The 107,986-nt window shown below is 32.0% G+C and overlaps 3 protein-coding genes and 1 long non-coding RNA gene across 14 annotated transcripts; 1 reads left to right on the top strand and 3 right to left on the bottom strand.

Moving 5' to 3' along the window:
- Positions 1 to 2,415: 2,415 nt before the first annotated feature.
- On the bottom strand, positions 2,416 to 20,597 carry LOC132756644 (baculoviral IAP repeat-containing protein 5-like). Its single transcript, XM_060747763.1, has 4 exons — positions 20,345 to 20,597; positions 7,852 to 7,961; positions 7,478 to 7,595; positions 2,416 to 5,039 (listed from the first exon to the last, which is right to left on the bottom strand). The coding sequence occupies exons 1-4, from the start codon at positions 20,540 to 20,542 to the stop codon at positions 4,956 to 4,958; spliced, it is 510 nt and encodes a 169-aa protein (XP_060603746.1). The 5' UTR covers positions 20,543 to 20,597; the 3' UTR covers positions 2,416 to 4,955.
- Positions 20,598 to 26,461: 5,864 nt separating this feature from the next.
- Positions 26,462 to 71,319, top strand: LOC132756645 (LITAF domain-containing protein-like). Of its 11 annotated transcripts, none has more exons than XM_060747765.1 (7): positions 26,462 to 26,608; positions 28,566 to 28,628; positions 29,194 to 29,220; positions 30,468 to 30,497; positions 33,644 to 33,670; positions 63,614 to 63,890; positions 66,752 to 71,319. In XM_060747765.1, the coding sequence occupies exons 2-7, from the start codon at positions 28,574 to 28,576 to the stop codon at positions 66,858 to 66,860; spliced, it is 525 nt and encodes a 174-aa protein (XP_060603748.1). In that variant the 5' UTR covers positions 26,462 to 26,608; positions 28,566 to 28,573; the 3' UTR covers positions 66,861 to 71,319. The 11 variants fall into 11 exon arrangements, with proteins under 11 accessions (XP_060603748.1, XP_060603749.1, XP_060603750.1 ...); XM_060747766.1 differs by having other exon boundaries at positions 30,471 to 30,497; XM_060747772.1 differs by lacking the exons at positions 63,614 to 63,890; positions 66,752 to 71,319 and adding exons at positions 38,747 to 38,942; positions 49,591 to 50,894 and having other exon boundaries at positions 26,470 to 26,608.
- A 6,018-nt stretch (positions 71,320 to 77,337) lies between these two features.
- LOC132756647 (coiled-coil domain-containing protein 96-like) lies at positions 77,338 to 86,489 on the bottom strand. Its single transcript, XM_060747777.1, has 11 exons — positions 86,408 to 86,489; positions 83,651 to 83,783; positions 83,184 to 83,468; positions 82,690 to 82,859; positions 81,711 to 81,992; positions 81,032 to 81,185; positions 80,078 to 80,271; positions 79,439 to 79,558; positions 78,914 to 79,006; positions 78,182 to 78,319; positions 77,338 to 77,836 (listed from the first exon to the last, which is right to left on the bottom strand). The coding sequence occupies exons 1-11, from the start codon at positions 86,420 to 86,422 to the stop codon at positions 77,591 to 77,593; spliced, it is 1,830 nt and encodes a 609-aa protein (XP_060603760.1). The 5' UTR covers positions 86,423 to 86,489; the 3' UTR covers positions 77,338 to 77,590.
- Positions 86,490 to 92,646: 6,157 nt separating this feature from the next.
- On the bottom strand, positions 92,647 to 97,072 carry LOC132756656 (uncharacterized). The gene is made up of 4 exons (XR_009629358.1): positions 96,961 to 97,072; positions 96,255 to 96,488; positions 93,329 to 93,486; positions 92,647 to 92,779 (listed from the first exon to the last, which is right to left on the bottom strand). It is a non-coding gene; the product is annotated as an uncharacterized LOC132756656 (long non-coding RNA).
- Positions 97,073 to 107,986: the final 10,914 nt, after the last annotated feature.

The raw sequence follows: 107,986 nt of genomic DNA on the forward strand, positions 1-107,986 counted from the left end.
GCAATAGTATTCTTCATCTATTTTCTCATAAAGAGTTTTACATTCAGTCTACATCAAGTTTTGCATTTAGTCTACAACAGCGAAATGCTTGTTTCATCAAAATGATTTAACTAATTAAAATAATCATTGAATTTTTTCATTGTGATTAATGTCATAAATTAGTATTACTTATTGACCAGCCCTCTTTATTCTTATGTACATACTGCATGATCACTTGATGACCGGCCGTCTTCATTGTTATAACCATTATATATATCGGTAACATCATCACTTAAAATCGATCCATGATTATTACAAATAGTTTCCCATATATTTTTATTTCATTTATATGATAAGGGCTTCTTGATGGTCAGTTTGTTTTTAATACCAATTTCCGTGAACATAGATTGGTTCTTAAACCTTCGTTTTGAAATATCTGATTGGATGGTATTCTTCAAAGTGTATCATTTTGTTAAGAAAACCAACTTATCAAAAGGATGGATAATAATTTTACCCAGGGGACAGGCCTTCAATAATAAGACCTATAGGCACCTTGGTTCTTCATGGACAAGTAAAGAAAAAGACTGTGTTAATGTAACTTAAAAATAAAACAACATTTTTTTAAAAGGGCAACAGATTAACAATGAAGTATTATCTATACTTCATTATATGCAGTAGAAATGGTGCATTGTTAAAGTGAGGACTTATGTGAGTATTTAACCAAAGTGTAAATATCATTACGCTATCAGGCTCTGAAATAAAGCTTTGTAAAGTATTTGCATTTTATATCATTGATGAAAAAATGATGTTTCAATATTTTGATTTTTGTTATGATGATGTTAGTGGCACTGAATGCATGAATTATTTATTACTTTATAACAGTACTAGATGGTTTCAGTTTAAAACTGAACAACAAATTTGTTTTACTCATTATTATGGAATTGGACGATTGTACATCAAAATATGAAATGAAATAAACTATTTGTTTAACAGTGTGTTGTAGTTTTTAGCTAACCAGATCTAAATTTAAGGTACTGGGACTAGATGCTTGGGTGTCCACTCAACTTAATAATGTTATTGATTTACTGTACAACGCTTGTGTGTTTCAAACTGCAAATTGTAATTGTTAATCCCCTTCTGCATAGCTGAAAGGGAATTATAGGAATGGCCTCTGTCTGTCAGTCCGTAACACTTTTGTGACAGCTCCGTAACTTAAACCGCTGAAATTTTTTTGAAAAACATGACACAAGTGATCACCATAATGAGACAATGTGCAGAGCGCAAAGATTGCTACCCCGAAGGTCAAGGTCACCCTTCAAGGTCAAATGTTAAAAAGTCTTCATTTCATAATAAGAAGTCTACATTTCCTGTCTGCTCTTTTAAACTCTCTTTATGGACAAATGTTAAAAGGTCCATATTTTGTGTCTGCTCCATAACTATTTAACCGCTGAATTTTTAAAAAAATAATGACACAATTGATCACCATTATAAGAACATGTGCAAAGGGCAATAAATGGATTGCTACTCCCAAGGTCAAGGTCACACTTCAAGATCAAATGTATAAAAGTATACATTTTGTGTCCCCTCCATAACTTTTAAACCTCTGATTTTTTTACAAAATTTCTAGGCACAAGTGATCACCATTATGAGACGATGTGCAAGGTGCAATAATTGAATTGCTTCCCCCATGGTCAAAGGTCACACGTACAGGTCAAATGTTAAAGAGTCTTCATTTTGTGTCTGTCCATAGCATTTAAATCGCTGAAATGTTTTATGATGACTTGGCAGAAATGATCACCATTATGACATCATTGGCAGAGCAAAAAAATCATCAAGTCACAACCCTGAAGGTCAGGGTCACACTGAAAGGTCAAATGTAAAAACATGTATTCATGTCATGTCTGCTCTATAACTTATTGACAATTAAAAGGTTTTAAAATTACTTGGTACAAATGATCCTCACCATGACACAATCTGCAGAGCTCGACATCCAGGCTGCTACACCCAAGGTCAAGTTTATATGTTCTTTATAATTTTTTGACTTTATGTAAGATTTTAAATAACTTGGTACAAATAATCACCATCTTGACGCTATGTGCTTATGATATGCATGACACAACATCAAGGTCATAATCGGGTAAAAGGTGAAGAAGTAAACAATTATGTTCACTGATGTGAAAGGGATTTAGCGGAATTTTTTTAATATCTATTGTGAACTACTGGAATTAAAACAAGAAATAACCTTGCACAGCCAAATTTTTGTGAACTTCAGGATTGTTGAATTGACATATATGCTATATGGCATACTTTCTTGCCTATCATAAAGTATTTACAAGTTTGTCATTTTCTTGCATAGGAATTGACCATGAAGACCCCATGCATTTACACTTGGTGTATTCCTTGGTACAACAATGCAGTTTAAACACAACAAAAAAGTGTGTGATAATAGCATCTTTATTTGTGAAAATATCACATCATTTTAAAACTACAGTATTTTAAAATTTAAACATACATATTTACATTGATAAAAAGCTTATTTCAGTACAATAGGGGCTGTTAATTATTCCATGTAATGTAAAAACACCAAATTGATATTAAATACACCTACCACTTCAACAATTTAGTGATAGATTTCTTTTAACTAGTATCTATCAAATCAAAGTGAATTGGTCTATAATTGAAGGGCAGTTATACAATAATAATATGAGCCGTGTCATGACAAAACCAACGTGATGCTTTTGCTACCAGCATGGATCCAGACCAGCCTGCGCATCTACGCAGTCTGATCAGGATCTATGCTGTTTGCTTACAAACCCTATAAAAAGTAGAGAAACTGATAGCGAACAGCATGGATCCTGATCAGACTGCGCGGATGCGCAGGCTGGTCTGGATCTATGCTGGTCGCAAACCCGCTATGTTGGTTTTGTCATTTCTCATTTGTTTTTCTCAAGCAATATTTAATAAGAATGTAAATGAACAACTTTTATATGGAAATTCTGCACATTGTAGACCAATCCAATTTAAAGTTTTATTCTTTCATATTTGAAAACAAATCTGTAAGAAAATAATACAAATGCATTTTGTAACAAAGAACACAATACTTGTAACCTTTCACCTGCTGATTTTTTATCAGGGATTTGCCATCCTTTGAATCTGGAATAGTCCATTTAAAGTATAAATGATAGCAATATCAAAGTAAATTAACTTATTTACCAACATAATGGCCTGGCTCTATACTGGTGGCAATGGCTAATTATTGTCATTCCAGCAAGTTGAAGGATTAATTATTCTTTACAGACTTCATACACTTTATATCTTGGTTTTCATAACCACACTGAAATGATGTTTCAACAATATTCTTTATTCTACTTGCACTATACACTAGTGACATTATTAAAATTTTCTCATTTTCTTAGTTAAATATATTCCTAATTTTAAAAAAAAAAATCCCTACAAATATCCAACATACAGTTTAAACAAATAAAATTATATACAAAAGTAGTCATACACACATAAAGGCATTAAAAAATGATTTTATTTTGGTAAATGTTACCAACCAAAATCTGTCAAAGCCTGTAAACAATTGAGTGCCAATATCTTGTGAGTCATATAAATTAATGAAACCATAGGTTTTATGAAACAAAACATGATTGTATAATTGAATGGTATAAAACATTCTGGTACTTCATATAAAATAATTTCATGCAAAATATATTGCTAACATAAATATTTCTATATTTGCCTATTATAATTACAAGAAAAGTATCAAAAACTCGAGTCCTCGACCTTAAACAGTCCTGTACTCAAATTTGAATTGTTAATATAAATATATCAACAGACAAAAGAATAAATTACAATGTTTATAATAATTAGTGCTTGCCAATTATTTTAAGCCAATCACCGACGAGGATTTTTCAAATTTTCAGGTTTCAAATCTTAATAGAACAGATTTTATATAAACTGGACGTTTTATATTATATAACGCAAGTGGGCGGAGCACTAAGCCGGTTAGAGTGCATATAGGATGTTCTTCGTAAATAAGAAAGCTACAGTCGCTTCGCAAACTCCGCTCCTTTTTAGCTTTCTTATTTACGAAGAACACCCAATATGCACTCTAACCTATACATACATTGTGATAATATGAAAAAAATATTATCTTGCAAAAATAAAATAAGATTCTTCACCAAAGTTACAGTTATTAATTACATTATAATATATAGAGGATATTGAATGAGTGTAAGTTCAATACTGAATTTATTGCACAAGTTGAATGAAATTATATTATGCGAGCCTCTGGCGAGCATAATATTATTTTATTCAACGAGTGCAATAAATTCAGTAATGAACTTACAAGAATTTAATATTCTATTTATCACATACCCAAAATAAAGACCATTTAAAGTGAAATAAAAGTCATTTTACATTGATGTGCCTATAGTATAACGCTAACATTTAGCGCGTCTGTACACTATGTTTGTGTAACGCTAATGACGTCACCTCAAAATATATGCACAGCCGTGCAATACCATTTTTACGAAGTCGCAAAATTGGCACGCGTGTGTGATAAAATTTTGTTCTGTATTTTTTGCTAACTTTTAAGTTCAAAATTAAAACAACTTTTTTTCTTTTTCTTTTGAAAACTGCATTATGGTATATATGTGTAGGACTTAAAAGGAGACTGATAAATTAAATTTGCACTGACACTGATTTTTGCAGAGTGTACAGTCATGTCCTGTTCAAATATCTATATTCATATTTAATGTGTTTTCAATTTTAACATAAAACCAAGAACATAAACAGCAAATAGTACAAAAATTTTTAGTGTAACTCTGCACTGCAACGCTGGCTAGCGTGGCTAAATTCCTGTGGCATTTGTATGACATCCTTGTTGTAGGCATTCAGATGGTAAGGTTAATATAGTTCCTTTTATTTACAATCACAGATTTAAGATTATGTTGAAGGGGGGGACGGGGACATCATTTATTTATTTTAGCCATCTCCATTCGTACATTCTTCCCGTGGTGCTTCAATTCATCAATCTTGATGTGAAATAACTTTTTCTGGAAAAAAAATCACTTTCAACTACCACGAAAGTCATTCATGCAATAAATATTATTAAAACTAACTAGAACTGCCACTATGATGGCGTGAATACCCCCGCATACCACTTTGTCAGAATCAACAGTGGCCATTTAGAGCTCAAGGACAACCTCCCTGCCAAATCTGAGGTTACTAAGCCAGTGCATTGCTAAGTTATGTATTCTACATGCTTCAAATGTGAAAATGTCAAAATCAATACATTGCGGACAGAACATTCTTTAGCAATTGAGAAGAAAAGCTTTTTTTTGTCAAGGTCCCTGTGACCTTGACCTTTGACCCAGTGACCTCAAAATCAATAGGGGTCACCTTATAGTCATGATCAACATCCATGCCAAATGAAATATGAAGACTGTGGGTTAAAGGAATCTTAAGTTAATGGGTGGACAAACTTTTTGAAGTCAAAGTCCCTGTGACCTTGACCTTTGATCCAGTGACCTCAAAATCAATAGGGGTCATCTACTAATCATGACTAACCTCCATTCCAAATATGAAGACTGTGGGTCATAGGAATCTTAAGTTATTGGGCGGACAAGCTTTTTGAAGTCAAGGCCCCTGTGACCTTGACCTTTGACCTAGTGACCTCAAAATCAATAGGGGTCATCTACTAATCATGACTAACCTCCACGCCAAATATGACCACTGTAGGTCAAAGGAATCTTAAGTTATTGGGCGGACAAGCTTTTTGAAGTCAAGGCCGCTGTGACCTTGACCTTTGACCTGGTGACCTCAAAATCAATAGGGGTCATCTACTAATCATGACTAACCTCCATGCCAAATATGACGACTGTAGGTCAAAGGAATCTTAAGTTATTGGGCGGACAAGCTTTTTGAAGTCAAGGCCCCTGTGACCTTGACCTTTGACCTAGTGACCTCAAAATCAATAGGGGTCATCTACTAATCATGACTAACCTCCATGCCAAATATGAAGACTAAGGGTCAAAGGAATCTTAAGTTATTGGGCGGACAAGCTTTTTGAAGTCAAGGCCCCTGTGACCTTGACCTTTGACCTGGTGACCTCAAAATCAATAGGGGTCATCTATTAATCATGACTAACCTCCATGCCAAATATGACGACTGTAGGTCAAAGGAATCTAAGTTATTGGGCGGACAAGCTTTTTGAAGTCAAGGCCCTGTGACCTTGACCTTTAACCGGGTGACCTCAAAATCAATAGGGGTCATCTACTAATCATGACTAACCTCCATGCCAAATATGAAGACTGTAGGTCAAAGGAATCTTAAGTTATTGGGCGGACAAGCTTTTTGAAGTCAAGGCCCCTGTGACCTTGACCTTTGACCTAGTGACCTCAAAATCAATAGGGGTCATCTACTAATCATGACTAACCTCCATGCCAAATATGAAGACTAAGGGTCAAAGGAATCTTAAGTTATTGGGCGGACAAGCTTTTTGAAGTCAAGGCCGCTGTGACCTTGACCTTTGACCTGGTGACCTCAAAATCAATAGGGGTCATCTACTAATCATGACTAACCTCCATGCCAAATATGACCACTGTAGGTCAAAGGAATGTTAAGTTATTGGGCGGACAAGCTTTTTGAAGTCAAGGCCCCTGTGACCTTGACCTTTGACCTAGTGACCTCAAAATCAATAGGGGTCATATACTAATCATGACTAACCTCCATGCCAAATATGAAGACTAAGGGTCAAAGGAATCTTAAGTTATTGGGCGGACAAGAAAAAACCGACGGACGGACGGACAAGCTGATTCCAGTATACCCCCCTTACAACTTTGTTGTGCGGGGGTATAAAAAATTATCTCTAATTTATTTTCTTGCTGTGCTCTGTTTACTTTTATGGGCAATTGTGCCAGAGGCTTTGTATGTAGATACTTTTGTCAGAATTTTCTGGAAGGTTACGCAAATTATAAATATATAAGAAAATGCATCTGCAGAAAGGCCTTCTGTAAACACCTCTATATAACAACAAGACTTCATAATAAATTCAATCTGTGCCAAAAAAAAAACAACACCCCTCCGCAGCAACCAAAATCATTTTCTACCAAAGGATATTGCTTTACAGAGCTAAAACTGTTTAGTATTTTTCAACAAGGGAAAACTAATAAATTTTCATGTCAACATAGGAAATATGTCTCCAAGCATTACAAGGTAAATTTTGGTAAAATAAGATCTTTTATACAGTTTACCTTATCTTTGATATGTTTTCCCCCCTAAATTAGTTATTTTCCTTAAACTCAAGGGCCAAGCTTCAGCCCATACATGTGACATTTGTAAATGAAGGTTCTAGAATTAATACATTTAGTTATAACTTAATCCTTGAATGTAAATCTCCACTACATCCCTGGGTAATATACCAGTTCCCATACTGACAATATCCACTATCACACAGCAACTTCAAGTCATGTGTTACCTAAACAATACTCACCAGTTTGTTTTTCTGTCTTTCACATTCCAACTTGAGGAATTCATCCACTGTTAACTTTTCCACTGATTTATTCAAGGACAAGAATGCACAGTGTGGTGAATGTTTGCGGTGTTCTTCCCTGCAGGAGAAAGAAAAAATATTTATTTTTGGTCTAATATCTGTTGTGCAAATGTCACATACACGAAATCATTGCTTAATGGTTAAACTTCTTAAAACAGCAACATAGTATTTGGTTACAAACATTAATCATTTTATATGTGTTACATAACAGAGACATTCTGGGTCACAAATCTTTCGAGAATTGAACAAAAGAGTTCTTTACATATTCATAGCTTTTTATCCTTTAATTAGTATAATATAGTTTATATTTTTACCAAGGGTTATCATCTGGTTCCCAGCCATCTAAATCTTTGTAACAACAGAAACATCTGGTGGCATCCGGTTCCTCATTTGTTGGGATATGATAGAATCCTGCTGATGCAAGCTGAAATAAAATGTAAAATGTAATGAAGCAATAAAGCTTCTTTAATTGTCTTAATGCTATTTTCGGACACATAATCCCACTTAATTTCTCTCTCAAAATTTATTGAGTTTTAAGTCTTCCATCCTTAATAGTACCTGGTGCATATGTAAACATTATTCCTCTAAATTTCTGATCACCTCTGGTCTCTAGACATGCAAATATTGGAGACAGGCAAACAGCTGCACATTTTTTATTGGTATTTCCCAGTTTAAAAGCAGTCATTAAATAAAATTTGCTGATCTAGAGACTGGACAAGGCCATAAATCGCTGGTATGCATTCAGAGACCTGTAATTGTGTCGCCTTGAAAAGGCAAAATATAGGGGTTACTTTTGTCAGCTGTGTCGGCTTTATTGTCGGCGTCCCCTTAAGCCTGTCCGGAGCATAACTTAGTCACTATAAATCTGATTGACTTCAAACTTGGTATGCATGCTTCTTTCAATAACCCCAAGTGCAGTGCACAAGAACCAGTACTCTGCATTTCTTATTTTTTGAGTTATTGCCCTTTGTTAATTTTCATACTTTATTTTTGTCCAGGTCATTTCTCCTAAAGTATAAAAGCTATGGACATGAAACTTCATAGGATGATAGATCTCATTAAGAAAAAGTGCAGTGTACAAGAACCGGTACTCTGCATTTCTTATTTTTGAGTTATTACCCTTTATTAATTTTCATACTTTATTTTTGTCCAGGCCATTTCTCATAAATTATAAAAGCTATGGACTTGAAACTTCATAGGATGATATATCTTATTGATAAGAAGTGCAGTGCAAAGAAACTGCTGCTCTGCACTTCTCATTTTTTAAGTTATTGCCCTTTGTTAATTTTCTTGTCCTGGCCATTTCTCCTAAATATATTGTTCACAAGGTGACACATCTGACTCGCGAGTTCTAGTTTTTTATTGTGATCAGTAACAAAATTTATAATTAAATATAGTGACAATTTTTACCATTTAAATCAATTTAAACCAGCAGCATTGTTGCTGATAAATTTTTCCTGCCTTGAAAGTTAAATTGACAGTTAAAATATGTCGTAAAGCGTTTGACAGTAGGAAAAAAAGTTACATGTAAATGGGTCAAAACCTTTCACACTTAAATTATAAATGAGGCTACATGGAATCAGACATGATTTCGGCAGCTTTGTTTTCCATCTTTCTCTGTCCTAATCTCTTTTTTAAAATCATATGTCTAAGCCCTATATGCCTCTCAACAGGTTCTTGATGAAGTTGATGCAAGGCCTAAAGCCAGGGGGAAAAGATCAACTACCGGTATTGAATATTTAAGAACCTGCCAGAACTGGGCTTTACCCCCAAGGTGTAAACAAAGAGTATGGCTGCTTTTCCTTAAGTCGTGGGTTTTCCTTGAGTCGTGGGTGGGTTAAAATCGTAAATGACTTTTTGTATGGTTAAAAATGTATTTTAGAAGTTAATATTTCATTTCATTTGTTGTTAAAAAGTTGTAAATACTGTTATAATCGAATCATTTGGCCATTTGTAGGGTTTGTTTACATTTTTTGACAACAACAACCTACTGGTTTCCGGTGTTTGGAGCAGGTGCGACTTAATTTCGCGCCAAAATTGGGCCCCACAGAAAGTCTCACTGAACTATTAATTGAAATGTAAACTAACACTTGGTCATTGGCATCATTATATCTAATTCTATTATCGATCCATTATCTATCTTGAATAAAATTTTGAAATCATTTGTTGTATCTCCGTTTTTTTGCAACTTGTTATGTTTGTTTATAAAGCAAAATTAACGGAATAGGATACATTTGAAAACCACATTGTTTTTTTTAAAATATCATTTGCAATTGTTGCTACAGTTTTGTTAATGTATAAAAGATTTTGAAGGCAGAATGAAAGTTGCCCTGACGTTTTATTTTAGTTTCATTACAAACTTTAATAGATTTTATTGAGGACTGTTAAGTACCGAATAAATTAATCAAATCTGAATCTAAATCGTTTAAGATAGGAGGCTCTAGTCATATAATGATGTTTAATAAATTGGTAAGGTAACTTGAAATAGTTCACTGAGATTTGACCAATGTTTTCTTACACTAAGTACTGTTGACATACATGTTAGCCACGACTCAAGGAAAAGCAAAATGCATGTGAATGCAAAATGGTACCTATATAAAATGAGCTATATAATCGGAAATAAGTCTTAAGAGATGCATAAAAGATCATGACAGTGCAGAATACAAATAGTTAAACATTTTCTGGTAATTTCCATGCTTGTTCCTGTGACGTCATCATACGTCACTGGTCTATTTTTAGAAATGCCCACGACTCTTGGCAAATAAAGCATATATATATAAGATTTGTTCCATTTTCGTTTAAAAAAAAAAAACGTCTTTCAGGCCGATTTTTTGGCTGGGGTCAAGTTATTTGGTTTGGGGCCGAAACAGCAACAGGGCTTATAGGCTAGTCCTACATGACTCACGAACAGCTAGAACTTTTGGCCAGCAATACGGGTTCATACGGCTAGCCACTGCCATTGCCAGAACATTCAGGTTTGGAACCTTTGGTAGTATCAATATTTTGACTGCAAGACGGACCAATTTTATAATCTGATATTTCATAGATGTCTGTCTTTACGAAGGGCGATCATCGTCTATATAATAAAAAGCCCTAAAGCGCACAATTTGTTGGGCTACATGCAGAACCTTTGGTTGATCCTGGGACCAAAAAAAAATTTTTTGGGCCCTAAGATCCGGTCCTACTAAACACTGCTAAGGACTGCTAAGGACCGCTAAGGACTGCTAAGGACTGCTAAGGAGCCACAAAGGACTACTAAAGAGGCACAAAGGACCTTTAAATACCTCCTAGGCCATTCTTATATTATATGGTATTATTTTTAGTGAAAAAAAAATTATAATTTTAAGAAAAAATATGATTTTGGTGAAAATTTTATGAGTTGTCGGACCGCTAAGGACTGCTCAGATACACAAAAGACTGCTAGGGAGGCACAAAGGACCTTAAAATACCTCCTAGGGCATTCTTATAATACAAGGTAGTATGTTTAGTGACAAAAAATGTATTATTTTAAGAAAAAATATCATTTTAGTGATAAAATTTATGTTTTTGAAGAGTTGTCGGACCGCTAAGGACTGCTCAGGTGCACTAACAACTGCTAGGGAGGCACAAAGGACCTTCAAATCCCTCCTAGAACATTCTTATAATATATGGTAGTAAGTTAATAGACAAAAATGTATTATTGTAAGAAAAAAATATAATTTTGGTGATAGAATTTATGCTTTCGATGAGTTGCCGGACCGCTAAGGACTGCTCAGGTGCGAAAAGGACTGCTAGGGACCTTAAAATATTTCCTAAGGAGGCACAAAGGACCTTAAAATACCTGTAAGGGCATTTGTTATAATACATCTATATACAAACATATACCATGACAAAATTAATGAAAGCTAATATATTGATGAATACACACAGATCAAATAATATTGCAAGTCTTAAAGACATATCAAAACATCTGTATTGATATACAGACACATATCATGACAGAATAAAAGAAAAAAAGTTTTTATACGAATGTACAAGCACATATCAAATAGTGGATATAAAAAAAATCATATCATGGTGAATCACATACCATCTTTCTTATATGCCTAAATCATTGATCTAGGCTTAGCATGCATATCTGTGCAGTCTGACAGATCAAATCTTTCAAAAGCTACAATTATTCATTGTTATACAAGCACATTTCATTGTATCAAAATTTTAAACAACATAGCAAAACATCTATATATAAACATATATTATTACAAAATAAATGCAAGTACACATATTTATGTTTAAGCAGTGGTCATATCAATTATGAAGCCGGTCTCTAACACACATCATAACATCTATATACAAAGACATACTCTGACAAAAATGCAAGTACACATTTATGTTAAAGCACATATCAATTATGAAGTCGGTCTTAAACACACATCATAACATCTTTATACAAAACAATTACCCTGACAAAACAAATGCAAGTATATATACTTATGTTTAAGCACATATCAATTATCAAGCTGGTCTTAAACACACATCATAACATCTATATACAAAGACATACCCTGACAAAAATGCAAGTACACATTTATGTTTAAGCACATATCAATTATCAAGCCGGTCTCTAACACACATCATAACATCTATATACAAAGACATACCCTGACAAAAAAGCAAGTACACATATTTATGTTTAAGCACATATCAATTATCAAGCCCGTCTCTAACACACATCATAACTACTATATACAAAGACACACCCTGACAAAAATGCAAGTATACATATTAATGTTTAAGCATATATCACATATGAAGCCGGTCTTAAACACACATCATAACATATATATACAAAGACATACCCTGACAAAAAAGCAAGTATACATATTAATGTTTAAGCATATATCACATATGAAGCCGGTCTTAAACACACATCATAACATCTATATACAAAGACATACCCTGACAAAAAAGCAAGTACACATATTTATGTTTAAGCATATATCACATATGAAGCCGGTCTTAAACACACATCATAACATCTATAAACAAAGACATACCCTGACAAAAAAGCAAGTACACATATTTATGTTTAAGCATATATCACATATGAAGCCGGTCTTAAACACACATCATAACATCTATATACAAAGACATACCCTGACAAAAATGCAAGTATACATATAAATGTTTAAGCACATATCAATTATCAAGCCGGTCTCTAACACACATCATAACTACTATATACAAAGACATACTCTGACAAAAATGCAAGTATACATATTAATGTTTAAGCACATATCACATATGAAGCCGGTCTCTAACACACATCATAACTACTATATACAAAGACATACCCTGACAAAAAAGCAAGTGCACATATTTATGTTTAAGCATATATCAATTATCAAGCCGGTCTCTAACACACATCATAACTACTATATACAAAGACATACCCTGACAAAAAAGCAAGTATACATATTAATGTTTAAGCATATATCACATATGAAGCCGGTCTTAAACACACATCATAACATCTATATACAAAGACATACTCTGACAAAAATGCAAGTATACATATTAATGTTTAAGCACATATCAATTATCAAGCCGGTCTCTAACACACATCATAACTACTATATACAAAGACATACTCTGACAAAAATGCAAGTATACATATTAATGTTTAAGCACATATCACATATGAAGCCGGTCTCTAACACACATCATAACTACTATATACAAAGACATACCCTGACAAAAATGCAAGTATACATATTTATATACAAGCACATATCAATTATCAAGCCAGTCTTAAACACATATCAAAACATCTACCGGTATATACAAGAAGAATATATATACAAACACATATCATTATGAATCAATCGCATTTTTGCATATACATGTATGTTGAAAATGTGTATATTGGCTGAACAAATTGTCTCTTCTGCACAGTAAATGGACTATCTATGTCAAATAATAAAGTTATTAAAATATCACAGAAAGGATAACTATTTGGATGAATATTCTGCAAATTGTCAATCTTAAAACAAGATACAAACACCAAATCATTCTTAAATCAAATATGCAAACACATTTCCTAAAAAAAACATCAAAAATTCTATGACTTTCTAATCATTTTTTGTTAGAAAACCCAGAAATTACACGCCGCAGGGAGGCGTTTGTTACATTTTTGGGGGAAATGTTACACTAGATGTTCAAATCTCATATACCGGTAGTCCCTGGGATTTTGGTTTTTAATATAATGATAATAGCTTTATTTGCTTTAAATAGTACATAATGTTCAATTAATGTAAACAAATAGAACAAATTTCAGCAAAAATACATAGAATCAAGCTCCTTGATCAAGGAGTTCCTTTCTTTTTGTATTTCAAAATGAAAAGTTGCATAGACATTTGAATAAACTGTTCTGAATTAAATAAGAACATTGATAATGAAAGGAAGATTCTTTATTTCCAGCTAATGTATTACCATTGTGTTAAAGAAAATTATCATACAGACAGTAACTTTCTATATATATTTACAAAACAATATATATAGTGATATAATCAGATTTATGTTTTTAATAGATATTATACAGGCTGAAGTAAATTATAAGTTGTCATAAGCTTGAATTTCTATTTTACTAAATTAGTAAATACCAACAAATAAAAAATTTTCATTAAAAAATTTACAGATCTGCTTTTAAATTGTTGTAATTTATTACTACCAATTGATGAAATTTTATTTTTATTTATGTGAAATGTCAGTAACATTATTATATGAAGATGTTATTATGAATTGATTCAGTGTTATAAGTTCATTATTTCCCAGTACTGATAGTTCTCTATGTTAATGTTTCAGTATAAATGGACAGCTGATCATTCATTAAAATTTATAGAGTCAAAATATTTGTTTAGGACTTTGTTTAAATACAAATTTTAGTTATTATCACCTTTTCATTACTGGGGTCATAACCATATATTAAAATCCTTTTTCTTATGATCTTCTTCCATTTCTTATAATAATTATATTGGTCAAGTGATATGACAATGTGCTGGAATATGGAGACAAATACTTTATTCAGGGTGGTGAAATATATTTGTTTTTGGGTTTGTTTTTTTTTTCATTGGAATATATATTTGGCCAATAAAAAAATGATGTTCAATAGATCCTTAGACTTAATTGATCTACAGCCTACTTAATAGGCATTTCTCTAACAGAAAGTCCCTCCCACTGTTTTGAAGTATATCACCCTATATTGGCACCCCCACTGGTTTGTAATATATCACACATCCCAATATACAATACACAGCTCCCAATATACAGCTTGTTAACTTCCAATAATGTGCCAGCCCCATCTGTATGTATATAGTTAGGATCCTTATCCCACTGTTTTATGAGGGGCTGGGATAGATGATTTGTTTTTTATTGAAGTAAAAAGAATGATCTTAAAGAATCTATGTTTTAACCATTGATTAATTTTAACCACAATGTCACTTCCCAGTTCAACATTCTATATATCCTACTTTAATAGTTTTCTGTGAATATATAGCCTGATTAGATTATTCTGTAATGATTATTCTATTTAATTTTAGTGTGAAATATTTCTATGTACAGTTGCAAAGCTAACTACTTCCATATCATACAACATAAGAACAAGATAAGTTTAGTGTTATTGTAAAAAGAATCATTTGCTCATTTCTGTTACATCTGTCCACTTCAGTCCTTAAAAAAAAATATATATATATATATATTTTTATCACAATTAAACCCGGCGCAGGGAGTGTAATAAAGCCATTTAATAAAAACGATATTACACTAGTGTAATAACACTTTGACATGACGTCATTTGCGCTATATATAAACATAGCGTTACACTATAGGCGCGTCATTGTAGAATTGAATACTCATTTTAACAGTTCACTGTTCTTATTTTGTATATGTGATAAATAACCTGAAAATGAATCCAACAATAAGATTTAACAATAACCAGCACTATGATCAATTTATAACAATAGAACTAGATTGAATGACTGCATAATTATCTATTTTTTTATTTATAGATTTTGAAAATTAAGTGTTTATTTACAAAAGCAATTAAAATTCACATTAAATTTAGTAATTATTATTGATTGGCCACTTTAAAGGAAATGGGAGTTTATGCAAATAAACAGATTATCACTGATTGGCTGCAGTCTTTATGGGTGTGAATTTTGTAAATTAATTAGAGGACATGACTATCTTGATTGGCTGCTTGTTTTAGTTGTCACAATAATTTATTAATCCACAGTAATTAGTATGCAAATTTTTACCGCCCCACCTTTATGATAGTGGAGCTGTCACCTGTGATGATAGTTTGAAGGTGTTGATATGTAAAAGGTGTTGACAATAAACAACTGATTTCTTTAATTTGGAATTGACCCCAATATACATTACTGATAATCCATTTATTGACAATTCATATGTCACTGTCTTGAAAATGGTAAAATAAATCCAGATTCTTTTAAATTGAAAAAAAAGACTTCAAATCAATCCAAATCAAAGTTTATGAAATTATCACCATAATAAAACAACAAATATAAATCATTGAAGTTTAAATACAGAAGTTTACATAGTATTACATAGTTCAAGATTATGCCTTGACATAACATGCAATACAGGTTTATCAAATAATGACAGTGTTTGTTTTCATTGTAATATAATTAGTGCATAGATTCTTTCAATTCAACAAGTGAATATTCTGTTATATGTGAAAACAATTTTCAATGTATGTCTATATCAAGTTTCCCTATCCTTAATATTCAAATGTGAGAAGAAAGCAAATGAGTTCTGAGTAGACAGAAAATTAATTTTTTGTTTTTTTGATCATTTATTACATTTATTTTCTGATTTCCTTTGAACTTAAAATTGTTCTTCTTCAATTCTTCATAATATAATTTCATTCACTACAGTGATTTTCTTTATACATTTGATTACCACTTAACATAAGAGCATTTACTTAAAGACCTAGTCAATTTTCACATCCTATGCAGTCCTGTTACTCATCCAAAACATAATAATCAACACCAAAATACATAAAAATAGAAAGATCACTAAACAAAATTAAATAGAATTACTATACTCTAACAATTATTAATTTAAGGTCTTTTGTGCCTCCCTAGCAGTCCTTTGTGCCCCTTAGCGGTCCTCCAATTCATCGAAAACATAATTCTATCACCAAAATTATTTTTTTTCTTAAAATATTACATTTTTTATCTATAAACCTACTACAATATATTATAATAATGCCCTAGGAAGTAACTTAAGGTCCTTTGTGCCTCCCTAGCAGTCCTTTTCGCACCTGAGCAGTCCTTAGCGGTCTGGCAACTCATCGAAAACATAAATTCTATCACGAAAATTATATTTTTTCTTAAAATTATACATATTTTCTCACTAAATATACTACCATATATTATAAAGAATGCCCTAGGAAGTAATTTAAGGTCCTTTGTGCCTCCCTAGCAGTTCTTTGCGCACCTGAGCTCTCCTTAGCGGTCCAGCAACTCATCGAAAACATAAATTCTATCACCACAATTATATTTTTTCTTAAAATTATACATTTTTTCTCACTAAACTTACTACCATATATTATAAGAATGTTCTAGGAGGGATTTGAAGGTCCTTTGTGCCTCCCTAGCAGTTGTTAGTGCACCTGAGCAGTCCTTAGCGGTCCGACAACTCTTCAAAAACATGAATTTTATCACTAAAATAATATTTTTTCTTAAAATTATACATTTTTTATCACTAAACATACTACCATGAATTATAAGAATGCCCTTACAGGTATTTTAAGGTCCTTTGTGCCTCCTTAGGAAATATTTTAAGGTCCCTAGCAGTCCTTTTCGCACCTGAGCAGTCCTTAGCGGTCCGGCAACTCATCGAAAGCATAAATTCTATCACCAAAATTATATTTTTTTCTTACAATAATACATTTTTTGTCTATTAACTTACTACCATATATTATAAGAATGTTCTAGGAGGGATTTGAAGGTCCTTTGTGCCTCCCTAGCAGTTGTTAGTGCACCTGAGCAGTCCTTAGCGGTCCGACAACTCTTCAAAAACATGAATTTTATCACTAAAATGATATTTTTTCTTAAAATTATACATTTTTTTGTCACTAAACATACTACCATGAATTATAAGAATGCCCCAACAGTTATTTTAAGGTCCTTTGTGCCTCCCTAGGAAATATTTATAGGTCTTTGTGCCTGCCTAGCAGTCCTTTTCGCACCTGAGCAGTCCTTAGCGGTCCTGCAACTCATCGAAAGCATAAATTCTATCACCAAAATTATATTTTTTTTCTTACAATAATACATTTTTGTCTATTAACTTACTACCATATATTATAAGAATGTTCTAGGAGGGATTTGAAGGTCCTTTGTGCCTCCCTAGCAGTTGTTAGTGCACCTGAGCAGTCCTTAGCGGTCCGACAACTCTTCAAAAACATGAATTTTATCACTAAAATGAATATTTTTTCTTAAAATTATACATTTTTTGTCACTAAACATACTACCATGAATTATAAGAATGCCCCAACAGTTATTTTAAGGTCCTTTGTGCCTCCCTAGGAAATATTTATAGGTCTTTGTGCCTGCCTAGCAGTCCTTTTCGCACCTGAGCAGTCCTTAGCGGTCCTGCAACTCATCGAAAGCATAAATTCTATCACCAAAATTATATTTTTTTCTTACAATAATACATTTTTGTCTATTAACTTACTACCATATATTATAAGAATGTTCTAGGAGGGATTTGAAGGTCCTTTGTGCCTCCCTAGCAGTTGTTAGTGCACCTGAGCAGTCCTTAGCGGTCCGACAACTCTTCAAAAACATAAATTTTATCACTAAAATTATATTTTTTCTTAAAATTATACATATTTTCTCACTAAATATACTACCATATATTATAAGAATGCCCTAGGAAGTAATTTAAGGTCCTTTGTGCCTCCCTAGCAGTTCTTTGCGCACCTGAGCTCTCCTTAGCGGTCCAGCAACTCATCGAAAACATAAATTCTATCACCACAATTATATTTTTTCTTAAAATTATACATTTTTTCTCACTAAACTTACTACCATATATTATAAGAATGTTCTAGGAGGGATTTGAAGGTCCTTTGTGCCTCCCTAGCAGTTGTTAGTGCACCTGAGCAGTCCTTAGCGGTCCGACAACTCTTCAAAAACATGAATTTTATCACTAAAATAATATTTTTTCTTAAAATTATACATTTTTTATCACTAAACATACTACCATGAATTATAAGAATGCCCTTACAGGTATTTTAAGGTCCTTTGTGCCTCCTTAGGAAATATTTTAAGGTCCCTAGCAGTCCTTTTCGCACCTGAGCAGTCCTTAGCGGTCCGGCAACTCATCGAAAGCATAAATTCTATCACCAAAATTATATTTTTTTCTTACAATAATACATTTTTGTCTATTAACTTACTACTATATATTATAAGAATGTTCTAGGAGGGATTTGAAGGTCCTTTGTGCCTCCCTAGCAGTTGTTAGTGCACCTGAGCAGTCCTTAGCGGTCCGACAACTCTTCAAAAACATGAATTTTATCACTAAAATGATATTTTTTCTTAAAATTATACATTTTTTGTCACTAAACATACTACCATGAATTATAAGAATACCCCAACAGTTATTTTAAGGTCCTTTGTGCCTCCCTAGGAAATATTTATAGGTCTTTGTGCCTGCCTAGCAGTCCTTTTCGCACCTGAGCAGTCCTTAGCGGTCCTGCAACTCATCGAAAGCATAAATTCTATCACCAAAATTATATTTTTTTCTTACAATAATACATTTTTGTCTATTAACTTACTACCATATATTATAAGAATGTTCTAGGAGGGATTTGAAGGTCCTTTGTGCCTCCCTAGCAGTTGTTAGTGCACCTGAGCAGTCCTTAGCGGTCCGACAACTCTTCAAAAACATGAATTTTATCACTAAAATGAAATTTTTTCTTAAAATTATACATTTTTTGTCACTAAACATACTACCATGAATTATAAGAATGCCCCAACAGTTATTTTAAGGTCCTTTGTGCCTCCCTAGGAAATATTTATAGGTCTTTGTGCCTGCCTAGCAGTCCTTTTCGCACCTGAGCAGTCCTTAGCGGTCCTGCAACTCATCCGAAAGCATAAATTCTATCACCAAAATTATATTTTTTTCTTACAATAATACATTTTTGTCTATTAACTTACTACCATATATTATAAGAATGTTCTAGGAGGGATTTGAAGGTCCTTTGTGCCTCCCTAGCAGTTGTTAGTGCACCTGAGCAGTCCTTAGCGGTCCGACAACTCTTCAAAAACATAAATTTTATCACTAAAATGATATTTTTTCTTAAAATAATACATTTTTTGTCACTAAACATACTACCTTGTATTATAAGAATGCCCTAGGAGGTATTTTAAGGTCCTTTGTGCCTCCCTAGCAGTCTTTTGTGTATCTGAGCAGTCCTTAGCGGTCCGACAACTCATAAAATTTTCACCAAAATCATATTTTTTCTTAAAATTATAATTTTATTTTCACTAAAAATAATACCATATAATATAAGAATGGCCTAGGAGGTATTTTAAGGTCCTTTGTGCCTCTTTAGTAGTCCTTTGTGGCTCCTTAGCAGTCCTTAGCGGTCCTTAGCAGTCCTTAGCAGTGTTTAGTAGGACCCCCTAGATCAATCAATGGATACAAACTATCATAATCAAAAGTATATGTGATAAACAAAATGTACATTAAATGATTACATTCAAAAATAATTTAAGTATTCGAAATAATTGTTATTCTTACAGCATAGGGATTGCAGGAGTTGTCTTCATCAAACGGCCAGTCTGTAAACGTTTTCAGTCTGTAATCTGTAAAGAGCATGGAATACTCCTCCTTCCTGAATATTTGATTATCTGAAAGTTCATTTGCAATCTTTATAGAATTTTCATTGTTCTCTTTCTGGCTTTTCTTTTTCGAAACCTTTCTACTCCTTTTAGACATTTTTTCCTTTTATTTTTTAAAATTTGCGGCGTAGAGGCATGGCCTAAATATTGTTACAAAAATATTGTCGTTGTCGACCTTCTTCCGGTCGGATAAAATACAAAACCGCGTTTTAAAACCCGGTTTTGTACTTTTATACTTGGTCAACAAAAATATTGTGGTTTTATAGATTCTGGGACATAAAATAACTTTCTTCCTTTCTCTTAGATAGAATAAGATTATAGGAAAACTTCTATGAAATCAAATAAAATTTATTTATTGTCGGTACAGTATGCATATAAACATTTCACAAAACCAGTGACATAGATAACAGAGATAAGCAGCTCCTATATACTCCATTGAAATATCACTCATGCCTATCAAAAAGTGAAAAATTAGGCATTTTGTAGCAAATAAAACTTAATGAATATACATTTGATCCTTTAATATTATATACCATTTGAAAGATAAATCTTTTATCTATTGTTGCATGCTAAAATATTGGCAACTTTCCATGCCTTTCACTTAGAAAAACATGGCAGAACATACCCACTGAGCCAGTTTTTTGTCATATGAATAGTTTTGTAACAAAAATTATTATAGTAGTTCTCTTTAAAAAATGATGTAACATTTATTTAAATGGGAACTGTAAATATTTTTACCTGCAGCCATAGACAAATACATAAGCTTTCAGAAAATGTATTGTTTTACTGATTTTGATATCATAAGTTTGACTTAATTGAAATACTATTGTGTCGGATAAACAATAAAATAATAATAAATAATGATATAGACATGCTAGAGATAACTTTCAATTTACTGTACTATATATATTAGTTATTGAATAATATATACATAAATATAACTGACTGTACACATTAAAGTCATACACAAAAATAAATTAAAAGTTGTGTAATAGTCTTTAATTCTTATGGAATAAGTGGTTAAGTTCAAATATAGATGGTAAATGTTTAATTAAAGATATTATAAACTTCTTTATTAAACAGTATACATGTATGACATTATTAATATAAGCCTCCCATAGTTTATGGGCACTATAAGGGACTGAAAAAAATGACAACAAATATCACTTAGGTGCCTAAAAAGATACCTGTATGCAAAATATAAGCAAAATTTATCGTATGGTTACAGAATTATGGATATTTTTCCTGAACTAAGCTTGAATATTAGAAAGGCATTTTTTTCGAAATTAGGAAACTTTAAATACTCTATATTATCACCATGAAAAATGTTTTCTTATTGATCAATGTAAAGAAACAAATATTAGTATTCAGGTGCAAATCACAAAAGAAAAATGATTTTTTCTACTAAAATGTTTGAAATATACATGTATAAAAATGTTAACCCTACCCGACCCATTATATAAACACGAGTTTGACCATTTTCCTACTTAGACAACTTTTTTCAAAATAACCCTTAAATTTACCAAAGAAAGGGTCTGGTTTCAAACTTTGCCTAAAGTTTTATACAAGTATATAATTTTTGGTTGATCGCGTCAAATATTAGATACTTTAACGTGTAGTTTTGATTTTATTCGACTTAGATATCAGCTACCATATTTTTTATTAATTTTTAGCATAATTTGGCCAATAAATATAAAAAAATCAAATAATTTATATTAAACACTTTTATCTTCTCATGAGGTATCTGAGAGATACATTAAAAATGTTAATAGAAAAAAATAAGAAAAAATAGACACTTCTAACGACAATTTCAAAGCAAAAGACAGTCGTTCTAGCCTATTAGAATACTCTACAAATCGGTGGTAATGTATTAGGGAGATTTTACCTTAAGTCATGCGTTAGAGTCAATGACAATCTTTACTGTTTGTCTGTCGTATGTCAAGGCGAACATTTTCCGCAGTTTTATTTTCACTGTTCTTAAATGACTTGACAGGGCTGCATCATGTAAACGTTGTCTTTGCCTCGTTGGCCTTTTTTGAGCTCATTCCTTTCTCAGAATCTCAAAGGATTAAATTCTTTGTCGGATAAGTTACGCCATACTTAAAGCACAAATTTTGAAGTTTAAATTGTTTTGATGCCACAGTTAATATTTATAATCCTATTGAGTTAAAAAAAAAACAACAACATTGAATTAAATTTATCATTACTGTAGTACTTGGGCAGCAAAAAAAACAGACAAACAATAAAGTTGTATTTATAAAAGGAAAAAGGGTTTGAGTCCTGTGGACTTTGAGGGTAACATACTCGACATCGTTGATTGTTTTGATTATCTTGGTGTCCACTTTTCAATTTATGGAAATTTTGTAGGCACCAGAAAAAATATTGATCAAGCCTAAAAAGCTATGTTATCTGTATTAAAAAGTCTCGTTAAGTCTTGTTGCCGATTGATCTACAATTGAGTTTATTTGATACGATGTTGGTTCCTATTATTTTGTGTGGATCAGATGTCTGAGATATTTTATCGTTTCCAATTGAAATATATTAAATTGATCCAGGGACTTAATCAATCTACACCATCTTGTATGATATATGTTGAGTTAGAACTATTGCATTTGTCAGTGCAAATTAAATCTATAGTTCTGACCTACTGAGTTAAATTAATTAATGATAAAAAGCTTTAATGTGTTCTACGGTTTGTTTCATGTCAAAGAAATTACAATTTGATCTTGATTTGGTTTTCTGTGCATACTTCTTAATATTTTCTCCCTTGTCAATTTACTTAATTTTCAAACAGTCAATTCTATGTTATATTTTAGGTGAATAATTGATGTTAGAATTAATCCAAAGATCAGTTTCTTTAGAGTATTTAGTGTATAAATTTAGTAATGTCTAAATTGAAGAACTTTTAAAATCGATTATGGTTTTAAAAAATAATTCAACATTTTACCATTAGTTTTGTTTTCAACTTTACATGTATGAACTATAAAGTGCCAATTAAAACAGGTAGATTTTATAACTTGAATAGAAGTCTTAGAGTTTGTGGGTTATGTTAAAATAGTTAGCCCGGTTATGAATGTTATTATTTATTTAATTGCTCCTTTTTTAGGACCCCATAAAGACTTTTTTATACAATTGTTATTTCATAAATCATATATACTCATGAATTTTCAATTTATGAATAGTGAAAGCAAACATGTTTTACTTAATCTAGATTCTTCCGCAAGAAGATTTGCATTTGTATTTTGTTCTTAATAGCACTTAACGATCTCATTCATTTATTTTTATTGCGCACATATGTTCACAGCATTGACATTGTTTCACATACTATCTGTCATTATCTGTCACTTTACTCTGTTTTGTAATTTTTTGTCATAAATATAATTGTTGTTTTCTCACATGCCTGTTTATATAAACTATATACACGGCTGCTGCCACTTAATTAAGTAATTCCATTTTTCTCTCTTAAATACATAAAGCTGTATTATTACTTCGTTATTGGGATTTTTGTCAGGTTATATGGCCAAACTTGTCAAAATTATTGAATCTATAATCATTCAATATCCATTTCTAAGCGGATAGAACTATCTTCTCCTTAAATTATTAATCGTGATATCTAGGTATTTAGAACAAGTATTAAGTATAAAGGCATAAAAGTTAGGGATATTTGTTTGTATCAGAGCTGTACCAAGTGTTGGTAAATACCAAAAGAAAATCAGATGTAGCTTTGAAAAAAGTAGCTGCTATTAAAAAACACACACACACATATAAATTTACATTTTTATGGCTTTGATACAATTTATTGTTTATCCGATGATGCACCAGAAGCTCTTATTATGATAATATAACGTTAACAGCGTTCTTACGCTGTACATAATGTCCATGTTGAGTCTGGGTATGGAGAGTGTGATTCAATAAATGACAGCAATTTACAACTAAATAAAGAAACAGACAATAAAGGTATGACTAGCAAAAGAAATAAGGACAGTGACGGCAAGTGTAATAATTATCGGTTACGTACCTATTGTTTCCAGATCAATGATTTGCACTTCTGCACTATAGTTAATAAGGAACCCCTAAAAATATTAAAGCTTTATAAAGTAACATTTAAGAAAGCAAGTTGAATAAAACAATTGCACAAAATTGCCATGTATGTTCTTGAAAAATATGATCTTCGTTAAATCTTATTCCAGTTTGACTGAAAAGCAATAAGAACAAGTTTGGAACCAAAAACGCTAAAGTAAAAGTTTGCAATTAAAACGCGCTTGAACGAATTAATTTTGTGTATTGGAGGTTTATTTGAAACATATAAATAAATTAAACACCCGAATGCAGTATTGGCAGAAACATACATGTAATTATTCTGTCTTGTTTGATGACCTTCAATTCTTACGAATTTAAATCAATGAATACAAAAGAACGACTAGAATAAGTATGCACTTGTCAAATCTCAAAATATGGACAAGTAACCTATTTATATCTTCAATAACTTTGTCAAAGCAGAAGCTACATGTAGGAAGCTGGCACTTAAAACCGAGTGTATACATTACCCTTTTTAAGGAATGTACATATAAAAACATATCAAAATAACATACAAATCCTCTTACCTGGACAAAATACTGACAGGGGTTATGAATCTGTTAGTATATAACTTTAAAATACGCATTTTTAAAAAAAAATTATCCTATTTCAATATTGATAATTATGCAATACTCAAATTCGGCAAAGAAACGCACTAATTTTTTTTAATTTAATTCTGAGTATATACCTCTTCATAATCTTTTGCATATTTTTCTATTTCAATTGCACTGGTCAGTTTATATATGCGGTAATTTAAATTTTATTTTTTAATATTTGTTTTTGTTTTTTTTGTGTGTGTGTGCGTGCGTGCGTGTGTTTTTTTTGTTTTTGTTTTTTGCATTCAGACTGCTTAAAGTTACATGTATGTGTATGTCCGGCTACCATTCAACGTAGAGCCTCGATCAGGTATCGCAAATAATGTTGGCATTTTTTGCTTAGAAAATACTGGTGGTAACTGGTAATTTTTGATATGGTACAATATGAATTATACAATACAAACTTAATACAGATGTGACGGTAGATCTATTTGAATTGTCTGCTTTCATGGTGGTGGTGATAATGTGGTGATATTGGTAGTTTTCACTCCGGTTCACGGCAGTAAGCAAGAATTTATCAGAGCACAGTATAGCTATCACGTCGTTTCTGGACACGTTGTCGAGCAAATGCCTTCACTTTCGCAAGGAACTGATAACTTCTGTACATGCAAGAGTAGTGGTACAGTGCGAATGATCGTAAAAGGATTTCATGATCAATCACAATTTAACTATTTAACTAAGTGACCTGCACCCTCCGGGAATCGAACCCGGATCGTCCGATACTCTACCTATCGAGCTTACAGGATAGTGTCTTATTCGCTTTTATATATTTTACAGGGTGAGAAAAATATGCAGCCTGACCAGGACTCGAACCGTGACCCTCGAAATACCGTACCGTGGCTCTACCGACTGAGCTATTCGGCCGCTTGTGTGTGTGTGTGTATTTGCGTTTATTTATACTCGCCACCGGTTGCCCATATGGGCGAGTTCTCCAGAAGAGTATTAGTCATTTTATTTTTTTTGGAGGATAGTGCAATTACAGATACAGAAAGATGCCCCAATTCCAGAAGCTTCTCCTGGTTCTTTAACGTGCCAAGTGTTTAAGCACACATACACGGGACCTCGATTTAAAGTCTCATCCGAAAGACTGATTAGTAATTTTAGTTGGCCAGCCCAGGAATCGAACCCACAATGTCGAGATTACAAGTCTCGCGCTCTAACCGATTGAGCTATGCGGGCTGGCTATTCGGCCGCTTACACAACTTCTCCCCTAAATAGTGAACAGTGTGAACTGTGACATATATGTGTGTATTCTACGCTTAATTAGTGTCCATACGTCCCTTTAGTCACTTAGATAACGGACCCGGGCATGTTGGCACATTCATGTACTAAACAGTATTTTTTTATCCGCTTTTAAAATTCGGTCAGTTATTTTATCCTTTTGCACACGGCTCGTTTGGACATGCGCATTGAATAGGAAGTGAAACAAAATAAACACAAGAAAGTTTGGATACACTATTATTTGCGTCAATTTTTTTGGTTAAATAAAGGTAAAAAGCATCTCACACTTTGTCACGAGTTTTCATACATATTATTCAAAAGAAGTAGTAAGAAGAAAAGAGAAATTCTTTGATCTGAATATGTTGAGAATCTAGAAATATTGGCACACCTGTAAAAATATATTTTTTTATGAATTTCTCTGTCATAGTGAATATTTCAAAATATCATTCATTTAACGAGCTCTGTTTATTTTATCATAAGGCTTTTTAAGTTTTATATATGTTTTATTTTTATCAAATAGTATTTAAAAATGATATACGGGAGTTGCGGTACCCAGGGAGTTGTGTTGTGGGCAAAGACTGGATGTCATAAATTTTAACCCTGCATTCATTGTGAAATAGGTCGTTAAATGTTGACAGAAATAGATGGACAGAAAAGATACCAAATAAATAAAATGTCGGTATAACATATAAGCATGTCACAAAAACATTAGCTATGAATAACTTTTGATTGTCCATACAGTACACTAAAAGATATTATCTCTGAAATTAAGCTTAGATTCTTTTTAAATAGGATCTGTGAGATATATGAATAATGTTGAAATCTTAATGGATTTTCACCTGCCACCCTATGTTTTCAGCTAATTGAACTTACTTCTAACTTGTTAATATGAAAAAGGCAAGGTTTTAAAACTGTCATTCAGTATTTTATACACTGCTTCCATTTATTCTGGTTCTCTGTCCTTTTATGGTTCCCATAGAAGTATGCAGGAGACCAGTCTACACATCCTTTTCAATCAGAATTCCTCAGCTTTTGTCGTTATTTTGTAATTCGAAAAGTTGCGATGTGTCAATTTCATTCTTCGGACGAAAGTTTTCGAAACCATCACTATTTAGCAGGTACTGGCGTTACTGTAAAGCTTGCTTTGTAAGCAGGCCCATCGTGCCTGCTCCTCAAGCGATATAAAAAACTCTACATAATGGAGGTATTGGATTTTTAACATCCTTTTCGATGCATGACCAGATATTAAGTATGGAACTGGAAGGAATGGAATCTTTTGTCAATGCATTTGCTTTCATTGAATAGACAATTAGCTTTAGGCTATTACATGATTGATTGTATTTTACACCACAAACAAACTGTGAAAAATAATCTAAAAAATAAGACATCTATGATCTATAGAATACTTCATACACTTTATTGAAGTCCTGTTGAGATTTTTTTCACCATGTTATTGTTAAAGTAGATATAGTAAGTAATAGGAAACTAATTGAAAGTAAGTGTTACTTACAACATGTTGAATTGATATAATTAATTAAATTACCCACTTTGTTATTAAAAACTTGTTCAATTATTACTGTTAATTATATTTTTTTGCTGTATAAAGCTGGTTTAAATGGGTAACAGACCATAGCTCCCACCCCCAGGACAGCTGCATCCCTCTTTTTGCTCCCTTGTCTGTTATGGAAGAGCAGACATTTGCTCCCCTAAAAATTTTGAAGGACCGATATTTGTCTTCTTTTGTCAAAATTGCCAAAGTATAGTGGACTTCAACGTAAAACTAAGCAATTTTAGTGCAATGTTCTAATTTCTGAGTTTTTTTTTTATCCCTTTACTTCTCTAATTTTTAGTTAAAAAAAAATGTTTAAATACATGTAACATGTAAATTATTCTGTTATAATTTAAATTCATTTATATCATACTGGTAAGATATAAAGGAATACAAAGATGAATTTGATTTCCCTTTGCATAGAATAACTCATAATTGGAATAAAAGGACTTAAAAAGAAAGAAAGAAGAAGAAAAAAATGAGCCTTATATGTAGATCAAGGCTACATGTGCACAATGCAGGACAGTACATGTAGGTCTGTCATAGAGCATTTAATCTCATTATCAGACTGACAGTAATAAACCAATGTGTCTAGTATGAGACCAAATGTGACTGTATATATTATCAGCAGGGTATGATTGTTAATTAAATTAATAATGTAATGTTTATAATTGCAGGGAGAAATATGTCTGCACCTCCACCTTATCCAGGACCTGATAGCAAGGGACCACCACCACCAAGTGAGTGTATAGATTTTTTTTTCAAATACAAAAATAAAAGAAATTTGTCTATGGAAGTACTTGTGTTTGATTGTTGGAGACTCAGTAATTTAGACATGGTAATAAAGGGTCATTCAATAGTTGCTCTCGCGACTTCATTTTCATAAAAGTGTGGCTAAAATATAATTATACAATGTATAAATTTAGCTTGTACACAGTGAATTTTCATGTACTGTTGTAAGTCTTACTTGAAAACATTACAAAATAAAAAGGATTTAGACAACCAAACTCGTTAGTAAAGCGAAATATGGAGCCATGTTCATTGTTTCATGAACCCGGTTAGGGACAATACAATAGCAAACACTTATTATGATTAAATATATTTTGTATTTGCAAAAGTCTTGTGTCCATATACCACTTATGATAATTATGTTCATATTAATACAGACTGTTGTTTTATACTGAAGGTGACAGACTTGAAATAGATTCTAAGAAAACAAAAAATAGCCATCCTAACCTTTTGAGTATTTTGTAAAAGGCTTTAAATATTAATTTCTATAAAATGATTCATTTGCTTTACGTTCAGATGCAGCTTACCCACAGCAGCAACCTGGTAAGTTTACTATTGTATATATACAATATAATACACTATAATGTTATTCAGCCAAATAGGGAACTTTCTTATAAATTTTATGATCCAGATATAGTCAAACCTGTGTTTATGTTGAATTTACAGAACAAACTACCATGTGTCATTGTAGGTTACACTTTTTCTCTGACTGTCCACTGATAGCCTAAAATTAAATTATTTTCCTTGAATTTTTAAATTTCATTACATTTATTAATTAATTAAAAAATAAATTAAATTGATTGGTTAATTAAAATGTAAATTAAACTTTATGAAAGTAGTCTTACTTGACCGAAGATGGTTAGTGACACGGTTTGCCTATAGCTGAAATATTTTATATGAAATTCTATGACTTTACGTATAATTCAGTTTTATATTTATAAATCTTGCTTTTGGTAAATAAGGTAAAGGTTAACCATCCATCAAATCATAGCTGAGGAAAATTAGGTGCAGTAACTACTTAATCCTGTGTTGATAACCTGTGTTGATAAAGACAGCTAAAAGAGATTGAAATGTAAAAAAGATTACAATGATGTGAAATGAAAACATCCCTGTTGCTTTTTAGTTAAAAAAGAAATCATGAAAAAATATAAAGTAACAAGTTAGAGGAAGTGATGCAAGTTATTTGATGGATGGAATAATTACATGAAGGTGTTGATTGAACTTATTGAAAAAAAAAACTACTGTCATAAAAACTTACCTATGAAGGGAATTTGGAACATATTACGGTACTTAGAAATTTCATCTGTGTTTTAGGACTAGAAATTTCATCTGTGTTTTAGGACTAGGAATTTCATCTGTGTTTTAGGACTAGGAATTTAATTCCATCTGTGTTTAAGGACTAGGAATTTAATTTCATCTGTGTTTTAGGACTGGGATTTTAACCTGTGTTTTTGGACTAGAAATTTCATCTGTGTTTTGCTCAAAATTGAGCATTCACACATAAGATGACTACCTTTATTTGGTTTAAGTGTATGACAGACCGCTCAGGTTTATGAAGAAAAAATGAATATTTCTGAACCTTTTAAAATGAATAAATTCTATAGATAAGACAGCTAAGTCGAAGACAGAAGTAGGGCAATATCATCACAGTTAAGTTAGCCAAAGGGTTCAAGAAATTGTTCAATCTTACCTTCAGCATATGCTATAGCTATTTCTTTTGCTTGGAAATATATATACAGTATAATATATTTATAGCTATTTATTGGTTCTTTGTTTTGTAAATTAATTAGCAGGTTACGGAGCACAGTATGGTCAACCAGGTGAGATATGTATTGTGTGTTTTTCATTTTGTTTATCCAATTGTTATTTTGCTTTAATTACTAACATTTTTGTTGATCTAACTTCTATATTAGAAGATGTAACAAGTTAAGTAAAGTTGTTAACTAAAAGGTGGATGCTACTCTCTCCTACTAGAGAATGAATCTCTTGAATTAATTTATGTTGCAGCTATCGTTTATTCTATTCAGTTGTCTGCCTCTAACTGAAATAATGTTAAGAGATTTACAGATGTTATCTTACACCTGAGTAGAAAAGCTGGAATCTTAATGTCTTTTCAATAAAAATGAAGCACCAATCAATACTTCTGTATAACATTAAATGATTAAAGGGACTGCACCGAGTTTGGTTGTTTTTTCGCATGCATGGATTTTTTTTTTCAATAATTATGTACTGTTTGATGAAGGACTGGGCTAATAATGCATGTACAAAATTTCAGGTCATTCCCTCACTCTGTTTTCCCAGAAGAATTATTTTAATGGGCAAAATGATAAAAAAAAATGAGAAACATTGTTTAAAAAAAAAATGAAATGCATTGTTTTAGTTTGACACAAACCAGGCTAAAATGGTGCAAAAAAATCAGTTTTCAATTTAACTTTAAGTATAAATTTTATTTTTTTAGACTGTTCGACTTCAGTAGAGCTCTTTTAACTTAAAGTTTGATTGCCAAAATTAGCCTAATATCTCACTCTGGTCTATACAAGTTCATATTACCTTATCCTTATTCAATTTAAAGAGATAAAATGATCTTGTATATCCATAAAATTTGGGATAACATAAAACCTCTCATTACTTATTTTGTGTTGGTTACATATTTCCAACTTGTCAAATTGTTTGCATATTTGAAAATAGAATGATTGCATACTGTTTCATTCATGTTGTCTGTACATGATATGATTATATTATAAGAAAATAGGCTTATTTTGCTATTTCTGTTTTATACAAAATGCTTGTAACTATGTCTTTTTGTGGAAGAAATGGTGATGATGATGGATGATGATGATCATGATGATGATGATTTAGCCATGACTTTAATAACACTATTTTGTATAGCTAGACCATCCTGCAAAACAAGAATCTACCGTTGGCAGCACAGTTTTAGCATTTTGATATTTAAGTATTTTAAACTGATTGTAATTTATCTAAATTTTGTTAATTATGTTTTATACTAAATTATACAAAAGTTAAAAGCATGATATTCTACTTAACTGTTTATACCATATGATTGTTTTTCTTATTACATGAATAAAGCCTCTATAAATAATTGTTGAAAGTTTTTATTGAAATAGTTAATACTATGCAATCATATCAGTAAAGAAAATATCCATGTAGATAATAATAATAAAAATTTTATTCATGATTTCCGCATACAATTTCTTGTGTTCCTCACTGTATTAGCTTTTTTGTATGGCTTTGAAATATTTTGTGACTTAACACATATCACAACAAAGGTAATGCTGAACTTCCAATTTCTAGACCTATGATATACATGCACTTAATTGCACATGTTATATCTGAACAACCCCAACATTGGTAATTGACATGTAATGAGAAGTTCTTACATCAATTCCATAGTTCTTAAAAAGGTTACAGTGAAGTCTGACTTCATTCATGTCAATTGCCATAAAATATAACTCACTCACTAGCTCATTTTGAAAGTGGTTTAAGACAATTCTCTTAGAACTATTTGTGTTCATCGTGGGACTTATGCTTTGAAAAGTTAACTTAATTGTGAAGAACTAAACGTAACCTTTTTTCAAAGTTACTTACATATTATTTGAAAGCTAACACAGTGTTTAAATTTACTATTCAATTACCTTAAATGATATATGCATGTAACCTTTTATTGTAGAGGTCATGGTAAAGTTAATTATTGTTGTGGAAGATTGTTGATAAGTAAATATTAATTTTCTTTTTATATTATACAAGATTTATTCGAGTCATGACAAAACCAAGATAATGGGTTTGCGACCAGCATGCATCCAGACCAGCCTGCGCATCTGCTTATCTTGATCAGGATCCATGCTGTTTGCTGTTAGTTTCTTTACTTGTTATAGGGTCTGTAAGCGAACAGCATGGATCCTGATCAGACTGTACGGATGCGCAGGCTGGTCTGGATCCATGCTGGTCGCAAACCCATTATGTTGTTGGTTTTGTTGTGACGTAGCTTATATACAGTTACTACAAGGACGGGGCATGGTCAGTGAAGATAATTTTAGATAAGCATTATGTATGTTATAACCATTTATGTTTATGTAAATGTCTATACATATATATGTAAAGCATGGAGACTGAGTCAAAAAGGTTTATCCAAATATTCAGTATATATATTTTTGTATGCAAATGAACTTTGTTATGTATATGTATTATTTGTGTGTTTCTAGCATCAGAGTTTACTGATATAAGTAAGATATAAAAATACGGTCAGTCAAAAACCTATTAAATTTTACTGACACTGACATTCAACATAAACTACCTTTAATACCAGTACTTAAACATTAATTTTACTGACTATTTAGGGTTAATATTTTCCTTTGTGTATCAACTAGGTTTAGTTTTGTTTGCAACTTTATTTCTGTTCAACTACTTTAGTAAAGCCAAGCCAAATGACTATTCACCAGTTGAAATGTCATACATGTTAAAGATAAAAATCTGAGACACATGATTTTTTGGCATAGATTCCTCATAATAAATTAACTTTGTGTGTCATCTTTAAACTTATAAATCTCCTAGTTAAACTGCATAAAACTGCTGGTTAAACTGAAACTTCATCATTATCTCTTTCACTACTTTTTTGTGAAATCTTACAATAATATTTAAATAAAGTCAAGAATTGTATAACTCGATGAATATTCCATCTTAAGAAGTGCTTGCATTCTTTGAAACTGTGTATCATGCTAATTTGGTAAATGTCTTTACAAATTGTGCAAAATATCATATATTGAGAGTTGTTTATTTTTCAGAAATTTGGTGATAATTTAATCTTCTTTAGATTGATATTCTTTTCTTTGAGGTGGGGTTGGGGGGGTGGGGGGGTGGGGGAGGATTGTGACCCACAGGATGAGTCTTCTCATTGGGAACTTTTTCTTCCTCACTAATTAATGTTTTTTGTTTTATTTATTTTCTTTAGCTCCTTATCCAGCCCAGTACCAGCCAGGTAACATTATGAGCAATATTGATCACATCCTCTTTTTGTGAAGTTGTGTCATTATAAGTGTATCTATCAATGCATATTTTTGTGTTCTGCAAAGGCATTTTCACTCCAACTCTAAGCTTTTTAAATTGAACTAAAAGTACTGTACTGAAAAAAAAAAGAAAATAATATCAAAAGATTTTTTTAATACAAGTACGTCCTTTTGTACACTTGTTATATTTATTTAAGTATCTTTTTGCAAAGTTCTTAAATATATACATGAATATAAAAATGTATATTACAAAGATAATTTCTTATAATTTATTTCTCTCAGGTGTCATTTAAAGTAAAAAAATTCTGATATGATATAAAAATTGGTTTGATAGATATACTTGATTGTTAGTAAAGTTATAACCCATTTTTAAGATAATTTTTGAAAGCACACCTATTATGATTATGATAGTCCCAGAGTCACATCATAATATGATAGATCCAGAGTCCTATCAGTTTTGTTTTGTTGCATGATAACGTCAAACATTCCCTGCAAGATTTCTAAATCGTTTACACTACCTTTGCATGTATGAAAAGCAAGATTGAATGTTGGAATGCCATCTAGAATTTGTTAATGAAAGTGGTACATCCATCATAAGCTCTCTCTGTTTATTAAATAAAACAAGCTACTGTTCCACAAAAAGCCAAAGGGAGATAATTTTTAGCAAAAAGGGAAACAACTCTTGCAAAAAAAGAGATAATTTCATATTTAAGTGTCTTTGTGACAAAGAGCTTAATTATTAATCTATGTGCTGTAACTATTATGAGATTATAGGAACAGAGAAAAGTGATAAAGTTGGCTGATTTTATATAAGCTTTTAATGGATGGAACACTTTAAGAATGGTAGAGGGACTTTAGTGGAAAGAAAGAGATTATTTCAAATTCTTGAGAATTGTTGAAAGATGATTGAATGATAGTTTACTATTGTGGCATGAAGTGATAAAATACTTGTTTTGGATTGGAGACAATTCTTTGCTTAGATTTTCTATAAGGTAAATGAACTTAAAAAAGACTCCATACTGTTGATATTGTTATGTCTTGTGGCATATTTATAAGGTAATAAATTTTTTAGCTTCTTTTTCGAACCAAGTGTCCATGCAAGACTGAGTTTAAAAAATAAGATAATGTTTTGATGAAACTTTAGTATGGCCCTTCATTTTATGCTTAGAATGCTCAGTACAGAGCCACTCCAGCCTTCTGCATTTGTGCATTTTGATAAGGCAATTTGCATTGGCTGTCAAACTTTTCATCTTAATTTGCACATGATTGATAATGGGCTGATTTGCACATGATTGATAAAGGGCTCCAGAAATGACAGCTTGAGATGGAAGTGTTTTAGATATACATTTAGTTCAACAGTGCTTTAAGAACATGATAAAATTTAACATTGTCAAACAATTCACCAAGTCCATTGTTGTCTTCATTCTGTATAGTAGTTTGTTGTCAATGTTTATTTCAGAACTTGCATCATTTGAAGGTTTGGTAACAAGAAGGAATGACTAGTCTAGTAAAAAAATTGTGAAAAATTATTGTTCTGTGAATATTGTATTATTTTGTTTTACCTGTTTATAAGCACCATGCCAGTATATTACTGGTTGTTTGACTGTAGATGAAATTATCAATTTTTGAAGCAACACACCCTCCAGATTTATGTTCACTTTTATAGTAAATATAGTGTTCTAATACCTTAGTTTTTTCAATGTGTAAATTTTTTGTGAAGCTTACAAAGTAAAAAGATATTTAGCATGGCAATGGCCAATAACTAATTAGTATTGTTTTAATTATGCATGTCTTAATTAGTATGTTTTTGGCAAAGGAACCATAGATTTTTTTGGTCATATTAAGTAACATATCCTTATTGAACAAAGGCAGTGAAACATCATTTATGATAAATGAACTTTTTCGCCCACAACAAAAAACGAAATTAAAAAAAAAACAATATTAAAGTTTAATGCAAAACTCTGTTGTACATGTTTCTCCCATGAAACAAAATGCCACTGTGTTAACATTGAACCTTTAATATAAATAACCTGTCACTAATTGTTTATAGATTTATTTCAAGATTTATTTCTCTATTGTATTAATATAACATAAAAAACACCCTTTGGAAGGTATTGATTTAAGGATGTATTATAATTTTTTTGTCTGTGTCTCTCCTAAAAACAAATACCACAAATTAGGACATATTCTAAGTTTTCATGTACATGTATTAATAATTCAGTTCTATTACAGATATTAGCTTGTTTGGCAGCTGACCAGTATACTATTTACTTTACCTGTTAATGGTTATGATCATACATAAATGTATACTATAGATATATTTGGCTAGAAGTTGATTAGTATAACATTGTTTGATTAGGGTAAAATATTGATCATTCTTTAAGCTATGATAGGATATATAGATTTATCTTGTCATTTATAAGCTTCCTAGTAAGATAAGATTTCTGTACTGTAATTAAATACTTTAATATACCCACTGTCGTGTGACCAGTTAAAAATAAAAACTATTCTGTTTTGTACTTTTTTTGTGAGAGTATACTACAATGTATATAAAAAAGAATGACTTCACAATAGAGCATATTAAAGCTTAAAAGACTGGAAGCGTCAATTAGTCTTTAGAACAAACCAACAAAGGAATATACATTTGTATTTCATAAATATGACTTTCTTTAATTGCTTTGAGAAGGTATGTGCCATGTGAGAGTGTGACATTCAGTTGACTGTAATTTTAGAAATTTATTTTATCATATGATATGAGGTAGAATATCTTTTACCGTTATGCATGGGCTATGAAAAGCAGAACTGCCTTTATTTAAAAGCTACTTGCATTTGGCATGACCTTCAGAAGACATTTCATGAACATTTTGCTTGGTCATTTAAGTCTAGGAGATATTTGCTGTTTAACTACAGACATTGACTCTTTATTATGCCCCCATTTCGAAGAAAAGGGGGTATATTGCTTTGCACTTGTCGGTCCGTCGGTCCGTCGGTCCGTAGACCAAATGGTTTCCGAGTGATAACTAAAGAACCCTTAGGCCTAGGAACTTCAAACTTGGTATGGTGATTGGTCATGACCAGTAGATGACCCCTATTGATTTTGGGGTCAAGGGGTCAAAGGTCAAGGTCACATTGACCTTGTAAGCAAAAACGGTTTCCGATCAATAACTAAAGAACCTTAAGGCCTAGGAACTTCAAACTTGGTATGGTGATTGCTCATGATCAGTTGATGACCCCTATTGATTTTGGGGTCAAGTGGTCAAAGGTCAAGGTCACATTGACCTTGTAAGCAAAAACAGTTTCCAATCAATAACTAAAGAACTTTAAGGCCTAGGAACTATAAACTTGGTATGGTGATTGGTCATGATCAGTAGATGACCCCTATTGATTTTGGGGTCAAGGGGTCAAAGGTCCAGGTCACATTGACCTCTTGGGTAAAAACGGTTTCTGATCAATAACAAAAGAACCCTTAGGCCTAGGAACTTCAAACTTGGTATGGTGATTGGTTATGACCAGCAGATGACCCCTATTGATTTTGGGGTTAAGGGGTCTACGGTCAAGGTCACATTGACCTTGTAGGTAAAAACGGTTTCCGATCAATAACTTAAGAACTTTAAGGCCTAGGAACTTCAAACTTGGTATGGTGATTGGTCATGATCAGTAGATGACCCCTATTGATTTTGGGGTTAAGGGGTCAAAGGTCAAGGTCACATTGACCTTGTAGGTAAAAACGGTTTCCAATCAATAACGAATGAACCCTTAGGCCTAGGGACTTCAAACTTGATATGGTGATTGGTCATGATCAGTAGATGACCCCTATTGATTTTGGGGTCAAGGGGTCAAAGGGCAAGGTCACATTGACCTTGTAGGTAAAAATGCTTTCCAATGAATAACTTAAGAACCCTTAGGCCTAGGAACTTCAAACTTGGTATGGTGATTGGTCATGACCAGCAGATGACCTATTGATTTTGGGGTCAAGGGGTCAAAGGTCAAGGTCACATTGACCTTGTAGGTAAAAATGGTTTCAGATCAATTAACTAAAAAGGCTTAGGCCTGGGATCTTCAAACTTTGTATGATGATTGGTCATGACCAGCAGATGACCCCTATTGAGTTTTGGGTCAAGGGGTCAAAGGTCAAGGTCACATTGACCTTGTAAGTAAAAACGGTTTCTGATCAATAACTTAAGAACACTTAGGCCTAGGAACTTCAAACTTGGTATGGTGATTTGTCATGACCAGCAGATTACCCCTATTGATTTTGGGATCAAGGGGTCAAAGGTCAAGGTCACATTGACATTGTAAGTAAAAACGGTTTCCGATCAATAACTAAAGCACCTTAAGGCCTAAGAACTTCAAACTTGGCATGGTGATTGGTCATGACCAGCAGATGACCCCTATTGATTTTTGGGTTAAAGGTCAAGGTCACATTGACCTTGTATGTTAAAACGGTTTCTGATCAATAACTAAAGAACCCTTAGGCCTAGGAACTTCAAACTTGGTATGGTGATTGGTCATGACCAGCAGATGACCTATTGATTTTGGGGTCAAAGGATAAGGTCACATTGACCTTGTAGGTAAAAACAGTTTCCGATCAATTAACTAAAAACGCTTAGGCCTAGGAACTTCAAACTTTGTATGATGATTGGTCATGACCAGCAGATGACCCCTATTGAGTTTTGGGTCAAGGGGTCAAAGGTTAAGGTCATGACCAGTAGATACTTGATAACCCTTATTAATTGTTTGATCACTGGGTCAGAAGTCATGCATAATAACCTTATCACATGACTAATTGGCTGCTGATAGGGGGCATACATGTTTTACAAACATATCTTGTTATTCATCTATACTTGTAAGTTGTTTGTCATGGAAAAAAACACACCCAAAAAACAGCCTTAGTCTGTCATTTTATATCAATTTGGTAAACAAGTAATGTTGTTATTTGTTAGATGTTATTTATGTATAATTAAGTGGTATTCTATGCCTTTGAGGTTTTTTTTAGGTCTTGGTTATGTACTCTCATTGTGTATTAATTGTAAATTGTTTATTTATAGCCCAGTATAACACCCAATATGGGCAGAACACCAGCACCGTGGTTGTGACCCAGCCCGCTTATACTGTAGTGCAGCATTTCCGGGAGTCACCAGTGCGCATCAAGTGCCAATTCTGTCAGGCTGATGTGGTAACCTCCACATTCTATGAGACTGGCACGCTCACCTGGGTGGCATGCTTCGTCATTGCTATTGTTGGGTAAGTCAGAGGCATGGTACACAAAATCTTAATGTAATTAGAATGAAGTGTCATCATATATACATAAAAGTGAAGTTGGAACCAATTGTTGCAATGTTTACATTAGGTTTAGTAAGAAGTGCACTTTAAAGTAAGAGGAAAAAGACAATATAGAAAAAGCACAACGCCATTGTTCCTTGAACTTTTTCATTTGTCATCAGTAAAAATGTGTGAAATTAAGGTCAGTGTAAAGTGGGCAAATTTTAATCTGTAGATTTGTAATCTAGGAATTTATAAACATCAAATTGAGTTAATGCAAATATAAAGCAGATATAAAGATAAAAAGATGAAGGGTGTAAAGTCTTGTTGATTGAGCACCTGCATTAATAATGTCTGTCCTTTACTGTATCTACATGTTGGCTACTTTATTTTGATAAGCTCTTTAAATCTGTTGAATTTACTATTGACCGCTCCAGTTAAAAAAAGCCACAACTCCATTTCAGAAGAGTTAAGAAAAAAATATCACTATACCCTTTAACTGCTTTTATTAAAAGTGATTAGCATTTACCACTAGTAGTAGAGAGCCTGGCCATACCATACTGATGGTTGTAGGTCAGTTATAGTATTTTTGTATGGAAATACCTTGAAACACTGAATGGTCTGTTCCAGATTCAAAGTTAGGCAGATCCATTACACAGATAGGTTAATAAATTGTTTTTTATTGGAATAAAAACTTGTTTGGCCAGCATAATAAAACATACCAACAGTTTTATCAGAAAATTTTAACTACTCCTGAGCCATTGCTTACAATAGAAATTTAAATTATTATGCCCCCATTTCGAAGAAAAGGGGGTATATTGCTTTGCACTTGTCGGTCCGTTGGTCCGTAGACCAAATGGTTTCCGAGTCATAACTAAAGAACCCTTAGGCCTAGGAACTTCAAACTTGGTATGGTGATTGGTCATGACCAGTAGATGACCCCTATTGATTTTGGGGTCAAGGGGTCAAAGGTCAAGGTCACATTGACCTTGTAAGCAAAAACGGTTTCCGATCAATAACTAAAGAACCTTAAGGCCTAGGAACTTCAAACTTGGTATGGTGATTGGTCATGATCAGTAGATGACACCTATTGATTCTGGGGTCAAGGGGTCAAAGGTCAAGGTCACATTGACCTCTTGGGTTAAAACGGTTTCCGAGTGATAACTAAAGAATCCTTAGGCCTAGAAACTTCAAACTTGGTATGGTGATTGGTCATGACCAGTAGATGACCCCTATTGATTTTGGGGTCAAGGGGTCAAAGGTCAAGGTCACATTGAACTTGTAAACAAAAACGGTTTCCGATCAATAACTAAAGAACCTTAAGGCCTAGGAACTTCAAGCTTGGTATGGTGATTGGTCATGATCAGAAGATGACCCCTATTGATTTTGGGGTCAAGGGGTCAAAGGTCAAGGTCACATTGACCTCTTTGGAAAAAACCGTTTCCGATCAATAACAAAAGAACCCTGAGGCCTAGGGACTTCAAAATTGATATGGTGATTGGTCATGATCAGTAGATGACCCCTATTGATTTTGGGGTCAAGGTGTCAAAGGTCAAGGTCACATTGACCTCTTAGGTAAAAACGGTTTCTGATCAATTACTAAAGAACCCTTAAGGCCTAGGAACTTCAAACTTGGAATGGTGATTGGTCATGACCAGCAGATGACCCCTATTGATTTTGGGGTTAAGGGGTCAAAGGGCAAGGTCACATTGACCTTGTAGGTAAAAATGCCTATAAGATCAATAAGTTAAGAACCCTTAGGCCTAGGAACTTCAAACTTGGTATGGTGATTGGTCATGACCAGCAGATGACCCCTATTGAGTTTTGGGTCAAGGGATCAAAGGTCAAGGTCACATTGACCTTGTAAGTAAAAACTGTTTCTGATCAATAACTTAAGAACGCTTAGGCCTAGGAACTTCAAACTTGGTATGGTGATTTGTCATGACCAGCAGATTACCCCTATTGATTTTGGGATCAAAGGGTCAAAGGTCAAGGTCACATTGACCTTGTAAGTAAAAACGGTTTCTGATCAATAACTTAAGAATGCTTAGGCTTAGGAACTTCAAACTTGGCATTGTGATTGGTCATGACCAGCAGATGACCCCTATTGATTTTGGGGTCAAAGGTCAAGGTCACATTGACCTTGTATGTTAAAACAGTTTCCGATAAATAATAAAAAAACCCTTAGGCCTAGGAACTTCAAACTTGGCATGGTGATTGGTCATTACCAGCAGATGACCCCTATTGATTTTGGGGTCAAGGGGTCAAAGGTCAAGGTCACATTGACGTTGTAGGTAAAAACGGTCAATTAACTAAAACCGCTTAGGCCTAGGAACTTCAAACTTTGTATGATGATTGGTCGTGACCAGCAGATGACCACTATTGAGTTTTGGGTCAAGGGGTCAAAGGTCAAGGTTATGACCTGTAGATACTTGATAACCCTTATTAATTGTTTGATCACTGGGTCAGCAGTCATGCATAATAACCTTATCACATGACTAATGGGCTGCTGATAGGGGGCATACAAGTTTTACAAACATATCTTGTTCTTATGTGATGTCAGATCTGTCTTCCAATAAATGTCAGCAAAATATTACTCATAGCAACATAAGTCCTAGCTGTGATAATGTAGAAAAAGCCAATACTTTGACTATTATAATATCCATATATGATATGGACACACGGTTGTATCTATTTATTACACAGCATAGAACTAATGCAATATGGTATAATTGATTATAACGTGACATTTACGATGATTTCCTGGTTACAAAATATATACATTTAGATATCATAGTTTCACGAGAGCTTGTAATAATTTGTGTGAGATAAGGCACTGCTGCAAGAATAGTTATATCAATCAATAAATCAATCAATCTTTTATTCACCTACTAGTATTAGCATACATATGCCTTTGGCCATTTACATATGTATTTTAAGATTTAAGAATAGTGACTTTATCACATTAATTTACTTTCTTTTCTAGGACTAATTATCCAACAGTCTGATCTATCAATTATGCACTAATTTATATTTGAAGAGATATGGTTTTTTATTCACCATAAAGTTCCAGATGTAAATATGTAGTTACTGCCCAAGTTGATGAGATTTGCAAAGAACAAGTTGTTTCAAGGGTCCTTATTGATTTGACTGTACCATAATGTCTTAAATTGGCTTGTCCTTCTTTCGATCTGGACAAAATCTTTCGTAATGTTCAGAGAAAATTTCAAACTATGTACTGACTGAATGGTGTACAGTGCAGACCCTGCTCAGACAGCACAGATGTACCGGGCTGATCTTGGTTTGTACTGGGTAGAATCAGTTGCTGCCAGCAGGATATGGGTTAATGTTACCATCGTCAATCATCATACTATGTTTTATTTCCATAAGCTGCATAATAATATTGATGATATGAGAGAATCAATACAAAATAGATATGAGCCGCGCCATGACAAAACTAATGTACTGCTTTTAGAAACCAGCATGGATCCAGACCAGCCTGCGCATCAGCTATATCGCTTACCAACCCTTTTACAAACTGATAGCGAACAGCATGGATCCTATTCAGACTGCGCAGATGCGCAGGCTGGTCTGGATCTATGCTGGTCGCAAACGCACTATGTTGGTTTTGTCGTGACGCGGCTCATATGAATTCATACAAACAGTCTATGTTCAAGTTTCCTTTAGTTGTTTAGTTGGAAGTAAAAAATATGAGATTGTAATATATGATCACGCAATGCTTTTTACAATGATAAAGGAACAATTTATGGCTGCCTTAATTTACCCAAACCTTTCAAATGCCTGTTTTGTTATAAAGAAACCTTGATGTTCATCAGATTAAAACAATAAGAAAGAAAAAGGTTAAAAACTGCCTCTTAAAATTTATACATTTTTACATAAGATTTTTAAGTTATAAGCTATCTTATGAAAAATTATAAGTTATCACATGAAGATGTGTAAGTTATAAGCTTTTACATAATTATAAAGTAAAAGATAAAAGTTATAAGTTTTCATATATACAGATTTATAAATTATAAGCCTTCACATGAAGATTTTATAAGATATAAGCTGTCCCATATTAAGATTTATAAGTTATAAGCTAGAATATGAAGATTTTAAGCTATTAGTTATTACATGAAGCTTTATAAGTAACAAGCTATTATATGAAGATTTTTAAGTTACAAGCTATCACAGAATAGTTAGTAATTGTTATCAAATATTAATAAGCTATCACACAAAACATCACAGAAGTGTAAAAGCAATTCAAAATACACAGAATATGTTAATGCATGCTGTAGTGTGATTGAACATGTGCCTATTAAATTAGGAAAAAAGTTTTGCTTTAAAATTTGCTTTTAATTTTGTGGTTTATGATATACTGTGCAGTGTTTGTTTTAGAATATTATAAGTTTAAGTTTGCTTTGTGTAAATATAAGTTTCCATGCTGATGTCAATTAGAGGGATCGGTTATTGATAGAAGTTTTAAAGTCCCATGGCCAGAATAATTATGATACTTTATGAGTTTGAGGTCAATAGGTCAAGGTCACCATAGCCTTAACTACTAAAGTTTGTTGACCAAAAACTGGAAAACTCTTGCCTACAGTCTTAAAATTTAGAGTCATGAAAGTTTTGTGGTCCCTATTAATTTGTTACATTTTGTGTAAATTTCATTGTCTTACCAATTACTTGAGAAGTAATGAGCCTTAGTTTGTAGGGAACATTGTAGGGACGTTGTTCACATCCTGTGGAAGTCCCCTATTGATATTATGATCATTAGGTCAAGGTCACAGTGACACAATATTTATGTCATCAAGAACATAATTCCTCAGTAACAGGTTTGTAAAACTTATTAGTTATAATACTATTCTCAATTAAAGTACCTATGAAAATAACACTTAATATAATAGAATTTGCATATTAAGTATGTAAATACATATATACCTCTGTGACAGCGAATGAAGTTGATGCAAAAATTCTCCTCAGCATATACTTCAATTTTTATAAACATTTCAAGTACTTAAAACAGAATGCATCATAGCATGTTATTTGGCTTCACAATGCTCTTATATACAACAATATGCAGGCATGTTTTTTTTTCTTTTTGGCTTTTCTTTGTCAGTACAATCATATTCTTCATTATCAAAGCTGAAGCTATCATACATGTACTTGGTCACTTCTTAGTTCTAAATGTTATTGCTGTTTTGTTGTATGTAGTTTTTTTTTTTGTCAATATTTCAAACAAAATAAGATACGGGAAAAAAGAAATGGCCATAAGTAATTCTGAGAAATACCTGCCAAGGATATTGATCTTTATAGCTTCAATAGCATTCCAGTATATTATATCTTTCCTCAATGTATGAAGAAATTTGAACATTTTAACCAGGAATCATGTCACACATGTTTACATTAAATTTAAATGATCAATATCAAAAACCCGGGCGTTCAAGTTTGAGCCAATATAGTTAAGTAGTTCAGCATCACTCTTGGCACCTTTTTTGTACTTTAAATAATGGAAGTAGCTTTTAACAGAAAGTCTTCCACCACTTTCAAACCTGGAAGTGTGCCATATGATATAAAACAATGTCTCTATGTCTTAAAACCCAAACAAATTATCTCTATGACTTAAAACCCAAACAAATTTGAAAAAGTTTAGCTGTGAGAAAAGGGGAATATTGTAATCAAAAGAGTGTCTTTGTAATAAAGTAACTAGGTCCACAATTACGTACTGATATATTATACTTATCAGTTTATGTATATTCTTTGTCATCATGTAAACAAAACAAGAATGTCATGTGACACTTCAAACATTTTCTCTTTACTTCTACATGCCTTGATAAAAGTATATAAAAGATAACATGGCTACATAAGGCAGTGATTTTTATTATATGCTCATTGGTATTGATTTATTGAGGAAGTTAAGTCTATAATATCTGGATTGATATGGTTGTTTCCTTTATGCAGCATGTTTTTTCTAGAAATATGATTTTTGTTGGCTATACTATGTCTGATGCTGTAATATCTCCAACAGTGGTGCTTCAAATGAACCCTGTCAGACTTAAGCCGTTGTTTCCTTAAGCAAGAAACTACACACATTGCTCAGTACTGGTTGGTTTACCAGGAATGTATTCCAGAGTGTGTTTATAAGTTTATACTATATAGCTACATACACAATCAAACTCAAATGAATTCTATATTTATAATTGAACGAACATCTAGTTATTACTGATAAAACAATCAATCAGCACTTGCAAGGTATCTGCCCATCCCTATATTACTGGTACAAAAATCTCATACTTAGTGTAAATATAAACTTCTGAATATATGTAAATATACACAATGTGTAGATATCATGTTTAAATCTATATGACTTGTCGAGTTTATATCTTAACTGATGTAATATGAAACCTACATTTAAAATCACTTGGCTTGAAATATTAAGTTTTGCCTTGTTAGTGGTGTCTATATATAGACTTGTTATGATTTTTACACAAGCATTGTATTAAACATACACCTTTATTAAGCTACCCATTTAAAAGCTAGCAGGAGACTACTATAACCACTTTATTCTCAAAGTTTACTTCTTAAATTTTAGCTTAAGTTAATCAGATTCATCCCATAAATCAACAAAGGCAGTTCAAAAACTAGGGCAACACTATGTACACATTTGAGCATGTTTAATCACATTAGTAGATAATGAGAGAAAAAAATATTTCTTCCCAGTATTGTAGGTGCTTTACCTGAGAGTATATTTCTTAAACCTTCGTCAGCTTGTTGTGTAATAGACATTTTAAACTGTATCACAGAGAAACAAAATCTCCATATCAGGTGTGTGGGTGATTATCTATAAATGAAAATGTGTGCTAGCTATTTGTCATGACCTTTTGATAACATACCTTTTGGTAAAAAAGGAATGTACATTTAAAGTAATTGTTTACTCTATTTGATAGCTTAGAGTGTTCCAGTTTCACCTTGTTTGGTTAAGATAAAATGATAACTGAAATATTATGCTGGGATACCCTTTATGACACAGTCGTGTAGTTGAATATTTATCTTTAATAGATGAAAATCTTTTCTGTTATTTGAGAAATGCTGTCAAGCATTTGTTCCATTTATATACATGTACTACTCAAAACATTTGCTGCAAGTCTAGCATACTTTTATATAAGGAAATGCTAGCTTATCTAAAGGTTAAATATCTCCATGTTAAAGTATAGATGTTTTAAATTATGAAGTTTCATGCTTATTAGCATATTCACAGACTGAACAGCATGTACCTCAAAATGATGTTGAATTGTTCAAACAGACATCTGGGGTTTTTCAACAGACATTTAAACAGACATCTGGGCCATATGGGGTCTTCAAACTGGACATATGGCCCCGTGTTCACAAAGAAAAGATTAGGATCAGGTGATCCTGATTTTATTTTCTTTGTTTTATAAAACTAAAATTGATTGTTTTATGCTAGAATAAAATGGTACATATTCGAATTGTAAATAATTGCTTATTTGCAAAGAAACCAACCTATTTTGGGATAAAATCAACTAATAACAAAACAAATACAAAAATAATCGGATCAAAATGAGGATCAATTTTAGGATCAAGATCAAAATTTGGATCAACTGTAAAATGCCCATTTCTTGTAAAAATAACAATAAATTTATTCTAAACTTTCATAAACATGCTATTTTAAGTCCAGTTTTATCAATTTAATATGGAATATTTAATCTATGAGGATAAATAATGGAGAATATTTGAGGTTTTAAATTTGATCCTGATCTTGATCCTGATCCTTAAATCTTTGTGAACACGGGGCATGGGGTCTCCTAAACAGACATCTTTGGTTTTCCGAAGAGACATCTGTGGTTTTCAAACAGACATACTAGTAGTATCGGGTCTTCAAATCTGGGGTCTTCACACAGACATCTGGAAAGTTGCAAAAGTGTGACTGAATATCATTTCTGAATTCAAAATAATTCAAACTAGACTCTATATTGTTCGCTGATTATGAGTGTAGTTTTTTGATAAAACTCCTATTGAAATTCCCTGAATTAACAATTACTACACAAATGAAGCAGGATTATGGTTTAGTAACCATCATACATGTGAACTTTTTTTGATGATCAAGTGGGAGATTTTTCTTCAAAAGAGGGAGATTTTAGAATTTGCAATAAACAAAGAAGGAAGTTCTAACAATAAAAAGAGGGAGATTTCTTTAATTTGTGAAAATACCCCTCATTTTAAGAAAAATCTTTGAAAATATGGCTTCAGAAAGTGGAAGTCTCCCGCTTAAAGTGGGAGGGTTCACATGTATGAACCATATTTCATGTTTCATGACTATGAAGTTTATTGTAGGTATATTTTAAAATGACACAGGGTTGTAACTAGAATAGCACAAGGCACATTTGACACTTACTGTAAAGCTGACAAGATTCTTTTTATGTTGATTGTTCCATGTTTCATTTTAGTTAACTTAGTTTTAATGTTGTTTTAGTTTTTTATGCCACCGCAGCATCTGCGATGCGGTGGCATATAGCGATTCACCTGTGTGTGTGTGTGTGTGTGTGTTTGTTTGTGTGTGTGTGTGTTATATAGATTATATAGTGAACTTAAAAAATCTTCTTGTGAAAAACCACTTGTCCAATTTCAACCAAACTTGGCAGGGTTGATCCTTGGGTGAAGGGGTTCCAAAGTTGTTCAAAGAATTTCATTCCATGCAGAAATCTGGTTGCCATGGCAACCAAAAGGAATTATAAGAATAAATTTAAAAAATCTTCTTGTAAAGACCCAAAAGGCCTAGAGCTTAGATATTTTGCATAAGGCATTGTCTGGTAGACCTCTACCAAGATTGTTCAAATTATAGCCCTAGGGTCAAAATCAGCCCCGCCCCGTGGCAACCAAAAGGAATTATAAGAATAAATTTAAAAAATCTTCTTGTAAAGACCCAAAAGGCCTAGAGCTTAGATATTTTGCATAAGGCATTGTCTGGTAGACCTCTACCAAGATTGTTCAAATTATAGCCCTGGGGTCAAAATCGGCCCCGCCCCGGGGGTCATTGATTTTCACTATATGTACATATAGTAAAAACTTAAAATACCTTCTTGTAAAGACCCAAAAGGCCTAGAGCTTAGATATTTTGCATAAGGCATTGTCTGGTAGACCTCTACCAAGATTGTTCAAATTATAGCCCTGGGGTCAAAATCGGCCCCGCCCCGGGGGTCATTGATTTTCACTATATGTACATATAGTAAAAACTTAAAATACCTTCTTGTAAAGACCCAAAAGGCCTAGAGCTTAGATATTTTGCATAAGGCATTGTCTGGTAGACCTCTACCAAGATTGTTCAAATTATAGCCCTTGGGTCAAAATCGGCCCCGCCCCGGGGTCATTGCTTTTCACTATATGTACATATAGTAAAAACTTAAAATACCTTCTTCCAAAGACCCAAAAGGCCTAGAGCTTAGGTATTTTGCAGAAGGCATTGTCTGGTAGACCTCTACCCAGACTATTCAAATTATAGCCCTGGGGTCAAAATCGGCCCGCCGGGGGGTCATTAGTTTTCCTTATATGTATCTTAAATATATACTTATAGTAAAAAATCTTATTGTCTTTATTAGAGCTTAAATATTTTTTTAAATGATATCATCTATAGGAACTCTACCAAAGTTGTTCAAATTTTGCCTCTAGTGTCAAAAATTAGCCCCGCCCAGGGGGCCATAGGCTTTCCTTATATGTATATATATATACATATATATATATAGTAAAAAAATAAAAAAAATATATTTTTATCTGAAGGTACAAGGCATAGAGCTTCGATGTTTGCTATATAATATCATCTATAGGTCCTCTTCCAAAGTTGTTCAAATTATTCCCCTGGTGTCAAAATTGGCCCTGCCCGGGGGCAGTGATTCTCATTATGTACACATAGTAAAAACAGAAAATAAAAAAAATGTTTTCTGAATGGGAGAAAGCTACAGCTTAGATATTTGACTTGAAATGTTGTTCGGTGGACCTGTATCAAGATTGTTTTGAATGAAACCCTTGGGTCCAAAATTTTGCCTTGCCCAAGGGGACAGTGACCTACTTTCTTGTCCTTTGATGTACAGCAATGAAATTTTGACCATGTGCACAGTTTTAGTTGTAAAATTGAATTTTGATATCAGGTGACCTAGATTTTTGATGATGTGACCTACTTTCTTGTCCTTTGATGTACAGCTATGAAATTTGAACCATGTGCACAGATTAAGACGTAAAGTGAACTTTGATTTCAGCTGACCTAGATTTTGACAAAGTGTCTTACTGTTCTTTGATGTAGTCATGAAATTTAGGCTGTGTGAAATATGACCTTCACCACCAAATTCACTAGACTCGAGTGCATTGATATATTCCTACTCTGATCTTTTATTGAGTTAACAACAGATTTAACCACTAATCTGATAATAAGAATAAGATAGGTCAGGGATCTATGCATTATGACATTCTTCAAAATTGTATAGAAACAAAAAAAAATCTGTTCCAACACTACTATTTAGTGTTGTATTAATGCGGTGGCATAGCATTTTTCTCAAATGCAATCTTGTTTCTATTCAGCAAAAGAAACACATTTTGCATGCTGCCTGTTTTACCTTTTCAGATGCTGGATTGGTTGCTGCTTGATTCCATTCTGTATGGATGCCTGCAAGGACGTCGTACATCAGTGTCCAAACTGTCACCAGCAGTGTGGCCGTTACAACCGCATGTAACATACAGCGCGCACACATGGCAGAATGCTTCTACAAATCCATGCAAAGTTTCAGTATCACACACAAATGTGATGCATGTGTTACAAAAATATATATATTCATACTATCAGACTTATTATCAAATGCTTTAAATAAATAAAAGAAATGTGTACAGTAAAAATGCCATGTGATACCAAAATATAACGCTGTTTTTATTTTTATTTTTACTTAAGAATACTTATTGTTATTAACTTACAGGACATATTTTTTCATATTAATCTTAACTGCGATCATAAGATAAAAGAGAAGAAAAAAACAAGTTGTAATCATGTGTTTTAATGACATCATTATTTCCTATATTTTCTATTTTTTTATGTGTCCATGTATTGTTTTATCATAGATTTTCTTATTCACACCCAGTATATAGCAAAGAGCATGAACAGACTGTGCTTCTTGTAATATCTGTACATTTCTATTCTTTTTTCTTAGTTTTTGGACCAGTCTAAATTTGAATCATCACTTTTGATATAGTATTTTAGAAAACTTTTATGCATGCTTTTAAAAATCATGACATACATGTATTTTAAACTTCTGTGTTGTTCAAATCTTTTACTCATGTGATAGATATAATATTATGGCTGAACCTTAAATCAGATTTTATCCAAGAAATGCAAATTTTTTACTAATATTAATTCAAAAAGAAATAATGTTAGTTCTTAAAATTAAGATATTGTGCATTTTTTTCTGGAAAAAAGTCAACTTGGCTTACTTCTGTATTAAATTTAAAAGAAACCATGCGTGTAAACTTGACTAAATTTCTTGCCGCTGGCTTAATAATGGGGGTAAATGGCAGTCTTAACTTATAAAACTTACTATAATCTGTGATAAATGTTGTGAAAACAAGATATTAAAAACACTTTGATGCCTTATGTAATTTAGTTCATTTGTTTATATGTTTATCTTGAGATACAAATCAGAAACATAATGTGTAATTATAAAAATCATTGTAAAAATAATAATAATGCTTCAATTTTTTAATTCAATGACAAAAATGAAGTAATTTAAAATAAATCTGAATGAAACTACTTTTTTAGTTTGATCTTTACATCAAAAATTGCTTTTAAAAAATTTGATTTGTTTTAATTTTATTTTTACTTTAAATCCAATGTTCTCTTTGTTTTATTCATCTAGAAATAAAATTTCTCTCTTTTATAAACTTCTTTATTGTTTTGTATGATATTGTTAAGTCATCCAGTTAGGACCAGCAGGGATATTGACTTTCCTGTTCCACCAGCTAACATCCAGGATGCCCAGTATCTCTATTCTAATAAGCCTCGACATTATTGGCTGTTAATTTCTAGTATTGACTCATTAAGGTTACTTAACCATTAACCTACTTCAACTGAGAGTGGTCAGTCGTTGCTATCATTATAGAGCCAGACCAAGCAGCACATCCCCTGCAGTCTGACTTGGCTATGTACTGTTTTTATGCCCCCGCAATATAATGGCTGGGTCATTTAGTGTTACCCTATTCCATCCCGTCATTCTGTCATTCCGTCATCATCAGTTTCCGTTCATTATCTTAGTAACTGTTGCACACATTCAACTCAAATTTGACATATGGATATGTCATGAGAAAATACAGGTCAAGTTCGAATTTGGTCATGGTTCAATGATTTTTGGCAGAGTTATGCCCCTTTTACTTTGAAAATAATATGAAATTTTCAGTTTCCGTTCATTATCCCCCCAACGGTATTACACATTCAACTCAAACTTGACATATGGATGCATCAAAGAAATGCGCAGTTCAAATTTGAATTTGGTCATGGTTTGGTGATTTTTGGCAGAGTTATGCCCCTTTAACTTTGAAAAAAAAAGGAAATTTTCAGTTCCCATTCATTATCTTTCCAACAGTTGTACAATTTCAACATAAATAAAAGATTTGGATATGTCATAAGAATGCATTGGTCAACTCCGAATTTGGTTGTGGTTCAATGATTTTGGACAAAGTTATCTTTCTTGAATGTTGGAAAAATTTTGAATTTTCAGTTTCAGCACTCATACTTTTGTGGAAATGTATGTAGCCATTATTTTGGCTACAAATATGCAATATGCAATTTACAAAAGGTTAACACTGAATAATACTGAACTTTGTATAAAAATGGTTTGTGTTAACATTGACAAGTTTTAAGGGCTTTGAACTTAAAATGAAAAAAAAAAAATTTGTGCAAACAAATTTGGAACTAAATATTATCTGAAATTTTGGCTGCATGCGGGGGCATCCGTGGCGTGACAACCCATTTCTAGTTTGTTCAATTTTTATGCCCCTATTAAGTAAGAACATCCTGTAATGGGATTGGTTAGTATGTCTGTATACCTCTTTCTTGTCTAATCATTGACACGAGGAGAAAAAAGCTGTGATTAGATTAAGTTGGTAAGGACATTGCCCTTGGTCTGTAGAAAACTTCTATTGATTTTGCGGTCAATATGTTAAAGGTCACTGTGTTCTTGATCACATAAAGCTTGTCTGACCAATAACTGAAGATCGCTTTGGCTTACCGTCCTTAGATTTGGTATCGAGGTAGGTCATGGCTAGTAGATGACCCCTATAGATTTAGATGTCAAAGGTCGTGGAAAATATGGCTTTGACCACTAAAATCTTGCCTGACCATTTACTAGAGAACACTGACATATACTGTAAAATCATTATTATTCAGGGGGCACGTATTTTCGTGGTTTTCGTGGGTAGGTCAATCCACGAATTTAAAATCCAACGAAATTTTATCCCAACAAATACTTCTTGCCATGTCTCTATTCTATAAATTACAAACATGCATCGGCGCTTTTCCGCCGATTTTTGTGTAATGAATGCCCAAAGGCAAGGATTAAATCTATTTACAAGCGCTGTGTGATACTTAAAGATATGTACATGCGGTTAGTAAAATGCGAGGCGATTAAGTGTAAGATTACTTTGCATAAGGTTATTCATTTCATTTTTTTACAAGAAATTGAAAATCCACGAATTTAAGAACCCACGAAAATGCCAGTTTTAATAAAACCACGAAATTTCATGCCCACGAATATAAGTGAATTCGCAGTAGTCTGCAGATTGGCTGTGTCTAGTAGACAGTCCCTATTGATTTTGAGGTCATTAAGGTCAATGTCACAATCGCACATTAAAATCCTTGTCCTATCAATCAGTTATAATTTAGTAGGGCGCCTTTGGCCAGGAAATGATATTTAATGAATTTAAGGTAATTGGGTCAAAGTTCACTGTGGCACTTAATTCTTCTGTAAGGATATCATCCATGACCTGTAGGGGACCCCTGGTCATAGATCAAGGTCAAATTTACACATGAATTACTTGTCTAAACACCACAATCATATGAATTGTAATACATATTAGTTCTAATTCTGTTATTACAAAATGTGATACATATATATCACTATAATTATAGCACTTGACTTATGAAATATGTATGATAAGTATGTAAATAAGCCACTGCTAGTTTGTTGACAGCAAATGATGTGTGGGTGTAAGTGTCCTATTATCCTAATTCTAGTTGAAATCCCTACAACCTTCTTTAGCTGGGCTAATTCAGTACAAATGAAAAATGTATATTTCGAAATTCAAAGCAGGAAAAGTTTTTAGAATTACCAACATGTAAAAGGTTAACTGTTAAAAGGTCAAAGACATTGGTGCCACAAATGTATTTTATTTAGTTTGAATTATGTCTGAACTACGCCTTGATCTGGTCCAGTTGTAATTTTCTTCGGTTACATGATGACTAAATCAAATTCTAACACTATCGGAAATTTTCCTATATAGACAAAGAAGGCCGGATGCGTGCATTATTCTACAACAATGCACTCGCCGTTCTTATTATCTCCCTGTGTATTTTCACATTGAGGGCGCCATTTTGTTTAAAAAAATCTGATAAACAAAAACAATTTTTTTCGAATTTGTTGTGAAAACTATCTAGAATGAAAGAAAATGGTCTAACTAAGAAAATTAATCCGAACACCAATATCTTTAATTCAGTCGTTAACGTTGTACAGGCGTTTAAAGTGTTGTTTACGTGACGTCACAATGTAGCGCCAAACAGCACGTGCAAAACAATCAAATCAAGTACGCTATTTTGATGTTGCAAATGAGTTCAGTTTTACATTTATTTCACTTTTAATAATTTGTATTTCGCTTGAAAAATTATAGAGTGAAATAAAATAAACAAAAAAGTTTTATCAACGTTTTCAAAATTCGTTATTCTCAAAATGTTTCTACACACGGTAGATTAAACGACAGTTTTTTCAGCCCACTGGAACAGCCTTTAAAGAACGTTTCTATTGGAAACTCCGAGACGAAAACAAATTAAACCACCAAACATAAAGTCCAGCTTTAAAATAATAATTATATTTTTCTTGACGTGTTAGAATGGAAATAGATATTAATTCTTCGTGCATTATTGTATAATAATAATGCACGGTTTTCGTTCAAATGCTTTGTAATTAATCACTCAGGCCTATCGGCCTTCGTGATTATATTACTACGCATTTGAACTCAAACCGTGCATTATTCTACAACAATGCACTCAGAATTGATATCTATTTCCTAAATAAAATCGTGAAAGCTCACAAGAGGATTGAGTAAAAAAAAACATTTACAGATTACAAATTGGAGATTTTGTCTGTGTAAACCTCTTATAGCAGCACACCTCCAGATTCATGCTAATTTTCATGAAAATTTTGAAACAAAGAAAATAATTTTCACATTTCAAACAGCACTTGCAACCTATGTAAATTACCAAAAAGAGGTGAAAATGTGACAAAAATTGCCATTACTGCATTAGTAACACAGTAGAAATATGGTAAAAAATACTGCAAAATCAGTCATAATATGGATATAATTAATTTTATTTTGAATCTTTTTACTTTTCTTAAAATCTGCTTTTTTTCTCAAGTTTGATTTTCTTGAAATATTTTTGCTCATCTGGAGTCATGCAGCTTTCAAGGGGAAACATAGCTGTCTTATTCCTCGTACCTTCTTGGGCCAACTTTTTAGCTTTACTGTTTGAAGAATAGGGAAAGCTATTGTACTCGCCCATGTATGACATCATACTTTGATTAAGGTTTTCTATCTTCACACACTTATTTGACAGCATTAGGAGGTTACTGTCAGGAGGCCCATATTAAACTTTAACATGGATTATGACAGAATCATGACCCTTTTAGAACTTGGAAAATTCTTCATTTCCAGGCTCTTGTTTCACTATTAAGCAATTAGATAGTCGAGACTGCTGTTCTTCTGATTGCTTTCTTGTTATATTTCCAATAATTTTATCTGAGGAGGATTTCTTTTATTTGGATTATGAGCCCAATTTAGTATTGTTCTCTACACATAAAGTTATATCTAATAAAAATTAAACTCTTGAGCAACATCAAATAACTTCTCATAAAACTAGTCATTAGGATAAGATGTCTCTTTGAAGACAGTTATGCTGTATGAAATAATGTAATTACATTTCCTTCAAAATCCATTAAGTCATTATAATGATAATTGATACTTCAAATGTTAATGAAATAGTATGTAATAAAAGTGACTTAAATTACCTAAAATGATGATATACTAGTAGTATAGTTTTTGAGATTTGCTTCAGGAAATGACATTTGAATACTTCAGAAACTTCTGAGTCATCATAGATATGAAGACTTAATTATTTAGTTGTATACTATAGAATAAATGTCAATCAGTGATAAACCACATCTCCATGGTAACAAAACTAGTATTGAGATAAATTGCAGAAAAACTATAAAACCATTGCTGATTTATATATTGACCAAGAGTAAGTTGCTCTTAAGTGTTGCCACTAGTATCTGTAAGGGCCAGGCTTGCGGACACTTCCATGCACTCTGACCAGGCTCTATACTGTTGGCTGAAAAAAATTCAACTTTTCATCTTGATATCCCTATAATTGATAATGGACAGTGTGAAAATTGGAAGGAGGACAAATCCATTTAAGAAATTTAGCAGGTTAAAGATGAAATCAAAATACCTAGTTAAATTATCTGAAGCCATATCTGTGACATTTACTATTGGGGATCTTTAAATATAGTCTTGTTCCCTCATATCAGTAAAAATACTAGCATCTCTTAGTCGAAGGATTGAATTTTAAGTTGTAGTTTTTCTTGACGAGATGAATGCTCATAGCTAAATGTCATTGATAGAGAGTGTAACATTTTCAAAAAGGCCCTTTGTAGAGCAACCACTTCGTCAGAACAAAATAATTATTCCTTCCCAAATAAATTCAAACTTTCTTTAGCAACATCTCTCAGCAGCAGCCAAAATATTTGTCTCCCATAGGGTGTTGTTCAGCTGAAGTTGTACTGTCGTTGGACAAGGCCAGTATATATTTTTCGTTTAAAAAATTTTTTGTGTTGAGAAATCACAAAAGAATAATTTTCCCAGATAATCTGTCAAATACCAAATGAATGCCAGATCAGTTTGGGGGGTTGGAGTAAACTTTTTTGGTCCTCTCAACTTATTAAAAATTTTTTCAATAAAATTATTCCAAGTAATAAACCTGAAAAAATGTTGTAACAAATAAGGGGGCTGTCGAAAAATGTGGTAATTTTTAGAAATAAAGGGACTCGCAGCATTTTTGAGAAAACCCTAAAAAATCTGTTTTCCCGACAAGCTGATTTGTAATAAAGGGGACTTCATTATCTTGATATGATCTTTAAACTGCCAACATGAATTAAATTATTAAAAACAAAACTATAAACAATATTAAGATGCTTCGATAGTTCATAGCGAAAGACATCAATGAGGATTAGGTTGTGTTTTGAAATACAAATTTGATGACATATGTACTAGAATGATTTCACAAAAACTTAACCTTGTGACTGACAATCAGAACCCGTGTGACAATCAGAAGAACTTGCCATCAGGGGACAAATGTAAGTGGGTAAGTTTTAGGAAATTGGTTCTAACATATTTGTTTAAATCACAAATTTATTATCAAACTCAACTGTTTACTAGCTTAACTTTACCATGCCTCTGACTTACATTAATTTATGTTGTGAATTGTGTAATTAATTACCATACATACTTATTGGCATAACCTACATATTCAGAAAATAAATATCTGGAAAAGTAGATAAAAATTATTGCTCTTAATTGTGAAGAATTTAATACAGTTTCTGATGGTTTTTGTTAAAGCTGCATTTCACAATATTTTTTTGTTAAAGCTGCATTTCACAATATTTATATGTGAACTTGTCACCCTCAAATGAAATGTAGGTTATGTTGTAAGAACATAGTAAAGACTTACTGATTTAAAAGGAGAGACTTATGATGCCTCCTTTTAATCAAACAGCTTTTACTTAATATGTTCATAAAATATCTTGGATGAAGTAATTCCTGATCTTTTGAACACAGAATCTACTTATATCCTGTACAATATCATTGCATTTCTGTAAAGCAATTTTTTTTTATACCTTTAAAAGTGTCTTTTAAAACAAACTCATCTTTTTCTTTAAATAATGTCCACATACTTCTATGTAGTTTATGAGGTTTCACTTAAAAAGAATATGTGGACCAGAATTTGATTTCTTAAGATTTAAATGCAGTGTTTAAACTTAAAAGTATGTTAAATTACCTGGAATTACGTCATAAAGGCTTATTACACATGTATGTATCATTATGATGTCTTGTACAGCTGACTATTTGCAGTCTTATTTTTCAGGAAGTTGACTTTTTACTTCAACGTATGTGACATAAACTATTACCGGTATTGAATATCTTCTTAATTTACAGAATTTCCAGGAATATTAGAAAAATAATGATGTGTCAAATGGAAGTGAAATATGCTAGAAAATACCCTGATTGGCTAATTTTATTAATCATGTTTCTATTTTGAGAAACAGGTCATTACATTAATGTATTTCAATGGTTTAACTTGTGTTTACTCGAGCTTATAGTTAAATATATTTACAAATAAATTGAAGTCATGTACATAAGATCAATATGTTTTTTAGTTTATAAGGAAGTACTTTCATGTTTATATATTATTATTCATTCCTTTCAATAGTTTAGCATTTAAAATTTTCCATTTGTTATTATACTTGGCAAAATGCGTAAAAAATAATGAAATTTGAAAAAGTTATTTTTTTACCATTATTAGCTCACCTGTCACAAAGTGACAGGGTGAGCTTTTGTGATCGCTTTTCGTCCGTAAACTTTTACTTTAAATGACATCTCCTCATAAACCACTAGGCCAATTTCATCCAAACTTCACAGGAATGTTCCTTTGGTGGTCACCTTTAAAAATTGTTCAAAGAATTTAATTCCATGCAGAACTCTGGTTGCCATGGCAACCGAAAGAAAAAAACTTTAAATATCTTCTTTTAAAAAACCCTAAGAGCTAGAGCTTAGATATTTGGCATAAAACATCTTCTAGTGAGTGTCTACCAAGTTTGTTCAAATAAAAGCCCTGGGGTCAAAATTGGCCCCGCCCCAGGGGGTCATTGATTTTCCCTATATGCATATAGTAAAAACTTAAAAAATCTTCTTTTAAAGAACCCAAAGAGCTAGAGCTAAGATATTTAGCATGAAACATGTTCTAATGAGTGTCTACCAAGTTTGTTGAAATAAAAGACCTGGGGTCAAAATTGGCCCCGTCCCAGGGGGTCACTGATTTTCCCTATATGCATATAGTAAAAACTTAAAAAATCTTCTTTTAAAGAACTCAAAGAGCTAGAGCTAAGATATTTAGCATCAAACATGTTCTAATAGGTGTCTACCAAGTGTGTTCAAATAAAAGCCCTGGGGTCAAAATTGGCCCCCTGGGGGTCATTGATTTTCCTTATATGTGTATAGCAAAAACTTAAAAAATCTTCTTTGAAAAAACCCAAATAGCTAGACTTTAGATATTAAGCATGAAACATGTTCTAGTAAGTGTCTACAAAGTTTGTTCAAATAAAAGCCCTGGGGTCAAAACTGGCCCCGCCCCAGGGGTGTCATTCTTTTTAACTATATGTGTATAGTAAAAACTTAAAAACATCTTCTTTTAAAAAGCCCAATGAGCTAGAGCTTAGATGTTTAGCATGAAACATCTACTTATGGGTGTCTACCAAGTTTATTCAAATAAAAGCCCTGGTGTCAAAATTGGCTCGGTCCCAGGGGTGTCATTGATTTTCCCTATATGCATATAGTAAAAACTTAAAAAATCTTCTTTTAAAGAACTCAAAGAGCTAGAGCTAAGATATTTAGCATCAAACATGTTCTAATTGGTGTCTATCAAGTTTGTTCAAATAAAAGCCCTTGGGTCAAAATTGGCCCTGCCCCGGGGGTCATTGATTTTCCTTATATGTGTATAGCAAAAACTTAAAATCTTCTTTGAAAAAACCCAAATAGCTAGAGTTTAGGTATTAAGCATGAAACATCTTCTAGCAAGTGTCCACAAAGTTTGTTCAAATAAAAGCCCTGGGGTCAAAACTGGCCCCGCCCCAGGGGTGTCATTGTTTTTAACTATATGTGTATAGTAAAAACTTAAAAAAAATCTTCTTTTAAAAAGCCCAATGAGCTAGAGCTTAGATGTTTAGCATGAAACATCTTCTTATGGGTGTGTGGGTGTGGGGTGGGGGGGGGGGGGCTATATACAGGTGAGCGACCTCAGGGCCATCATGGCCCTCTTGTTTTTCAAAATATTAATAAATTTACCTTGAAATAGTAATATAGAACAAGAACGTGTTTGTTAAACACAAATTCCCCCGGCATAGATTCTTGTCAGTAGCAATATTTCAAAACATGTTTACCCATTCACTCAGTTACAGACAGAAAAATTGCCAAAAAAATGTAAACACAGGTTATATGCTTGACAAAGTCATGGCATTTTGTAATTGTGAAAAATATAAGTTGCCAAGTCATTGCTCTGACTTGTGAAGTTGAAAAATATTCAACTTCATGCAAGTTATCTTCCTACCAAGTATGAAATACATCTGTCATTAAATAAAGGCTGTATGGGCAAAAGTGTAAAAATCTTTTCTGAGCACTGGTGACCTTGACCAAACTGACCCCTAACTCTATCCAAAAGAAGAATACCATGTAAGTTATCTTCCTACCAAATATGAAATACATCTGTCAATAAATAAAGGCTGTATGGGCAAAAGTGTAAAAATCTATTTTTAGCACTGGTGACCTTGACCCAACCGACCCCTTACTCCATCCAAAGGAAGAATACCATGCAAGTTATCTTCCTACCAAATATGAAATACATCTGTCAATAAATAAAGCTGTATGGGCAAAAGTGTAAAAATCTATTTTTGCACAAGTGACCTTGACCCACTGATCCCTACCCCAATCAAAAGGATGAATACCATGCAAGTTATCTTCCTACCTAATATAAAATATATCTTGTCACTAAATAAAGGCTGTATGAGCAATTGTGTAAAAGTCTATTTTTAGCACTGGTGACCTTGACCCAACTGACCACTAACTCAATCAAAGTTTAGGTTTCTATCAATTATAAATAACATCTCTCTATAGAATAAGGTCAATACACTTGTAAAAATCTATTTTTAACATTGGTGACCTTGACATTGGTAACATTGACCTTGACCCAAATGACCCCTTACTACACCTAAAGATTAGGAGGACCTCCCTTGGCATGTTTGTATTAAACTAAGACATCAACTAAAAAATAAGGCTGTATGAGCAAAAATGTTTATATTTATTTTTTAAACCAGTGACCTTGACCCTAGAGACCGCTTACTCCACAAAAATTAGAGAACCATCAAAGGTATCCACCTACTAAATATGAAAGATATAAAGAAATTAAGCAATTTGGAGAAATTTAAGATAAATCCAACTTAATGCCGAAATAGGTTAACCAGACAAGGCCCTATTTTCAAAGTGAAAAAGGGAAATAACTGGGATATATGGATGACACAGTTATATTATAACTTGGCAATATCATGTACTTTGTATTAATAAGTAAATGTGGAAATTATAAAGCCATTAGTATAGATAGAACTTAAGATATTTCCAACTTGCCGTTTTAGGTTAACCATTATTCATTTTCTAAGTGCTGAAAAGGGCAATAACTTGGTAAATATGAAAGCCAGAGTTATGTAACTTGCCCAGATCATGTACTTTGTATTGATTAGTAAGTGTGTAAACTTAGAAGCCATTGGTACAGGTAGAACTTAAGAAAAATCCAACTTGCCGTTCTAGGTTAACCTCGTACGGACAGACGGACGGACGGACGGTTCAATTACTATATGCCCGGGGGCATAAAAATGATCATGAATGATAAAATACAAGTAATTAAAGCCCCCTCAAAAAAGGCCATATTTAAACTTGGGTCTGTCACTATATCAAGTCAACAACAACAACAACAACAAAAATTAATATATTTGTATGAATACATGTACAACAACCAAACAATGTTAGCAAAGTACATAGATCTAATTATACAGTATTATGGATAGTTTCCAAGTCTAGCTCTTATCAGTGCAGGTCATGTTATACTTATTGCACCCTGGTATAATCAATATTTCATCTTGTGAAATATTTTGAAATACAATGTACTTAACATTATATCCATCCCATTGAATTTTGATAAATGATAAAAAAATCAATATTCTAAAATCAAATAGACCTGTAAATTATTGAGTTTACACATTTCATCAATATTATTTGCAAACATAGAAGAAAAAGCCTTGTTTTGTATTCAAAATTTCAGTTTCTATTATTTTTTATTTTATTAAGACTAGTTTTTAACAAAATAGTTTATGTAAACTAGGTTTTTTGTTTGTTACATTTTTTCATAATCTGGTAAATTGTATGAAATAAGTCTGAGCCTTAACTTCAAGTAGGTTTCAGTAGTTAACACAATATATGTGTATTTAGAAGAGTAAATTAGTAAAAAAGATAATATTTAAATTACAGAATGCTTTTTTGTTGTACTAATTAATGGGTATATTCATGTAGGTATTAATATATTTTGATAAAAAATGTATCATAACATCAGATCATGCAAATTATGTCCAATATATTTTTGATATGGCTCAACTCCTAAGTCTAGCAAAAATAGAACAGAACCTTTTCAAATAAAGGTTCACAAATGAGCCACATCAGGACAAAACCAACGTTTGCGACCAGCATGGATCCAGACCAGCCTGCGCATATGCGCAGTCTGATCAGGATCCATGCTGTTCGCTATCAGTTTCTCTACTTGTAATAGAGTTGGTAAGCGAACAGCATGGATCCTGATCCTTTTATCTTGTTTTGTAGATGGAGCTAGCTGGTGATAGATGGAGGTAGCTGGTGATATTGAGACATGATTATCAATGATAAAGCTGATTACATTGTTATACTGTTCATTATACCCCCACCACAAAATGTGGGGGGGCTATAATGGATTCGCTTTGTCGCGTCGGTCCGTCCGTCGGTCGGTCGGTCCGTCTCCATTTTCGTGTCCGCTCTATAACTCCTATACCAATTGAAGGATTTTCTTCAAACTTGGCTCAAATGTTCACCTCAACAAGGGGATGTGCAGAACCCATATTGCCCATGTGTCAGTTCAAGGTCAAGGTCACAATTGAAGGTCAAATATCAAATACTATCAAATGTTACACAGTATGTCGTGTCCGCTCTGTAAGTCCTACACTACTTGAAAGATTTTCTTCAAACTTGGCTCAAATGTTCACCTCAACCAGGGGATGTGCAGAACCCATGTCGCCCATGTGTCAGCTCAAGGTCAAGGTCACAATTGAAGGTCAAATATCAAACAATTAAATATTACACAGTATGTCGTGTCCGCTCTGTAAGTCCTACACTACTTGAAAGATTTTCTTCAAACTTGGCTCAAATGTTCACCTCAACAAGGGGATGTGCAGAACCCATGTTGCCCATGTGCCAGCTCAAGGTCAAGGTCACAATTGAAGGTCAAATATCAAACAATCAAATATTACACAGTATGTTGTGTCCGCTCTGTAAGTCCTACACTAATTGAAAGATTTTCTTCAAACTTGGCTCAAATATTCACCTCAACAAGGGGATGTGCAGAACCCATGTTGCCCATGTGTCAGCTCAAGGTCAAGGTCACAATTGAAGGTCAAATATCAAACAATCTAATATTACACAGTATGTCATGTCCGCTCTGTAAGTCCTACACTAATGGAAGAATTTTCTTCAATCTTTACTCAAATTTTCACCTCAACAAGGTTATGTGCAGAATCCATGTCACCTTTGTGCCGGCTAAAGGTCAAGGTCACACTTGAAAGTCAAAAATTGACTTAGAAAATGTTCTTAAATTTTAACATGTACTTGAATAATTCTGAAACTAGCGCAGGCATTTGCTTGAAACTTAAAAGATATATGAGGTGTGGCAAATAAGATATGCAGGTCAAGTTTCATTACTCTGTATTGCATTTTGACAAAGTTATGCCCCTTTTTAAGTCTTCAAATTTACATACAACCAATACTAGACAATATATTGTGTCTACTCTATAAACTTTACTCAAATGTTCAACCAAACTGGGTGATGTGCAAAACCCATCTTACTCTTGTGCCAGATTAAGGTCAAGGCCACACTTAAAGGTCAAAAATTGACTTATAAATAAAATGTTTAATACATTGGGAAAATGAAAGGTTATTTGTACCTGTTTCGAACATGATTTACCTGAACAATTAGTCTTTTTTTCACCAGAGATAATTTCTTTTTATGTATTTGTGCCACATAAGTTATTCCCTTAACCACCTTTTCAAGTGGTCTTCTGTCAAGGACATTGGTGGGGGTATGAATCGCATTCAGCGATAATTCTAGTTTGTTCAAGTTTTATTCAATATATTTTTGCCATTAGTATTAATTATTACTTCAATGGAAAACTTGTGTCACTGCTTTGAAATTCAGAACCCTTAACATGGTATTTCAGGGTATCCACAGGGAGGCTACCCCCCAGGACCACCTCCACAAGGAGGGTATCAGATGGGGCCAGGCCCATACCCAGCAGGTAATCCTGGAGGACCGTACCCAAATCAAGGACAACCACAGACTATAATTGTTACACAGCCGACAATGATGGTGACCCAATTACGAGAGACCCCTACACGAATTCAATGCCCACACTGCCAGGCTGAGGTGGTGACAGCAACAAATTTTGAAACTGGGACGTTTGCATGGCTTATTTGCATGTTATTATGTATATTTGGGTAGGTATTCAATATTTTTCACTGATTCTTAAATTTTCAATAAAAAAGATGGTAATTAATAATATCAATTTTACAAAATGACCCGAGAACTAATGAAAAGCATTTAGCAGTCATTTAATTGTCTTTTTTGTTGGATAATATATCATCTTTTATTTATATGTCATTGGACCAAAGGATCTGAGAGTTCTTGGCTCTTCTGAATCCAGATAGGTCACAATTTTATTTGTTTACTCGTATGACACACTTAAGTACTGATTTAAATGTTAGACTGGTTGTTTAAAGTGCAAAACAAACTGGGTATGTTCATTATGTTGGTTAAAGGCAAAAATTATTACATTTTTCAATTGTTTTATTGCCAAATTTCTTATTGGCACTAATTGTTAATTTTTACCATGTATTGATTGGTTTGGTTTAAACATATTTATTTAAGCTTGATTGCGAAACAAGTTCTTGCAACTTATATTAATCACTTTCGAGTCCACTTCCTGGAACCAACCAGTGCTGGTGTCATATGAAGAACATGGTCATGACCCTAGTAGGGCTCGAACCCATGATCTCTGGGTTGAGAGGCAGACACCTTAACCACTAGGCCACGGCTCCCCTTAATTATGTGTGTATATATGTAAATGTTAATATGTATTGATTGTATTTATATTACCTAATTGCTCTATGATTTATAGTAATAAGACTGATTCATGCTACTGTTGAACATTACAATGTTTTATTTTCACCTCTTTACTTCCAAATAAGATGACACCAACACATTAAATATAAATAATGTTAACATAAAAGAAATTTTCATAGCAACTCAACCAAGTTACAATGGTCTTAAGATATGTCAGGTACAGGTACTTGTATTTCTGCATTCAATAGAATAATAATGTTTCATTTCACTGAATTTACAAGTAAATGAATATGTTTAAAACTATATTGAACCAACTTAAGTGGGTCACATATTGATTGATCTATTTAATGTACATACCGGTATAGAAATACGTACTGATGTGATGTTTTAAAAAGGTGCAAAGTGATGATATATAATTATGTTTCAATAGCATAATATCACTGGCATAAAATTACACTTTTGGTAAAATAATTATCATGCGGATTGAAATCCTTCTACTCTGTCGATCAATATCAATACCTCAAAGTTTGTTATTTCTGTTTTAATTTTTATACAAGGTATTTTAGGCATATTGGACTCATATTATTTTACTTTTGTAAAACACAAAAGAGAAAAATTTATATGCCAAAAAATTTCAAAAGCACTTTATAAATTCAGAAATAGTGCTGAATCCTAAATTGTGTAATGTTTTTGAAAACTAAAGGTATGTTTTGAAAAAATTATTCAAAAACAAATTTCCTTTATAATGAAGATATTAGAAGAAGTAGTCTTAAAACCTTGTAGTACTGTGCTACATGATGTCCATTTCAACAAAGATGAACTTTATTAAAGCTGTAAAAAAAGAGTTGTTTTCCTTTTTATTCTGTGATATTTTAAAGAATATACCTAACTTCTGTGCTAAATTTTAACCCTTAGTCATCAATTTAAGGAAAATTAACTAATGTAACACTGAAAAATATATTGATAAAGAGTTACTTACCTTGCAAAATCAACCTCAACCAGAAATATTGTAAGTCATGTTTAACATTTAATTACAATATGAATATTATTTTGATATTATGAGGTTATTATACATTATTAAGTACAATACTGAATTCTATTGGACTAGTAGACAGCTGTCAAACCACAAGGTGAGTCCAATATAGGTTTTGCAGCTTTGTGTCCATTAGAATCAGTTTTGTTCTCAACATTGTTGAATGACCTCTATATTTCACACCACCATATTTTACAGAACTTAGTTGCTTTAAGTACAATAAAGATTTGATATGAATTTTTGGACTCTGTAATTGAAGACAAGGCTAGATTGATATGCATTTGATATAGATATTTTGGAATTTGAAAGTGAAAACAATGATATATGGGGTACAGCCTGGCATTTCATACAGGTATTGAGCCATGTACATTATAAAGCTAAATTGGCAAAATTAGATCCAATAATGAATTCTATTAGAGCATCACATGGTTAAAATGCTGAAAGTTCATTGCTTATATTTTAAAAAGTCTGAAATATAAATACCATTAATTTGGTATCCGAGTGACATGAAATTATGAAAACTTTTTGAAATCATCAGGTTTTGCTTTAAAAAAAAAACCAAGAGAGGGTTAATTAATGCAGCTTTATTCATTCATTAACATCTGCAAAAGCATGCTCAGGTTGATTTATCCGATAAGGCTTGTTTTCTTTCCTACGTATATATACCTGTGTGGACAGTTATATAAGCATTTTAATTAATTATTGTATAAATGAAAATATGAAAAGAAATAGCATTTGATATGAAAATGCTGTTCCCCAGTTATGTTACAAATCACAGTTAAATGAGTTTAGTCTTCTATTATATTTAATTCTATTAACCCTTAAGCTGCTGGAACCAAAAGTGATCAGCCTTTGCCACCAGTATAGAGCCAGGCTGGCCTGCACATCGGTGCAGTCTGACCAGGCTCTATACTGTTAGCAGTTTAACTTTTGTATTTTGATATTGAAATCTTTTGAATGGATTGTTCCAAATTCAAAGCTGGACAGATTCATTGTAGAAATATAGCAAATTATGGGTTATTACTGACGAAAAAATGTGTCGTCAAGAATTTGCGTACATTTTCTAAATACTGTACAGGTACATTTTGATGTCATATTTTCTTTGTTTTACAGGTATGATGTCATATTTTCTTTGTTTTACAGGTATGATGTCATATTTTCATTGTTTTACAGGTGTGATGTTATGTTTTCTTTGTTTTTCAGGTGTGATGCAGGCTGTTGTCTCATTCCATTCTGTTGCGATTCATGCCAGGATGTGGTTCACACTTGCCCAAACTGCAAACAAGTCATTTCAAGATATAACAGAATGTAGTCTGGGAGAGGGAGAAAAAAAACGATAATTGCAAAGCAAATGTTGTCTGTTGATGAATAACATTGTTTATGTTTGAAAATGTTGTTAATAATTGAAAAGCTTGACAATTAATCATTTTTACTGTAACACTTTTATATATAATCTTATTTTCCCCTAAAATTTTTCAGTGTTTGTCATTTAATTTCTACTGTCATACTCATCATTTCTGATTGACCAATATCTTAGATATTTGTTGTGCTATTAACTTTCATAGACCTCCTTTAGTAACTTTTGTAGACCTCCAGCCAAGAATTTCAGAAAGATTAGGTCAAGGTCACTGATGCTAAAATTAGATCACATTTTATGAATCAAATCATTATCTCATATCTTTTCATACTGTAGTAAAAACAACAGCAACTTTTAAATGGACCATCTTTAAGGGGATTCCTTACATTATTCATTTACAAAATATATCTTTGTAATCCGATGACTGGATAAGAAATCCCTTGATTGTATTTCTTATTATTTGTAATGAAGTATGTAGTAAAATTGTGTGATAATGTATAAATGTAAATATTTGTAGTAAAAACATAGAGTTTGATTCTCTGTTTAAATGCTGCCTTCATTGTCTAGTAGTTAACATCCTTGATCTTAGATCTTTTACTTTCGCTTCTATGAGATCTGTGGTTAAAAATGTACAAAATATGTTCATTAGGAGAAAGCTATGCAGTTAACTAGAGGGCTGAGTTCATTTATACAGGAACTATATGTGGTAAAACACAATAAAAATGGACTGTCAGGGGAGGTTACTAGAAATTTAATCCTCTACACATAGTAAAGTACAGTTGAGTTCACACTAAACTTCCCACCCTTGTGCACTTCTAGTGCACTAGAGCTGAACTAGAAGTGCACTAGAAGTGCACTTCTAGTGCACTAGACCATATGACCAGGCTGGCCAGGGAAGGTGACACCTAAATGGTTTATTGGATAATTGTATATCAAGTGTGTGGGGGGGGGGGGGCATCCATTGTTACGCTGCTGTATGAAAAAAAAAATGGGAAAATATATATATGGCCTATTCATGAATATAAATAAGTAAATTTTAAAATCAGCAGTTTTAACATTTTAGGTGATTATCATGTTGAAGCTTAAAATTAAAATGTTTTTTTTTTCATTTATTGTAATCATATTTTTATTAACCAGTATTTAACTGTAAGTGAAAAATAATACCCCTTAAAATCAAATTTATAAAATTAATAAGGTTAAATTTAAATTATGCTCCGTAATGGATAATGAAATAAGTGTTTTTAAAGCTTTTTTAAATGGCCATATATTTCAATTTTTCTAGTGTACAAATGATATAAATCAATGTGATAATTCTGGCCCAATTAATTTAGTTTGTTACATCATAAACTTTTTTTCATAAGCTCAAACAAATCAAGGAAAGGTTATATTTAAGCTAAAATATTATTTCTATAATATATAACTTAGAGACAATTCATCATGTTCAATATTGAAAGAGAATATTAATACATTGATTTTAAAACAATTAATATACTGTGATCATTTAGTATTCAACTGTGTAATGCTTGCATATGTTTATGCAAATAATTTAAATATTATCCATAAAATAAATAAATTTGATATCTTTATTCATTATTTCAATATTAAAAATTTAATGTATAAAGGGAATACTTTTATTGAAGAGGAAAATCTCAAGTCATGCTGTGTATCGGTATTTTCTGAGAGGGACAGTTTTCAATATACCACTCTCCTGCTGATAAGAGGGCCCCAGGGTAAATAACAAAGAACAGTCAATTTTGCAGATTTATAAGAATGCATTGAAATTCCCTTGTTTTCGCAAAATGCATGTTAGACATAAGCCTGGGATTCATCAGGCGTTGGCACTCAGTAAATGACCATAATTTTTGTATAATCAAATATACATAAAAACAACATAAAGGCATAAATGCATAATAGATATTATCAGAGACATAGATAGATGTTATCTATGTCTCTGATATTATTGTTCTTAAAGCGGAATTTTCTATATGTATCCATTTATCCACATTTCTTGCCATTCTGCATAATAATATCACAGATTTATATTACTATATACTATTAATATAAATCTGTGATAATATATAACTTAAGAGGCAATTCCTCATGTTCAAGATTGAAAGAGAATATTAATTCATTGATTTTAAAACATTTTATACACTGTGATATTATGTTTTTCAACCATAAAATGCTTGCATACTTTTTAAAGATATACATAATTAAAAATTTTCCATAAAATAAATAAACTTGATAACTTTATTCAAGATTTCTACATTAAAAATGTAATGTATAAAGGGAATGTTTTTATACAAGAGGAAAGATTCAAGTCATGCTGTGTATTGGCGACTGTTTTCATTACACTGGTCTCCTGCTGATAAGAGGGCCTCAGGGTAAATAACAAAAATGCAAATGTATGCAATATTTATTGAAAATTTCCCTTTTCCCCCCAAAATACATGTAAGTCATCGATAAATGACTATACTTTTTGTATAATCAAATGTAAAAAATAATCTTAATGTCATAAATGCACGTTAGATATTATTGTCATTTATTGTCTTTGGAGTGGAATTTTCTAATCTTATTATAAAAAACTATTCTACAAAGACTTTGTATCAATATTTTTTCACATTTCTTGCAATTCTGCATTAAAATTTGCAGCATCTTAATTCTTTTAGTTTTTGAACTGGGAAATGTTATTTTTTTCTATTATAGATTTGACAAATTTGCCTTGTCAGTTTTTACGCATTTAGAAGATAATATATTTTAAAGAAAATATTATTTAAATACATGATTATAAAACTTTTGCAACTTCCTTTTCACTTTAATGCAGATCTGTTTTTTTTGTTGTTTTTTTTTTCTGTTTTTTTTTTATTTTTTTTTATTTTAATTTAATATCATACATGAGCAGAAAACAGTTACAGGAGATTAAAGTGTCAAAAGTCATGCTGTGTATAGGTGTTTTGATATAGTACCCTGCTGATAAGAGAGCCCCTCAGGGTAAATAACATAAGCCAGATTACTAAGGCGATGTAAATTCTGTATTCTCTGGATGTTGGTGCAAATAAATTTCATTACAAATAGTACAAAAAGAAAAATGAATATTTTTGCAATTTATAATAAACTCATCAAATTAATCATATTGCATAATAATGTTACAATGCATGAAAAAAAAAGGAAAAAAGATTGGTGTCGCTTAAAAAAATGGAATTGACAGATTTTCTAATCTTTTTGTTAATATCCATGTCAGTTTAAGTATACTAGTATCCCACAGGTACATATCAATACTTAATCCACACATATCAATACATACCACCATTATATATAAATATTTATTTTCAGAATAATATATATCATTTATATATAATCTTAGGTAAATCTCAGTTTGAGAAGGTAAGAGAGATCATAAATGAAATAAAATTGACAAAATTTAGGCCAATTATAAACATATTAATTCTTTAATGTATTAAAGGCTATTAATGCCTTTAACTAAAACAAGTTAACAACCATAAGTTAAGATCAAAAATAACTAATACTACGGTATAATTCCCCCTCCCCCCAAAAAAGAACTGATTTAATTTTGTTTGATTAGCATTTCAATGTTTCATATTTCATTACCAGATTATAATAAAATAGAATCATATTAAATATCAATTAAGTTTGTTTATTTATGCACTTATCAACATTAAAGTTATAATTATTTATATTTAAATTACTTATTCTAACAATTAAATTTTAAAGTACAAAATCAGTAAAATTAATGACTTTGAAATTTATTGTTCTAATATTTTACGCCATATTTTACAAATTCCAATATTCACAACTTCAAATTTTTATTGAAAAACTATTAAACAGATATCTATATTTTCTATCTTTTTGTAAAAGTCGAATTGCTATTAAGTGAAATAAAAGGTAACTGCTTCATACATATAATAGGTCTGGTGCACTACAAAGTGCACTTTGTGTAACCTTTAGTGTGAACTCAACTGTAACAATAAGACTTAATGTCTGCTATATTATAGTAATTGGACAGCATTGGTAGAGAAATTAAACAATGCAGCTGTCGGTTTATGAATCTATTAACAAATGATACAACAGAGAGGTGATGCCAGGAGGGTTTAGGTGTGGCTTATCAGCTAATGGCTAATATTAGCTGACCATGCAATGGCGAGTCAGTATATTAAAGAGACTTTGAATGTTTTTGGTCATAATTACCCAACCAAATTCAATAAATACCAGTAATGTCAAAAAAGGTCATGGCTATTCATTGTGTCTCTATCAGATATGAGTTTGGATGATGTAATACGACCTTGACAGCGTTTATGACCTTGACAGTGTTTGATGTTAATAAGAATTGGACCAAGTTTAATAAATATATCAAAACGATCACTTTTGTAACTACTCCATCGTGCAATAATACCAAGTAACCTAGTCATAATATTAGTGTTATACATTGTAAATATTCATGTATTGGAACAAGCACATGAAACATTATATGAAATGATTATATGTTTTAGTGTATTGTTATATGAATGTGTATTTTTTTTCTCTAAATTTGATTATCAATGCCATGGGTACAATGGTTTATCTAAAAGTTACCTTTTAACATCAATGAATATTTTAGACCATAATTGTGACATGTAGCATCGTCTGGTATGTTCAGCATATAACGCAAAATTTGGACACATTTACCTCTATAATACATAGCTTACAGAAAAGTTCTATTCGTTCTAAAGTCAATTTCTTGAAAATTGTTAAATAAGCAGTGAGATTGGGAAAGCATCATCAAAACCATGGTTAAATAGTTAATGTAAGTATTACATAGTGTGTAAATGATCAAGTTATTATCTAATGTTGTAGTCTGTATTATACTACCATTTCTCTTTTCACATAAAATGCAATATTGTTGAGCTTTTTAGCTCACCTGTCACAAAGTGACATGGTGAGCTTTTGTGATCACTTTTCGTCCGGCGTCTGGCCGTCCATCCTTAAACTTTTACTTTAAACAACATCTCCTCATAAACCACTAAGCCAATTTCATCCAAACTTCACAGGAATGTTCCTTTGGTCAACTTTAAAAATTGTTCAAAGAATTTAATTCCATGCAGAACTCTGGTTGCCATGGCAATGGAAAGAAAAAACTTGAAATATCTTCGTTTAGAAAACCGTAAGAGCTAGAGCTTAAATATTTGGCATGAAATATCATCTAGTCAGTGTCTACCAAGTTTGTTCAAATAAATGCCCTGGGGTCAAAATTGGCCCCGCCCGGGGTCATTGATTTTCCTTATTTGTATATAATATAGTAAAAACTTAAAAAATCTTCTTTTGTATATAATATAGTAAAAACTTAAAAACTCTTCTTTTAAAAAACCCAAATAGCTAGAGCTTAGCTATTAAGCACGAAACATCTTCTAGTGGGTGTCTACCATGTTTGTTCAAATAAAAGCCCTGGGGTCAAAATTGGCCCCATCCCAGGGGGTCATTGTTTTTCCTTATACATTGTATGTGTATAGTAAAAACTTAAAAAATCTTCTTAGCGCTAGAGCTTAGATATTTATCATGAAACATCTTCAAATGGGTGTCTACCAAGTTTGTTCACATAAAAGCCCCTGGGTTAAAATTGGCCCGGCCCGGGGGCCTATATACAGGTGAGCGATTTCAGGGCCATCATGGCTCTCTTGTATTAATATTCCTTCATACCAGCCTGAACTGTTTTGTACATATTTGTTTTTAACTATGTTTTTTTTTTTTGTTAATGATAATCATAAATGATTACAATCTATTATAGTAATAGATATATGTAAAAGAAGAAAATGAAAAGATGCATTATCTAGAAAAAATGTCTTCAATTATTGTTTGCAATCAGATTTATATTAGTCCAAATCCTAAGCATTAAGAAATATTTTGAAGAAATTATAAATTATTCACATAGAACAATTTGAATTATTTTTATAAAATAAGTATATTGTTTTAACAGTCTTGAATTTTACAAGTGGGAGGGGGGGGTCTTTTTAAAATTCATAATGTTATGATTTAAAAAACATTTACAAAACTTTTGTTGTATTTTGATGTGCAGTATTAAATGATTTTATTATTCATAAATTAGTTAATCTTACATTTTTTTCTCTGTATTTTGATACAAACACACCTATATGCTTGACTGTATTGCTTACTTAATTAAACATTCATACCTATTTGAACGTGCTTGTTTTCTGTGATATCTGAAAGCATTCATAAGCTTAGTTTAACCCTTTGGTAAATTTATGTTATGTATTTACCATGCTTTGATTTTGAACAGTCCATGTCAATAGCAAAATAGAACAAGAGCTATCAGGGGACAGGGATGCTTGACAATTCGAAAGAGTTTACAAGGGTGTTTCATTGAGTATAATAATGCTTACCTATATGAATACATAAAATTGTCCGAAAAGGTACAAAGGCTTGTTATCAAGATGTTTTATCGTGTAAATCACTGCTTGATTATTATGAATGCATAAAATTGTAACAAAAAAAGGCACAAACCCTTCAATAGTTATGGAGATACCAGCTTACTTCCAAAATATGACCAAGCATTTCTATGTTGAAAAAGGCGCATAAATATCCACAGGGATGCCGACATCGACAAATTGGTGACTGCATTCATTTGAGTATTCTGCAGATAGTCAAGCTAAAAATTGAGCTACTGACAGTATAGAACCTGGTCATACACCACAGATGATGCCTGCCCTGACTCTATACTAATTAGCAATGGCTAATCACTTGTGTCCTTCCAGCAGGTTAAGGGTTTAATACATGTACTATTAATGGTCATTTATTATCCCCGCCGAAAAGGCGGCGGGGGATATAGAAATAGTCTCCGTCCGTCCGTCCTTCCGTCCGACATCTTTGTCCGGAGCATATCTCAAAAAGTATTTGAGGTATCAACTTGAAACTTCATAGGTGGATGGATCTCATTGAGGAGGAGTGCAGTGCACAAGAATGATAACTCTACCCTGCATAATTTTTGAGTTATTGCCCTTTGTTATTTTTCAAAATTAATTTTTGTCCAGAGCATAACTCAAAAAGCCTTTGAGATATCAACATGAAACTTGATAGGTGCATAGATCTAACTCAGGAGGTGTGCAGTGCACAAGAATGATAACTCTACCTTTCATAATTTTTGAGTTATTGCCCTTTGTTATTTTTCATACCTAATTTTTCACCTGAGTGGAGCATAACTCAAAAAGTATTTGAGATGTCAACATGAAATGTCATAGATGGATAGAGGTTATTGAGGAGGAATGCTGTGCGCAAGAATGATAACTCTTCCCTATACAATTTTTGAGTTATTGCCCTTTGTTGTTTTTTTCATGCTATTTTGTCCAGAGCTTATCTCAAAAAGTATTTGAGGTATCAACTTGAAACTTCATAGGTGTATGGATCTCATTGAGGAGGAGTGCAGTGCTAAAGAATGATAACTCTGCCCTGCATTATTTTTGAGTTATTGCCCTTTGTTATTTTTCAAAATTAATTTTTGTCCAGAGCATAACTCAAAAAGCCTTTGAGATATCAAAATGAAACTTCATAGGTGCATAGATCTCACTCAGGAGGTGTGCACTGCACAATAATGATAACTGTACCTTTTATAATTTTTGAGTTATTGTCCTTTGTTATTTTTCATACTTAATTTTTCAATTCAATTTTTTTCTCAAAAAGTATTTGAGGTATCAACTTGAAACTTCATAGGTGGATAGTTTTTACTGAGGAGGGATGCAGCACACAAGAATGATAACCTACCCTGCATTATTTTTCAGTTATTGCCCTTTGTTATTTTCAGCCATCAGTATTCACATAGGTTTCAACTCTGTAATCACTATAGCCATCAGTTTTCATTACCAAAAGACCTCTTAAAATGGAATTATTCTGCTCTACTACATATACATTCTTCCAATGAGCAAACACATTCGGCGGGGGATGGCCATGTTGACATGGCTCTTTTTGCCCTTTGTTCTTTTTCATACTATTTTGTCCGGAGCTTATCTCAAAAAGTATTTGAGGTATCAACTTGAAACTTCATAGGTGGATGGATCTTATTGAGGAGGAGTGCAGTGCACAAGAATGATTACTCTACCCTGCATAATTTTTGAGTTATTGCCCTTTGTTATTTTTCAAAATTAATTTTTGTCCTGAGCATAACTCAAAAAGCCTTTGAGATATCAACATGAAACTTCATATGTGCATAGATCTCACTCAGGAGATGTGCAGTGCACAAGAATGATATTTCTATCTTTCATACTTTTTGCGTTATTGCCCTTTGTTATTTTTCATACCTAATTTTTCACCCGATCGGAGCATAACTCAAAAGTGTTTGAGATGTCAACATGAAATGTCATAGGTGGATAGATCTTATTGAGGAGCTGTGCACAAGAATGATAACTCTTCCCTATACAATTTTTGAGTTATTGCCCTTTGTTCTTTTTCATACTATTTTGTCCGGAGCTTATCTCAAAAAGTATTTGAGGTATCAACTGCAAACTTCATAGCTGGATGGATCTCATTGAGGAGGAGTGCAGTGCACAAGAATGATAACTCTACCCTGCATAATTTTTGAGTTATTGCCCTTTGTTATTTTTCAAAAATAATTTTTGTCCAGAGCATAACTCAAAAGGCCTTTGAGATATCAACATGAAACTTGATAGGTGCATAGATCTAATTTAGGAGGTGTGCAGTGCACAAGAATGATAACTCTACCTTTTATAATTTTTGAGTTATTGCCCTTTGTTATTTTTCATACTTAATTTTTCACCTGAGTAGAGCATAACTCAAAGTGTTTGAGATGTCAACATGAAATGTCATAGGTGGATAGGTCTATTGAAGGGGAATGCTGTGCACAAGAATGATAACTCTTCCCTATATTATTTTGAGTTATTGCCCTTTGTTCTTTTTCATACTTTTTTGTCCGGAGCTTATCTCAAAAAGTATTTGAGGTATCAACTTGAAACTATATAGGTGGATAGATTTTACTGAGGAGGGGTGAAGCACACAAGAATGATAACTGCATTATTTTTCAGTTATTGCCCTTTGTTATTTTCAGCCATCAGTATTCACATAGGTTTCAAATCTGTAATCACTTCAGCCATCAGTTTTCATTACCAAAAGATGTCTTAAAATGGAATTATTCTGCTCTACTACATATACATTCTTCAAATGAGCAAACACATCCGGCGGGGGATGGCCATGTTGACATGGCTCTTGTTAATCTTGATTGTGAACAACTTTTCGAGATTTTTTCTCAAAACTGTCCAGTACTGGTACTGGTAAGAGGAAACATGTTTGTGACTCCAGTACAGCTTGAACCCATAATTGCTAAAATTGAGAGGCACTTAAACCACTAGGTCTCTGCTCCCATTTTCTTGTTTGTTTGAAATGTTAGGGTGAGAATGACCATGCCATGCCAATGTGGAGTTGGGGTAGCCTTCATATTTGTACAGTATTACTAAACAATATTTGCTACCAAGTTTTAGTATGTTGACATTAATATCACTTGCATGGTCAATGGACAGTACCATGTTTAATTCAGGACATGCCAGGATTATACTAAGGGTTTACAAATCTACATGAATCAATGGTAGGGCTTTAGGAATATTTTTTAAATACATGTATGTACATCAAAAGAAGTAACACTGCTGTATCAAACTCAAATGAAATGGTTGTTACTAAAAACAGCATCAAATTTAAAGATGATTTCAACTGATTATGACTCAGTGTCAGGTGACCAATTATATTGGTGAGGCTGGAATTTCCTACCATTATCGGCCCTCTGTACATGAGGAAGTGCTGAAACGGTCATGTGGCATCCTATTCGATGTTATCAAAATTTTTTTAGTATTAATGATTTTGTGATTAAAACTTAACCTAACCAGTATAGACTTAAAGATACAGTTGTCCAAGTATGTTTGATCTTGACCATGAACAATGATGTTTGCCTTAAAGTACCCTAGTTGTACATAAATGTAGAACTAAACCTATAAGATTTAAATGCAACCCATTACTTTCCTTTAAATATAATACTAATTTAACTAATGTATGTATGTCTCATAAATTAAAACTATAATATTTTACGATTTGGTAAAAAAAAGTTATTTGCTTATTTCTGTTCGTAAGTATAAAGAGCTTATAACAAGAAGTACACCCTTGCAAGAAAGGAAAAAATACTTTAAAACAATCAGTTACTGACTTCTTATCAATACAGTGGAATATTTCATGAAAATTCAGTCAGTATTTTGAAAGAAGAAACACAAAAATGGTCTCTTTAAACAGACAACTTTAATCCTGTATACCTTGTGAGACTGAGTTTAGTTGTATATTTATGACTTAAAACTTTAACTTTTGTAATTTTAAGCATAAAACCTTTCAAATTGCTTCTGTTATTCATAAAATCATAACATATATCAAGAACATGTTTTTCTGTATAAAAGTTTTATTATTTATATCACAGACATTTAATAACTTCAAGTAAACACTTATTTCAGAACTGTACACAGATGACATTGTGTCTAGATTCCCTAAAATAAACAATGACATAATTATGTACTCTCCATATACTTCATATATATCAAATTCCATAAAAATATTTCCGTTTCATAACCAAAACTAAATGCCACTCAACTAAAGTCCGGCTTTACTTTTGTTAGTTTTGTTTAACACAATATATTCTAAGCGCGTCCACTCCGGGCTTGTTCAATTTTACGCCTCACTTGATTACAATGCAGTGTAAGTTCTGCATGTTGCATTTTCAGATGTTCAAGTTTATTACGAAGGTCATCGCCTTCATCTTTACGCTCTTCAAAGTCTCTTAGTAAAGATTCATTCCCTAAAAGTCCACAATTTTGTCGTAAACGTTGGTTATCAATTCTTAAAGCGTCTCTTGCTTGTTTTGTTCTAGATAAAATATCTCTTTTCTGAAATAAAAGAAATTTAGATGAAATACTCAGTAGATTGAACGAAACAAAATGACAGGGTTTCATTATTTAGTGATTTACTTATTCTTTATCTCACAAATAGAAACATCAGATGTGTCAGGTAATATTTTGCATTTTTCATATATCCAATCTTAGAAAAAAAGATTATTACAAAACTGCTTGATTTTGCAACATGATTATTATTGATTTATAACACTTAACAGTAACCTTTCTATGAAAATTTTGAATACGCTTCAATAAAATTAATTATATTAAGAATTAATACATCAAAGTTACCAATTCAATTATACCAAAGCAGAATATTTAACAGTAAGTTGGGATTACCTGTCCAACTTCGGCCTCCACTTCCCGCAGGTTACGTTTCTGTACTTGATTTTCTGCCTGGACATACTGTAGCTTCTCTTTTAAATGTGTTAACACCTGAACAGTGCTGGTAATCTTCTTACGTAATTTCAGCAACTCCTATACAATATATTAGAAAATATTATTTACAATATTGTACTGTGAACACTATTAAATTCAGTAAGACAGGATTGTCTTTTAATGAAACAAGCAAGTTAATCAACATGTTTCCATGGCCTTTTAGAGCTCAATTACCCAATCATGTTGGTTTGTACTTATTTTCATCTGAAGTGAAGGTAATTTTCAACAAAACTGATAATCTGTTCTACTATTATAGCAATCCCAACACCATTCCATCCACCCACAATTCCCTCATTATTGCCATACCCACAGGGACCCGACATCATTCCATTTATTGAAGAAAAAAGCACTGCCCAAGAAGAAAATGTGTTGCGTTTGTCTTGAAAATTGACCAAAAAATTCAGATGCTATGATTTCTTTTTAAATGTAAAGTAATGTTTCACATCAAAGAATTAATAAAACTTTTGTTTCATACTGAAGTGAAGTTTATAGTGTGTTCAAATAAAATTGTTCTTCACTTCAATATTATAACTTTGGCAGGATTAACAACGCCCACCACCACCTCAATAACTACCAATGCTCTTAACCTTACTGATATAGCAATAAACATTTATTTAGAGACATTAAACCCACCTCATTTCTTTCTTCAATCTTCTCATTATATGTCTGGTTTTCAATCTTCAGCTGTTCAAAATCTATCAAATGTAAACCTTCAGCTAACTCCTCCTGAAATAATAATATAAACAAGCAATGAAAGAACTGGAAAAAAAGAAATCCTCCAGTCTAACACAGTATAGGAAATTAGGTCATATTGCGACTTTCCAGCTTTACTGGTGAAGGAAGACCTCAGGTACCCTCAGGCACAAATGAATACTTGACATAAAGAATTACAATATAAAGTTTTAAAGAATAGAACTTTGAAATAAGTTTTAAAGTGAGGATATTAGTTAAAGAAAATAACAGCCAACTGTTATAGGAACTTAGATACCACAGTCAGTATTAGCTGCCTGTGTTGACACTTGTATACCAAACTAAGAAGGAGCAAAGCATGAAAAAATATAATATTATTTCTTATTTTCATTGATCACGATTTATAATAAAGAAAGTTAGCTGACTTCTTGTACTGAAATGTTATAACTATACTATTACTGTATTTACCTTAGACTTGAGCTGGTGTTCTTTCTTCTTAAGTTTATTTTTCAGTTTGATATTTTCCAGTCTCACATTTATCACCTCCCCTTCTTTTCTTGCTTCGCCTGCTAAATACTGTTCGATATCCTAGAAAACGAAAAATGTACATTTGAAAGTTGTGTCCATTTACTTACAGGCAAAATAGAAATAGCGTTATTCCATCTAGTGTGGATTCATTTAAATAAATCTTAAGAGTTTTTGGATCTAATATGAAAGAAAAATGATGACTGAGTCTAAGCACAATTGTTTAAAAAAAATTGAATTAAGTTTGCTCAACTTATTTCAAGATATCTCAATGCTTCATACAATATTTCTCCCTGAATGAAATACTTTTACTCACATTTCTTACATACACATGTAGTTCAAATTTATTCATTTCAACTTGATTATACAGGCAATTTTTATTTGATTAAAATCACTCCAAAATCCATCACTTGCTGAGCATACACATATGCTATTAAAAAATGTGAAATATGACGATACCAATCAAACCCACTTTCCCCTGCCTGATGCTAGTAATCATTTGCTATATAAATGTACATTAATAATAAAACCGCAATGATTTTTTCAAATGTTGAAAAAATTCTAACAGACAGGTCCACCTACCTTTGGTGGTATTGGTCGACCAGATCTACTATTGAGCGCATTAAGTGCCACTTGTTTCTTGAACTCCATGAACTTTTTACGTTCCTCATCAACTCTCTCTTTACGTTCCTCGCAGCGAGACTTGAGCTCTTGTATCTGATGTTTGTAGTTGTCCCTCTCTTGCATGTCCTGTCTACGCAGGTCCTCTAACTGAGCTGTAAATATTACAAACATAAAGACTGCACTACTGTATTACTGTATAAGTGGTTATAAGATAGCAGAGTGGAAATATTGGCGATTTAGGGAATTGAAGAAAATCGCTAAAATTTCCACTACCTTACATATCAACCAACCTATCATTAAATACTATTTTTGCATGATTTGATAATATTTCACTCTCACAAAAAGTCTGGAATTTTAAATTTGTTAACTTTTCAACACGCGGAAGTGTCCACTTATACAATAATCATTTGTTTAAATATTGATGAAAAATAATTCTGTATTGAAGAAAACATAGTTCTGTACACTATATTAAAAACATTGTTGAAGTTGTGTATAATTGATATTTTTATCACTACCTCTGACTATATTTAATTACTAGTAAGTTTTTTCCATACATGTATATGGCATTTTTTTATATTTGGTGCAAGTGACCAAGGCAAGTTATCATATGAATAACTGAGAATCGGTTATAATGTGTGGTCGAAACTATTTGATCAAAGTACAATAACTAAACCCATAACCTGCTGTTTATGTTTCCTTGTACATCGATTCAGTTCAATAGTTAAAATATTTATATGTTAAAACTTATGTACAGATAAATAAATATACATGTTCCCAATCCCTAACAAACATCCATGCCAAACATTCAAAAATATGGGTATATAATATAGGTATTTGACATTCATGTGTTACAACCATATGTCACTAATCATAACGAGTTTAGGGAAAAAAATCAATCAATTGTTTCCTTACCCATATATTTGAGATATCTTTGTTCTTGATCTGTGACATTTTTATCATATTCCTGTCGACTTTCATCTGCCTTCTTTTTCCTGAAGTATTCAGCTAGTTTGTGCTGCAGGGAGTAGTTTGTCTGTTGAAGCTGCTCTCTCTCGGCAATAGCTTGCTGTATTTTATCAATAGAGGTAAACAAACCTTTACTTTCCAATAAAGCATACAAAGACTCTATACAGAGAGAATATTTCTTCAGCTCTGTCGGCAAATCAATCCAGACTACCGGGCTTAGCATTAGGAAACAAATTGAATAAGATCAAAAGCTGTAATTATCTATCTCCTATCCTTTTTATACTTAAAGATTGAATTTTATCCAACTAAAAATATCATGCCATTGTTTCATACTGACAATACAAAGGGAAGTAATTCATACCAAACTTGCAAAAGGGAGGTAATTTTTATAATAAGAAGGGAAGCAACCCCTGCAAGAAAAAGGGAGGTAACTAATGTAATACTCAAAAGGGAAGCAACTTGAGATTAGTTTGAAAAAAGGAGTTACCTTGCAAGAGAAAATTTTAGTTTGGATGTAAATAAGTTGCCTGTCATCAATGAATCATCCCTCTTATTTGTCTTAACAAAATTCAAAATTTCCAGTCAATTCATATGCTATATTGCTATTGCTACAACAGTAACTTACATGGTATCGTTCTATCAGCTCCTCTCTGTCAAACTCTGGTTCTTCCTCTTCGTCTTCTTCCTCCTCCTCATCTTCCTCCTCCTCATCAAATGCTTCCAATTGTCCCCCTTCTTTGTCCCCCTCAGCAGTTCCAGGTCGCGACCTCTCAGGAGTCCCTGGTTCTAGGATATCTGGAACTGGTACTGGTGTTTGCTCAACAGGGCTTCCTTCTCTTGATAATTTTTCACCAACTCCTACTGGGACAGGACTTTCTGCACGTTCACCCTCAGCAAAGGTATCACTCTAAAAAAAATGAAATATAGTTCATTTACCATTCAAATTCTTACAATACATGTGAAAATATGATTTATGGCTCTTTCTAAATTATTAACTACGGTATATCACAATTTTTAATCATTTTTTTTTATATATGGACTATAAATAATGGTCCTTAATATATGTTTATCATATCAAAGCTGAGCAAGGAGGCAAAAACTGCCAAAGCTATGAGCTTTTTCATTTTCCAGATTTCCTGGTTTTCATTATACAAATGTAAGTATGTCTGAGTTTGTGATTTTACTAAAATATTAGAATACACTGATAAACACTTTTCCAACTTGCAGACGACAGGCTATTCTTATCAGTAGGTTTTCGAGTAAAGATAACTGGTTGCGAATCTCACTGTATAAATCGTATGTAAAATGGTCTGACATATGGTACGTTTACAGTTAATTTAAATACTTTGGTGTCAAAAAATGTGTTTAAATCATATACTCTGACAAAGCTAAAATCCCAAGCTTTCCATTGATGTAATAATTTTTAAAATAGGAGATTTAATCACAACAAACTAGCAGTTTAAAAACGGCTTAATTTGTATTGTTTTAGCATAAGAGATATCAATTTACTCGAAAATAAGGGAAGCAACTCGTATTTTTTCACTCGATATACCTCGGTTATTTACGTAGTTCATATGAAAAGTGTTTATGGGATTATTACAAACCTGGGGAACAGGTGATTTGGACCCTTCTGTTTCACCCTCTGGTTTAGTCTCCTCTCCTTCACCATCAGGCTTGTCTCCATCCTCCCCACCCTCCTTTGCTTCACCCTCGGCAGGAGCATCACCCTCAGCTGGGGCCTCACCCTCACCTTCTTTCTTTTCTTGATCTTCACCTAAATATACACCAACAGATATAAACGTCTTGTATGAAAAGGACATGACAGACTAAAAACAGAATTGCTTGTTTTCTTATTTGAAAAAAAACTGAACAAAATGAAAAATTAGAAATAATCTGTGACACCCTGTATCAATGTTAAAACATTTATATAGGAAGCTGCTATGTGTTCTGAGAGAAAAAAAATTAAAGATAAAAAGTATTGGGAAAAAACTGGTTAAAATATTTAAAATTCATAACATAATAACGTACATGTAGACTAGCTCTGAAATATTCTTTTGATCATAATTAATTCATTACTTTTAGTTATTATAAAACAAACCTCCTTCAGCAGGTGCCCCTTCTTCTGCTGGCTTCTCTTCCCCATCAACAGTAGCTTCTCCTTCTTCTTTCTGCTCACCCTCTCCCTCTGGCTTGACTTCGCTTTCACCGGCCTCTTGACCTTCTGCCTTTTGTTCCCCTCCCTCTGCTGTTTGCTCAGCCCCACCTTCTGGCACTTGTTCTGTCTCCCCAGTTTGTTCAGCACCACCCTCAGCTGTTTCTGTAGGTGTAGCTTCAGCTTGAGCAGTTTCTTCAGGTGCTGGAGTAGCCTCAGTTACTTCTCCTTCTACAATAAAATAAAGTCAAATTTTGTTAAACGGATATAATCTTGAAATAGTACATCATATATTTAAATAGTATTGTATTTCACAATATACTTCTTATTAAAAAATACATAAATTAGAGCCATTTTTTTAGTTTTTCATAGGCCACTTTTGAACAAATATGATAAAAAAGCCATCTTCCCACCTGGTTGTTGGGCTGGTTCTTCAGTCTGCTCAGCTGGAGCTTCTTCTTGTGTTTGAGGTTGATCCTCAGCTGGTGGAGCCTCCGCTTGAACCTCTGGTGCAGGTGCCTCCTCTGTAGTAGCAGAATTATTTGCCTGCAGAAAATAAGCAATTTATTTTGGTACCCATTTTGTATTTAAGGCTACATTACCTTGACACTTTTTTGTAAACGTTCACACAATTACTAAAAAATGAAATGATACCATTTAAATGGATGCACTTCTATTTGCTATACTATATATTTGTTTTCAAGTTGCCAATTTGATTACTTACACTAACAGTTATCTACTTTCTATTTTGAAAAACTAAAAATATTGTACACGGCTTTCCATGAGGGTGTCATTTTGCAGATTTGGAAGATAAACTTAGTTCCAAAAAATCAAGTCCTTAGTAATTATTTCACATTGTTGTTAAGTAAAAAAGTTGTATTCTCTCATATTCAAGGCTGCTTAGAGTGTTACTTATTCAGAAGTGTAAATCAAAATTTTGCCAAAAATGAAACATTATTCTCCATTTTTGTAAGACACCAGGCTTAACTCAAACTGTGGGATAATTTTATGATATTAACTAAGTAATAATTATTGCATTGTTGGGTGTTGGTTAAAGTAAATGAAATTAATATGATAAAATATGGAGGCCTTATTATATACTTTTCACTTTCTGTGTCTTCTGAGCTTTTGAAAGTTTTATAAGCATTAAATCTAGGAGGAAGAAATAAATCGGAACATAGACATGGACTGAAAGTTCCTGTACAGTAACTAGAATGCTTAATACTAGCAATGGTTTACCAATTTGTAAGGCTATTCTTTTTTATTATCCTGTTGCCTATCTGCTTTATATTGGGTGCAATTGCCCCCAAATCCCCTTAATAAATTTCAGATATCTCAAATGAGTGCAGACCCATAAGTAGATTCTACCTGGGTGGCACGATAGCTGAGCTCAGTTGGTTAGACCACTGACTGTCACCCCTGAGGTCCTAGGTTTAATCCTGGGTAACATCCTTGGGATTTTTCACACACATTTCAGTGTTTTCCACTTACCTAGAGGTGTACTGGTAAGAAAACAGGATAACCATTGCATGGCCTATACACTGGGCATGAAAAAAACCCCGAAGGGATCTATTTAATAAAAGCTAGGGACTGATTGCCGGATTCCCTTGTGTAATGTATCTCATAGCTGTCTCTCAATTCAGTTTAAACAATGTATACCTGCTTAGTGTAATCCAAAACGATTTTGAAGCAGTATAATGTAGATGTAAATAATAATAATTCTCAATGATATGTTGTTTTTGACATCGGTTATTCATTAACTTAAAGCAGCTGACCTCCTTGCTAATATTTCAAAATCCCCCCTCAAAATCATTATATAGTTAAAAGAAATCAAAATGACACTTCAAAATGTTTATATTTTAACATTATTGCTTTGAAAACAAACAGTTCGCTTTTCCACCAACAGGAAGTACCTTCTTTTATTATACCACGAAATCGGAGGCTTTCATCCGGGTTTTTTTCTAGTATCACGTGATCGTACAGGACAAATATCGAGACCTGTGCTCCGGAATGCACGAAATCCAGGATTTTATCAAACATGTAGGATTACGAATAACTGCTTTTGTTTTTATATTTGTAGTAATTCATGGCACTAAAAATTGTAATTGATTAATTATTTCACATATATGACGACCAATTCATCGATTTAACATTTAGCTTGAAATATGATAGGGGCCTACTCAATGACGAAAATTGATAAAAGATCCCGGGCATACCGGATACCGGGATTTTTCCAGGCCACTGTTGTAACAAGTGACTGGTTAAATAAATTATCTTCTATTTATATTGCCTACTGCGTTAGTAATGTAGTAGATTATGGAAAAGAAAAAACCGATATATTAACGCTTTTGTCAACATTCTTTCTTGAATTAAGGTGACAATAATGATGGATTTTTACAATAAACCTTACTAGATCAGTATTTACTGTTTACTTTAAATTTTATTTCATTTTTTTCATTTTACAATCTGGAGGTCCGTGGATTTAACATGATTAAAAAAGTGGCTATATCCTGGATTAGACCCCAAGGTCTAAACCAGGAGTATATATAAGGTTCATTCCGTTTTCTTTAGTGTATTATATACATGTTTTATACCTGAATCCAGGAGATTGCCAAAAAGGTTTTTTATTAAGTTTAGCAGACCCCAAAGTGCATGCATTTTTGTTTCTAAGCTGTTATATTTTATTCTGAATTTTGTTGTAGTTTTGAAAATATGCATCTTAAAACGTGGGTAAATGGGCAGCAGCTCCCAATAAGCAAGTTTGCTATTATTGTTTTTCTTCTGGAGTCTAAACGCAGAAACCTGATGTGAATTTTGGAAATCTGAGAAGTGCTGGAATCTCAGTCACAACATGCCGAAAAACTGTTCATTCCATTAACCGTCTAAGAGAAGTAAATATAATATAGACGAAGATTATCTTAACATTTAAATAAACAGATGACATACGGATAATCCGATTTTACCATAAAATTTATCACGTTAAAATTGTTTATCTGTTTTAGAGAGACAAACTATTGACAAAACTTGCATTATAAAGACAAATATATTTTAAATAAAACTTAATATACAATCAATTTATGATGTTTCGTTCAATTTCTTATTACGTACTGAATTCAATCACCTAGTTTAGTAAAATATAGTAAATAAAGTAAGTATTGTAGATTATTTACCTCTTGGTCCGCCATTTTGTTGCTATGTGAATGCGAGAATAAAACCTGTATGTTTACCGTTTCTTTTCCGGTGACGCCGTAACTTTTATTGGCGCCCGCGCCGAAGCGCGGCGCTCTTATGGAATGAGATCAGATTTTGTGAAAGGGCGACAGCAACTTCTCGAGCCTTTTAGTCGGTCATAATAAAAGCCGAAAATTCCGATCGGTATGAGGGTGCTTGATTATTAAATAAGAATGAAATGTCGCGATATGTTACAATGAATTTTCGCAATGCAAACATTTAAAAATGAAATAACCTTTTCGGTCAATAAATCGCGCTCTTCGGGGTTTTTTATTTATCATTTTGTAGTACACAGTCGGTTATCATGTCATGGTATGTTATTGTTGTACATGTATCCTAGAATGATCAGTTGATGACCTAAATATTCCAAAAACCTATTTATAGATATATCTTTTTATCACTCCTATCGGTAAATGCCGGTCTCTCCCGGTCTATTTTGACCAGGATTTACTAGTGACCGGCGAATAGTACCACACGTTATATTGTCCGGTCTCTCCCGGTTTTGGGGAGTAGATGTTTGATATCGTTACAATTAGAAAAAAAACAACAATAGCATGTTTCATTTTATCTATATGAGATAAAACAATAAATATGTAACGGATTTATATGTAATATAAATCCGTGATATGTACAATAATTGAGAAAAGGTACATTTTTATGGTATTAAAATGACATTATCAACTTTGAAACATTTTATTTAATTATTCAATTTGTTATTCGTGTTTAGTAAAGATGCCGAGGAATTATTCAAAGTTACAAATTAGATTTTATGAATTATTCAATTGATCGATAATTTAAAAAATGATAAAGAAAAATACAATGTACATGTACATGGTTTAAGAATAAACAATATTATATATTGAAAGATAAACCATAATTTACTGACTTTTTCCAGTTAAGCATTGACTATATAATCGTCGGTCAATATGACAATTGAATTCTTAAAATTTATTTTTACAATTTTAATAAAAAAGAGTAGTAAAAACTCAGTATTAAAATAGCACATAAACACAAAAAAGAATAAAAGAAAACAATATTCATAAAATTTGTATTTTTTAAATTAAAATTAATAGATATTACAATTATTGTATAATAAACAATTATGCTCAACATGATCAACATGGTAATATAACCAGTGTCAATATTTTTACTAACTTAAAGTGTGAACAGATACCTTAAGGGGGTCTTCGCTAATAGCGATAACATGTACATATTAAGGGACAAATGTGTGGTACGTGTTGATCATGCGTTACACATATGGATTATAAATGATTGCATACATGTATATCCGTTGCTATTAATAACCACGATCATAAAGAAATAACAAGTAATATTCTAATCTCTAGCATGCCAATCAAAGTTCATAATGAACAATGTCTTTCGTCCGCTCATTCATAAGTGGTATACATTTCTGGTAGTTTATAAGAATATCTTGTCATCATATGTGTACTAGTTCATCTTCACTTGCTGCATTTCTTGCTTGGACGCCCTTTGATGCTTTGCATCAATGCTTTTCTTGTAATAATTTGGAAGATAGTAATAAATTTGTGGACGCGTTGTTGATTGATAAATAGGCGAATGTTTTCATAATATACATATGTACATCTAAAAGACAATGTGTTAGGCCAAATTCGTTGCGACAATATTCATGAAAATGTGAGACAACTATTGTAGATTATCAATAAAGTGTACATTTTGGAACATACAATCTGGGACTTAAAAATAATATTTAAAGTCCCAGATACAATTGTTGTTTTGACATTTCAAACTAAATACTGCTGGTGCTTTTATATTGTGACATGTAAAATGTATAACAATTCCATTACATAGACATAATGGCTGAGAGTAATTTCTGATACTTAATGAATCAAATGCCCCAGATATTTTTGGTTTATGCGAAACATTTATATGTGATTCAGTAGAAGATAAGGATCTCAAAATTGATAATTATACTTTTGAAAGGAGAGACAGGGTATTGAAGGGTGGCGGTGGAATTGTTATATATATTAGAGATACTGTTTCTTATAGAAGGCGAATTGACATAGAATCCCAAACTGTGAAATCTGTTTGGTTACAGGTTATTTTTTCACACAATAAAACTGTAGTGTTAAATTTCTTTTACAGGCCACCTAACAGTAACCAGTCTTTGATTGATTTCTATGAGCAGCAATTAATTACTGCAGAATTAAATAATCTAGATTTGTATGTAATTGGAGATATGAACATTAACTATTCATACCCTAATAATTTTAATAATAGCAAATGGGCGCATATTGTTCAAGATTTTGGCCTCGAGCAATTAATTCAATCTCCTACTAGAGTAACTAAAGATACATCTACTATAATTGATCATTTATACGTATCTTCCCTTAACCATATTTATGATGTGAGTGTCTCTAATTGAAGCTTAAGCGATCACTATCCATTGTCGTTTACAATAAATGGTTACAAGAAGGGAGGCAAATGCTTTCTCGCATAAAACGATAAATTATCGTTCTTTCAAGAATTTTAATGAACAAGTATTTAAAGATGATTTGAATGCTATTAATTTTGATATGATTGAAACTATTGCAGAGCCAAATAACTCACTTGATGTTCTATACAATATGATTGAAACATTATTTAACAAACACGCGCCTGTAAAAGTAAAGCGTATTAAAAGGACTAAACAACCAGATTGGTACTCTGACGATATTAAAGAGTCCCGCAATAAAAGAGATCACTATAAAAGTTGTAAAGACTGGATTAATTATAAGTTATGGAGAAATAAATGCCAGGCTATTATTAAAAAGAGTAAGAAGATGTTCTTTAACAAGGCAGTTGAAGATTCGAGAGATTGTAAATTTTTATGGCAAAATTTAAAAGACATATCAAATGAGAATAAGCAGCAACCGTCTTTACCAATCACATTAAACATTAATGATGTTCTTTTTGAAGGAAATATGAATGTTGCAAATGCCCTAAATAAACATTTTACAGAAATTTCAAAACTAATTAAGAAATCTAATTTTAATGTTAAATTTTTTTTGTATTTAAAAGATTTTCTAGATCATAAACTTAGAATAAGCAATTTGACATTGATTTCATAACCACATTTGAAGTAAGCAAATATATTGACAACCTTGATAAAAATAAATCTTCTGACATTGATGGAATTGGTCCTAATATGTTAAAACTATGTAAAGACTCTATAACGAGAGCAATAACTTCAATTATTAATAAGAGTATTTCACTAGGTATATTCCCAGATAAACTGAAACTAGCACGTGTTATACCTTTACACAAAGGGGGAGATAAGTCAAACCCCAATAATTATAGGCCAATATCTATTCTCCCAACCATTTCAAAAATACTTGAAAGGCATGTTGCAAATCAGCTAAATAATTATCTTCATTATACCAATATCATTAATGAACACCAGTCAGGTTTCCGGAGACATCATTCTTGCCAAACGGCTTTGATCCGCCTTATAGATGCTTGGCTTACGAATATTGATGATGGAAATATAATAGGCGCTGTATTTTTAGATTTTAAAAAAGCCTTTGATTTAGTTGACCATAATATACTGATTCATAAATTAAAACATTATCATTTTTCTGAAAACTGTACAATTTTTCCAGTCATATCTCTCTAACAGAGAGCCAATTGTAAAAGTCAACAATGATAAATCTGAAAGCTTACCGGTTATAAAAGGCGTACCACAGGGCTCAATCTTAGGTCCTATACTGTTTCTTTTATATGTAAATGATATATCAGTCACTACGAATTCAGACATTGATATGTATGCAGACGATTCAACATTACACATAGCTGACCAAAGTTTGAGTAATATACAGTCTGAGTTGCAACTAGACTTACTAAAAATACAGGAATGGTGCACTCTCAATAATATGGCCATAAATCCAGAAAAGACCACGTGCATGATAATTGGATCAAAATGTAAAATAAATAACATAGGCAATCTTTCTCTGCATATTGAGAATTCGAGTATAAATAATGTTCATTGTCAAAAGCTACTTGGATTGCATATTGATAACTGTCTATCTTGGAAAACACATATTGACAAAACATGTTCTAAGCTTGCTTCTAAAATATCTCTGAAGAAAAGAATTCAAATATTTCTTACACCTGAAATGAAACAATTATTTTATAACGCTTACATTGCCCCTACTTTTGATTATGGATGTATTATTTGGTCCCAATGTAACAAATCAGATCTAAATAGAATAACAAAATTACAAAAAAGAACCGCCAGAATTATTTTAAATAAACCAGTAAAAACAAATTCTCTTGATATGTTTCAAAATATGAAATGGTTATCTTTTCCATCTAGATGTAAATACTTTTCTGGAATTATGGTATATAAAGCGATGAATGAATTAACGCCAGCATATATTTCTAATCTAATTCCGTTATCTCAAAATAAAACTTACTTACTAAGATCAACACATAAAAAAGATATTATGCATAAACGACCTAAAACAAATTATTTGAAACGTACTTTTTATTATTCTAGTATGGAGTTATGGAACACTATTCCTTTAAAAAAATAAGAAATCTTTCAAGTCTTAAATTGTTTCAATCACATTTCAAACATTTATTATTGTCTAGAGATGAATTATAGAAAATTTACCTATCCTATAATATAATATTATGTCTGTCTTCTTTGTTGATTAAGATTTACTGAATGTTGTAATCTTTACAATTGCTTGAATATGTCCGTTGTTATGTTTATGTTTTATTGAAGGCCTTGTTGAAAATAAGATTTTGCATTATATGTGTTGTATCTAATGCTTTGATGTATTGTCTTAATAAGTTATATCTTCGTTAAATAAAGAGTTTGTTATTATTATTATTATTATTATTATTATTATTATTATTATTATTATTATTATTATTATTATTATTATACAGTAGTATTTTATTTAATAATTTAATTAAGGAGACAAAGACACTCCAATACTTTAGTAGGACTTGAAATACGTGTCTAGATACGATATAGCTCTATATTGAAACACATTTTCTTTATTAACATATTATGTAATTATATTGCAACAAGTTCACCATTCAAGTTTTATAGTTCTTTGAAACGGCAGACTCACTTAAAATGTTATCATATCATAAATTATTGCAAATATTCTAACAGATTTTGTTTGTTTGTCGTTTTTTTGTGGAGTTAAGATTTCTGTGTAATCTCCTTTGACTGTATGGATCTATTAGTAATATGTTTAATGCTTAATAAATTTTGTCATATTGTTCGCCGTAAATGTTTAGAATTATATCTTTTAATTCTTTAAAATACTAACCGGTGTCTGCCTAAATGCTCAAGATCTTTATATAAAAAAGCATGCGCATCATATAAATATTTCACACTACATGTACTTTCTTATTCAGGTTTACTCGTGCATATATCTATCACGTGACAACGGTAATCAAATCTTGTAATACAGATTTGGATAATACTGATTTGGCGTGCTGCATCAAATAAGGTACATGCACACCTCTTGATAAACTACAGATTGTGCCTTTCATATTTATTATTTGAAGGACATATTTATTATAGCACATGAAGGAAACCACCATCCACTATTTAGTTCGTTTTAAATGGCTTTGGTGTTCATATCTGAAAAGTAATTAAAGATGTCTTCATCTGCCCTTGTATGTGTATTTGAGTTTATTTATACTCGCCACCGGTTGCCCATATGGGCGAGTCCTCCAGAAGAGTGTTAGTCATTTTATATTTTGGAGGATAGTGTAAGATACAGATACAGAAAGATGCCCAAATTCCAGAAGCTTCTCCTGGTTCTTCCAAGTGCCAAGTGTTTAAGCACTCATACACGGGACCTCGATTAAACGTCTCATCCGAAAGACTGATTAGTAATTTTAGTTGACCAGCCCGGGAATCGAACCCACAATGTGAGATTACAAGTCTCGCGCTCTAACCGATTGAGCTATGCGGACTGGCGTACACGCGTACGTTAAATACCTTTCGCATTACCTCGTAATACCATCACGTGCGCAGGTACATACAATTGTTGTCACATAATTCTCGCGTGGCCACGTAATACCTATCATGTACGAACGTAGTGAATAAAAGATTTTCTATGACCCCTTTGTGCCACCGTAGTTTTTGCTTTACAACCAATACTTTCCGTACAAGATATTCAAAGATTAACACTTAACTTATTGAATTTTATTAATTTCCATAATTCATTTTTTTCTTGAAAGCGAACAAAAATACATATTTTGCCATGAATTGGCGTTCGTAGAATATCTTGCAGAGCATTTGTGCTGCCAGTCCAAAATCACACCTGGAGTGAAAAAAGTAGAATGAATCTATTAATACTAGCTGGTAGTCATGCAAATAAGTAATAATGAGAAGAAATTTTGAAAAATATCGCAAGCCTATGGTCGGACTGTATTATTGGATAGTGTCCTTATGAACTTACATACTATTATCAATTATTTAGAAAAACTTGAACAAAAACATTTGATCATCAATACGATGTACATGCATTGCCACAGATAATAATCGTTGTAGCAAAATGAAGAAAATAATAAATATCAATTAAAGATTATGACACGTAGATTTATTGTATTCCACGCAAGAGGAATATAGCAAGAATGTTCCTTTTAAAATATTAACTGTCCGATACAAAGCTTTCAGGACACGTCAATCTACGAGCACTCATGCACAGTCTTTTCACAACAAGAAAAATCCAACAGTTATACATGTAGCTATTATGCGTTAGGAAGGTAACAAACGTTTCTTGGCAAATTAAACTTAAACATGTTTTGTTGCCGTGCTTCAGATGTGCTGATGAAAAAAAACGATGTATTGATAAATGTAAGTAATTTACCTTTAGATTGAGTTAATAATAATCTTCACGGTAACCATAGCTGTCGCCCTCACTTGAATGACTTGAATGGCTTGAATGTTTCTGTTCTTTGTTGACAATAACAATTTTTTTACCACTCTGAGGCTTGATAAATATACTGATTATGATGAGCAAGAACACTGTAAATACATATCATACAATTATATTAAATTAATAGGTTTCCATTATCAAATGCTGGCAGCAATAGCTGTATCAGATCCAAATGAATATTTATGCGGAAATAGTCTAAGGCAAACAAAAACAGCAAGTTACACAAAACCTTTAACTTAATTCATAAAGGAGAGATATTATAATTCATGTTTGACGCAATTGTGAATTTAATTTTTTTGTTTTAGTTTAATAATATTTTATTGCTCTTTGAATACAATTTATAACATTATTTCCACAAAGCAACATTTTTTAACAAAGGGCAAAAGGGTTGAACAACAAGTTCTAGCAACATTAGTAACTGTCCTTCCCTTAAGCATTATAAGATATAGAAACGAAAACATGTTTAAACACTATACACATGAGCAATTACAAATATTAAGGCGGAAACAAAAACAAAGTAGCGAATAGAATTCGACATCAAATTTAAGAGAAAAAAAAACAACAACAAAAAAAACATTTGCTTATCAATTTTTTAAATAAAAAAAATAATAGTAATTTTCCTGCACTTGCAGTATGTGATGGTTTGTATGGCTGTCAAAATATGTCATTTATAAGGGGAATTAGAAGAATTAATATTGGAACAACGATTGTTATTTTTACATGTATTTATTTCTTATTATTTAAATCTATGTGTATTTTTTATATATTTTTGAACCTCATGAAATAAAAAAGAGTTTTCATCGACTGATAAATTTTCTTTTCCATAAAGGAGAGTACTTGTACTTAATGGATGAAAAGGGCGAGTGGAAGTGAAAAGTTGGAGTCTTTGAACACCAAAAAGTTTACAGTTAAAAAAGAAATGTTCAGCATCCTCCTCGATATGGCAAAACTCACAAACAGGGGAGTTTGCTAAGTGATTTCTATACAGATCATCATTCAAATTACTACATCTATTTCTTAAACGTGCATGGTAAACAGATGTTAACCTTTCTCCAATTAAATAATATTAAGGGACAAGTGTGGGTTTGAATTTATCCTTGAGTTTAGTTTTGAACACATTTAAAGAAGTCGAGTCACGTATCTCATTATCAAGACTATTCCATGCCGAAATTGCTGAGGGTATAAATGATCTAGAAAATATTTCTGTTCGTCGTGCTATTGTTACGTAATTATCGTTATTTCTAAGGTTATATTGGCTGCTTTCTGATACAAAATTTGGGAACAAAGTGTCCAGATAACTTGGAAGCTCCCCATTTTTAGCTTTATACATTATTGATAATTTTTGCATTAAACGACGATCTGCTAAAGAGACCCAACCTATTTCATGCAGAAGTCTTTCTATAGACACTGAGCGAGTCAAACCAGTTACTAAGCGCGCAGCTTCGTATTGCATTTTTTCATTTTTTTCTTTTTCATATAAGGTACAACTATCCCAAATAACACTAGCATATTCTAATAAAGGCCTCATATAGGAAATATAAATTTGATTTAATGTTGTTCTATTGTGAATTTAACTTACTTACGTAAATATAATCACCAGTTTTCATTCGACATGAAGACAAACTTTATGAACCACCGAAATGTGTTGCGCTTTAAAAAGATGCATTGGTTTCAGGAAGTACATAATTAATTACATATGAAGAGCAAACATCCATATGTGGTGCGCTTTTTAGAAATTTTCGATATCGAGTTGTTTTTGTTTAATTTCAGTTTTTTAAGGAATAGAAAGAAATGCTTTCTGCTTTCTAGCTATCTACTAGTAAAAATTTCCCACATGGACGCATCAGCGATACGTTCATACAACTATGAACTTACCATCAAAGAAGACTAGCTGCATTAAATGAAAATTCATGACTGAATTACTATTGGGGGTATATTGACGGGCGGAAGTTGAATAACATTCCGATTTTTGCAGATATAACCAATTTTCAGGAAGAAAAAAAAACGTTCCGTATATACGGATGCTGAAAGATATACTATGCTCAAATTTGATATTTGAAAATATTGATAATTGAAACAAAGTAAAGTAACTCACGGCCTCTTTGTAAATATTAAATAAACAAATTTTGACTTCACTTAAATTAGATATATTATATCCTACACACTTTAAGTGGTCACAAAATGAATACGAGTATATAATGGCAGTTTTTTTTCTTGTAAGAAAGGACCTGCTTTACAGGAACGCAGATTTCAATACATAGTTTGTACGTTCTTTAATTTAAATAAGACATATTCAGTGTAATTTTAAAGATTTCAATAAATTTTTGCAATAACAATATTTTACTAAAAAAATAGCATAGTATATCTTAAATTCGCCTGCAAAAATCCATGGAAGCACAGGCAAGTCATGTTAGTTAGTCATTTCAAGTACAGATATTACATGTACATTGTATATAGAACCAGATATTACATGTATATAGAATAGAACAGAACTTTTTTTGTTTGTACGTAGTACATCATCATATAAAAAAAATTCAAGTGACATGTACGTTTCAGTGTCATCAGTATAAACAAATTTACTAATAGAGATAAGAAATCAATGATTGTTATGAAACTTGTTGCGAAGTTAATTGTTATATATATTAAAGTGAGGAGGAATACAGCTAAGACCACAACTCAATTTTGTTCTATCATTAAACATTATTAAATACTATTATAAGAACTGTTTTACTGATCTTATACAATGCCGAAGTAAGAAAAAAATGTTTTATTTCATAAATTTTGAAAAATTATCGTAATCTACTTTTTTTTTTTAAAAAAGTGAAAAAATATAACGTAAAGACAGCAGCTGTCTTACCCCAAATAATGATGTTGATATTGTAGAAATGTTTATGGATGTGCACCTCGGACCCTTTCCCCTTTTTGTAAGGCTGCGGCATATACGTTTTCTTGTCCATGTAAGCGTTCGGGGCATAGGAGTTAGTACCATACATATTTCCAGAAGGATTATAGTAAGGTACAAAGGATGTTACTAGCACCAGAACGCTACAGAATGTGAGCACGTTCAAAATAAGAAGCCTCATTATTCTGCCTGAAAGAAATTTTTTTAAAAAGCCGTATTACCGCGAAAATGCGCATGAAATATGAAATTTATAATAGACAATTTATTTTGTTGCATTATATATACATAAGAGCTATCATTGATATAGAAAAATAGGAGAATTCATTTTAAGATTTTAGTATCTATATTTTCTACCTTGAATGTAAAACAAAACTGCTAAATCTAATAAATTTTTCACTCTAGCGAAGGAAAAATATTCAAGAAAAATAATCATGAAATATATAGTTTGTCGATTCTATGTGGAATTCGTTAAGAAGTTTAACAAAATTTTTCTTAAAGTAAGCATTATTCGTTCAAGTACGGAATACAATAAACGATAGCCTCCCGACAGTTTCAATTTATGTATACGGAACAATTCCGAAACATACATGCTCGCTAATTTGCTGGTATTTAATAAATATTAATAGAATAATGATATGTAAATCACAGACTCTCAACTTACCAGTCTGCGAGACACAGGCAAGCCACTATTTATGCGTCAACTGTTTCTGCGTCAACTGTTTATGCGCTTATAACAACCTTCAAAACTTGGCCATATATACTTTACACTGAACTATGTGCTTAGCAATGTGAACGTATGTGGATTTGCGGTTAATACAAAAACCATAAATCTATAGCATTTTCCGTCAATTATGGTTTGTACTTACCAGTTTTAACGACGATGTCTGACCATGAGAGCTATTTCTGAGCACATTATGGCCCGCAGAATTTTGTCAGATATAGTTTAAGCGCCAACGGGGATTTGTGTGTTCGAACATTTCAAAGAAACACTAAATGTATATGATTATTAACATCACTATATGGTAAAAAGTCGTACCACAGTCGATTTTCACTTAAATGATCAAAGCACCATAATGTCACTCAATTTGAAAAAGTAAATTATACATACTTTTTCGCAACTATGATAGTTGCGTGCATCTCTTAAATGCATAATGTAGGTTTCAAGTTAATATCTGTACTGGTTTTAAGGATATTCAAGTAAAGGTAATTTTCAAGGCATATTCTGAATTAATGAAAGGGCATTACTTTGTCAAAATGCAAAGAAGTGTTGTGAAAATTTGGCCTGCGTATAGGTGCTTGTTGGGGAACTTTAGTATAATTGTGAAAAGTAAACCTTTTCAGAATGCAAGAAAGAGATGTGACCCTTTGCATTTACTTAATGTTTCAAATTAATACATCAGGACATTTTAAAGGAAAACATGAGGTATAATTTAATGTATAAATATGCCAAATGCAAATAAAAGTTTCAAAACTTGGCATGCTGGGCTTACATAAGATCCTTCATATTCAAGTTTCAAGTGATTATTTATATCGTTTTCAGAGAAAGTAAATTTCATAACATTATCTAAGTAAAAAAAGAAGGCATAACTTTGTCAAAATGCAACGAAGAGCTGTAACCTTTGGTCCACTAAGCATATACTTGTGATCCTCCTTAAACATTTAAAGCTTCCTTTTATTGTTTACTTTGGTTCCAAGCCACAACGACAGTTAACGTCATGTGACGACTTCACAACATGATTGGAGTCTCGTGTACATTATTACAAGCACGAGCGAGTACTAGTATTGAGAAATAAAGACTGAGCCGCGCCACGACAAAACCAACATAATAGGTTTGCGACCAGCATGGATCAAGACCAGCCTGTGCATCCGCGCAGTCTGATCAGGATCCATGCTGTTCGCTATCAGTTTCTCTACTTGTAAAAGAGTTGGTAAGCGAACAGCATGGATCCTGATCAGACTGCGCGGATGCACATGCTGGTCTGGATCCATGCTGGTCGCAAACCTATAATGTTGGTTTTGTCGTGGCGTGGCTCAAGTTTGTTTTTATTTTAATGATTATCAAGTTAAAAAAGCAATTATAACCAATTCTAAAGTGTCTTCACAGGTACATCTTTTGTACCTCTGGTCTCTAAAAAAAACCCTCATAAATACAAGAAGTATATTTTACTTTTATATCATTTATTTACTTAATTACAGTAGACCTTTAAATGATAAAATAAAGTATAGCAACAAATCCTTGCATTTACTTACTTTTTGTTTACATGATTACACATGTATATTTATAGCTTACATGTAGATTAGGTCAAGACCATTTCCCATGGTATCCATACTACATATGTATCGTGTTCGAGGGGAAAGGGCCGTAACATTACTATTGTACTAGCAAATGTAGATATGCTTGACTCCAGAGCACTGAAGTGACAAACATCTATTTGTGTAGTTTTGCGGTTTTCTAGTCACTAAGTTACGTTTTTTCTGGCCTTAAGAAATAAGTTTTAGAATGTTTTGTATTAAAGTTTTATCCGACCATACGAATTAATTTAGACTTCCGGTAAATTTAAGGGCTATTTCAAAGCCAATTCTTTGGTCCAGAAAAAAGTTCCAACAAAAGAGTAAACTGGGCAAATAATAAGTCTGTGATTTACGTCATTACTGCAATGATATGTCTGCATCAATAGTTAATGGATTCATTAAATTCTTCAAACTCAAACAAAACTGTTTGTTTCGGTTTTAGAGTCTGTATTCATTAAATTCATCAAGTCAAACATGTTTATTGCATGGATTACCATTTTTGTATACAATAAGTTAAAGTTCTACAGTTTGTATTCATTTAGTTTTAAACAAATGAGCCGCGTCATGACAAAACCAACATAGTGCGTTTGCGACCAGCATGGATCCAGACCAGACAGGATCCATGCTGTTCGCTATCAGTTTCTCTACTTGTAAAAGAGTTGGTAAGCGAACAGCATGGATCCTGATCAGACTGCGCGGATGTGCAGGCTGGTCTGGATCCATACTGGTCGCAAACACACTATGTTGGTTTTGTCGTGACGCGGCTTAAAAAATAAGGTTTTTAGAAACGCTAGAAGGGTTGCTAATAGCAAGCTCATGCACTATTTAAACATTTTTCTAAGAACAAAAAGGATGTCTGCCTTTCCTAAAAACCTAACGTTTAAGCATCCCTGTTTTGGATTTTGAATAAAGTATAAATTATAGAGCTAATTTTTTTGCACATGTTCATGGGAAAGGGACTTTAACACCATTTCTAACAAAGGATAACTAATAACTGACAAAAACTAATTTCAAATGTTTTTATATTTTATTTAACTGTTCTGCTATTAAATAAGCAAAACAAAACAAAACTACATGTACTTGAGAATTCTAGACACATATAAAAAGTCACACTTTACAAGCTATATCCCTAATGATCAAATCATTAAATGATTTAATCTTATGAATTTACATAAGGAACTATACATTATGATAAGACATGCAAAGGCACTTGAATAAAGTTCAAGCCTAAAGCCATGGGAAAGGTCAAAGTTTCATCCAACAACAAATCTAATCTACACTTTACAACTAAATGTATATTAGCTGAATATGTGTAATGGCTTTCCCCAGCTTTGAATTTAGAACAGTAAATTCAAAGTTTAACCCTTACCCTGCTGAAAAATTGAATAAGCCTTTGCCACCGGTATAGAGCCAGGCCAGATAGATATTTATCTATCAACAGTAATTAAAGAGCCTTAAGATTTTAAGGTAGGTCTGACCCTAAGCTAACAAGTGGCATTTTAAGACAAATCACTTTCAGGTCCCGCAGATTACAAGGGCTAAATATAATTGTTAATTAAAGTGATAAAAACAAATGAATTACAAACAAGTAGATATTATACTATTAAGTAATTAAGAAACCTCTCATAAATAAATAAATATATAATAAAATTTCTTTGGTAACAAAATAATGCAGTTTATACCATATTCTATACTCACAGAACAATGATTAGTAAGTGTACTATTGACTACAGTGAACAAAAATTTTGCAAGTTCCTATATGTCTGTAACTTTGAGTGTAACAGGTCATGTATACTGTATTAACAATACTATGGTACATATAAACAACAGAAATACCTAATTACTGTCGGTAGATACATGAATATATTTAAAAAACAAGATTGCATTTGAGAAAAATGCTATGCCACCGCATTAATCCTTGTACCTTCAGACAATAAGATTTTTTGATTTTTTTACTATATGTTTATATTGAAAATCAATGACCCCCGGGGCAAAGGCAATTTTGACCCCATTGCTATAATTTAAACAATCTTGCTAGAAGTTCATTTCATAATGTTTCATGCAAAATATCTAACCTCTAGCATTTGTCAATTACTAGAAGAAATTTTTTTAAAGTTTTTACTACAAGTCATGTTTAAGTTTTTTTTCCTATATACATATAAGGAAAACCAATGACCCCCGGGGCGGGGCCGATTCTGATCCCAGGGCTATAATTTGAATAATCTTGGTAGAGGTCTACCAGACAATGCCTTATGCAAAATATCTAAGCTCTAGGCCTTTTGGGTCTTTACAAGAAGGTATTTTAAGTTTTTACTATATGTACATATAGTGAAAATCAATGACCCCCGGGGCGGGGCCGATTTTGACCCCAGGGCTATAATTTGAACAATCATGGTAATGGTCTACCAGACAATGCCTTATGCAAAATATCTAAGCTCTAGGCCTTTTGGGTCTTTACAAGAAGGTATTTTAAGGTTTTGCTATATGTACATATAGTGAAAATCAATGACCCCCGGGGCGGGGCCGATTTTGACCCCAGGGCTATAATTTGAACAATCTTGGTAGAGGTCTACCAGACAATGCCTTATGCAAAATATCTAAGCTCTAGGCCTTTTGGTTCTTTACAAGAAGATTTTTTAAATTTATTCTTATAATTCCTTTTGGTTGCCATGGCAACCAGATTTCTGCATGGAATGAAATTCTTTCAACAACTTTGGAAGCCCTTCACCCAAGGATCAATCCTGCCAAGTTTGGTTGAAATTGGACTAGTGGTTTTTCACAAGAAGATTTTTTAAGTTCACTATATAATCTATATAACACACACACACAAACAAACACACACACAGGTGAATCGCTATATGCCACCGCATCGCAGATGCTGCGGTGGCATAAAAATGAGATTCAGATCTTATGAAAATCATGGAAGATCTAATCAGCTTCACAAATGAAGCAGTATTTAATGACAGCTATTTTTAAGCTCAAAATAATTTCTTTAAAACAGAAATTACAATATGTAAAGAAATGACAAGGTATCAATTATGAACATGAAATAGGCAAGATATAGAGGATATTTAATGAGTGTGGATCTCGTATTGAATTCATACAACAAGCTGAATAAATCTGATACAGATTCTATAGAAATTTACTATTATTTTTCAAATTTCAAATTCTTTATTTCTCTCAGTGCATCATACATGATACAAACATAAGGTATATAACAATTAACATTTGTAAAAACGGCAATACATACATGGCAAGTCATTTACAGAGAACAATCACAATACATAAAAAGATTAACCATCTATTGTTTATTTATTTTTTCTTCTTTCGTTCAGTAGGAAGTAAATTATTAAGTGTATTTAGTGTAATGATTCTGCAGCATAATTAATATGTATAAACAGCTGATTTGACCACGTGTTGAAAATAACATAAAATGATGTCTATTTCACATAATCATCTTTTGACACCTGTCATGCATAATATCGGGCAAACGACAGTATTTGTTTTTATAAGAGATTTAAACTGATTGTAAAGTTTAATGTATCGAAATTGTGTCGACTGAATTTTAACACATTTTTTTGCGGGGTTTATTTATTTCCTTATTTCACGGGCCTTAAGTTACGCGGTCTCACGTGGGGTTTTAGTTATTCTCAGAAAGTGTTTATGGATTTATTTCTACTGGAATTAAGCAGTGTTCTGAAGTTTGCAAGTGATTTTGGATATATTTACTATGAAATTGTGCAGTAGCTGGATATACCGAAAACTAGGAAAACGTAAGTGTTAAAAACAATTAATTGTTAATCTTGGTTTTGTATTCATTAAATTGGAAGTTTTTGAGTTTTTTCTTATCTCTGTGGTACCGATTTGATTTCTAATTTAAATTTAACGTTAATTCACAACTTTACAGAAAAAATAAGTAAGTAAAAATATATGCATTTGTAGATATTTTTATGAATGGGATACTAGTCGCCTTATACAATAGATGGTTAACGCGTTAGCAAATGTATTAGCAGACATGCTTTTTATTTTGAGTTTAAGTATTATCCGATCAAAATATAAAGGTAATTTGCTATTGAAATTGATATTTTTCTTCATTATTGTTTCTTCTGACTATTTTCTGATGTTTATTTATTTTAAAGCGAGGGCAAAAATGAAGGAGTGTTTTGTTTGTTTGTTAATAATTGACATGCTTATGCTTTTGGCAAGAAATCTTACCGAAACGAAATGTAAGAAAACTTATAGCATGCATGCCAGTACATTTAGCATAAAAACAGTTAACAGGTTAGGTAAAATATATATGTATATATAATAGGTTCTTGACCATTCATTCTAACAAAAATTTCCTAACACAAATATATATCATATAAACTTGCAAGTTAGCACACATATATATACCTATTTTATTTTATATATACATAAACACATACTTACACACATACACATACATGTATATACAAGCATACACCATATTTACATAAATATATAAACATGTTCATGCATTTATAATTGTTTTAAACATTTTTATCAACAAAAAAAGACAAAAAACAAAACAAAAACAAACAACAAAAAAACATTTATTAATTATAGCTTACTTTAACATTTTTCATTATTATCTCTAGAAACTGACATAATTTGATTAATTCAATTTTATTCTCACTATTAAATAATTGATTGTATTTCAGTATATTTGGATGTCTATAATAGTATGCTTTAACAAACTTTTTTCTATCATCAATGAAATTTTTACATTCAAGTACATAATGAAATTCATCACCAATATGTATGTGACATAACTGACATTTTCTTTCTGGTAATGGAATACTATGCCATCTTCCAACTTCAATTGGCAGTCTATGGTTTCTACATAAGAATGCCATCATTGTTTTACAGTTCTTTTTGGGAAGAATATTGATATATTTACTTTGCACAAAATTTTCTTTAACAAGGTTATAACACTTAGCACTAGATGTTTGTGAAATATTTCCTTTCCAATTTTGCATAAATTGATCTTTTATCTTTTGTTTAAATGATAATGTTAACCATTTTGCATTAACATCTGAAAAGACATTCCAAAGATATCCATAGCCATTTGATACTATTAAATGTCTAACATTTTCAATCCATTTACATTTTATTTGGTTTTGATTAATAAACATATTGAAATATAAATTACTAGATAATTTTCTGGATTCAACATTATGTAACCTACTCCAAAATGCAACAATTCTAGATTTTATATCTACTTCCAGTGGTAGTACACCTAGTTCTCCATATATCATATTAGATGGGGTGCTCTTTTTTAGATTTAAAATTAATTTAAAAAATTTTAACTGTACTCTTTCTAATATATCTAAATTGCCAAACCCCCAAATTTCACAACCATACAATAAAATTGGTCTGATAGTTTTACAAAAAATATCAACTTGTAGATCAATAGGTAAATTAAGTATTCTGATCTTTTTTAAAAGTGAAAACATGGCTTTGTTTGCTTGTTCTGCAATATGTTTTTTGGCTGTTAAATTGCTGCCACTTCTTGATACATATATGCCTAGGTACTTATATTCATTTACTATTTCTAATTCTTGACCATTGAATAAAAATTTTATATTATAATTCTTTTTCCTTGTACCCACTAATAATATTTTGGTTTTGCTAACATTAACAGTTAATTTCCACTTTAAACAATATTCCTCAAAAATATTCAAACTATTCTGTAAGTCTGCTTCATTTTCACTAACTATAACAGTATCATCTGCATAAAGAATTATAAATATTTGTAAAAATTGATAAAAACCTTCACATTGAGCAACACTATTTACACCTTTTGCTCTTTTTTCACACAAAAACTCTTCTAAATCATTCAAAAATAATGAAAAGAGGAGAGGAGACAAATTTTCTCCTTGTCTTACACCTTTTAAACAATTAAAGAATAGAGAATTACCATTTTTTGTAACAATTCTAGATTTAATGTTTGCATACATACTTTTAATCAGGTCAAAACATTTACCATTTATGCCATATTTTAAAAGTTTAAACCACAGTCCTTGTCTCCAAACTGAATCAAAGGCTTGTTTGAAGTCAATAAATGCACAACATAGCTTTTTTTTATTTGCTTTAAGTAAATCTGTGAGACATTGTAGAACAAAAAGGTTATCTATAGTTGAATGATTCTGTCTAAAACCAGCCTGACAGTTTCTAATAATATTGTTGTCTTCTACATACTTATTCAATCTACTATTTATAATAGCTGTAAATAATTTACCAACACAGCTTAACAGTGTAATGGGCCTGTAATTTTCAGGCATTGTTTTGTCACCTTTTTGCTTATAAATAGGAATAATGTTTCCACTTGTCCATGATTCTGGTATAATGGCTGTATCCAATATAAGATTAAACAGTTTTACATAAATAGGCAACATACAGTCAATTGTACTTTTTATATGTTCATTAATAATTTTGTCAACACCAGGGCTTTTATTATTTTTTAGTGTTCTTAGTGCTTTTAGAATTTCTTCTCCTGTTATTGGCAGATTTATTTCATCATTTACATTATGTGAAAATTCAACCTCAATTTCTTCATTACTTTCAAAAGAATTTTCATTTATTTCTTTAAAAAATGTATACAGTTTATCTAAAGAGGTGCTTTCTGTTGGTTTCATGTCAACAGAATTAATAATTTTCCAGAAGTCCCTACTACTTTTAGACTTGCAATTTCTTAAAGAGTTTATTTTATTTTGTTTATATAAGTTAACACTTCTTGAAATTGATGATTTATATTCCTTACTTACTTGTTTCAAGTTATTTTTGGTTTCTATATTTTTATATCTGTTATACAGTTTTCTAGCATTGTGGTATTTATTTCTCATATTTCTACAAGTAGCATTAAACCATGGTTTCTTTTTGTTTTTACCATGTGAAATAGTTGGTATTTTAAAACCAAAAGTATTTTCACAGCAATTTTGAAAGATGTCATTAATGTTATTTACAATTGTGTCAATATCTGCTTGAGTGGCCTGGTTACTTTCACTAAGCTTACATAAGTTGCTGTAGACATTGTCAACATCTACCTTGTTAATATTATCAGAAAATATTTCATTGGAACCTTCCCTCCATAACTTACATATAGGTGTGTTATCAATTTTATCATTTGTGTTAACACATTCTATCTTAACTTCATGTTTCATTTTCAAACACAATGAGATAGGACAGTGTACATCAGACAGTAATGAGCAAAAATCTCCAACTGTTAATGATTTTAGATATTTAAAACATTCAGTATTACATATATAGTAATCTACCACACTTTTTCCTTTACATGTAGTTTTACAATTATCATAGTCAGGATTTAATCTACCATTTAAAATGAAAATGTCATTGCTTTTACAAAAATCCAACAGTTCTGTACCATACTCATTTTTAACGGTATCAATACTTCTTCTTACAATAGGAATATCAGAATGTATAAATGATTCAAAAAGTAACTGGTTTTCCTCATATGCTTCACTATTACCATTTATATCACAAATAAAACTATCTATTTCAGTATAATCTCTTTCATTACTAACTCTAGAGTTAAAATCTCCAAATAACAACAGTTTACTTCCATCATATTTGTCAATCTCCATTTGTAATTCCAGATAAGGATCAACATGTGCATACCTGGTTCTAATAGGTGGAATATATATTATTCCACAAACTATTTCTTCTTCATTTTGTGTTTGATCAAGTTTAATTTTGAAAAGTAGCATTAGTTTAGTTTGGCACTCAAGAACTTCTATATTATCAGAAATGTTATTTTTTACAAGTAATGCAATACCTCCAGATCTATATCTGGCAACTGATTTCCTGTTTGAAGTAAAACATTTGTAGCCGTCTATATCAATAGTGTCAACGTCATCAAGTTTTGATTCCTGAATTCCAATTATATCATATTTATTGACAAAGTTTATAAATTTTTATGGCAAATAAAAGTTCTTATAAAACAAACATATTGGTTTAACCAATATAAACAAGTTAGGCCAATTAGCAAATATTATATGTATGAATGTGCCCTGCCTTTTTTACAAAGCCAGAAAAAGAGCATGGTGAGTGATAAAAAACGTAAATGTGACAAAGAACTTTATTACAAAACATTTTTAATACCACTGTTGATGGCAGTGTCACTGCCTCTTAGATTTTTGGCTGAACTATATTCTAAAACTAATTAATCATATAATCATAATACATGTATTATGATGTGCCTTTTTTCTTATATAAAATTATGTAATACATCATAATTAATAATCATATAAATATAAATAGGTAAAATGTTTTAAAAGTACATTTTGTTAAATTTTAACTTAAATAGTTAAAATTAATATCAAAATTTTTGTCTTTAAACATAGATTTTAAATATTTCAGTTTTATTTTGCTATTATGAACTTTGTTCCAAAAACTGTGATTTGGTGATATTTAATTATAAATTTTCTTAAATAAGCTTTGGAATTTTAAACATTTGCAATTGTTATTTTTGGCAAATGGCTTCCATTAGCACCTTTTGTTCTGTAAAGGATGTTTGTCATTGTGTTAACTTGTTGGCTTTTAATAAGCTGATAGGTTATCACCTTGTTTAGCATTAACATAAAATTACTACAAAAACACCAAAGCTGAGAGATTTCTCAGTCCAAATGGCACCTCCCACTCTTAACTTTGTGACAATCTTGATTGCTGGACCAATCATCAAAAACCGGGTTCCGAAAGAACCAATCGTATGTTGTACCAGAAATGAAGACAAGTTTTAAAATAAGGAAATTTTGGAGCCAAAGTATCATTCTTATGCGATACTTTGGACTTAATAAATTTGTTTTTAATTAAAAATACTGTCTTCGTCATTTCCAGGTATGTACAACATAATATATTTTTCTTATTGTTAGTATGTAATTTTCTTTGTACTTATAAATGATAAATGTAAAACTATTTGTAGCAATAATCAAAACTTTATTTTTGATCAATTAATAAGTAATGACATTTTTATGTAGAAAATATATCTTATTCTTACATTTTTGGTGAAATTGTACTCTATTTTAATTTTTGTAAAATTGTATATAACAGAAATGTTATAAGTCATTTTATTTCATAAAATATTTACTTGTTTTAAAAGTAATAATGTGAGTTCTTTATAAATAATAAAATAGGAAAGCTTAGGGCTAAGCTATTTAGTATTAAAAATAAAGACTCACTTATCTAAATTGTTAAAGTAAATATGAAAAGAAATGTTTCAATCAATTTTTAAGTAACTATAGAAATCTATTTTTGTGTTAATCTATAGTACTTTTCATATAAATGGTACCTCTCATATGCAAAGCTTAATTCCCCATTTTGCCTTGTATTATTTTAAATAAGTACCAACCTGTTAA

Source organism: Ruditapes philippinarum, unplaced genomic scaffold (genome assembly GCF_026571515.1).
Source record: "Ruditapes philippinarum isolate M1 unplaced genomic scaffold, ASM2657151v2 ctg1507_1_1_1_1, whole genome shotgun sequence".
Lineage (NCBI taxonomy): Eukaryota > Metazoa > Mollusca > Bivalvia > Venerida > Veneridae > Ruditapes > Ruditapes philippinarum.

Bases quoted from the DNA above. Each gene is read 5' to 3' on its own strand.
- LOC132756645 (XM_060747765.1), top strand. From the start codon at position 28,574: ATGTCTGCACCTCCACCTTATCCAGGACCTGATAGCAAGGGACCACCA. The intron at 33,671-63,613 runs GTAACATTATGA...ATGGTATTTCAG, and splicing joins TCCAGCCCAGTACCAGCCAG to GGTATCCACAGGGAGGCTAC. The intron at 63,891-66,751 runs GTAGGTATTCAA...TTTGTTTTTCAG, and splicing joins ATGTTATTATGTATATTTGG to GTGTGATGCAGGCTGTTGTC.
- LOC132756647 (XM_060747777.1), bottom strand. The intron at 81,993-82,689 runs GTTTGTAATAAT...CATTTTTTTTAG, and splicing joins CCAAATCACCTGTTCCCCAG to AGTGATACCTTTGCTGAGGG. The intron at 80,272-81,031 runs GTAAGGAAACAA...TAATATTTACAG, and splicing joins AAGATATCTCAAATATATGG to CTCAGTTAGAGGACCTGCGT.
- LOC132756644 (XM_060747763.1), bottom strand. From the start codon at position 20,542: ATGTCTAAAAGGAGTAGAAAGGTTTCGAAAAAGAAAAGCCAGAAAGAG. The intron at 7,962-20,344 runs GTAAGAATAACA...ATTTTATTTCAG, and splicing joins ACTCCTGCAATCCCTATGCT to CTTGCATCAGCAGGATTCTA. The intron at 7,596-7,851 runs GTAAAAATATAA...TTTCTCCTGCAG, and splicing joins GAACCAGATGATAACCCTTG to GGAAGAACACCGCAAACATT.